Here is a 121896-nt window from a genome sequence, read left to right on the forward strand (position 1 = left end):
TAGAAAAACTTCCAATAAACAACTTAATGATAAACCTTAAAGAACTAGAAAAGCAAGAGCAAACCAAACTCAAAGTTAGTAGAAAAGAAATAATAAATAACAGAGCAGAAATAAATAAAATTGAAATAAAAAACAATACAAAAGATCAACAAAATGAAAAATCGGTTTTTTGAAAAGATAAACAAAATCGACAAACCTTTACTCAGACTAAGAAAAAAAGAGAGAAGACCCAAATAAATAAAATCAGAGATGAAAAAGACATTGCAACCAAATACCACAGAAATTCAAAGGATCATTAGAGGCTACTATGAGCAACTATATGCCAATAAATTTGGAAACCTTGAAGAAATGGGTAAGTTCCTAGACACATACAACCTACCAGTATTGAGCCATGAAGAAATCTAAAACCTGAAGAGAACAATAACAAGTAATGAAATAGAAGCCATAATAAAAAGTCTCCATCAAAGAAGAGCCCAAAACCCAAAAGCTTCACTGCTGAATTTTGGGTCTTGGTTAGTTTTGAATAGAAAGACTAAAAGATGAACCTATCAAAAGTAATAACTACAACAACTTTTCAAGACATAGACAGTATAATAAGATATAAATAGAAACAAAACAAGTTAAAAAGCAGGGCAATGAAGTTAAACTGTAGAGTTTAACCAATCTTACTCAAAGTATTCCAAAAGACAGAGGCAGAAGGAATACTTCCAAACTCATCCTATGAGGCCTGTATTACCCTGATATCAAAACCAAAGACACAACCAAAAAAGAAAACTACAGGTCAATATCCCTGAGGAACACTGATGCAAATATCCTCAACAAAATACTTGCAAAATGAACTCAACCAAACATTAAAAAGGTCATTCATCATGGTTAAGTGGGATTTACCCAAGGATGCAAGAATGATTTAACGTATGCAAATCATTAAGTGCAATATACCATCTCCATATATCCAAATGATCATATGGTTTTTGCCCTTCATTCCATTGATGTATGGAATGAAGGGCAAAAACCATATGATTATTTTGATTGATGCTGAAAAACACTTGATAAAATTCAACACCCCTTCATGATTAAAACCCTTAAAAAACTGGGTATTAAAGGAACATACATCAACACAATAAAAGCCATACACAAAGGACCCATGGCTAGTATCATACTGAATAGGGGGAAACTGAAAGGCTTTCCTCTAAGATATGGAACAAGACAAAGATCCCCATTTTCACCACTGTTACTCAACATAGTACTGAAAGTCCCAGCTAGAGGTATCAGACAAGAAAAAGAAGTAAAGGGCATCCAAATTGGAAAGGAGGAAGTCAAATTATCCTTGTTTGCAGATACGATCTTATATTTGGAAAAACCTAGAGGCTCCACCAAAAACCTATTAGAACTGATAAAGAAATTCAGTAAAGTTTCAGGATATGAAATCAACATACAAAAATCAGTAGCATTTCTATATGCTATAAGTGAGCAACCTGAAAAAGAAATCAACAAAGTAATCCTATTTACAATAGCTATAAATAAAATAAAATACCTAGTAATAAACTTCATGAAAGAAGTGAAAGATCTCTACAATGAAAACTATAAAACATTGATGCAAGAAATTGAAGAGGAAACACACAAAAAAATAGAAAGATATTTCATATTCGTGGATTGGGAGAATCAATATTTTAAAAATATCCATACTACCCAAAGCAATCTCCAGATTCAATGCAATCCCTATCAAAATGCCAATGACATTTTTCACAGAAATAGAAAAAAAATTGGAAAATTTATATGAAACCACAAAAGACCTAGAATAGCCAAAGCTACCCTGAGGGAAAAAAAAAAAAACTAAACTGAAAAAACACAACTGGAAAAATCCCATTACCTGACTTCAAATTATACCACAAAGCTATAGTAACCAAAACAACATGGTACTGGCATAAAAACAGACACACAGACCAATGAATCAGAATAGAAAACCCAGAAATAAATCCATACATCTACAGTGAACTCATTTTTGACAAAAGTGCCAAGAACATACATTGGGGAAAGGACAGTCTCTTCAATAAATGGTGCTGGGAAAACTGGACATCCATATGCAGAAGAATGAAGCTAGACCCCTTTCTCTATCTGTCTACAAAAATGAAATCAAAATGGATTAAGGAATTAATTCTAAGACCTCAGACTATGAAACTACTAAAAGAAAATATTTCAGAAACTCTCCAGGACATTGGGCTGAGCAAAGATTTCTTGAGTAATACCCTATGAGCGCAGGCAATCAAAGCAAAGATAGACAAAAGAGATCACATCAAGTTAAAAGTCTTCTGCACAGCAAAGGAAACAACAAAATTAAGAGACAATCCACAGAATGGGAGAAATATTTGCAAACTATCAGACAAGGGATTAATAACCAGAATATATTAGGAGCTCAAACAACTCAATAGGAAAAATCTAGTAATCTGATTTTAAAATGGGTGAAAGATCTGAGTAGACATTTTCAAAAGAAGACATACAAATGGCAAACAGGTATATGAAAAGGTCATATACCTCAACATCATTGATCATCTGAGAAAAGCAAATCAAAACTACAATGAGATATAATCTCACCCCAGTTAAAGTAGCTTTTATCCAAGAGACAGGCAATAACAAATGCTGGTGAGGTTGCAGAGAAAAGGCAACCCTGTACACTGCTGGAAGAATGTAAATTAGTACAACCACAATGGAGAACAGTTTGGAGGTCCTCAAAAACTAAAAACAGAGCTACCATATGATCCAGCAATCCCATTGCTGGGTATATACTCAAAAGAAAGGAAATCAGTATGTCAAAGAGATATCTGCATTTTCATGTTAACTGCAGAACTATTCACAATAACCAAGATTTGGAAGCAACCTATGTGTCCATCAACAGATGAGTGGATAAAGAAAATGTGGTACATATACACAATGGAGTACTATTTAGCCATAAAAAAGAATGAGATCCTGTCATTTGCAACAACATGGGTGGAACTGGAGGACATCGTGTTAATTGAAATAAGCCAGCCACAGAAAGATAAACTTCACATGTTCTTACTTATTAGTGGGAGCTAAAAATTAAAATAATTGAACTTATGGAGATAGAGAGTAGAAGGATAATTACCAGGGGCTAGGAAGGATAGTGGGTGATGGGGAGTGGAGATGGTGAATGGGTACAAAAATATAGTTAGAATGAATAACATCTAGAATTTGATAGCACAACGGGGGACTACAACCAACAATAATTTATTGTACTTATTAAAATAACTAAAAGAGTACAGTTGGATTGTTTGTAGCACAAAGAAAAGATGAATGCTTGAGGTGCTGGAGACTCCACTTACCCTGACATGATTATTATGCACTGCATACCTGTGTCAGAATTTCTCATGTACCCTATAAATATATACATCTACGATGTACCCGCAAAAACAAAATTTTAAATACTTAGAAAGTCAATATTTATTTATTTATTTATTTATTTATTTATTTTGAGACAAAGTTTTGCTCTGTTGCCCAGGCTGGAGTGTAGTGGCACAATTTTGGCTCACTGCAACCTCTCCTTCCAGGGTTCAAGCGATTCTCGTGCCTCAACCTCCCAAGAAGCTGGGATTACAGGCATGTGCCACCATGTCCTGCTGATTTTTTGTATTTTTTTTTTAGGTAGAGATGGGGTTTCCCTGTGTTGGCCAGGCTGGTCTGTAACTCCTGGCCTCAAGTGATCGGCCCTCCCCAGTCTCCCAAAGTGCTGGGATTACAGCCATGAGCAACCGTGCCCAGACAGAAAATCAATATTTAGAAAATGGTGCAGCCCCTCTGAAAAGACTGGAGCACCTTCTCGCAAAAAAAAAAAAAAAAAAAAAAAAAAAAAAAAAAAAAAAACTTTGATTTTGTAACTACTATATGATCTAGCAATTGCACTTCTGGACATTAATCCCAAGGAAATGAAAACTTATGTTTCCACGAAAACCTATACACAAATATTTAAGCAGCCTTATTTAGAATAGCCAAAGACAAAAAAACAACCCAGATGTCCTTTAGTGGGCAGCAAATGGTTAAACAGATGGGTACATCCATACCATGGATACCACCAAGCAACCCAAAGGAACAGGCAATACACACGGTGACCTGGATAAGTCTCCAGAAAATTATGCTGAATGGGGAAAGACATCCCAAATGGTGATATACTGTATGATTCTACTTCTTCCAATATTATTGCCATTCTTGAAGTGAGCACAGTATAGAGGATTCTCCAGGGGTTAAGGAAGGGTGGAGATAGGGAAGAAGCAGGTGTAGCTGTAAAAGGACAGCAGGAGGGATCCTCGTAGTGAGGGAACGTTCTGCATCCTGACTTTATCAACATGGCTTTCCCAGTTGTTGTACAGTACCTTGTACAAGTGCACCGATATTGTACTGTACTCATATGAGATGTTATCATTGAGGGATACTGAACAAAGACTACAGGTATTCTGTATTATTTCCTACAACTGTATGTGAACCTACGATGATCTCAAATTTTAAAAACTGAATTAAAGAGTACTGCCAGGCATGGTGGCTCACATCTGTAATCCCAGCTACCTGGGAGGCTGAGGTAGGAAGATCACTTGAGCCCAGGAGGTCAAGGCTTCAGTGAGCTATTATGGTGCCACTGCACTCCAGCCTAGGCAACAGAGTGAGATCCCTTCCCTGAAAAAAGAAAGAGAGAAAAGAAGAAGAAAGGTAGGAAAGAAAGGAAGAAAAGAAGGAAGGGAGGGAGGGAAGGAAGGAAGGAAGGAAGGAAGGAAGGGGAAAGAGAAAGAAAGAAAAAGAAAGAAAGATAAAGAAAGGAAGAAAGAAAAAAGAAAGAAAGAAAGAAAAAGAAAGAAAGAAAGAAAGACTGACTTACTGAGCACCTGCTGTGTGCCAGTTGGCACCTTTAAGTGAGTATTACTTTCATCCAATTTTACAGCATGGACAGGCAGCTCTCCCAAGGTCATCAGCTAGTGGTGTTGAGCCTGGGATTCTGACACCAAAAGTGCCTCTTTCAGCCTCCACCCTCTCCTCAGCCTCTCCACCATTCAGCCTCCACCCACTCCCCACTGGCTGTTTCTGGGCCCTCCACACAAGCTTGCCCTGCCTTTGAAAGGGACCATCCACTGCACTCAGAGACCCCACCGCCCCTTCTCTTGGAGCAGGTGCATTCTGTGCCCACTAATGTCCCTGGCACTTGCACATTGCAAGGCCCTCTCCCTGGAAAGACACTGGCCACAGGCACTGACTCGGCCTGCACGTGGGACAGAGGACACCCACATCCTCATGCAGGTAGGATGAATCTCCATGATGTCACCACAGGACTGAGCCCCAGTGCCCCACTGTGGTGACCTGCACATCCACATGCCCTGCACTGACTTCCCAGCTTTTCCTGCCTGACTTCCCCACACCCCTCTGAGTGTGTCCTAGTATCACCTCCCTGGTAGACCAGTGATATGGTTTGACTGTGTCCTCACCCAAATCTCACCTCGAATTGTCATCCCCATAATCCCCATGTGCTGAGGGAGGGACCCAGTGGGAGGTGATTGGACCTTGGAGGCGGTTTCCCCCATGCTGTTCTCATAATAGTGAGTGAATTCTCAAGACATCTGATGGTTTTATGAGGCGGTTTTCCCAGCTCTTGCTAGCAGTTCTCTCTCCTGCTGCCATGTGAAGAAGGTCCTTGCTTTCCCTTCACCTTCCACCGTGATTGTAAGTTTCCTGAGGTTCCCTAGCCATGTGGAGCTGTGAGTCAATTAAACCTCTTTCTTTTATAAATTACTCAGTCTCTGGTATGTCTTTATAGCAGTGTTAGAATGGACTAATACAACCAGCTATCTCAGAGGCTGGGGCCCCCATCCTGGGATGTGCACACCAGCTCCCTGGGAGCTTTCCTGCACACGGGTGATGCCAAACACCTCTGTGCCTGGAAGACTGCCTGTGTTCATGTCCTGGGGCTGCTCTAACACATGGCCTCAAACTTGGTGGCTTAAAACAACAGGGATTTATTCTTTCATAAGAAATGGAAGCCCAAAGTCAGAAATCAGTATCACTGGACTGAAGTCAAAGTATCAGCAGGGCTGCGGTCCTAACGGAGGCTCAAGGGGAGCAGCCGTTCCTTGCCTCTTCCAGCCTCTGGAGGCTGCAGGGCTTCCTTGGCTTGTGGCTGCATCACTGCTCTCTACCTCTGAAGTCAGAGCAGCTTCTCTTCTCTGTCTGAATCAAATCTCCCTCTGCCTCCTTTGTACAAAGATCCTTGTGATTGCATTTAGGGCCCACTTGGATGATCCTGGACACTCTCCTCATTTCCAGATCTTTATCACACCTGCAAATACGCTTTTTCCTTATAAAGTAAGATTACAGGTTCTGGGGGTTAGGACCTGATATCTTTGGGGTGGCCATCATTCAGCCAACTACATTCCTCAATCTGGGTCTCCAGCCCAGACTGGCCCCTTCTCCACCGGGCATGTGTCCTGTCTAACTCTGAACTCCTCCTTCTTATCTGACACCTGGGTTGCCCTGCACAATTTTTTTTTTCTTTTGAGACACAGTCTCCTTCTGTCTCCCAGGCTGGAGTGCAGTGGCACTATCTGGGCTCACTGCAACCTCTGCCTTCTGGGCTCAAGTGATCTTCCCACCTCAGCCTCCCAAGTAGCTGGGACTACAGGTGTGCACCACCACACCCAGCTAATTTTTGTAGTTTTGTAGAGGTAGGGTTTTGCCATGTTGACCAGGCTGGTCTTGAACTCCTGGGCTCAAGTGATCCGCCCACCCTGGCCTCCCAAAGTGCTGGGACTACAGGTGTGAGCCGCTGCGCCCGGCCCTCTGGGATTACAGGTGTGAGCCGCTGCACCCGGCCCTCTGGACATCTTCAACCAAGGCTGCAGCACCCATCTGTTGTAGAAGCCAGAAATCAGGGCGTCATCCTCACTCCCACCTCTCCCTCATCCATTTTGGCCACGGGTCCGCCCAGGGCCCGTGCTACCACCAGCATGGCTATGGGGGCCTTCACCCTTGGGAAGATGCAGGAGGAGCTCATCTCACTCAGAGCCAGCAGCTGTAACGTCACCCAGGAGCGCATGGCCATGCAGGACACTTCCCCTTCTAGAGATGAGCGGTGGTTATTGTTTGCTGCGTCAGAAACCACAAGCCCACTGGTTTCTCTGGGGCCTGGGTCTGGCTCCTGTCCCACTGCAGGCGCAACCTCTCCCCATGATCTTAAGCTGAGAAGTAGCCGCCCTCCGGGCCCAGATGTGTCGTGGACTGCAAGCTTTCCAGATACGGGGTGGTGGCTGTGGACCTGTGCTGGGACTCTGAGGGTGCCAGGCCTGTCCCAGCAGCCCCACACCCAGATACCCTCTGTGAAGGAGATGCAGAGGCAAGTGGGGAGGCCAGCTGCCCAGACGATCCTGCCCAGCATGTTGGGTGCTGCCAGCCACTGGCTCCGGCTGTCATACCCAGGCTGGATTCTGAGGCCGGGGCTGGCCTCCAGACACCTGCAGTGGGCAGCCCCAACCAGCCAGCCCAGCTGCCTGCAAAGACAGAGCTGGGGACGGCCTCTTCTCAAATGTGCAGGAATTTCCTCCCATCTGCCTTTGGCCAGGCCAGGGACCTGGGCTTCCACGACAAGGCAAGGTGTCTAATCTGCATCTGGGCCCAAGGGTGACCCAGCAGGCCCTGCACAGACTCCCCAAATGGAAGGCACAATGCCAAGAGATGGCGCAAAGGGAAAATGACATCCAGGTCCTAGCGGCCTAGCTGCAAGGGTCCCTGGAAGGCCCTATCAGAGTCTACCAGTGCCCAGGAGCCCACCACAGTGACTGACATAGCTGGAGCCAGTGTCCACCTGTGTCTGGGCCATCCGCAAACACAGTTTACAAAGGGAAAGACACTGACGTCAGGTACTCACTCAAATCATTTCCAACAAGAACTTTCTCTCAGCTATTTGTCTCCAAATCTCCCTCAAGTTGGGCAGCTGGGGAGCAGGGCATAAATGAAAGTTGCCAGACAGATGTAAGATTTGGGGTCTTGTTCTGACATGTGACTTCATAGAAACTGGATATGGGCAGGCAGCCACAGGTGATGACTCTACCCCAAGCCTAGGCGATGACAAGTTTCTAGACCTCTGCTCCCTAGAGCTGGCTGAGAACAAAGGCATGGCTGATGTGAGCACTTCTGGGAGGACGCTGAAACTGGGTTCCCACTGGACCCAGGCAGTGTGATGTCAGCCTGACAGGTTAAGTTGTTTCAGTGCCGACTGCAAAGACATTCCTGATTTCTCAGCTGGACCTGTGATGTGTCAAGGACTTGACGTCACGGTTCTAAACTGTGCCTGCATAACAGGCTTTGTTAACCAGACATTGCAAGGCTGGCACACTTTCAGAACCATACTGCCAGACAGGTGACCCTCATCTGTGAGTCAGGGTGTGAGTGTGCTTGGTGTGGGTGAGGAAGTGGAGTGTGTGGGTACTGTGGTGGTAGGAGGGGCTCTATGCCACAGAAGGTCTCCATGCACACTCCAAGAACTAGAGCTTCCTCGGACCTTACAACTCTCTGTTTACCTCTCCCGGGAGCAGTTGGCCCATTAGCCACTCACACCTTAGTATGAATTTGTCTGCCCTGCACAGGCCCTCTTACAACACAGCAGCTGGCCACAGCCTGCATTCATGTTTCAAGCTACCCAACCCTGTTGGTCCTGTGAGATTCTGTTTCTTGTGCCTGAAAGGAGACTCAAACCTCGTACCAGACTTGGGGAATTTCAGAATATCAAGAATTATGGAAAGATCTCTGGAGCAATCACACAGGAAAAAACAGGCAAACTACAGAGAAATGGGGATCTGATTGGCAACATACTTTTCATCAGGCTCAGTGGGTGCTGGAAAACCACAGAGCTGACCTTTAGAATGTAAGAAAGAAGAGTATTTTGAACTCAGGATCTGTGCCCAGCTAAACCATCAATTATGTCTGGGGATGAATTTCCAGATATGCAAGTTTGGGGGATGTTTATCTCCTGCTCCTTCTTTTGTGCTTTTTCTGAGAAGCAACTGTTTCAGGATGTACTCCAATAAAGCCAGTTACAACAAAAGGAATTCAAGAAAAAGAGAAATGGGATCAGAAAACAGTTGCATTACCCCATGTGCAACAGAAAAAAAATTCTAGTCTGAAAGTCTAAAAAGCAGCTGATACAAATGAACCATTCAGAATAGTACAATGAGGATGCTGGATGGTCTTCCTCACGTGTTTCTTCCATCAATATGGAAAAACAAAGGCAATTAGCAAGGCCAGGATAAACAAAGAGTTATAGAAGAGTATCATCGGCAATTGATAAGAGTGTAAAAAAAAATGTCCATTTAAACGTTGGCTCCCAGATTATCCCCTGCCAGCAGCCAGGCTTAGGGGTGTAAGATTTCATTTCCTTCCTGGGTACAGAAAGGAATAATATTTATGAAATCATAATACATGCTTCCTAGCTTAAGAATTATAGACTCAAAATATTGGCAATTACAGGGAAGACATGGTTACAGATTCAGAACAGAGAGTTAATGTTACACATCTTCTCTGGCTACTTATTAAATTATGACTCTCTCTTCCTTTATTCCTCGCTTTAGTTCTCTCCATAGTTCTTATCACCACCTGATATATTGTCTAATTTACCTATTGATTTTGGGTTTTTTTTTTCTCCTTCAAACTGGAAAGTGAGCTCTGTAAGGCTAGGGGCTTTTGTCTGTTTGGTTTGCTGCCTACAATAGTGGCCAGCATATAGCAGGTGCTCACTACATTTTTTAGAGCAAATGATATCTGAGCAATGTAAACATGAGGGCTTCATGACACCAGCTGGCACATAGGGTATAGAGCATAGGAGCCCTCAGCTCTTCACTTGACACAGAAGGGAGTCATGAAACAGTGCCCAGGCTGGTGAAACAGAAACAGAGGTCTATGCACATGACTCCAGGCTATTTCCAAAAACATGGAAGAGCTAAAAATGACGTAACTAACAAAATTAAGGGGACAATGTAGGAAGTGGAAATGACTTAAACTTCTCTTTCATACTGGGACATCAAATAGAAATGGTCGAAAATTGATAAATCCAGAAACAAAGTAAAAGCATTTTATTTAGAATTATGGTGGTAACAACAAGATCTGAAAACATAAACTGTTAAAATTGTTCTCTCCTGAGAGCGGGACTAAGGGCAGGAAACTTTACTTTTTTCATTTAATATCAGTCTATACCGCTTTAATATTTTTACTTTGTGTGTGTATTACTTTTATAATTTTAAAAAATGTGGGGAAAAAGCTATGTACACAGACCTCAATATCCTTGTTTCCTGTAAAAATGTCTTCACTTATTTATGATTTAGTATTATGCCACTGGACTTTATAGAGGGTCAATATAAAAAATGGCCATCTGAAGAGTGTATCTATATTGTTTGAAAACTGCAATAAAAGACACTCATGTCCATTATGTCACCAAATGTCCCTTATGTGAGGATTCATGCTGTAAACTTCTAGAATTTCACACCTGAAAAAAGTTTGTCTCAACTAGGGAAAAATATCTGCCACAGATATGGAGGACAAAGAGGTTGACATTCTTAATATAAAAAACTTTCTCAAATTAATAACAAAAATCCTTAAATATGTCCATAGAAAAAAAAGAGAGAAAGGATACAAACTCACCAAAGAAGAAATTAAAAATCACCAAATAAGACAGTCAGTTAACATTTTACCTCTAGCAAAATTGAAGGAAAAGCGGTATGGGGAGAAGTGGCAGGAAGAGGAGGAAAGGGAGGAGGGAGAGGAGGGAGGGGAGAAGAGCTCATAATGACAGGTGTACGGGGAGCCTGGTCCCCTGGGCTCTTCAGGCCAACTGGATAACATGATCAAAACTTAGAAAAAAGATTACTGTGAGTCCAGCAGTTCATGTCTAAGAATTTAGGCTAAGAAAATAATTGAGTAAGTATGTAAAAATATATTTCAATCGGATCCCTCAGCTCCTCACTTGACACAAATGAACAATTGGATGAGGAACAGTATTGACTGAGTGCCTCTTCTGTCCCTGGTACTTACAAGGATGTTCATTTAAGGAATTAAAAAATAATAACAATCCAAAACATTGGAAACCAATTCTCTATCCCTGTATTAGCTTGCCAGGGCTGATGTAAAAAACTACCCCAAAATAGGTGATTATAAATAACAGACATTTGTCTTCTCCCAGTTCTGGGGGCTGGAAATCTGAGATCAAGGTGTCAACAGAGTTGGTTCCTTCTGACTATGGGAGGCAGAATCTTCCCCAGGTTGCCCCACTAGCCTCTGGTGGTTTGCTGGCAATCTTAGGTGTTACTTGGTGATATGGTTTGGCTCTGTGTTCCCATCCAAATCTCATGTTGAATTGTAATTCCCAGTGTTGAAGGTGGGACCCGTGGGAGGTGATTGGTTCACAGGGGTGATTTCAAATGGTTTAGCCTCATCCCCCTAGTGCTGTCTCATAACTGAGTTCTCATGAGATTTGGTTGTTAAATGTGTAGCACCTCCCCCTTTGCTCTCTTCCTCCTGCTCCAGCCTTGTACAACATGCTGGCCTCCCCTTTGCCTTCTGCCACGAGTGTAAGATTCCTGAGGCTTTCCTCAACCATGCCTCCTATACAGCCTGTGGAACTCTGAGCCAATCAAACTTCTTTTCTTAACAAATTACACAGTTTCTGATAGTTCTTTATAGTGATTTGAGAATGGAATAATTCCCTTGGCTTGCAAATCTCTGCCTTCATCTTCACCTGGTGTTCTCCGTGTGTGTGTTTCTGTGCTCATGTTTGCCAGGTCTGTAATGACTCTAGTTGTATTAGATTAGGGCCCACCCTAATAATTTCATCTTAACTTGATCCTGCAAAGACCTCATTTCCAAATCACATCATATTCACAGACACTGGGTATAGAGGCTTCAACATCTTCCCGGAGAACACGATTCAACTCATAACAATTCCAGATAGGGAAAGGGTGAAGTAAATGAAGGTAACCCATATCATCAGTGCTACCCAGTCATTAAAATAGTACTGGACATATATAGTTAGTTACACAAAAATATATTCTTAATATAAATTAAATGTTTAAAAGAAGATTATAAATCAATATAATAGCATGATTCGATTGTAGTCACATACATGTGCATTTGCACACACAGCTGGAAAAATACATTCTAGAATGCTCACAGTTACTTCCATTTAAACATTTAACTTATTTAATATCAAGATAGATGAGGGATCTCCCTGGAGTCTCATGGTTACAAGTGGAGCAGAGGTTTTCTCCTTCCTTTCTAGTATTTATCAGAATTCGCAATATATTCACTCGTGTGTCCTTCTATTCCTCACTGCTGCTTTACTAGTCCAGGGGAGCCATGAGCACAAGTTTTGCTCACAACTGTATATCCAGGGATCCGCCCAGTAGACCCAAAATTAGTAAAGTCAGGTGCTGCATAACAACATTTAGGTCAACAATGAACCATATATACAATGATGGTCTCAGAATTCTAATGCTGCATTGTGACTGTACCTTTGTGATATTCAGATATGTTTAGATACACAAATAACTTCGTACAACCGCCTACAGGATCGGTACAGTGACGTGCTGTACAGTGTGTAGCTCAGCAGCAAGATCGCTTAACAATGCACTCCCCAGAACATGTCACTGTCACTAAGTGATGCATGATTGCTTTTAATAAATGCATGAATAAAGTAATTGTGGACACTTTAATTTTTGTCTTTACTTTCTTTATCTGGATTTTCTAATTTTTCTACAAATGGACACATATTATCACTTTTATAATCATCATAAAAGGCCTACATGGTTTTTGGTTGTGGCTCAGATGAATTCTGTGCCATTTCCCTGAGAGAAGGGTAACTCCATGTAATGGGCTGATATTTGGAAGACACTCATGTTCTTTTTCTTGTTCTGCACACAGACAACCTTCTCCCAGGCAGCTAGGAGCATCCACCCCCCTCTGTGGGCAGAGGGTGGGTGAACATTTCTGCAGCAAGAAGAAGTTAATGTCCAGGTTCTGACATTCCAATCCAAGCTGGAATTTATGGCAAGATCTAGAGTACAGGCATTTTTAAAAACAAAGGACTTTCTAAATTCATTTAACTTCTAGCGTGTTGTGGGTTAGGGTTGGTGGATCAGATCCTGGGATCTTACCTTTAAGAAGGTCCTTTGAGGACAGAGAAGGAAAGGAAAGCCTGCCCCACTGCCCCGCAGATCATGGGAAGCGGGGGGACAGAGCCAGCTGCCTGGGAGAGGGGTGTCCAAATTGTGGCTCCCTGCCCAAGACTTCAAATGTGGGTTGGAGAGTTGAAGGGCATGCAGAGGGCAGAAAGGCATTTACACTGATCCTGTGCTGGGACCCTGGGAACCCCAGTGCAGGGAGACGGACCTTGAACACAAGACTCAAGGGTAGAGCAGCATGGTCAGGGGCAGCCCTTCCAGCCCCCAGCAGACACCACGCGGATGGGATGGTAGAGGCCCCGCCACAATGGGGGCAAGGTCTCCCACGGCAGGGGCTACATAGGGGAACTCTCTAAGCTGGAGACAGAGGAACCCAAGGCAGCGGCTAGAGGGTCTTAGCTAGGGGCTGCGAGATGCACCATCTTTCTTTTTATAGAGATATTCTATTTCTGAAGTTAGCACGTCCTCTGTTCGAGATGTCAGCTCTTCCTGGCTGCTTTGGCCCCTGGCGCAAATCACCAGGGAGGTAACCTGACTGGTTAGTGTGTTAGGATACAGGTAAAGCTGTCATCTCCAGGGGTCTCAAAGGATACTGCAATTTAATAAGATGCTATTTCTCTCCTTGTACTCGGTTGGATGGCATCCTCCCAAATTCACATCCACCCTCAGAATGGGGCCTTATTTGGAAACAGGGTTCTTCGCAGATGTGATTAGTTAAAATGAGGGTGCATGCACCCTGATACCATTTGGATGTGTGTCCCCTCCAAACCTCACACTGAAATTTGATCCCCAGTGTTGGAGATGGGACCTGGTAGAAGGTGTTTGGGTTGTGGGGCTGGATCCCTCATGAATGGCTTGGTGCTGTTCTTGCAGGATTGAGTAAATAAACTGAAACTATCTGAGACAGGTCTCAGTCAATTTAGAAAGTTTATTTTGCCAAGGTTAAGGATGTCACCATGACACAGCCTCAAGAAGTCCCAACAACATGGGCCTGAGGTGGTTGGGGTACAGCTTGGTTTTATACATTCTAGGGAGATGTGATTCATCGATCAACACATGTACGATGTACGTTGGCATGGTCAGAAAGGCAGGACAACTTGAAGAGGGGGCTTCCAGGTCACAGTAGATTTAAGGATTTTCTGATTGTCAATTGGTTGAAAGAGTTATTATCAATAGAAAGTAATGTCTAAGTTACGATAAGGGGTTGTGGAGACCAAAGTTTGATCAGCAGATGAAGCCTCCAGGTAGCAGGCTTCAGAGGGAATAGATTGTAAACGTTTCTTATCAGACTTAAAGATCCTATTCAATCAGCGATTCCAAAAGGGAGGAGGGTAACGAGGCACGTCCAGCACCCCCTTCCCACCATAGCCTGAATGAGTTTTCAGGTTGACTTTACAATGCCCTTGGCTGAATGGAGGGGTCCATTCAGATGGTTGTAGGGCTTAGAATTTTATTTTTGGTTTACAAGTGGAAGCTTCCTGAGTCCTTACCAGAAGCAGATGCCCACGCCATGCTTCCTGTACAGCCTGCAGAACCATGAGCCAAATAAACCTCTTTGCTTTGTAAATTACCCAGCATCAGTATTCCTTTATAGCAATGCAAAATGGACAGAGACACACCCTAACCCACTGACTGCTGTCCTTACGAGGAGAGGAGAGGACACACAGGGACGTGGGCAGGCAGAATGACGTGTGATGACAGAGGCAGCTATCTCTGTGCTCCAGCTCCAAGCCAAGGAATGCAGAGGGACCCCAACAACCCCTTGAAGTGAGAGAGACAGGAAGGAGCCTCGACCTGGAGCCCTCGGAAGGAACACAGCCCTGCCAACACCCTTGATTTTGGACATGAAAAAGGCCTCCAGATCTGTGAAATAATAAATTTCCATTATTATAAACCACCAGCTGGTGGCACTTTGTCATGCAGCCCTGGGAAGCCCATGCGTACCTCGAATAGTGCTGAGATGGGCACACAGTTGGCTCCACAGGGCCCTCCAGCCCCTAGGCCTGGGGGCTGCTCCCACACAGGGCTCCACCGCTGCTCCATGGCCGCCATCACCAAGGCCCCTGCTGCTTGGCTGGGAGGCAGAGGAAGATGTGGGGCTAGTGTTTGTTTCTAAGGAGCCTGCTCAGGGTAGCACCAGTCCTAGTCAGCCCAGCTGCTCAGAGCTGTGAAAGGCAGTCTCTCAGGGGTCCATGGTTTCAGCTGGGACTCACAGGAGTCCTTTCCATCTCTCAGGGGTCCATGGTTTCAGCTGGGACTCACAGGAGTCCTTTCCATCTCTCAGGGGGTCCATGGTTTCAGCTGGGACTCACAGGAGTCCTTTCCATCGCTCAGGGGGTCCATGGTTTCTGCTGGGACTCACAGGGGTCCTTTCCATACAGGAAGATGGGCGAAGACCCTGAGGGTGGTTCAGGGCAGTTTGGCTGCTCCTCTCCCTCATGCAGTGACTGTGGCCTGGGAGGTGGGTCAAGGGAAACAAACAGGGCTCTGAGGACCACCTGGTTAATGAGGGCAGGTCCTCGAAGGAAGCAGGGCTCCCCCGGTCAGCTGTGCAGGTGAGAGCAGGATAAACACAGCAGATGGACCCACGCTTCTGAGTGTTCATGGAGTAGCCCAAAACCACGGTGCCTATTTCCTTCCATTCTTTTAAAAATAGGCCACATAGGAACTTTATACCACATTTAGAAGGGGATGCATTACTTGTAGGCTACAGTAAGAAAGGCAAAATCAAAGGTGATTTGTCCGTGTCTGACCAAAAGCCACCAAGCATGCAGGTACCAGGATGTCCTGTAGCCCAGCCGGTACCCAAGGGAGTCCCAGCACCATTTGGCAAATCTTCCAGACTCAGATGGACACATCCCTTTGACCTTTGACAGGTCCATGTGAGGGTGATGTGTCACTTCCTGACAAACAGTTTAAGGGCCTCAGTTCTATGTTCAAACCCCCTTCGCTCCCCACTCTGGGTGGTCGCAGAGCCTGTGAAGGAAGGTGTCTCCACCAGCCTGGGCTCCTGGAGCGGGCCAGGCTCCCCGTGCTGCACCGGCAGTGCAAGCTAGAAGTAACCGGGCTATGTTAAGACAGTATGATCTGGGAGTTGTCTGTTGCTAGCTCATTCAATCAAACAAAGGAAGCAATGTAAACATCTATCGGTGGAGGAGTCTTTAGCTCAGAATCGCAACCCCCGTGCTTCAGGGGCCAGGCAGGAGCAGGAGTGCCAGCCAGCAAGGGAGGCCAGCAAGGGTGGCCAAGACGAAGCTGCTGCGGTGATGGGCAGGTGCTCCTGCAGGGCCAATGCCAAGTGGCGAGGGGTGCAGGTGGCTGTCTCCTCCCAATTTCCAGAAAAGCTGGACATGCAGATTCTACGTGCTTTCGGACACCGAGCAGGAAGTGCAGGAAGCCAGAGGACGAGACGGCGCATATTGTACGGCTCCGTTTATCTGAATTGTCTAGAGCAGGGGACTCTTTAGAGACAGAAAGGAGGTTGGTGTAGTTTAGGGATCAGGGGCATGAGATGGGGGAGGTGGGAGGGACAGTTAAAGGGGGATGGGTTTCTTTTTGAGTGCTGAAAATGTTCTAAAACTGCTGTGGTGATGAGCGTACTTATCTGTGAATATACTAGAAACCTCTGCATTGTATGCTGTGAATGGGTGAATTGGATTATATGTGAACTGTATCTCAACAAAGCTGTTTAAAAGAGAATGTGTATATTTGTACATAGACAAGACTGGCTGGTGGCCTTTGCTCCAGGGAGGGGGTCTGGAAGGAAGAGAAGGATGACAGGGGCTTTCCCTTTGAACTTCATGCTATGTCTGCTTTATTTCTGTGTTAGATGAATTTTTGCAATAAGCAATTACTTTTGTTTTGTAGGAACTCAATAAGGATTGAAAAAAGGAGAAAAAACAAAAAGGAAGATACAAACAGTTTCTACGAATGTGAACTTCCGTGGCTTTGCTGGCATTGTCTTTCTGATTTTGAAAAAAGTGGACGTCCCCACGGGCCAGCCCAGGTGAATAACCTCAGTTTCTGCGGCCTGACTGAGATGCACCGTCCTCCACACAGCAGCAAGTACATACGTGAACATCCAGGAAACACACGTGCGTGCTCATAGGTAAACATGGCAGACTCATCATTTCTGGATGGCATCACAGCCATTTAGGGCAAACCTGAATCGGGTTCCGTAACAATCACATCGTTATTGAAAGGGTCTGGTTATAAACCTTGTCCTCAGAACGGATAATTAGAAGATGGATTAGACACAAAGCGCCGTTTCTTTTTCTTAGAGCAGGGAACCTGACGCAGGGCTCTGCAGCCGCTGCGGGCTTGCCGACCGTCGCCTGGTTGTAATCACCATGACTTATGGGTCTTGGCTGGTGTTTTGGGCAAGATGAACATTGTTGGAGCAGAAATTCATAGCGCGTCATAAGTATTCTGCTTTTTTCACTTTTAACAAAACAGACTTTCAGTTCCAAAGGCAGCCTGGGTCTGGAATGTGTGTTAGATCTTTCAGAAACATAAACTTATTTTCTCGTGCTTACCCCTGACGTGTGCTTCCAGGAAAGCGTGACAGGCCACAGGCAAAGTGCAGTCACAACGGGGCTTTGCGCCGAGCAGGAAAAGTCTGGATTTGAAATCAGAGCGGGGCCTTGCCAATGCCACTCTGTTCCTTCCCAGCCGAGATCTGGATTTCCACATTCTGCTTTATTCTTGCTTTTGAGATTCGAGAAGAAAACACCTGCCTGGTGTACTTAGTCCTGAAATGTAGCCCAAGGCAGGGGCAGGACATGTTCAGGAGATCCACAAATCTCCCTTTGGTGAGGTCCCTCCGAGCCCATCTGGAGGATGCAGGAGGTTAGTGAGGGGAGCTTTGGAACACAGGAGCAGGCCTGGAAGAGCGGGGCCTTGGTGGGGGCCGGACCCCGGGCAGGTGGCATTGAGAGATTCAAGGGCAGTGCCGGCGGCTCTCTGGCAGGACCAGCACAGGGCACCAGGGCCCAGGGATATGAATAGGGCCCTCCCCAGCACAGCTGCCCCACTGGGGACCAGGCACATAGTGGCCCTGGGCACACAGTGGTGGAAATGCGTAAGCAGCTCCCAGAGTCTCAGTAACACGGGGGCCTCTCATCCTGCAAGAAACACCCTGGGGCTCAGAGCCGGGGCGGAGCGATGACCAATGTCCCATGACTCCGCTCCTGGCTGCAGTGTTCAGCCTCATGCAGGCTGAACAGAGCAACCAGGGCGAGCAACCAGGGCCACCAACCGGAAACCAAGCGACATCTCCTCTGATCCCCACCGTGCCTGAAAGGTGGTGGAGTGGGCAGAATAGTGGCCCCAAAGGTGTGCCTATGACCCAGTCCCCGGAAGCTGCAAATGTGATTTTATATGGCAAGCAAGTGATTATTACCTTCGTGACAAAAGATGCAATGAAGTGAAGTTCTTGAGTGCACCCCAGTCATCCCGGCGGGCTTCCTAAATGCCACTGCGTGTCCTCATAGAGGTGTGCACGGGAGATGTGATACAAACCCAGAGGGGAAGGCAGACTGGCGGGGTGCAGCTGCAAACCCAGGAATGCCTGGACCACCTGGACCTGGAAGAGGCGAGAACAGACTCTCCCCGGGAGCCTCCGCAGGGGCTCGGCCCTGCTAGTACCTTGGTTTTCAGCTTCTGGCTTCTGGAGCTGTGAGAGAATAAATGTCTGCTGCTTTAAAATAAATTTAAATGCACTCAGTTTGCGATCATCTGTCCAGACAGCCGCGGGTAACAACACAGGCAGCATCACACTCCCAAGCCGGCAGCGAGGTTTTCCAGGCTCAAAATCTCCGGGCGGCTCTCTGAGGCCACGAAGCTGGGAGCTGGGGGACCTGGGGTTCACCGGCGGGTCTTTCCGAGCACAGTTGCTCCCGGCCCACCCACGTGACTGAGCATTTCTTCTGCTCCCGCCCTCCCTCCAAGGCATCTCTGAATCCCCGCCTGATATGACAAAGCCAGCGGGAGAGAAGGCGGGCCATGGCGGGGGTGAAGGCGTCCTGAAGATGCTTGCCTGAATGAACAGCAACGCTTTCTTGGCTTTTTGTGTTGACCTAATGTTTCCATTCTCTTCTCAAGGACATTTCTCTTGGGCATGAATGGGATGGCCTCACAGAATCTCAGAGAAATCTCAGGAAAACCGAAATGCCCGTGAATGAGCCAGGTAGAGCGCTGGTGAGGGTGAACGGGTGGGCGCTGGCATAGCGGAGCCACGGTACTGGGCCTGGGGCACTGGCCCAGGACGTGGGCGTGTCTCTGTCAGGTCAACCGGCTGCCGCAAACATTGGGCCACTGCCTAGCCAGGAAGACTCCTTCCCTTGCCATGTGGGTTGAAAACAACAGCAGGAGTAATAATAACAGATGATACCAATCAGCAATGGGAAGAGCTCAGATGGAACTCTACAAGGTGGGAAGGATCCTGTCCCCGTCACAGAGAAGCAGAAACAAAGAGCCGCTGCCCCAGCCGTGGCTGGAACACACCCAGGTCACACTCAGTGCAGGGACTTGGTTCCAGACGCCTCCTGTCTGCCCGGGTCCTGGGCTGCTTCCTCAGGAGAGCTATTTCAAACTTACCAAAACAAGTGGTTGATTTGAAGGCTTATATTTTACATGGAATTTCGTGGTTTTCCTATTATGTGGTGTGCTCTTCGATGTGAATGAAAGCGTTGATTCAGAGACAAAAATCATATGGAAACCTCCATTTTCACCTCCAGGGCTTTGGTCGTGCACAGCAGCCGAGCTCAGGGCCCTATCCCAATGGGCCTGGGGCCAGGCGGGCAGGCTGGGGATTGGGGAGCAGGGGTGGGGGTTGGGCTGCTCCTGTGCTGCTTCTTCCCCTCCAGATTCTGCCCCCAGCCCTCCCCCCATGCCACCGTCCCCCGGAGGCCCCACCATCCCTCCGCTGGCCACTGGTCGAGTCTCCCATGCATTTTGAGAGACATGGAAACCTGACTGGTCAGCAGAACAGCAGTCAGAAGTGTCCCCTCCCTCTGTGTGGGAGAGACTGTCCTTCCTCTGGTGTCCACTCTGAGAGAAGTGCAAGGGGTATATGCAAAAGAAAATAATTCATTCTATCAAAAAGACGCACAGGCACTCGTACGTTCACTGCAGTGCTGTTCACAATAGCAAATGGAATCAACCTAGGTGCCCTCCAACAATGGATTGGACATATACACCCTGGAATACTACACAGCCCTTTAAAAGAACAAAACCATGTCCTTTGCAGCAACAGGGATGGAGCTGGAGGCCATTATCCTAAGTGAATTAACAGAAGAACCAAAGACCAAATATCACATGTTCTCACTTATAAGTGGGAGCTAAACATTAAATGCACACAGACATGAAGATGGGAACAACAGACACTGAGGATGACCAGGTGGGGAGGAATGGACTGAAAAACCACCTACTGGGTCCTGTGCCTACCATCTGGGTGACAGGATCATTTGGACCCCAAACCTCAGCATCATGCAATATACCCATGTAACAAACCTGCACACATACCCCTTCATCTGTAATAAAAGTTGAAATTATAAAATAGTAAGAAGAAGGCAGGAGGAAGCCATAGGGGACCTGGCCCTGAATGGGCCCACAGCTCAGAGGGGAGATGCAGGTGAGGTGCCAGCACGGGGTCCCAGGGACTACTCCAGAGGATGGGGCCCTGCACTGGAGTCTGGAGGCAACGTGGTGGACAGGAGAGCGCAGCCCCCTTTAGTGACGTCGGATGTACGTGAAACCATCTGCCCATTTCCCTTATCTTTCATCGTTTCAGGGGCACTTTGGGTCAGAACCATGGCTGGCGTCTAAAAGACTCATCTATGGCCTTCCTGGGGCAGTGCTGAAGACGCAACACAGGAAGAATGTAGGTTCTTAGCAGACAGTTCTCGTAAAACAAAATAATGAATTCACCCAAAGTATGAGATATTGATTTAGCATCACCCAAGAAGTCATCCTAACACTCCATGAAGAATACGTTTTCAGTTCTAAAATCTTCTAATGGATATGTCAATTTTAACAGATTTTTCCCCGTTAGGTCTAAATCTCTGCTTTGGACGGTAGTGTGCGGCTGTCAGGAGCACGATCGCATGACAAATGGGGTTATGACGTACATTTCCATTTTCCAAATGAGCCTTGAAGCTGGGGCTGCAGCCGGCCTGCCTCTCTCCAGGCAGAGTCCTGAGGCTTGGGAAGCAGCCGGAAGCTGGGGTCCCGGGGGTGGGAGGTGGCTCCATCCACAGAGAGCCAGGCAGGGCGGGCCAATGCCAGCTGGGGCCATCCGTAAATTTAATTGTTTTATGGTGATGCCTAGTGTTATTGTCTCCATTTTGCGGGGGAAAAGTCTGAGGCCCAGGGAGAGGAAGTGACCTGTCTGAAGTCCTGCAGCTGCTTGTGATCATGATAGCAGCTTCCATAACAAACACCACCGTGGTGCCCATTCTGTGCCGGGGCTGGTCTGAGCGCTGCATCCTTATTAACCCCCTTTGCCCTCACAAGTCACGGCATTATTCACATTTTACGGAGGAGGAAACTGAGGCACGGAGACGCAAAGTTTAGAGATACTCACCAGAGGCCTTTTGGTTGATAGGTGTAAAGCTGCGACTTACCCCCGATCACCTGGGCTCCTGCATTCGGTGACAGAAGCATCTGCTGACTCCCCTGCCCTCTCTCAGGTGTTCACACGCAACCCCACCTTCGGCCCCACCCTGGGGGCAAATCACAGCTCTCAGCTATGTGAGGCTCCTTCCCTCCAGAAAGGCAGGGTCTGTCCTGCCACAGCGCCCGGCTCTCAGCCAGCTTGGCCTTCTTGGGCTACAGTCAGGGTGGCCGGTGGTCCCTTGGGCAGGGTTCCAGGCTTGCCTGCAAGCAGCCCTTCTGAGGCGGCCAGAGTGACTCGGCGTAGCGAGGGTCCTCATGTCTTTCATCACACAGACCACGTGCTGCTGGGTTTTTTTCCATCGATTTCCTTGCCTTGCTCTACAAGGTTTTCCCCAGGACTTTACCATAATAATGTTTCTAGTCAGGCTGATGATGTCTCCCTTAAGAGATATTAATATTTGAATAAATTGTTCTTAAGGTGCATCTCCTTATGAAATAAACTATAACAAGCACGGTGTAGTGTTCCATGGAACACAGTATGCATCATGATATATAGAAGGGCTGTCACATATCCATAACTTTGCTTCAACTTCCTGAATCCGTCTGCAAGGGCTAGGATGCCTTTCTAGAACAATCTGTGTTGGAGAGGAAAACTCACCAAGGCTTCTTCAGAATGAGCTAGGATGTTGGGCTGGACCAGCCTTGGTGGTCAGCTGGGATGCAGCGGTTTCAGGGCTCTTGGGGAGCCCCTCCCGATAGCAGGAGGGGGCTGCTGTGCTGCAGGCTCCGAGAGCGAGTCCACTGTCCAACCAGGGAGCTGAGGTGTGCGATCCACCTCCTTCAAGATCATCCTTCCCCCTGCAGCCCAGCTGGACGATTCATTGCTTCCTGCTGCAAACCACTGCTGGAGGAGGATTTCACTGCATTTGAAGCTCTTTTCTTTAATGGCAGGTGTTTGATGCATAGCCATATCCAAATTTACTCTCCATTTAGTATTAAACATCTGTTCCAAACAGCATTGTGAAATGCAAATGCTAGCATCTGTGTTAAACCTTAATACAAAATTCATTAAACGCATAGCCCAAAACTTTCCAACCTCATTATAAAGCCGCGTGCTCTGCACTTGCTTACCAGAGCTGTGTCATGGCCCTGCAGCCTGTGCTTGAAGGCTCAACATTCAGGCTGTGCAGCACACAAAAACAATGCCAGGGGGATGGGGTGAGGTTGCCACCATTACCCAAGAGAGGCAGGAAGTCAGGCTCTGCTCGTTTTGTGCATCTGCAAGAGAAACTGGATGCCCAGTCCAAAGAACTCTCAGGCTTCACCACCCACGTAAACTCCGATATGTCCAGGCCTGAGACCTTGGTGGCTTCTGCAGTGAGGGCCAGGACAGGGTGGACCACTGGTCAAGACCTGTGGGCTGCCTGTGTAGTCAGCACCCACAAGGCCAAGAAGCCATTTGCAGAGAGGACTTGCAGGCAGTGGGGCCCCCACTCACCTGGAGTGCCAGGGAAGTGAGCTCACCATGCTTGTTTAGAACTGCAAGGCAGACAGGCTACAGGGCTGGCTAGAGTCTCGGAGCCTCTCCTTATTAGTGCACAGATGCTCAAAACCATTTCCATAGGATCTCTGCTAAAACACAAGGGACACCTCAGGGCAGCTGGGTACACAGAGGCACCAGATGCCACTTGGCCACTGTTGTGTTTGGTGACCGGGACATGTGTAGGGAGATGCAACTGAAGCAGAAGAAATGGGCAAATCCCTTGGAATAGAGAGGAAACTCAAGAGCACCAAGAGGCTGCTGTGACTGATTCTGCTGTTCCAGATATCTGTCATCAATGCCTTGCACCATGGTTTAATTGGCTGTGTTCTCTTTCTTCGTTGGTCATAAAATCATGGTACATCCACTTAGGTGGATGAAATAAATAATGTGTAACTAAAATAGGTTTTGCAAACCAGCACTCATCTGTAGTGTGTAATTTGCTCTAAACGTGTTCTATTTTATTCTATCTCATTTTTCAAAAATACTGGTCGTGATCTACTATATAGTCATGACCAAGATTTCCTGGTCCACTAATGGGCTGCAGTCTGAATAAGATGGTGATGGGAGCCAGCTCGCCAACCCTGTGTGGAAAACCTACCTGGATGTGGAAGAAACATGCCACACGGTTGAGCCTCTGAATCAGCCCTGTCTGACAGAAATGCAAAGGGAGTCACAAATACAATTTCAAATTTGTAGCAGCCCTGTTAAAAGCGTAAAAATAGGCTGGGCGCAATGGCATGCACCTGTCATGCAGCTACTAGGGAGGCTGAGGCAGGAAGATCACGGGCCCGGGAGTTCAAGACCAGCTGGGGCAACACAGCAAGACCCCATCTCTGAAAAAAAAAAGTGTAAAAATAAGCAGGTGAAGTTAACTCTATGTTTTATTTAACCCAACAATTTAAAAACATCTTACTATGTAATCAATATACAAACATTACTAATGAGCTACTTCACATTCTTCTCTTCACACTAAGTCTAAAACCTGGTGTGTTCTGTAGTTTGCACTGACAGCCCATCTCCATTCAGACTAGACACGTTTCGAGAGTGCAGAAAACAAGAGTCCCATGTGGCCAGTGGCTGCCATATTGGACAGCAGAGCTGCAGGGCAGAGGTCGGTCAATCTCTTCTGTAAAGGAACAGACAATAAATATTGTAGGCTTTGCAGACCAACAGTCTCTGCCACACCTACTCCACCTTGCCACGGTAGAGTAGAAGCAGACAAAGACAATACTTGAACAAATGTCCATGGCCGCATGTAGGTGGCAGGGCAGATCTGGCCTTCGGGCCACAGGCTGCCAACCCCTGATATGGGTCACTCCATGCCTGAAGCCACTGATGTTTCTAGACTCTCTAGTTCAACCCAGTAAGTCCTCTTTCTAAACTTGCTCAAGCTGTCATCAAAAATTCCCAATTCAGAGAGTTACCATTTTGAAATCTGGCCCCCACTGAGAAGCACCGGGCAGCCCTCAGAGGTCCTCTGGTCCACAGATTCCTCCCAGCTCTCTGGCTCCGTCCCAGGAGAACACTCCCCTGCCTGTGTGGCCCAAGCGCTCTGTGTCTGCCTCTCCTCCTCTCCCTTCCACCCCTTACTTCCTGCTGTCTTCTCTGAGCTGTTGACGGGCTCGCCTGCACTTGAAAAGCATGCAGGAACACGAGGCTGTCATCGGTGAGAGCCAGCACTGTCTGCTCAGGGACTTGGAATCCCTAACCCAGGGAGTGGGGGCGACTGTCAGGCTGGCTGCGGGCAAGCTGATGGAAAAGGCCCTCTGAGAGCATGGTGTTCCTGGCCTAGAGAAGCTTCCACACCCTCCCTGGTCACTGCACCTCAAGGCCCTGGAAGAAGCTGGTGGCACCGGCGCTGGAGCATCACTCACTTATAAGCACAAGCAGATGCCAGCCAAATGGCTCCAATGGCTGCTCTGAGCTCCAGACCAGGCACTTGCCCAGCCCTGCACAGGGAATGAGTTTCAAATGACAAACGTTTGCCTAGGGGCTTCCAAATGCCATTCCCGGAACCGAAGATCACTGTGTGATGGCAGCGTGGTGTGGACTTCCCTGGTTTGCCTGCCTGGTCCCCCACTGTCCCGCGGGGGCTCCTTGTCCCCGGCTGGCCTCTGCTGATTAGGAGGCCCTGACCAATGAGTCGCTGCTCTGAGGTTTCTGGACTTGGAGAGGGGAGTGGGGCTCTCTCTGTCAGCTGAGATCCCATTTGGAAGCTGTTGGCTGCCATGGAGAATGCCAATTTGCAGTGCAAGCGAAAGAAGCCAATGGCCCATATGCCAAGGGAGGAGAGTGGGGAAGGAGCAGGCAGGGCCCCAGGGGCATCTGTGGCCTGGAGCTCGTGTTCAGAGTCTGGCTCATTCTTGCTTTTTCTAGTAGCTTAGTGGCTCTTGAGGCATCTCCAAGTGTTTTCACTGAGTCATTCTTTCTGCTTGAGCCAGTTTCCGTTTTGTGTCTACCACATGCAAGCAGATGAGCCCTATGAAGTCCCGTTAAATGAGTCCAATCTAAAGCAGTGGTGGAAGCTGCAGCGAGTGCAACCAGCAGAAAGGGGCAAGAATGGTGTGTCCAGGGATGCCAGGAGGAGCTCAGCCCTTCAGTAGCTGGAACCTGAGGCCAGCAGCTCCTTCCCCACCCATTGCCCCGTTGTCACTGCTGTAGGGCTTAGTTTAGACTTCAGGAGAAGCACCTCCCCTCCCCAGAGGAGAAAGCACAGGGCTGCTCGGCTAACCCAGACAGAACTCCGTGCCCATGCTGTTTTCATCGTGGAGAATGCAAAACACTTGTGATATTCATCGATATCACATGAGCCTTTGGGGGCATCACAGGCATCACCTGGAGAAGAAAAGCCAAAGTCATCCCAAGCTGGGCACACAGGAGCTGCTCTTTAGACTTCCCAAAAAGACTGGAGTGGGTTGCACAGTGTCCCCCCAAATCCACATCCACTTGGCACTTCAGAATGGAACTTGTTGGAAATAGGGTCTCTGCAGATGCTGTTAGTTAAGAGGAGGTCATGCTGCATTAGAGTGGGCCCTAACCCAGTGACTGGTGTCCTTATGAGAAGAAAGGACACACAGACAGAGGGAGGAAGACGGCCATGTGGTGCTGGAGAGGCAGACGGGATGCAGCAGCTGCAAGCCACGGAACCCAGAGAGCACTGAGAACCCAGAGGCTGGAGGGAACCCGCCCCAGAGCCCTGGGAGAGAGCACCACCCTGCAGACCCTATTTTGATTTTGGACTTCTGGCCTCCAGAACTGTGGAAGAATAAATGTCTATTGTTTTCAGCCATCCAAGTTTGCAGCCATTTGTTGTGACGGCAGCCCTAGAAAATTCATTCAGGGATTCAGGGAGCCACCGGAAAAACTCAGCTCCCTGCAGCCCACGCTGCAGCCCACCCACCCTGCACCGTTGGGTTGCCCTGCCGAGGGAGCGTGGGGCACCCCCCGCACAAAGCCCTCGTCCCTCTCGGTGTGCCATGGGCTCCTTGCCTTCCTGGGCCCTGCCCCGTCCTCTGGGTCCCCTTTGCTGCCGCACATCCCACTTTTCCGATAACCTCAGGGGGTGTTATTATATCATCTACATCGGCATCTGCCTCTCCCTCCTGCACGCAGGTCCTGGAGGCTGCCCCCGGCCCACAGAAGCACTCATGAATGAATCACCAAATAGGATAATTCAGCTGAACTGAACTTTACTTGTACTTAAAGAAGAAACAGCTGGGCCTTGTTGGCAAAGCAGGGATTAGAGAAGCAACCGTCGCTGTTTGTCAAGGGCTTGACATTTGTCAGAACGGGGGCTGGATGGCTCGCGTTGCCTGGATGGATTCGTTCTTTCCCACATCCAGTGAGGGAGATGCTCCTATACCCATTTGACAGATGAGGTGACCGAGCCCCCGTGATGTGTCACTGGGGGGCCCTGCCGGTCTGGCTCTGGCAGCCACAGGGTGCCACCCACTCTCCTGCACACCCCTGCTCTCTCAGGTGGTATCAACCCCACACAAAAGGGAGGAGTTTTCCTCTCAGAAGGACCCGGGAACCACCTCAGCCCTGTGCTCGATTTGCTAACAGGACAGTCACCCAGCTGGCATTCACAGCGACAATGGCTGACATTTTGACATTAAATTCAAATTCCCTTAATTTAGGCGATTCTGTTTATAATCAGCAGCAGCCACACGCACTTCTGAGCCCTGCTTCACGAGGTTGGAGAGGGCGCCTCTTTTGACCATCCAGACTCCTGGGTGGGGAGCAGCGGGGCTGGCTGTCCTGGGAGCCTAGGTGGGCATGGGGCACAGAGCTGAGTGGGGCAAACAGGGCCGCCTCGGGGTCAAAAAGCTTCAGGGTTCCTGCAGACATAGTGGGGCAGGATGGGACGCGTTCCCAGGCCTCCCTCCCCACCCTGGTGTGCCTCACCATCTGCCTCCTCCAAACCTGGCCCAGGCCCAGCCAGCACACCTGGGTGCAGAAGGTACGAGTCCATGAGGGCCAGACCACAGAGCCATGTGTCAGCTGGACTGCTCATCCTGAGCCCGGGACCCCACTGGCTTGGCAGGACAGGCCTCCCCAGGAGCCACAGTCCTCTGTGCAAGCCAAGGTGGTGAGGATGGTTCTGCCCCCACAGGGCGCTGGGCCCGGTCTCCTTCATTCAGACTGTGCCTTGGTGAGAATCAGTGTGTGGCCCCTTCCCGACAGGCTTCACTCCCACTTCACGTCCTCGCTCAGGAAGTCGTCCTGAAATTTCTGATGTGTTGGAACAAGACAGCCGTGGCCTCAGCTCTCCAATGGACAAGGTGGCAGTGTTTGCCCGGCAGCCTGGCCCCTAGTGGCCCACTACCCTGTCTCTGATGCCATGAAGAGCTGCCCCAGCCCCACGGGATGCCCACCAGGATCAGAGACCTGGGGCGGCTTTTCCTCCGGGCCCACCCTGTTAGCCCACATCCCACCCCGCTTCAAGCCTGTGCCCCCGGCACACTTATAGCTGCCTTCTGCTTGTGCCTGTCTCCTGCCTGTGCCCATCTCCTACCTGTACTCATCTCCTGCCTGTGCCCATCTCCTGCCTGTGCCTATCTCCTGCCTGTGCCTGTCTCCTGCCTGTGCCCGTCTCCTGCCTGTACCTGTCTGCTGCCTGTGCCCGTCTCCTGCCTCTGCCCATCTCCTGCCTGTGCCCATCTTCTGCCTCTGCCCGTCTCCTGCCTGTATCTGTCTCCTGCCTGTGCCCGTCTCCTGCCTGTGCCTGTCTCCTGCCTGTACCCGTCTCCTGCCTGTACCCGTCTCCTGCCTGTGCCTGTCTCCTGCCTGTATCTGTCTCCTGCCTGTGCCCGTCTCCTGCCTGTACCCGCCTGCTGCCTGTGCCCATCTCCTGCCTGTGCCCGTCTCCTGCCTGTGCCCATCTCCTGCCTGTGCCCATCTCCTGCCTGTGCCCATCTTCTGCCTGTGCCCGTCTCCTGCCTGTATCTGTCTCCTGCCTGTGCCCGTCTCCTGCCTGTACCTGTCTCCTGCCTGTACCCGTCTCCTGCCTGTGCCCATCTCCTGCCTGTGCCCATCTTCTGCCTGTGCCCGTCTCCTGCAGATGATGGAAACAGCCTCACAAGAGCCTGCTGTGCACACTCATCCCCTAAGACCAACTCACTCCCACTTGAGAAACTCTTGCTCCTGCTGAGGTCAGCAGACATTCATGAAACGCAGGTGTAAGAGATGGCTGGAAGTTTGTTTTCTTTTACTTTCATTGGAAGCAGGTTACAAGCTGCCTTTTAGAAGTACACAAAAAGTGCAAATTGGAGACAGGATGGTTCACAAAACGCTTCTGAGATGCACCCCGTGCCCATCAGCATGGCCATTTAATGCTATCCACAGGGTGCATGGGCACGTCACGCGTTTGTCTCTCACCCTGGACAAGGCCAGGAAGGTCTATGGCCCGGCTGCATCTCCAGGGCCCGGACACATGAGCCCAGTGGCCTTGGGCAAGTGGCTTCACCTCCTAGAAATTCAGTTCCACCCTCTGCAAATGGGACTGTTACCCCTGGTCTTGCAGGTGTGACAAGGATCAAAGATGAGGTGCAGAAACCCCCAGCAGCATGGCTGGCGCGGGGGAGGCTCTAACCCCAGGGCCTTCGGTCCCAGGCTCCCTGCTTCAGAGCAGTGATGGGCGGGCTTCTATTCTGGGATCTGTGAGATTCTATGGGCCAAAGCCAAGCAGGAGCTTTAACCAACACTCAAGCCAGGAAGGACAGCATGTTGGTGCTTGTCAGGGGCTGAACTGTGCCCCTCCTGGTTCATAGCTCTAAACCCTGACCCCCATTGTGACTATATTTGGAATTGGGCCCTTTAAGAAGGTAACAGAGGTTAAATGAGGTCCTAAGGGTGGGGCCCTAATGCAATGGGACTGGCATCCTTATAATAAGAGGGAGTGGCACCAGGGATGCGTGCACAGAGGGTAAGGCCAGGCGAGGACACAGCACCTTTGCTGTCTGCAAGCCAGGAGGAGAGGCCTCAGGGGAAACCCACCTATTGGCACCTTGATCTTGGACTTCCAGCCTCCAGATAATGAGAGAATAAACACGTTGTTTAACACATCCTGCCCCAGGTGGTGGCATTTTGTCAGCCCCAAAAGATGAATCCAGCAAGCCTCCGTGATCTTATTCATTTATCCTTAGAATTCTGTATTTTGACTGATTCGCTGATTGATACCCTGCCATATGCCAAGAAGGATGTGTTCTAATGTCTGTGTTTACAGGCAAATGGTTCCCATGAACAGTGCTAGGAGCCGCTCACAGTGGTGAGAATTATCCTTTCACATTTACAGGCATGTGGTCGGGCGCTCCCATTTCACGGGTGATCTTATGGAGTGAACCGTGTCTGTCTGCAGCATTGACAGTGGGATTTGCGGTTGAAACGCGAGGGGACACTTGGGCAGCCGGACGTGCGTGCTGCTGTCCACATCGCGCCTGCCTGTGCTTCGTCAGGCTCCACACTGCCTGTGCTATACTATCCAGGGGATGCCAGCCTGGGCGCTCTTCACATCCTCCTTCCAAAGAACTCAGGACGCATCCACGTGCCGCTCCAGAGTATTCTCTGCTGGGCAATTTCAAGGGATATTCATGGAGGGTAATTTTTCCTCTCTTTGAATCTCATTTAGATGCGGTTGTGTTTGTGAGGCTGGAGATTCCAAGTGTTCCTCGTTACTGGGCATCCTGCCTAATTTGAAATGTTTTCCCCTCACAGCCCTTGAGAATCCACAAAATGATCCGAGAGGTCAGCTTTGCACCAGAGCTCCAGTGCTGACCAGTGTCGGGGGTGGGGGCAGGTAATTTGGGCTCCATGTTCAGGCAATAAACACCTCTCCATGCATACCAAAATATACAAAAGGAGCCAGGCGCGGTGGCTCACGTCTGTAATCCCAGCACTTTGGGATCACAAGGTCAGGAGTTCGAGACCAGCCTGGCCAATATGGTGAAATCCTGTCTCTACTAAAAATACAAAAATTAGCCAGTCATGGTGGTGGGTGCCTGTAGTCCCAGCTACTTGGGAGGCTGAGGCAGGAGAATCGCTTGAACCCTGGAGGTGAAGGTTGCAGTGAGCCCAGGTTGCGCCACTGCACTCCAGCCTAGGCGAGACTCCATCTGAAAAAAAAAAATATATATATATATACATATTTATATTTCCATATAAATATAAATATATATATATGCCCCTGGCAGGACCCCATGCCCACGGTGTTCCAGGGAGCACAGCCCTCTGTGTGGGAGGCAGGAGGCTGAGAGTGAGCACCCACCAGCCTTGAGTCCTCAGGCTGTCAGCCCGAGCCTAAGTGCCCCTTGACTCTGAGGGGTTCCAAGTGAGGGGAAGGTTCCCACACCCACCGCCCACCTGCTGCCAGGCCCTGGGGGAGCTCTAGTGAGAAACGTCCACGTACTACTGCCCAACACGCTCGCCGCTCCTGAAGAGTTTTGTTTGAGTAGAAATGTCCCCGTGTCCACTGCCATTTTGCTGGAACAGACTCCAGGCTGCACAGAGGCGCCAACACTGTCCCCAGCCGGAGGCCACCGCTGCTGCCCTCACAGCTGCCATCTCACGGTCTCCCCCTGCCCCACTTCAGGGCTCTCCCTGGGGGGCCAAACAAGGCCCGGCGATGGGGTGGAGCCACTCGCAGCCTCCCCCGACCCACGCGCCTGCCCACCACCCCACATCCTCCCCCAAAACCTCCACACCCGAGGGGAGACCAGGGGCAGCCGGGGACATAGGGCCACACTCTGTCCCCAGAACTGTTGGGATGGAGAAGAGTGTACTACATTCCCATGTGTGGGACCGCTATCCCACCAGCGAGATCAAGTTAAAGGTAGACTGAGAGGGTTCAGGAAGGCGGGGAAGGATGGGCCACAGTCCTACCCAGGGACTTGCTATCCCACCGCCGGGTGAAGTTAGGGTAGAATGGGAGTTAGCGTTAATTCAGGAAGGTGGGGAAGGATGCGCTACAGCCCCACCTGGGGACTTGCTATCCCACCACCGGGTGAAGTTATGCTAGATTGGGAGTTAGTATTAATTCAGGAAGGTGGGGAAGGATGCGCTACAGTCCCACCTGGGGACTTGCTATCCCACCACGGGGTGAAGTTAGGGTAGATTGGGAGTTAGCGTTCAGGGAGACAGGGAAGGATGCGCTACAGTTCCCCTGTGGCTCTCAGTGAAGCTAAGGTGGGCTGAGTTAGCATTCAGCAAGAGCCAAGGCTGCAGCCGGGGCTCAAGTCAGCGTCATCGTCAGAGCTGAGACTCCAGTAGGTTTGATTGCAGATCCCTGAACACCTCCTCTCTATGGGGGATCCTGAGACCCTGAACGGCCACCACCCCAATCCTGGCAACCCCGGCCCCTCGGCCGTGAGACTTTCACTTGCAGCTGCTTGGAATAATCAGGACATTCCCCGAAGGCCCAGGTGCTGCTCTGCTCTCCTCGGGGGCCGAAACCCCTTCCTCCGTGCGTGTGCCGTGGGCGTCACGTGCAGAGCTTCCCATGCTGCCTCCTCAACTTGTCTCAGCAGGAGGGCCTGGTGAGGGGTCGCTCTGCCCCTGGCGAGGGCCATCCCTGGATGTAGGGTCCCAAGCCCTCTGCTCAGCTGCCTGTCCTGTTGAAGGGGATGACCCCCTGGGATTCTGAATCCTGAATGGACAACTGTCTTTTGTGCTAAGTGCCTGCCTCTGAGGGCCTTGCATAGGCCAGACACTTCAGGCACCACCACTCCAAATGCACCCTGTGTAGAATCAGTAGCCCTGGGCGGTGGGCGGGGACTCTCCCTTTGGTCCTGTGTATTGCTTGGGCTCAGCGCCAACAGCGCCAGGGCCTCCCTTCCTTGGGTGAGCCCAGCCAGCCGGCTGCACGGGCCTCTCTGGCAACAACCCAGATGCCTCGCCTGCCTGAGTGAGAGGTGGGCTCTGGGCAAGTCCTCAGCAGCTGGCAATTGTGGGGGACCGGCAGGGCAGGGGTCCCCTGACCCCATAGCTCTGCCTGACCTGAAAGGAAGCTTGAGAAGTAAAGGCAAAGAGGGGGTGACCCAGTGTGTGGGCCCAGACTACTCATCCACAAGTCCCAGAGGCTGGGTGGCTTCAGGGTATAAGAGGTGATGTGGCCTCCAATGAGGCCCCAGCCATGACCATAGGGATTCCTGCTGCCGCTGTGGCCGTGGGCAGAGTGGGTCTTGGGCATGGGCCAGCACCCAGGGAATGGACAGGGGCAGGAGGCCAGGCCAGCTCCTGGGTCAGGGCTGCCATGAACGTAGAGGGGAGAGCACTGATGCCTCAGGAACTTCACCGCAGGCAGAATGAGTCCAGAAAAGCCCAAGAAGGAAGTGAGTGTGATTCCCCGTGTCTGCTCCTGCCAGCCGATGCTGCAGCCTGGTTCTCCCTGGAGCCCTTGGGCATCTGCTTCTGGTGGTGATAGTTCAGGAGACCAGCACTCTGGGCAGATTGGTTTCCTATGGCTGCCATAACAGACCAGCAATTGGGTGACTTAAGCCAACAGAAGTGTATTATCTGACAGTTCTAGAGGCTAATGTCTGAAATCAAGGTGTGGGCAGGGCTGGTTCCTTCGGGAAGCTCTGAGGGAAAACCCATCCCATGCCTCTGTCCCAGCTTCTGGGGGCTGCCAGCATCCTTCACACTCCGTGGCTTGCGGATGCATCACTCAGTGTCGGCATTCACGGTCACAGCGCCTTCTCCTCCGTGTCTGAGTCCTTTCATCCACCCTCGTCCAGCAGGATCTAATCTCCAGCCTTAATTACATCTGCAAAAACCCTACTTTCAAATAAGGTCATATTCTGAGGTTCTGGGTGGACATGAATTTTTGGATGGACACTAACCAACCACTAAGCTGGATATGGGAATTGCTCGTCCAGCCAACTGTGAAAAAGTGAACGTTGCTGTCCAAACCCCACTGCAGTGCCAGGGAAGGGAGGCACAGGGGGAACCAGATGCAGCTCTCCTCCAAGACACGCTCCTCTTTAGTTTCTAACCTCCTTAATTTTAATTAAGCCTAATTATCGTAACAACCCTAGTGAATTGAAATTGGGGGTTGTATTAATTTTCTATTGCTGCCATAATAAATTACCACAAACTTAGTGACTTATCACAAAATTCATTATTTTACAGCTCTGTGAGTCAGAAGTCCAACATGGGTTTCACTGGGCTAAACTGAAGGCACCAGGCAACTTGCATTCCTCTCCAGAGGTTCTGGGAGAGAATCAATTTCCTTGCTTTTCCTGGATTCTAGAGGCCACCTGTGCTCCTTGGCTCATGGCCACCTCCTTCATCCTCAAAGCCAGCAATGGCTGGCAGAAAGTTTTTCACATTACTCCCTTCTGATTGCTTCTTCTCTTCCCTCTTCCACTTTAATAGGCCTCTGTAATTACATTGTACCTAGCCAGACAACCCAAAATAATATTCCTATTCTCTGAGTAAGCTGCCTAGTAGCCTTAATTCCATCTGCAACCTTAATTCTCCTTTCCCATGAAAGGTAATATATTCCCAGCTTCCAGGGATTAGGATATGGATATCTTGTGGGGTGGGGGGTGACCTTATTCTGTCTAACATAGGAATTTTTCCAGATATCTTATTATTATTGATTTCTAACGTATTCCATTTTTGTTGATGTACACCTTCTGCATTATCTCAATTGTTTAAATGTATAAAGACTTGTTATGTGCCCCAGCATGTGGTGGTCTATCTTGCAGAACATGCCACACACTTGAAAAGAATGTGTATTCTGAAGTTGCAGCATATAGTATAAATACCAATCAGGTCAAGGTCATTGATCATCTTTTTATATCACCTATATTTTAACTGAATTTTTCTCTATTTGTTCTATCAATTGCTGGGAAATGGCTGCTAAAATCTCTAAGACTGTAAGATTGTCTATTTCTTCTTTTATTAGGTGCATACATATTTATGATTGTGATGTCTTCCTGATACACGGACTCTTTCGTCATCATGAAGTGACCCTCTTTATCGCCCTTTTTTTTTTTTTTTTGAGACAGAGTCTCGCTCTGTCACCCAGGCTGGAGTGCAGTGGTGTGATCTCAGCTCACTGAAAGCTCTGCCTCCCAGGTTCATGCCATTCTCCTGCCTCAGCCTCCCAAGTAGCTGGGACTACAGGCGCCTGCCACCATGCCCGGCTAATTTTTTTTTTTGTATTTTTTTTTTTTTTTTTTTTTTTAGTAGAGACAGGGTTTCACCGTATTAGCCAGGATGGTCTCAATCTCCTGACCTTGTGACCCACCCACCTCGGCCTCCCAAGGTGCTGGGATTACAGGCATGAGCCACCGCGCCCAGCCTCTTTATTGCTTTTAATGCTCTTTGTCTTGCAGTTGGTTTCATTGGATATTAATGCAGCCACTCCAGTTTTCTTTTTTCTTTCTTTCTTTTTTTTTTTTTTAGATGGAGTCTCGCACTGTTGCCCAAACTGGTGTGCAGTGGCGCAATCTCAGCTCCCTGCAACCTCCACCTCCCTGCAACCTCCACCTCCCAGGTTCAAGCGATTCTCCTGCCTCAGCCTTCCGAGTAGCTGGAACTACAGGGGTGCGCCACCACACCCAGCTAACTTTTGTATTTTTAGTAGAGACAGGGTTCCACTGTGTTGGCCAGGCTGGTCTTGAACTCCTGACCTCGTGATCCACCCACCTCAGCCTCCCAAAGTGCTGGGATTACCAGCGTGAGCCACCGTGCCCAGCCCCCACTCCAGTTTTCTTATGCTTACTGGCTGCATGGTATATCTTTCTCCGACTATTTATGCTCAATCTGTTCAAGTTTTCATATTTGAAGTGAATTCTTAAAATGATTGTTACAGCTAGGTCTTGCATTTTTAAAAAGTCAGTTTTTATTGTGTTAAAATACAGATAACATGTAATTTACCGTCTTAACCATTTTAAAACTCACAGTTCAGTAGTGTCAAGTATATTTACATTGCTGTGCAACCCATCTCTAGAACTTTGTCACCTTACAAAACAAACTCTATACCCATTGGATTCGTCCATCCTTGCGTTGCCATAAAGAACTACCTGAGATTGAGTAATTTATAAAGAAAAGAGATTTAATTGGATCACAGTTCTGCAGGATACATAGGAAGAATGGCTGGAGAGGCCTCAGGACACTTACAATCATGGCATAAGGTGAAGAGGAAGAAGGCATGTGGCTGAAGCAGGAGAAAGAGAGAGAAGGGGGAGGCGCTACACATGTAAACAACGAGATCTCATGAGGACTTACTCACTATCATGAGAACAGCAGGCAGAAATCCACTAATGATCCAATCACCTCCCACCAGGCCCCTCCTCCAACACTGTGGGTTACAATTCAACTTGAGACTTGAGTGGGGACACAGACCCAAACCATGTTACCCATTAACAATAACTCCCCATTTTTCTCTTTCTCCAGCCCCTGGCAACAACCATTCTGTTTCTTATAAGTTAGTCTACTCCAGATATCTTAGGTAAGTGGAATCATGCAGTATTTGTCTTTTTATGACTGGCTTATTTCACTTAGCATAATGTCCTCAAGGTTTAGCCATGTTGTAGCATGTATCAGAATTTACTTCTTTATTAAGTTTAAATACTATTCCTTTTTTTGGATATACCACATTTGTTTGTTCACTCTTCTGTCCATAACTTTGGTTCCACCTTTTAGCTATTGTGAATAATACTGCTATCAATGTGGGTGTCATGAGTGTATAAATATTTCTCTGAAACTCTGCTTTGAATTATTTTGGATATATACCCAGAAGTGGAATTGTTGGATCATATGGAAATTCTACGTTTAATTTTTTGGAACTGCCATACTGTTTTTCTACAGCAGCTGTGCCATTTTACATTTTCCACCAACAAGATATGAGGGCTCTGATTTCTCCACATCCTTTTCAATATCTGTCCTTTTTCTTTTTTTGATAGTGGCCTTCCTAATGGTTGTGAAATGTGGGTATTGTTTCTTAAAATCTAGTCTGACAATCTCTGCCTTTTAATTATAATGCTCAGTCCATTAACATTTAACATGATTTTTGATATGGTTAGATTCGGTGTGCTAATTTATTATTTGTTTTCTGTTTCTTCCCTCTGTTTCATGTTCCTCATTTCTGGGAAAGGGACACCTTTCCCAGTTTTGATACTCTTCATTACTTCTTTAAATCTGAATTTCCAACTGGTATCATCTCCCTTCAAAGAACTTCTAAGTTTTCTTTGATCTGAGAATAGCTTCATTTTGCCTTTATTCTGATTACAGAATTCTAGGTTGATAGTTTCTTTTTTCCAGAACTTTTTTTTTTCTTGAGAGAGAGTCTTGCTCTGTTACCCAGGCTGGAGTGCAGTGGTGTGATCTTGGCTCATTGCAAGCTCTGCCTCCCGGGTTCACACCATTCTTCTGCTTCAGCCTCCCGAGTAGCTGAGACTACAGGTGCCCGCCACTGCACCCGGCTAATTTTTTGTATTTTTAGTAGAGACGGGGTTTCACCATGTTAGCCAGGATGGTCTCGGTCTCCTGACCTCGTGATCCGCCCACCTCAGCCTCCCAAAGTGCTGGGATTACAGGCATGAGCCACCACGCCCGGCCTTTTATTATTATTTTGGCATCACTCTGGTATATCAACTTTGGAAACAAAATACATCATTCTATTTATAGCATTCTGTTTTCAGCAGTGATATTTTCATTTACAAAATATAGTAATTCTTCATTGCTAAAAATGTCAAATCTTAGAAAATGTGGCTTTCCAACACATGATGTTATCATCATTCTCGAACAGTTGTTGGCCAAAGATTCATTTGATGAATCAGATTTTTCTGGAATAGACAATTCTGATGATTCAGACAATTCTGATGTGAGCTCTGTTCAGAAATAACTTCAAGAGGCCAGGCGCGGTGGCTCACGCCTGTAATCTCAGCACTTTGGGAGGCTGAGGCAGGCAGATCATGAGGTCAGAAGTTCGAGACCAACCTGGCCAACATGGTGAAACCCCGTCTCTACTAAAAATACAAAAATTAGCCAGGCATGGTGGCACATGCCTGTAATCCCAACTACTCCAGAGGCTGAGGCAGGAGAATCACTTGAACCTGGGAGATGGAGGTTGCAGTGAGCCAAGATCATGCCATTGTACTCCAGCCTCAGTGACCAATCTCAAAAAAAAAAAAATCAAACCCCAAGAATAGTTTTATATTTTATTTTCACATTGAAATTTAGTCAGATTTGCTTCAGCCTCAAAGAGCATGTTTATGTAAAACTAATTGACTGCTGGCAGCAAGCTGCACATTTTTTTCTAAACAAGAAAAGGACTAAATCATCCAATTCGGAGTTCACTGAACTTTTACAATCTCACATTTGTGTGGTACAACAACAAATTTAGGAAATGTTTTGGCCACTACACCTTTGAATGTTTTGTCTGCGCCATCCTGTTTCCTTTACTCATAGGACTCAAATTATATCTATGTTACACCCTTTGATATTACCCCCTAGGTTCCCACGGCTCTGTTCATTATTTTTAAATCATTTTTCTCTCTCCTCTTCAGAATAGATTTTATCTGTATTCAAGTACACTGATCTTCATTTCTCATCTCTGTTCTGTTATTAAGACAATCCAGTGAATCTTTAATTTCAGATATTGTCTTTTTTTCAGTTCCAGAATTTCCACTTGGTCCGTATTTTCAGTTTCTATTTCTTAGCTGAGATTTCTTATCTTTTCTTTCCTGCAAGCATATTTCCCTTTACTTCATTGAGTATCGTTGTAATATCTTTCTTAAAATCCTTGTCTTTTTTTTTTTTTTTTTTTTTTTTGAGACGGAGTCTCACTCTGTCACCCAGGCTGGAGTGCAGTGGCGTGATCTCCGCTCACTGCAAGCTCCGCCTCCCGGGTTCACGCCATTCTCCTGCCTCAGCCTCCTGAGTAGCTGGGACTGCAGGCACCTGCCACCATGCCCAGCTAATTTTTTGTATTTTTAGTAGAGACGGGGTTTCACCGTGTTAGCCAGGATGGTCTCAATCTCCTGACCTCGTGATCTGCCCACCTCGGCCTCCCAAAGTGCTGGGAAAATCCTTGTCTTTTAATTTCAACATCTTGATCATCTCAGAATTGTTCTCAGTTGATTGACTTTTTGGTTTAAACTGGGTCGCATTTTCCTGGTTCTTCATATGTCAAGCAATTTTAGATTGTATCCTGAATATTAGGAACATTATGTTGTGGAGGTTCTAAACTCTGTTCTAATCTTCCAGAGAATGTTCATTTTTTTCTCAGTTAAACTTAAACGGCAAATTTGTCTCTTTCGTATCAGCTCAAATCACAGTTTAGATATTTTATCCTTAGCTAAAATGCATTGAGTCTGCCTAAAAGCATGTGTAGTTCAAAAGTTAAGCAGAGAACTGAGTAGAGCTTGTTTTTTGTTTTTCCTTTTTGGTCTAGAGTTTGTAGTTTTTATTTGCAAGAGGTTTAGGTCCAGTAGGAGTTAAGGCCATGCCCATATTTTTTCTAACGTGTGAGTGTTTTGTTCACCTGTCACAAAGCTGGGAAGCCTGTGAGCAGGTGACTTAGTGACAGACGGAAAAACCTTCAGAGGAGGTTGAGGAATAAAAGAGCAACTCTCTCTAGGCAGAGGGCAGAGGCAGCTGTAAACAAATCAACCTGTATTAGGCAGCTCAGGCTGGGTGGTTTAACCAACAGAAATTTCTTTTCTCACCATCCAGGAGGCTGGAAGTCCAAGATCAAGGTATCAGCAGATATGGTTTCCTCTGAGGTCCCTCTTCTTGGCTTGCTGATGCTTGCCCTCTCCCCGTGTCATCCTATGGCCATCCTTTGGTGTGTTTCGTCTGTGTCTTTGCCTCCTCTTCTTCTATCCAACCAGGCATACTGGATTAGGACCCACCCCAAAGACCTCATTTAACCTTTGTTACTTTTAAAGACCCTATCTCCAAATACCCACATTCTGATTTACTGGGGGTTAGGATATCGATACACGAATTTGGGGGGACTCAATTCAGCCATAACACTGTCCTTCAGAGGCTGAGGACTACCCTCTCCTAAAAGGCTGCAAAGGGGTGCAGCTGCCTCATGGCCCCTATGTCGTGGGGCATTCAGGCAGCAACTCCCCAGGCATCAGTTGCCCCCTCACTGCTTACACGGTGCCCTCACATGTCCTGTCTCACTTTATCCTCCCTATCCTCTAGGGTGGTAGCTGCCAGGATTCCCATTTTGCAGACGTGAGAATGACTCCAAACCACACAGCTGGGAAGTGAGTAGACCACCACACATCATGTGTTCACTGCATCCTGGGCCTGTGCTTTACATGGTTAATTCAGTTATCTGCCCAATGTTGTCTTAGTCTGTTCAGGCTGCTATAACAAAATGCCACTGACTGTGTGGCTTAAACAGCAGAAACTCACTTTCTCTCCATTCTGGAGGCTGGAGGTCTGAGATCATGCTGCCAGCATGGCTGGGTTCTGGTAAGCCCTCCTTTCCTGGCTTGCCAATGCCTGTCTTCTTGCTGTATCTTCACCTGTGGAGAGAGAGGGACAGTGAGCTCTCTGGTTTCTCTTCTTATAAGGACACAAATTCGATCATATCTGGGCCCCATCGTTAGGACCTCATCTAACCCTTATTACCTCCTTGTAGGCTCTTTCTCCAAATAGGGTCACACTGGGAGTTAAGGCTTCAACATAGGAATTTTAGGGGGACCCAATTCAGTTCATAGAAACTCCATGTTTCTCCTGTATTCTGATGGGGAAACTGAGGCTCAGGAAGATCCACTCACAGAACTAGGGAGTGACACAGCTGGGTGCCCACTTCCCATGCCAGGCCTGTCTGACGAGGAGCCCATCTGGGGTCTTGAGCTCTGGTCTTCCAGGCCCGATAGGTCATGGACACCATCCACAGACCTCAGGCCCTCCTGTCATAGGACGATGGTAATCAACTGTCCAGGCAGCTGCCATGCTGGCTGGAGGGGAGGAGATGGTTCTTCAGTCCCTATCTCAAGGCTCAGCCCCAGCTCCTGGCAGCCCTGATTGTTTGACCCAGAAGCAGGCAGCTCCCTCTGCAGGTCCCCAGAACACCCTGGGCTGGGCCATTTCTCCAAGCTCTGCCTGGAGCCTCCACCCTGAGAGAAGCGGCCCCCATCTCGCCAGCTGCCACCTGGTTCCTGTAAGCGTCCTGCGTTTCAATAGTATTTGACAAAGAGGGAAGCCCACATGGCTTGGAGATTGTTCTGACTCACTGTAGAAAGTGTCCTAGGTTCCCAAAATATGGACACAGCAGCGAGTCAGGCATGCAGCCCACCTAGGTGCACACTGTCCTGTGCTCCTTTCTCTCCAGAGGACCCTGGGTGCTGGGCGCAAGTTCCTAGAGAACAATGGTGCCCAGCAGGTGTGCAGAGTATGGGCCTGTCCTGGAGCACCCAGCGTCCCGCACTTTTTGCTCGCCCTTCTCACCAGGGGCCGCAACTAGGTGGGCTGCATGCCTGACTGTACCAGCAGGTACAGGCACAGAGGGAGGCGTGGACCCCGCAGCAACTGGGCCAGCAGGTGACAGTGTGCACTGTGGATGAGGCTGGCTCGTCTGAGGTGCAGATGCAGGGATGCACCTGGTACAAGCAGAATTCGACTATTTCGGAAAGCTTGGCCTCAATGTCATTTTAAAGTGCAGATGACACTGAAGAGTGCCCTTGGAGAAAGTCTGGGTGGGGACCAAGGGGACAGGGCAATGCCCTCTGCCCTGTGGGAGGAGATGGGTGAGCAACAAGGCTTCTTAGCATTGAAATTCACCAAGGCCGGGCGGCCGCTTCCGCCGTATGTTACATGTCAAAGAACACTTTTAACTAAGCACTGCCGCTTTCCTCCGGCTGACTTCACCCAGTTACTTACCCCAGTAACACTGCCGGCAGCCCCCTTGCATCCTAGAAGAAGTACTGGATGAGCAAGCAAAACAAGAGAAGGCTCACTCCCAAGCCCATCGTTCACAAGCCCTGCCTGCTGTGGGTGGACCAGGGTGCCCGGTCTCCAAGGGAGTGGCCCTGACTCTGTCCCCTGTCCTTAGCATGTCCCCTCTTCCCCTCCAGCCGCCCACTGAGGGAGGTGCCACTGGCAAGGTGTGCACACCCCGGGGAGGGCAGCCCCACCTGTGCATCCTGCTGAGGGCAACTGTAGCTCAGCGCCACCGAGGCTAGAGCCACAACAGGAGGCTGTGCACTCACAGGGACAAAAATACCCCAAGGAAATCAATGCGGGCCTTATTAATATCAGACCCATACGTGACAACTGTCAGACAATCGGTCAACAAGGGGCCTCGTGTCTGCATGATCCCAGCTAACCCACTGTGATCTTCATGAAGTGTCCTTCTGGGGGGTCCGGATCTTCAAATATGAGGGGAAGACCCTTCCCTTTTATTAGCAGCTAAGCTCTTTATACTTTTCCCATATTGCGGCAGGTTAGAAGTCTAAGCTTTATTGTCTTATGTTATTGAAAATCCAGATTCCGGCAGGCGTCTCCCTCAGGTCAAGCTTTGTCTGCGAATACATTCTCATTTTTCCATGTACAGAGACCGTCTGGAGAGGGGCAGAAAAAGATTATGACTGTAATATACTTAAATCCAATTTATTTGCCTGGCCAGAAACTTCCACCCTCCACAATTGCTTCCTACCCAAGATGCTTCTTTAATTCTTTCTTGACAGGGAGTAACATGCGGCGGCCTCTTCCAGCAGGTACAGGCACAGAGGGAGGCATGGACCCTGCAGCAACTGGGCCAGCAGGTGACAGGTGGCCTGAGAGGGAGGGCCAGCCACTGACTGAAGTTTCGGGTTCGGGACTGCTCATTTGTGCATGAGAAGTGGGTCCTCAGTTGTATGTTGTTTACCGGGAGAGAAATGCGGTAAACGGAGAATAACAGGCCGTTGTCCAGGCAAGGCCACCCCAGCCTGTGGCTCCCTTGCAGGCCCTGGCTTACACTTCATTTCATCCAGGAGCGTCTGTCTTGGGGGCCCCTGGCATGAGGGTGGGCCCCACAGCCTCACTTAAGGTCTTGATGAGCCTGTGTAACACTTCCCTGCAGGCTTACCTCTGATGTAGGCTCACAATCCGGGAGGAAAATGGTTTCGGGGGATTATTTTATTAATTGGCGTTTGCTCGTTTTAAATGATGGGATGTAAAGGGACTGCTGGGACAGATGGAGGTGTGGGCATCAAACACCGCCCATGCCCTTCCCCACCGCCGAGGCTGAGCCATGCCTGGGGCCATCCTTGGCCTTAGCCTCCCTGGCTAATGAACCTGGGACTGGGCTGCCCTCCCAATTATCATCTGCTGGCCCTGCCTACAGCCCACCTCAGTGCAGCACAGAGCACAACCATTAAGCACCGACTGTGTATGCTTTTTCCTGCTAAGCTGGAGGAGGCGGAGACGGTAGCAAGGCCGGAGGGAGTGATGGGTCAGCAGGCTCTGACCACAGGGCAGGGGAGTGCTGCACTGGGCAGGGAGGACGCAGGGAGGGGCTTGACTGATAATGTGTGGAGCCACCACTCTTCCCAGTTTGCCCAGGATGTTCTGGTATTGGTGCTAAAAGTCCTGCATCCCAAGAAAGGCTCAGCCTCAGACAAACCAGGACAGTTGGTCCCCCCAGCAGCTGGGAACAGTGACACTAGTCCAGCCAGTGCTGCTCTGTCACCCCAGCAGCTGGGAACGGTGACACTAGCCCAGCCAGTGCTACTCTGTCCATCTGTGTATTGGCCAGTGTCTCCAGGGAAAGAGAACCAACAGGATATACACAGATACATGGAGAATGATTTCTTATGGGGTCGGCTCATGTGATTTTGGGGGCTGAGAAGTCCCACACTCTGCTGTCTGCAAGCCGGAGGCTGAGGACCACCGGTGGTGCTTTCCAGTCCAAGCCCAAAGGCCTGAGAGCCAGGGGAGTCCACCATGTGAGTCCCAGTGTGAGTCTGAAGACTGGAAAACCAGGAGCACCAGCATCTGAGGGCAGGAGAAGATGGGCAGCCCAGATCAAGCAGAGAGAGCAAACGTGCCCTCCTCATCTTCCTGTTCTACTCAGCCCTCGATGAGCTGGATGCTGCCTGCCCACACTGATCTCATGAGTGTTTCATGCAGTCTCCTGATTTCAAGGCCTTTTCCAGAAACATTCTCACAGACACACCCAGAAATAATATTTCACTAGCTATCTGGGTATCCTGTGGCACAGCCAAGTGGACCCATAAAATTCACACTCATGCCCTGCAAGTCAGAAGACGCCCTGGGCCTGTTTCTCATTCATACGCTGCAGGCGGGGGGGGCTGACCTCTGCTTCTAGGAAGCCTCCCGACATCTCATGCACTCTTCTACTTGGGGCAATGGCCTTCCCCAAGGGTACTGTGGATGACTCTGAGGAAAGCACAGTGGGTGACTACCAATTTGCTGTCCCCAGAGAGCTACTGGGCATGAACAATTTAGGGACATGGCAAATCACACAGCAATGTGCAGGGTTTGGGATAAGAAACTGGCCAGCCTGGGGAAGCTAATTCTGAAATCAGCAGTGGGAGGTCTGGAAGCTCCAATCTCTTGGTATCTTAGTGAGGATGCCCCAGGAGGGGACCTGTCCCCTGCCATTCTCCCTTTCCATGGGCTGAGTGCACTCATCAGCAGGGAACATAAGGAGCTGGGGTGGGAGTCATCTGAGCCTGGATGCCCCCTCCCTAAGGGAGTGCTGGGAAGTTCAGCAGCCAGCATCAGGAGGCCTGGGATCCATGCCCCCAGCCCCCAGTCCCTGCTGGGCTGAAGGCACCCCAATCCCAGCTGGCCTGTTGCTGAGCAGTCCAGAAAGAGCACCGAGAACCATATCATGACGTCTGCCTGTCCCCGTATATGGACAGAGCAGTCTGATCCCTAGCCTGCCGTGCAAGCGTGGTGTGAGTTCTGGGTCTCTCCAAGGTGAAGATCACTCGAAGGCTTCTTTTGCAAAACGGCTTAGGAAGTGGATCATTTGGTTCATAAGACACTGAGTACTGGAGTCACATTCTTCCTGCACATCAGAATAAGGCAGCAGCAAGTCTCCTGAGACTCTCCACCCCACCCTGCAGCCTCCAGACAGTGAAGCGCCTTATTCAAGAGAGTAGAATGGGACGGTGTGGTGGCTCACGCCTGGGGAGGCCGAGGTGGGTGGAGGTCAGCTGAGGTCAGGAGTTCGAGACCAACCTGGCCAACATGGTGAAATCCTGTCTCTACTAAAAATACAAAAATTACCTGGGCTTGGTGGCGGGTGTCTGTAATTCCAGCTACTCAGGAGGCTGGGGCAAAAGAATTGTTTGAACCTGGTAGGCAGAAGTTGAGATCACACCACTGCAGTCCATCCTGGGTGAAAGAGTGAAACTCTGTCTCAAAAAAAAAAAAAATGTAGAATGAAGGGACCACAGTGGCAGGGCCTATGGCTCAGTGAGGGGGCACCAAGGGACATGGGGCTTCAGGAAGCTGCACTGGCCTCCTTGCTTGGGGAGCACTCCTGGGCCTGAACCAGCATGGGAAGGGACACTGGGTCTTAGTGAGGACCCCCGCCACCGGCACTCCCAGACCTCCAGGAGGCCCTGGCAGGTGGGTGGGAGGGGCTGCGCCATCCTAATGGTATCACCTCTTCCCTCCACTGAAGGGCAGGTGGGTTGAAATCTGTTCTACTTCTCAGGAGGCCAAGCTCCTGAACTGCCGTCTTGCCAGGGAGAAGCTGTGTTTGAGATAAAATGCAAAGCAGCGAGCACCTAAATACCGAGGCTCTGGTTCCTGAGTCCAGATGGTTTCCATGAACCTGAACTTTTAGGTGTGTGGACAGGTATCACCAGCTTGACCTCTACTGAGTCCCCTCCGAAGGTCAGGGGACAAGGCTGGGACAGCAGCTTCAGGCATGAATCTAAGCTCAGAGTCAGTACCAAGGAGGCCATGATGGACCAAAAAGCAGGGGCATTTCAAATAGTGATAGGTTTTGCCAAATTGTCTTCCACAATGATTGAAACTCTTTTTTCATTGCTACCAATGGTGACTGAGTGCCTATTTTCCAACATCCTCACTAGCACGATTATGATTTTTAAAACATGTTGCCAACTTGATAGTAAAATGATATATCATGAATTCGATTTGCATTTTTAACTTATGAGTTTTAACACTTTTGCTGTAGCCAAAATTTGAGAGCAACTTATGTGTCTGTCAGGGGGATAGCAGCTATGCGAATTACTGTTCATCTTTTCAATGTAGTAACACATGGCTTTTAAAATGATGAGTTCCATTTGTGCTGATGAAATGTGTCCATAGGAAACACTTTCAGGACAAATTAAGTGAAAAAAACTTGTAGGACTTTTATGTATAATTTTAATAAGCTCTGCACACACACACACACACACACATGCATGTACACACATGCACCCATGTGCATACTCTCACATGAACACGTGTAACACACGCACACACACATGCACACACTCATACAATTACATATGCCCTATGTGTACACATAACCACATATGTACATGCCCATGCACACCCTAAGCACACATTCACATGCACACTCATGCACATTATGCATGCACACATGTTCATACATACCCAAATATGCACTTGTGTACACACGTGCACACCCACACATGCACACTATGAACACACAGCTACACATTCATGTGCACACCCATACATACACACACAGACAACCCCAGGCAGAGCTCTGTGGGCTTCATGTGGGAAGAAGGGAATGATTATTACTTTCTGATTCAGGGCTAGACTGTTTATGCTAAATCAGAAAATGTGCATAGAGTTATCACGTACATGGAACGATCATTCTGCAAATGTTAACCACTTTCACGCCATTTGTTAGCTAACTTAACTGACAAAGGAAACATATTAGAAGAATAGAAAATCTGCTAATTTGATTAAACTTACATTCTTAGAAGAGTTTGTGAATGGATAAATATGACGAAGTTCCTTTGGCTCACTTCCTCAGAAGAAACATTGTGATCGATTTCACCATCGTTTTCTCAAATGGTCTAAGTCCTGGACAATTAGCTGGCGTGTTTGCAGGTTGGAGCGCGGAAGCCCTTTCTGTGCTGCCCAAGGCAGCAAGCTCAGCCCCTCGGATGGGAGACCTCCCTCAGCTCTGGCCCACCCCTCCTCGCGGGCATCACTCTACTGTTGCACCATGGGCATCTGAAATCAGTTCTTTGCTGTCAGGTTTGGATCCACCTCTCCGTCCTTGGATCCAGAGCTGCCGAAAGCCACATACTGTTTTCATCACCTCAGCCAACGTCTGGAGAGCCTATATTCGTATAGCCAGTGTGAGAAAGGTGGAAACTGAAAACACAAGTAGGGAAAGCAACGCTTGGAAAGGAGGTGGGCCATCACAGCTTGGAGGAAACTTGAAAGTGAACTGAATATCAGACTCTATTAAGGAATTACGGATCATTTTGTTAAATGTGTGTATCAGTCGTGGCAAAATACCCTTATCTGTTAAAGACACATACTGAGGTATTCAAGGTGGAATTACGGATTACCTTAATACACTCCAGGAAAAAACTCGGAGACAGTGCGGAAGCAAGCCTGCAAAACGCTGATGCTCACTGCAGCTGGGTGAGGGGCGTGGAGGCTCACTGGCCTAGCATGCTTGAGTATGTTTGAATTTTCCATAACAATATGTTTTTTAAAATAAGAAAGTTAAGCAGCTGATATAATTAAAACACCAACAGATGAGACAATGCTGCCGTAAGTCTCAAGGTTACCGCAGGGAATGCTTCATAACCTACGTGTGTTTTCCCGAGGAGTTATACGGCAAAAAATTGATCATCATTACTTATAAACATGCTGGTATTCCTGGAAAATTGAAGAGAACGTGTTAACATATTAAAGCAAATTGGAAAGGTTATCAGCTGGCTAGACACAAAACACACCAAATCTAACAGTCATCCTAAATATCAGCCATAACCCACTGGAAAGTATGATTTTTACAAGATGCCCATTACCAAGACGGGCAGGTGGGAAAAAGCCCCGCCCCTCTGCACTGTGCTTCTCTCTCTGGGCGGCTCAGCAACTTTGCTCATTCCAGCAGCAGAAAGTCTCTCCCCAACCCCTCTGTCAGCCCTGGTCTTCTTCTCCCCTCCTCAACCATGGCACTCACGCCCAGACCAAGGGCCAGGTTGGGGGAACAAACCCCATAAGCACCCCCAGGCGCCCTGCTCTCCCGCTGAGTCAGACATGCCTTTTCTCCTGTGCCTGATACCCAGATGTTCTCCCCGAGGGGTGTGGTCTTCCAGAAGTTGAAGCATCTCCACCCCACTGTTCCAGAGGTGCTTATGCCCTGCCTTGGCATAACAAGGGCACCGTCCATCCTGACAGTTAAACCAAAATGAACGAGCAGATGCCCCAGCAGTGTGGAGCTCCGCCTCTTGCAGGTGGAACCTACTTGTAGCTCGTCATGATGGGAGGATTTTTAGTTTCTGCACATTACAGAGATGACACTCCTAGGGTTGGGGCTCAGCCTGGGCACCTGGACAGTGCCCAGGGGCCTTTGCAAACCGTGGCAGGGAGAGAGAGAGAGAGAGAGAAAGAGAGAGAGAGAAAGAGAGAGAAAGAGAGAGAGGGAGAGGGAGGAAGGGAGAGGGAGAGAGAGATGGTAAAGAAGGAGAAGACTTTAGCTTGGGACAGCTGGTTTCCTCCAGTCTGACCAGGCCAACATGTGAACCTGGTCAGGAAAGCTTGCCAGGCTGTGGGGATGCTGTCTGGGGACTGCCCCTGAGGAGCCACCCACTGGTGCACTGTGGTAGGAGAAGCCTTGGCGGGAAAAGTGACCGAGACATTTGAGAACAGGCTGAGCCTGATGGGGGCCGAGCTGGGAACTGGAGGTGAGATCCCCTGTGACTTAAGAAATAGGATATGCGGATGTGGCTGGAGGAGGAAAGTGGAGAGGTCTTGGCTGCACCCCATGACGCCTCCTCCAGCCCAGCCCAGCCTGGGCTTCCCTTCACTCCCAGGCTTGCTTTTCTTCCTTCCTTCCACATCTACCTGCCAGGTAGGCTCTGCTCCAGCCAGGGCTGCCAGGGAGCCAGGGGCTGGGAACCCTGGGTGTGGTCTTTGAGGAAGGGGGTTTCATTGAGGTGAGCTGGTCGCTCTGCTAAGGGCTCGGAAAGGCATCACGCTGGGCTACAAAGTGCACCCAGCTGCAGATGAGCAAAGTCAGGGAAAGGGATGCTTGGCTCCTAAATCCCATTTGGCTTCTGATGGAAGGGGTGCATGCAAGTTGCCAGCATGATGGAAGGGAAATCATGAACCAGATGACCCAGTGGATCCATTTGTCAACGGACCACTTGTCAGCCTTGGGAAGTCCAGACTTCCTCTGGGGATGTACCCTTGCCACCTGTGTACCCCAGAAAGGGCTTCCTATGGTTTGTGGGACAAGAGGTGCAAACAGAGAGGCCATTACTACCAACAGCAATGCCCAGCCCTGCGCACAGGTGTGCGGATTGCAAGCAGGGTCCTTACTCAGTGAGGTGAAGACCTAGGCTGGAGCTCAGGTCTACCGGCCCATCACTGGCATGTGGCTGATGCTCCAGTGCCTGCCACACCCCGATGCCTCCCTACCAGCCCCTCCTGCCCTGTCCCCCCGTCCCCTCTGTTCTCTGGGGTCCAGGGGCCCCCACTGCCTGTGGAAGTGAACAAAACCCACCCCATGGAGAAAGTTTAGGACCTGACCCAGCGTGGGTCTGGCTTTCCTGAGGGCAGGGAACAGCTTTGTCCCAGTACTGGCCACCTGGGGCCTCCAAATGGCTTTTTCTTGCAGGGCAGGCAGGCTCTGGGCAGGCACCTCGCCAGGCATTGCGCCCTCTGCCTGCAGGTCGGCGAGGCCTGCTCCTCCCGGCTCCTGAAATGCATTTCCTTCCCGACTCCGAGGTCCTGCTTCCAGAACCTTTGGCAACAGAAAAGGAAACCCGCACAGGCGTCAAATGTCTTCGGACTGAAACTAGCAGGTAACGAACCATACAGCCCCAACTCTGCTGCCCCGCCCACAGTGCCCCGCAGACAGTGGCAGCAATGCCCCGCCCCGCAGCACTGCAGCTGCACCCCCAGGACGCCCCCCGCGAGCGCCACGCCCCAAAACCGCGAGGCGCCCCTGGGAGCTGCCTCCAGACCTTCGTTCCGGGAACGTTTCTGTTCTCTGGCATTTTCATTTGAAGCAGAGATGTCAAAAAATAAATGCAGCCAAGGTGTCAATAGGCTGCCATGGTATGTCCAGCCACACCCCACACAACTGGACCTGAACTCACGACTCAGTCACAGCCACGTCCCGCCACGTGGGCAGGAAAACGTGGAGGCAAATGCGATTGCCTCGACTCGAGGCTCAGCTAAGGAGCAGTCAGGTCCGTGTCACCTGTGGCTTCCACTCCCAGGAAGTCTGATGGCTCCGGTCGTGGCTGTTGTGGGGAATCCGTCGTGTGGAGAACGTGCCTGCCACGTGCGGGGGAGAAAGGAGCCACCTTCCGAGTACGCGACCTCACCTGCCGGGCGTGAGGTGCTGGACTGGGACCAGGGTGGGGCTCTGGGCATAGGAGGTGGGTCTGGGCGTGGGGCACGTGGCACAGAGGGATGTGCGTGGTAGGGCTCAGGGCAGACGGAACGTGGAACAGGGAGTGGCTCAAGGCATGGGGCATGGGGCGTGGCGTGGGACGGGGCGTGGCGTGGGACAGGGCGTGGCGTGGGACGGGGCGTGGCGTGGGGCACAGGAAGGGGCAGGGCACGAGGAGTGGGGCGAGAGGTGCTAAGTGGGGCCTGAGTGGGGCGCGGAGTGGGGTGGAGCGGGTGGGGCGAGGCTCGGCGTGGGACACGAGGGACGGGACGCGGGGGCACGGCAATGGGTGGCGCAGGGCGCACACTCGGGCTCCCTGCAGGTGGGCAGCCCCACCTGTGCACGCCGCTCCCCCGCCCAGCGCCTCCCCCGGGACCTGCTCCAGAAGCGCCAGCTGCGGGACCCCACACGGAAGGCAGTCTTCGGTGGTTCTCACTGCAATTCCTCTTAATTATGTGTGACATAAAAAGACCGCCTACAGACGAGACAATGCTGCCGTAAGAGTCTCAGGGTTACTGCAGGGAATTCTTCATAACCGAAGTGTGTTTTCCCCGAGGAGTTATGCTACCATTTGATTTAATTTTTAATTTTTACATTTTAATCAAAAATAGATCAAATGGTGGTGGTCTCTCCGGGGAAACACACTTCAGATAGGAAGCCGGCCATGCTCCTTTAAATATGGAAACTGCCGTCTCCGCGCTGCGGGCTGGGCGTGTCCTTTCTGGGAGGGGCCTTGGGCCATGCACCTGAGGCCACCAGCTCGCCCACGCCGCCCGCTCACCTGCACGCGGAGGTTCATTTAATCCGTGTGTCTATGCAGCGCCTAGGCCTAACTCTCCCAGGAGGCGCCAGTCACGTTCCCCAGGGGGAGCTCCCTGACCTTTCTGGGGGTGACAGGGTGGGGAAGTGGGCAGTGTGAGCCCACCCCTGAGGCGTGTGTGTGTAAGCGTGCACACTTGCTTTTTAACGTTCTGTATTCTAGTCAACAGGCAGTACGGTTGTTCAGTTGCAAGGAAAGGCGTTCACACTATAATCCAGGTGTTTCACTGGAAGAGATGTGTCTCGCATCCACAGTGGTCAGCTGGCTTGTCACATCACGGCACTGAGGTTGGTCTAGGCTCCTGCCAATATCCAGATGGGCTCCAAAAGCAGCCACCCAATCCCCTGTGTGAGCCTGGCGGATGCACTGGGTGCATTCTGCAGCTGCTCTGGACCTGGTGTTATCATACAGGGGAGCCTGGTGTGGACCCCATGGGGTTGCCGTGGGGATGAAGTTTCCATGGAGTAAAGTGCTACAGTACTGGCTGCAGGTAGGAAGTGAAGCTATTTTGTTCCTGTTGTTATTGCAAGGGAAATAAAGGCAGTCTGCTCCCTCGCTCTCTCCCAGCCCCAGCATCAGCACAGGGCTTGGGGCGGGAGGGTCTGTGTAAGGCACTGAGGGGGGCTGCGTACTTGGTAGGGAAGCCTCCAGAGCCCACCTTCCCTGAGGCTGCCTTAATGCCCTGATGATGCCCACAGCTCTCAACCTGCAGCCGCTTTCTCAAATTCCTGGATTCCTGCACTAAGTAACTTACTAAGGCCCCCCGCACTCCAGGCTTCCTGCGTCCAGAGCTGGTCAGACCCGGACGAAGCCAGCTGAGCTGAATGATGAGGGGTCCACCTTCTCTTTCACTCCTGTCCCTAAACCCATGGACAGGTGACACCCAGGCCACGTGACCCTAGCTCCCTGAGACATACTTTCACATCCTTCTATTTTAACATGGTGGCCTTGGCCTCTAGTGCCCATAAGAGATGCCCAAACCCAGGTTTCTCCTCCTCCCATCAATGTCATTTCCATAAAGACCCACTGGAAACATTTTTTTTTTTTTCGGATTTATCACCAGGAAAGTAATGTGGCTTCCCCTAAAGCACAGATGTGCTTCCTTTCTGGAGGCCAGCTGTTTTTGCCTTTGAAGCCCAGATAAAAATCGAGTGCTCCAGTCTGGCAGCCTGACTTTTGGTCCAAGTGTCTCCCCCTCAATACTATTTGCAATTTGTCTCCTGCCTCTGCCTCTGTGGCTCATCACAGGACTTCATCCCAGTCATGGGGGATCACAGGCCCCCTATCATCTTGGTGCCCTGGAGCCCAGTAAGCAGACAGATGGAAGCTATCGGGGAGGAGGAGGCAGGAAGGGGAGGACAGCAGGCTTGCCAGCCCTCTGTGGATATATGACGGCTGTCTGGGGGTCAGCTGTCCAGCTCACCCCTACAGCTGCAGGACAGCAGGCCCAGGGGAAAGATGACCTGGCTGTGGTCCCTCCCTGGACCCACCTGCCTTGACAGAGGGTAAGACCCCAGTCTGTGGGTGCCCCTCCTACTGGCCAGGTTGGCTGAGAGTAGGTTCCCTCTCTCCTGGGGCGCCCAATCTCTGCCATCCCCCTCCTTAGCCCCATCATTACCTAGCCTGTGACTGGCTGGATACACACTCGCCTAAGTCCCCAGTACCCTCTGCTGGGACACCAGGGTCCCTGCAAGTCCCCAACTCACATCACAGGGCAAGTGGATTCGGCTGTTCCAGATCCATGGGAGCCCAAAGAATTGAGATGTGCAGAGACCTCGGTCACTTTTAGGCTCCAAGTGCCACCTACTAGCCCCACGGCTACAAAAGCTCCAGATACTCTGGTGCACCAAGTCTTCCTGTAGACCACGCAATGCAGAGGAAGCCATGAGCTTGAGAGACATCTTCTTTTTAAGAGTCAGAATCTCCTCTGTCTCCCAGGCTGGAGTGGAGTGGTATAACCATGGCTCACTGTCATCTTGAACTCCTGGGCTCAAACAATCCTCCCGCCTCAGCCCCCCCAAGCAGCTAGGAGTACAGGCATGCGCCACCATACCCAGTTAGTTTTATTTATTCTTAGACATAGGGTCTCGCTATATTGCCCAGGCTGGTTTCCAACTCCTGGTCTCAGAGGATCCTCCTGCCTCGGCCTCCCCAGTCACTGGGGTTACAGATGTGAGCCACCGTGCCCAGCTCCATTTTCTTAATATAACCGAATGCAGACGCTCTGAAATGTGCAAGGCCGCAGCTGGCCCCTAGGACTCCGGGGCTCCTTCTCTCAGCACTATCCCAGGTTTACCCCTGAGAGACAAGCCCCAGCTTGTGCTCCTTGCCAGCCCACTGCCCGGGCTTCCTTTGCAATGTCAGGTGCAGCACCTGGGCTCACGCGTTTGCACCTCCTATGTTGGATCTCCATCCACAGGGAGATCATCCAGTGGCAATCATGGAGACAGCAGGCATCTTGGAGCAACGGGGGCTCGGGCAAGCTCCCCCTCTGCCACTGGAGGGAACACCGTGCAGGGGCCCCTCGCCACCCTGGTGTGTTGTGACTCTGTGGCTCATTTATTCAGAGCCGGAGCTCCAAACGACTGATTCCAAGTGGAAAACATGCCCCGGGTGCCATCCAGGGTGGGACAAGCGTGGTGTGCAGCAGACCAGGCAGCCCCTGGGCCAGCCAGATCACCTCCACCTGGAGGGGCCTTTGTTGAACCAGCCCCGGGAAGATGCTTGAGTACCCTTTGGTCCTGGGCAGGGGCTTGGGGACCGGAGCCCCCACTCAGACCGGTGGGTGCTCAAAGGTGGGTCCTGGTAAGGAAACCTACAGGGGTTTTGGGTTCACGCTGTGGCCAACTTGCGCTGACTTCGCAGTCACTTTGTTGTCGCTGCTACCAGTGACAGTTCTTTTGCAGACAACATGTAGAAAGAGGCACTTTGAGTCCTGAGGGAGACCATTCCACCGGCAGGACTGAGTCTGGGTTTTTAGAATTGGAAGACCTCACCAAAATAACAATTAGGGAGATTTAAAAGTCAAAGGAAATGACTTAAATATTAAATGAAAAATTCAAGATGTTAATTTGAATTTCTATCCTTGTAGATGGTATTGCTACAGAATCAAAGGAGAGAAAGAGGAAAATACACCGATGGCTGTAAAACCATCGGTGATGAAATTGAGTCGTTTAAAATCTCATCTCCAAGTGTTCTGTGTTTTCAGGGCCTCGACAGTGTGCATGGATAGCTTTTATACCCAGGAGAAAATCATCAGCCATAATGGAAAAACGGGAGGCTGGGGCAGGATTCAGAAACAGAAAACAGGTGGTGGGACCCGCCTGGGCGAGACATTCCTGGCAGGCTGCAGGCGCATGACTGAGAAGCAGGAATGGGCCACCCTCACACCCAAACTTGCACTCTCGCTGGCGCCAGCCAAGTGCAGAATTGCGGCTGTGGCTCCCGAAGTTCTGAGGCTCGTTAAGAATAGGTTCAACTGGGTGCGGCGGCTCACGCCTGCAATCCCAGCACTTTGGGAAGCCAAGGCGGGAGGATCACTTGAGCCCAGGAGTTCAAGACCAGCCTGAGCAACATGGCTGAACAACAACAAAAATTAACCAGACGTGGCGGCGTGCGCCTGTGGTCCCAGCTACATGGGAGGTCAAAGCTGCAGTGAGCCCTGGTTGCTCCACCGCACTCCAGCCTAGATAACGGAGCAAGACCCTGTCTATTCATTCATACATAAATAAAATAATCAGAATCATCTTAGTCACAAAATAAAGGCAAAATGGAAAATAACGGGTAGTAAGGCCTTAAAACAATGTGTTTTTTTTAAAGAAACTTGAACATCTATACATGCCGTTTCTACCTCCATTACCATAGGGAGCATCTGAGTTCATTTCACATAAAGAAGCATGCATTCTCTCTCAGATGCTATTTAAGAAATTATTCTAAGAGATTGTTTTGAATATAAAGAGCATGTGGCAACCGAATCAGCTCTTAACACGGGATGTAAACCCTGGCACCTCTCCGTCTGGGGTCAGTTCCTGCTGGAGCACTGACCTCAGCCATAGGCAGGTGTGTGGCCTTGGCCAGTGCCCCCACTTCCTTGTCTCCAACATGGATGATGGTCCCATCTCAGGCTGTGGAGGGACCACTGAGCTGCTACGTGCAAAACACGCTGGCCTGTGCGTGGACAGGTGCAGCGCTGGCTGTGATTACAGTCCTTAGATTCCACTGCTAAGCCAACTTGCCATTTATTCAAGGTTCATGTTTGAAACACACAAAAAATGGAAAACTACAATACATAGCGAACATCCATGTTCTCACCAGAATTAACTGTTAACACTTGGTCATACTTGCTTTTGCTTTTGCGATACTTAGTAAACGGTGACCGTTGTGCTCACCTTCCTTCAGTGGCTGTTGAGTCTCATCTCCCTCTCCTACCCCCGCCTCATTAAGAGTCTCATCTCCCTCTCCCGCCCCCACCTAGTTAAGAGTCTCATCTCCCTCTCCCGCCCCCACCTAGTTAAGAGTCTCATCTCCCTCTCCCGCCCCCACCTCAGGAGGCCACCACCATACATCCTTCCGGCCTGTATAAAATAGCTTCTCTACTTCTGCCCTGGGTTAGGAACCTGGACGGGAGCCCGATGGGGGTCACATGCTGCTCTATGGAGCTCCTTGAGGCAAAGAAGTGGGGGTCCATGTACCCCACACAGGACAGCGGTCACCCCTGGGCCACCCAATCATGGAGGGTGACTCCAGGTACCTCCAGGTGAGGCAGCTTGAACCACCAGGGTGATCTCTGGAGAAGGTAGCCATGGGAGCCGGGAGCACCAACCACAGTCCCCCGCAGCCAGAAGCATCCCCGTGATAGTTACTGCCCCCAGATGACACAGCCAGGACATGTGAGGTGCAAGCTGGGTCTCACGCCCAGACCAGCTTTGAGGAGGCTGCCCCAGCCTGCGTCAGCCCCATAGTACACTTGAGGTTACACAGCTGAATCTTTGGACCCCCTCACCTTGTCATCATAGACTTTCACTGTACCTATCTAATCACAAACGTAAGCTGCCTATTTTAATATCAGGAGCTATTTTAATAAAAGTACAGGATTAAAGGAAGAGCTTAGACCAGGACACCAGTGAATAAGACTAGCGGCCAACTAATCAGCGTTGCTCTTTCGTGGTCCTCTCAGTACTCTTGAAGATAAAGAAAATTATTAGTAGAGCATTTGAAAATTCTTGCATTCACTCTGAAGAGAAAAACAATGCATGTTCTAAGAATGTTTTCCAAACAGCTAACTCTAGTCGAGTATTGGTGGAGGTCATTCGTACAGTAAACCTTTGCAGCCAAACAGGACTACCAAGTGGGCAGAGTCTTGCACATTTCTATGAATTGTGTATACAGAGGAACTATGGGCAGGCAGTGGCAAAATGTTGAGTTTTGTTGCGCTAGAAGTTTCTAAGTGTTTTTTGTTTGTTTGTTTGTTTGGAGATGGAGTCTTGCTCTGTGGCCCAGGCTGGAGTGCAGTGGCATGATCTCGGCTCACTGCAACCTCCGACTCCAGGGTTCAGGCGATTCTCCTACCTCAGCCTCCTGAGTAGCTGGGACTACAGGCCCCTGCCATCACACCCAGCTAATTTTTGTATTTTTAGTAGAAACGGGGTTTCACTATGTTGGCCAGGATGGTCTCGAGCTCCTGATATATCACATGACCTCGTGATCCGCCTGCCTTGGTCTCCCAAAGTGCTGGGATTACAGGCGTGAGCCACCACGCCCGGCCGAAGTTGCTAAGTTTTTATACTGATGGAGAGCTTGAAAGAATATAAAAAATACTTCAGGATGTTTTTTAAGCTGCTAAAACAAAACTGTTATTCATTAAGGTTTTTGGGACCACAGAGTCAGACCCCCTGGTTCTTGCCTCTACCTCTGTGATGGTGTTTTCCAGAACAAGGCCCCAGGCATGTGAGACCCCCACAGGAATATTTCCACCGGTGTCAGGAGCTTGCTGTTGGGCGTGAGACTCAAGGGGGTGAATGGCTGGGACTCGGGGCGGTTTGCGGGTAGCACAGCAGCCAAGAGGGCTCCTCGAAAGCCAGGACTTTTGGACAAGGGATCCCGAGTACATCTGTCAATTACTATGGATGCCAGTGAAACCGCGTCTTAAGTGGAACCATCTGGAAAGACAAGGAAGCTTTGTCAGAGTCTCCTCCCACTCTGTTGCCAGGAGGCTGGCCCAGCACCAACTCAAGGAGAAACTGTGGGTCCCTGGGAGAGTGGGGGAAGGCCGCTTAGGGACCATCCCTGGATGGGGAGATTCTCACGTGGGAGAGTGAGTGTCTGAACCCAAATGGAAAGGACGAGAGCAAGCGTGAGCCATCCCTCCAAGTGCCACCGTGGGTCACGGGCCAGTATGCTGTTTTTAATTTTATTGTGGCAGGAACACTTGCCATCAGATCTGTCCTTTTAGCAGAGTTTTAAGTGTACAACATGGCATCGTTACCTACAGGCACAGTGTTGTTCGCAGATCTCGGGAACCCATGCATCTGCCATAAGTGAAATTTTATACTGGCTGACTTGCAACTGCCCGTTTTCCCTCCCTCCAGCTCCTGGCAAGCATCATTCTATTCTGGGCTTCTGTGAGCTCAAAGTTTCCAGGTTCCACATAGAAGTGAATCACACAGTATGTTTTTTCCTGTGTCTGGCTTGTTTCACTTAGCATGATGTCCTCCAGCTTTGTTCATGTTGTCACATAGGACAGGGTTTCCTCCTTTTTAAAGACTGAGTAATATTCCATCATATGTATAAGTCACATTTTCCTCATCTGCTGTCTTTGAGTGGGCATGCAGGTTGTTTTCACATCCAGGCTATTGTGAATAGTGCTACAATGAACACAGGAGTGCTGATAACTCTTTGAGATCTCATTAGAATTCTTTTGGATACATACACAAAAGTGAGATTGCTGGATCATAGGGTAGTGCTATTTTCAGTTTTCTGAGGAACTTCCACACTGTTTTCCATAGCGGCTGCACCATTTTGCGTTCCTACCAACAGTGGGTGTGGCTTCCAATTTCTTCACATTCTCACCAACACTTGTCTTTTGTTTTTTAAATGGGTGTGAGGTGGTATCTCATTGTGATTTTGATTAGCAATGCCCTGATGAGTAGTAACATTGCATATCTTTTCATATACCTGTTAAAGGCATCACACTTTCTAATTTTGAAATATATTACAAAGCTACAGTAATAAAAATGGTATAGTACTGACATAAAGACAAATCTATAGACCAATGGAATAGAGTCAAGAAATAAATCCAACCATATATGGTCAACTGCTCTTCAATAAGGGTACCAAGAATATAAAATGGGGGAAATACAGTCTCCAACAAATGGTATTGAGAAAACTGGATATGCAAATACAAAAGAATGAAATTGAACCATTATCTTACACCATACAAAAAAAAATCAACTCAAAATGGATTAAAGACTTCAATGTAAGTCCTAAAACTATAAAACTCCTAGATTTCCCCAACTGGGCTAATGCCTAGCAAACAAACAGAAAACAAAAAACTCCCAGAAAAAAAACAGAGAGAAGGTTTCATGACATTGGAATTGATTTCATGGATATTACCCCAAAAGCACAGGCAACAAAAGCAAAAATAGACAAGTGGGATTTCATCAAATTGAAAAGCTTCTTTACAGCAAAGGAAGCAATCAAGAGTGAAAAGGCAACCTACAGAATGGGAGAAAATATTTGCAAACCACATATCTGATAAAAGGTCAATTACCAAAATATATAAGGAATTCACACAACTCAAAAGCAAAAAAAGTAATAGCCCAATTTAAAAATGGGCTTTGGACATTTCTCCAAAGGAGACGTAGGAATGGCCATGGGTCATTTTCGATCATCAACAACTTGCAGTGATTGCCCCAGGCATTTATGACTCCTGAGATTTAATTTCTTCCACTGATTTAAACTCATTTTTAAAAAGTTTGTCAAGAATGTTTGAAAAAATTAAGAATTATGAATCATCACTGAATTGGCTTTCCTGAAATCTGAATAAATGGGCCTCACCTGGCCGGGCACGGTGGCTCACGCCTGTAAGCCCAGCACTTTAGGAGGCCGAGGCAGGCAGATCATGAGGTCAGGAGTTTGAGACCAGCCTGGCCAACATGGTGAAACCCCATCTCTACTAAAAATACAAAAAAAAATAGCCAGATGTGGTGGTGCGGGCCTGTGGTCCCAGCTACTTGGGAGGCTGAGGCAGGGGAATTGCTTGAACCCAGGAGGCAGAGGTTGCAGTGAGCTGAGATCGCATCACTGTACTCCAGCCTGGATAACAGAGCAAGACTCCGTCTCGAAAAGTAAAAAAAAAAAAAAAAAAAAAAAAAAGAAAGAAAAGAAAAATGGGCCTTATCAGAAGAGTGATGAAATAGATCATTTTAACTGAAAAATGCATTGGTGGCTGATGGTTGTTAACTTTTTAAATAACTTTACTCTTTTTAATAATGGTCACTGAATAAATGAGTAAATGCAATTTAAAGTAAGTAAATTTAGATGTCAGAAAGGAAATCTTGTTTGTCCTGATTTAGGGCTGAAAACATCACCGTGTATTTAGTAAATGTGCAATTAACCCTTACCGACCCTAGCAAGCCACTGGTGGTCTTTGGGATCCTGCCCAGAGGGAAGCGCTGCCCCTCATGGCTCCAAGCTCCAGTGGCCATACCGGAAGATCAGGGGTGGGGGTGCCGTCATGAGCAGGATGAGGGCAGCACCCCTGAGAGCCGCTGCATGCACAGGGCTCAACAGCAAGGGTCATGCTGAGTCAAGCGTTCAGTGAATACCCCAGGACCTTCATGTGGGTGACTGAGAACTCATACTTGGCTGGTCCATAGTCAGTGAGAAATGAGGAAAAGAAACAATGTCATTTTACAGAGAAAGGGAAGGGTTGAGCCATTGAGAGTTTTTTATTTCTTTTTTTAATTTAATTTAATTTTATTTTATTTTTTTATTTTTTGAAATGGAGTCTCGCTCTGTCGCCCAGGCTGGAGTGCAGTGGCGCTCTCTCCGCTCACTGCAAGCTCCGCCTCCTGAGTTCATGCCATTCTCCTGCCTCAGCCTCCTGAGTAGCTGGGATTACAGGCGCCCACCACCGCACCTGGCTAATTTTTTGTATTTTTAGTAGAGACGGGGTTTCACCATGTTAGCCAAGATGGTCTCGATCTCCTGACCTCGTGATCCGCCTGCCTCGGTCTCCCAAAGTGCTGGGATTACAGGCGTGAGCCACTGTGCCCGGCCAGTTTCTTTCATTTTTTATACAGAGTCTCACTGTGTCTCCCAGGCTGGAGTAGGTGGCTCGATCATGGCTCACTGCAGCCTTGATCTCCTGGGCTCAAGTGACTCTCCCACTTCAGTCTCATTACTCGCTGAAAGTACAGGCATATACTGCCACCAGGCCCAGCTATTTTTTTTTTTTTTTTTTTTAAAGATGAGGTTTCACCGTGTTGCCCACGCTGGTCTTGAACTCCTGGGTTCATATGATCCTCCCACCTCAGCCTCCCAAAGTGCTGGGATTACAGGTGTGAGCTACCACATCTGGCTGAATTTTTAATTTTTCATGGTGGTAAGATATACATGGCATAAAATTCACCATTTAAACCGTTTTTAAGTGTGTAGTTCAGCAGCATTGTTTCACACTGTTGTACAACCATCATCCCCCTATCCATCTCCAGAACTCTCATCTTCCCCATCTGCAACTCAGTGCCCATTAAACACTAACTCCCTGCTGTCCCCTCTGGGCCCTTCCAAGTTTGCACTAGGACCACCCTGTCTTTTACCAAGATGCCGAAGACTTGACAGTGATCACAGAAACCAAGGCCAGGAAATCCTCACCAAATACTCTTGACATATTGGTAAGCAACTGGGGGGCCAGAAGTTTCTAAAGGTCCTCAAAAAACTGCATAAAAATCACGAATCCTAGCTAAGAGGCAGTGGGTAGAGAAGATGAGGTCTGAGACAGCCTCTCCACGAGGCCTGTGATTGTGGGGGAAGGGGGGCTTCACAACAGGGTCAGCATGTGGATGGCAGAGGGCTGGCTTTAATCCTATGCCACTGTGGCCCTGGGCACTGGAGTGGCGGGTTCTGAGGCCTGTGCAAGAGCACGCGGTAAAAGTGGCTATGGCCACCAAGCGCCATTCCAAGAGCGTCAAATACAAACCTATGTCACTAACTCCTCAGTGAGTGATGATGCGGGTACTGTTGCTATTCTCATTTCAGATAAGGAAACTGAGTAAGTGGCAGAGGAGCCCCAGGCAGGCAGCCTGCCCAGGCCCTCAGACGTCATGACTCCAGGAAGTGGCACCAAGGTGAGGGGCTTCCTAGACTGGCAAGGTAAACTGTTCAAATTATTCCCCAAAACAGAATGCTTTCCACTCTAGAGCCAGGGAATTGTCTGCACCTCCACAAGATCCCATGTTACCATATTCTAAATGATGTGGGCAGGCAATGTGCTATAACAGTCCTGAGCATGGTCTGTGGCATCTCCTGGGAGCTTATTCGAAATGCAGAATCCCAGGCCTTGCCCCAGACTTAAGAGTCTGCATTTTAACCAGACACCCACCCCTACTCCGCCACCCCACAATCCATGTGCAGTTCTAGGAGTGAGGGTCTGGAGAAGGCAGATGCTGGAGTGGAGGCCAGGTCTGACCCCAGCATCTGACTGTGGACAAGTGATGCAGCCTCCTTGGGCCTCTCTTCTTAGTACAGTGAAGGTACTTCTCTCAAGGAGTTCTGGGGGTTAAATATGCTAATGTAAGTCAAGTATTCAGCACGGTGTCTGACATACAGGGTGCTCAGGAAGGATGGGCTTCCTGAGGACAGCCACACAAAACAAAACAAAATCATTATGACATTGATGAAGCATGTAGAAATTTGATCAAAATTTCCCTTTGCATCTGGGGAAAATGCACTAGTAGGTTTTAAACAGCATTTTTTTTTTTCAGAAATGATCTGGTATAACAGTTACACATAGAAACAGTAATTGAACCAAGATGATCTGGGATGAGCTTAAAGTGCAGGACCTATACTAACGAAACAGGAAAGTGTTTATCAGAGCAAAATGTACCACGTGTCTGCGTAAGTCTCAACACTGTAAAGCTACCCCTTATCCTGCAATTCATCAATAATCAGCACAGACCCCATCAACACTTTATGTGGGTTTTTTTTTTTGAGATTTGACAAAATGATCCTAAAGTTGATCATACCCATGCAGGTGTACTAGACCTGGGCACACATTTATTCACTCTTCTGCATGTGTGTTATATTTTAATAAAAAGGCCACCCACACACATGCACAATGTTATGGCCAATGCATGAGAAAGACCAAAGAACAGAGAAGCAAGTAAAGAAACTACACCATGTATGATAAAAATGGAATGGACAGTCAATGGAAAAGATGTGGTTAGAATAACTGGTTAATATTTGGGGAAAAAACATAGTTAGATATATCACTCTTTACCCTCCAGAAAGTTGTAGCTAGAGTAAAGTTTTAAATGTCAGAATTGTGCAAAAATGTAGATGTGTAAGTTACAATCAACTCATGTAATGTAGATGACCTTGGGGGAAAGAAAGGCCTTTCTCAAATGATTGCAAGGCTAGAAGCCAGCAAAAAAAGAGGCTGACAGATATGACAGAGAAAAATTGTGTGGCAAATGATATATAAATATCATTGAAAACAAAGTGAAAAATAATAAACTGGGAAAATATTTCCAACATGAGAGAAAAACAGATTCAATGGCCTTAATATATAAAGAACTCTTAAAAATAAATAAAGACACATGCTCCAATAGAAAAATGGGCAAAGGTGGAAAGTTTACAAAAGACACACACGGCCAGTAAGCATCTCCGAAAAGCAGTGTGTGGCATGCAAATTAAAACTGCAACTAGCAAAGATCATACTGGCATCAATCAAAAGAGAAGACTTGCTAAAAAATCTAAATAGAATCCGCTTAAGCTTCTACATCAACTACCAATTTGTAGGAAACACAGGTCAGGGAAGCAGATAAAACCTCAGGGAGATATAATTAGCGAAATCAGCACAAACTCTATAATCCAGTTAGTGGAGGGGAAAGAGAGAGAGAGAGAAGATCCTTGCACAGAGAGAGATACTTAGGAACCCATCAGCTTGTCACAGTGTGTGGCCCTGATTCGGATCCCAATTCACACAAGTTGTAAAACACAAAACAAAACAAAATCATCATGAAATTGATGAAGCATGTAGAAATTTGATCAAAAGCTAGCTATTTCATGATATAAGGAATTACTGTAAATTTTGTGTTAGGAGTGACGACTGTATTGTGGTTTTGCTTTTCAAATGTCTCTTTAGGAGAGACATTGAAAAAAAGCACAGCTGCAGTCATATTCTGTCTGGTATTTGCATCTAACAGTGGGACCAGGTGGGAACAGGCAGGCAGGACTGGCAGTGGCCGATCATCACTGGAGCTGGATAAGAGCTGATGGGGTTCCTTGTCCTGTCTGTTTGTCCTGCCTACTTTTGTGGGTGCAAAGTGCTCCATGCTAAAAAAAAAGTTTCTGCCAATGTTCGTGCACAGGGACAGGACATGGGCTCTTGGTACCTTTCCAGAGGGCAGAAAACCAGAAGGTGCCCTCTGCACCAGCAGCACAACTTCTAGAATGTTCTTTTGAATATAATTGCAAAACTTTACAGAATATAAGGATGTTTAGACAGCAACTTCTATAATAGCAAGTAGATAGATACAACCTAAGCACTCATTATGAAGGAACTGGGTAAATGTAGCATTTCCATTTAATGGTATACTGTGTAATCACTTAAAATGGTAATGATCACTTAAAATGGTAATCTAATATATATTAATTGACATGAAAAGAGTTACACGATGTTAACATTAAAAAGTATGTGCAGCCGGGCGCAGTGGCTCACGCCTGTAATCCCAGCACTTTGAGAGGCCAAGGCGGATGGATCACAAGGTCAGGAGATCGAGACCATCCTGGCTAACCCCATCTCTACTAAAAATACAAAAAAATTAGCCGGGCGTGGTGGCGGGCACCTGCAGTCCCAGCTATCGGGAGGCTGAGGCAGGAGAATGGTGTGAACCTGGGAGGTGGAGCTTGCAGTAAGCCGAGATCACGCCACTGCACTCCAGGCTGGGTGACAGAGCGAGACTCCGTCTCAAAAAAAAAAAAAAAAAAAAAAAAAAAAGTATATGCTAGGCCGGGCGTGGTGGTCACACCTGTAATCCCAGCACTAGGAGAGGCCAAGGTGAGCAGATGGCTTGAGCCCAGAAGTTCAAGACCAGACTAGGCAACATGGTGAAGCCCCACCTCTACAAAAAATACAAAAATTAGCCAGGCGTGGTGGCACATGCCTGTGGTCCCAGCTGCTCAGGAGGCTGAGGAGGTACTCATCTGGGCCCGAGGAAGTCAAGGCTGCAGTGAGCCGTGCTTGCACCACCGCACTCCAGCCTGGGTAACAGGAGTGGGACCTTGTCTCAAAATAAAATAAACTATAAATTTTAAAAGTACATGCTTGGGAGCATATATTCACATAGAAAAAATTTTGAAAGGACGCACATCAAAATGTGAACATGAGTTACTTTTGAGTAATGGGATTATGGACGACTTAGTTTCATGTTTATCTAAAATTTATAATTAAAAATTTTTTTCTTTAATAAGTATGGATTTCAAGTATACTTTTTGTTTTAAAAACAAATTTGGAAATAAACTATATTTTTGAAGGAGGAAAAACATGTCAAATGATGTTAACACATCTTTGTTAACCACTTACCATGCTTTTGAATGTTCTAAAATGAGTTTTGTAAGTTGTTGGTTTAGAAACCATTACAAACTTACTTTGTGAAATTATTAAAGGTACGTTTTGACATTTTTAGCCCCTATATCCCCCCAAAAGCAATAACAGATTATAATTAAAGAACAAATTGAAAATTTATCTAATGGAAATACACACACATCAATGCCCAGTCTGTTTCCTCAGGGTGTAAGAAAATGTCTTTTTCCTCCTCTTTTGACAAGAATACAAAGATGAAGCACTTTAAAGGGATAATCCCATTTCACGCTCGTCATGGGTGCATCAAGACCCAGTTTAGTGAAATCTATGCAGGTTTTGCCTATTAGCTAATCTGTTTTAGTACCTGTGGTGCTGACAAATTAATTTGCCAGGGAGAAACAGTTCTGCACGGGGCGAGCTCCTCCAGGTAATCCCAGCAGGAGGCGGGTTGGGCTGGAGAGCAGAGACCGTCCTGTGGCCAGGGATGACTCTTGAGCCAGGGAGGTGGGGCTGAAGGCCAGGATGGATGCCAGGGCAGCTGTGACAGCAAGTCAGGGGGTGGGTGGAGGGCGGCTGCCAGGGGACAACAAGGCCACGGGCAGGACCTCTGTCCACACGAGGCCAGAGTAGGATGGGACTGAGGTGTGGACCACACCTAGGAAAATCTGGAATTTCTGAGCCTTCTATTTCATGGCCTGTACTAAAATGGCTGAAAACACCAAGAAAATGTTGCCATCCCCCTTTTTAGGTACCCAGTCACAAGCTCCTCCATTCCCTTCACAGTCTGGAAAATCCAGCACCTGGATAAAGCTGCTGGTTCTCCACTGTGGTGGTTAATATCAAGTGTCAACTTGATTGAAGGATGCCAAGTATTGATCCTGGGTGTGTCTGTGAGGGTGTTGCCAAAGGAGATTCACAGTTGAGTCAGTGGACTGGGAGAGGCGGACTCACCCTCAATCTGGGTGGGTACCATCTAATCAGCTGCCAGCTTGGCCAGAATAATGCAGGCAGGAGAATGTGGAAAGACTAGACTGGCTGAGTCTTCCAGGCTTCCTCTTTCTCCCGTGCTGGATGCTTCCTGCCCTTGAACATCGAACTCCAAGTTCTTCAGCTTTTGGACTCTTGGACTTACACCAGCGGTTTGCAAGGGCTGTTGGGCCTTCAGCCACAGACCGAAGGATGCACTGTTGACTTCTCTACTTTTGAGGTTTTGGGACTCAGGCTGCCTTCCTTGCTCCTCAGCTTGCAGACGGCCTATTGTGGGACCTCACCTTGTGATCGTGCAAGTCAATACTCCTTAATAAACTCCCCTTCACATATACACCTATCCTATTCTGTCCCTCTAGAGAACCCTAATACACCCACATTCTGGCCAGTTACACCTCATCCCTTTCGTCCTTGTCACCTGGGTCATCATGTTTTGTGAGCTTTGCTTTTCCAGAACCGAAGGCCTGCTTTGGGGTGGAGGGGCTGTGTACCAGGAGGGAGGGCACTGACACTGAGGAGTCACACTGTGGGCTAAGGGCAAACCCCAAGGGCGACCTCCCCACCACACAGATGGGAACCAGAGGCTCCAAGAAGTCTAAGGACTCATCAAGGTCAGGTGGAGATGGTCGGTGGAGATGAGATGGGAACTCACGTCTGTCTGACTCTGAAGCGGGGGCATTTTCCTTGGGGCAGGAGGATGCCCGGGGACTGTTCTCTACAAAAGTCAGCTTCGTATGAACAGCTGGAGGGACGCGTGCCACGTCAGCTACAAAACACCCACCTGACACCGCGTGGACACCTGCTCTCTCCATGAACGAGGGTGAGAAGGAAGAGTTTACACGCAAAAAAGAACATGCTGTCCATCTAAGAGTTTTCTTTTTTTCCCGTAAAAATTAGACGTGTATCTCATTTTGGAAAAGAGAAGAACAAACTAAGGCTCTTCATAAAAATCTTTCGTAAGGCCACAAACGCCAATACCTTCTTCCTCTCTCCCGGCTTTGGTTGTTTGGCACGAACTGGCATTTTTTGATCGAGTCATAGCTCTGGGATCTTACCCAGGCTTAATGAAGACGTGTCCTGTAATTCTGGATCATCCATATCCCAGGTGGTGCTGTACTGGTTTCAACACCTTGTCTTCCTCTGCTCCATCTTTCCCGTATGGAACTCTCCCATGACCGAATGCCATGATGACTTAGAGAGGGGGCTCTTCCCACATCAGTGCCGAGGACACTCCCTGGAGGGAGCACATTCCCTGCAGATAACGTGATGCGGACAGGAGCTTACAAACAGGACATCTCAGGAAGCTTTCAAACCCAGAGAAAATAATGCCAGCCTCACAGTCAGACGATACATTGAAAACCCAAGAGAAAATGAGTAATTTCCACTTGAATATAAAAGGGATTCTGTCTCTGATAACTTTAGTTGGGGAACAGATTGGACACGAGCATTTAGTAAAATTCACTCCAAGATTAGAACATTTTAAATATAAAAATAAGCCTTTTAATGAAAGAGTGTGTAAATAGCCCTGGGTACATCCACAAAACAATGAAAAAGCACGATGGCAGGGCTGCGTCTGGGTGGGCCTCCATAGGCCATCAGTGCCCAAGCTCATAGGAAGTTTGATACAAAATTTTTTGACTTGTAAATAATGCAATTGATCTCCCTCTCAACCAGGAACATTCGAAAGGAGGCTGTAGTACGTAAGGATTTGGGGGCTCTTTTGAAGTGATGTGGATTCTCCTGGCTCTCGTGCAGAGGATGGTGGATTTACTAGAATGAAAGGACAGACAAACCTCCCCCCACCCACAGAGGACACCGGGCTGCTATTTGAACAGGTAAGTCCCCAAACCCATCTGTAGGAGATTCACATTTGCTGCAACATGAAGGGTTCAAAACCAAAACTGGGACCTTCTTTTTTCCAGCTTGCATCTTCTAATGATTCTTGGTATGGCTAAAATGTCCCTACAAAGATAAAACAGCACATTGCGGGAATTAATTTACCTTGGCCAAATTAATACACCTTGGCTATATATACATTTGCCAACACAAAGCACTACATTTAAAATGACTACTTGTAAGTGATATCTTAATTCCTGAGGTATCTGTTTATAGATATATTAATATATATTACATTATAATTAAGATATTTAAAGCATTTCCAGTAGTGACTGGTACACAGAAGGCTTTCAATAAATGTTACTTCCCTTCTTTCCTATAGTACTTTGAGGAATAGCAAGAGAATGAAAATACTATTCATATATTCATAAAATAAATTTTTTAAAAATGTCTAAATATTGAATCAGGATTCAGCACAAAAGCAACACAAAAGTGGCTCCTCTCACCAGGGACATCCAGGAGTAAGAGAGGCTCACGGCAATCCCCGCCAGGGCCCCTCCGGCCCCCAACCCATTTCCTAGAGCAGGCCTCTCATCTCCTCACCTTCACCCGCAGAAGTAACTGGGAGAACCAGATGGCTGGGGATAGACAGTTGGCCAGACACTGTACCACTGTGCAATGAGAGGCTCGTCAGCATCTAGGAATCTCTGTCACACTTGGCCACATATCCTGGCACATAGCAGCGTGGCACTCTGGCCCACAGGCAGAGACAGGCACAGCCTCCCTGTCCTGCAAGGACTCCACCATCAGGGCAACAGGCTCCTGAGCTGGCTGCAGCCCAGGAAGGGTGGGGTAGGCTGGGCAGTGGGGAAACAAAGCAGTCCAGTTCTTGATGATGTCCCTGCTTCCTGGAAGGCAGGGGCTGCCCTGACCCACAGGGACCAGACAGGAGAGACTCTGAACTTGCCTGGAGGGATTATCAGACAGCAGAGTACTGACGTCAGATACTGATGGCTCCTTCGAGTGATCAGAACGAAATGCTACAGGAGCCAGGGAAGACAGCACGTGACCCTACCTGGTGAGGGGCCTGAAGAAGGCTTCACACAAGACAGGAATCTCGGGTGGGCCACGAAGGAGCAGGAGAATCTTTGGAGGTGGGAAGGTATACCTCAAGCAGTAAGAACAGCACAAGGTCAGACTGTTCCAGGATCGGAGAAGCTGTGGCGGCTGGAGCAGGGGCTTGTGGCGCACATGGCAGAGATGGGAGCAGCTGTCTGGGAGGTCAAGCAACACTGAGATTTGAAGGGCCCTGGATGCCATGGTGAATACAGGTGCTGCATTTACTCAAAAGGCCTGCGCTTCCCAGAATATTCCCAGAATCACATGTGTAGCAGGTATCCCTTTACAAAAGGACATTTTGGAAACAAGTTTCTTCATGCAATTCTCGAGGTCTTTCACAGTCTAATGGACATCAAATCTCTAAAAGGCAGGGGAAAGTATGTAGCATTTCCTGACCTTCTCTGGACAAGAACCTGTTCTGTTGGGAGACTCTGAGCGCAGGAGCCCAGCTGGCAAATCACGGCTCTGGGCTGTGCACTGAAGGGGCAGAGTCAGTGGAAGCCTGGGAGGCTCACTTGGAGGTGCCGTGGGGTGCGCAGACCCAGGAGGCAGCGGGCGTCTCTTAGGGGAGAGACAGGGGAACTGCAGGGAAATGCTGTTTAATTCATTTCGTCATCACCAACCACAGAACTTGAAAAACACAATGATTTCTTTTTTAAAAAAAGCTATTCACTGAGGTGACTTATTCCTGATGCATCCTTCCCTGCTCTGTTCAAGGAGGGGTATACCTGGAAGACATGTTTGAGACAGAAAGGATAAAACGTGGGGACAAAGAGCCACATCAATTTGAGGACTGAGACCTGGATTTTTTTTTTTTTTTTTTGAGACAGGGTCTGGCTCTGTCACCCAGGCTGGAGTGCAGTGTCACAATGATGGCTCACTGCAGCCTCAGCCTCCTAGGCTCAAGAGATCCTCTCATCTCAGCCTCCTGAGTAGCTGGGACTGCAGGTGCTTGCCGCCACACCTGGCTAATTTTTTTTTTTTTTTTTTTTTTTGGTAGAGACAGGGTTTCATCATGTTGTCCAGGCTGGTCTAGAACTCCTGGCCTCAGGCGATCCACTCGCCTTAGCCTCCCAAAGTCTTGGGATTATAGGTGTGAACCAACGCAGCTGGCCAAGACCCAGAATCTTAGACACAAAGGAACCTTTAGAAATTGCTCTTTAGACCTTTTGCCCCAGTGTGATCTCAAGCCCCCGCACCATTCTACTCTCTCTTAGACACAAAGGAACCTTTTGAAATTGCTCATTTAAACCTCTGCCCTGGCATGATCTCAAGTCCCCGCATCATCCTACTCTCTCTTCTTGACACGTCCCAGTTTGTCTCTGTCTCTCTCAAAGCAAGCAGCCCCCAGTGACACCCAAAGAGAAGCCTCGTACTGACCCCAATCTAGACTGGGGCTGGGCCAGTGGGACCTCAAGTCATCAGACTCTGGGACTCACAGATGGCCCACACCAGCCACCAGAGGCAGGTCTGACGAGGAGCGTCAGGCTCATTGTGCCTCGACTGTGAGTCTTACTGCAGACAATTAAAATGCCTTGCCTCCTGTTTGGTCAGGCTTGAAAAGTGATTTGATCAGCAATAATGGGAAAACCCTTTTCCACTTTTGGTAAAACACAATTCCACGGAGCAAGAGAACGATGTTTGTGAAGAGGGAGTTTTTATTTGCTTCTAACCTTGGGATGAAAAGGGCCCAGGGTCAGCTGCTTCTGGTTGCACCTGATGCCCAGCGCCTTCTCCTCCACACCCTTGGGGCACACGTGTGTGGCCTCAGCCCTTCTTTCATCTCTCACTGCAACGGCTTCTTTGTGGGGTTTGCCACCACGCATGAACTCCCTCAAAACGTCCCCCTTTCCTTTTTGGAAGCCTTCCTCGCTGGGCTCTCCATGACCTCTCTGTGGAGCCGGAAGGACAGCAGGGCCAACAGGGACACACCTCACTCCATCTGGGACCATTACGTGAAACACCCAGATTGATGCCCTCACCTCCGGTACATCTAGCTGCAAGTCATCCCTGTGGACTGGGGAAGGAGAGAACTGCACCCCACATCTCCTTCCCTTTTTGCTGAAGCCATTTTTCCTTAATGGGCAGAGCCCTGGCTGTGGCTAGCTCTCCGCTTCTCCCCGAGTACCTGTGTGACAGGATGACAGCAGCCCTCTGTGGGTTAAAGATGTTGATGATTCCTGCCATTACCATCTGCCAGAGGAGTCATTTTTTCTTCTTTTAACAGCATATTCGTCTTTACTGCCACAAAACACTGTCCCTTCTCAAGAGAATTCTACAAAGGCCTACAGTAAAAGCTTGGACCTCTAAGACAATCATCCGTCTTTACCAGCATGCATCTTTGTATGATGAAATGTCTTTAGAGCACCTGCTGTGCCCTGTGCCGAGGGACACCTGTCACACCCTTGCCTCATCTTCCTCCCTTCCTTCTTGGAGGCGTCAACACTTGAAAGTGGGCATGCACCCTTCTGTACCAGTCATAGCCCCAACAGGAAACAGATACATGGGCGAACAGGACACCTCACAAAGGGGTTATTACAAAAGGATTTGTCACAAAGTTGTCCTGGGAGCCGCGAGGGACAGTGCAGGGGCCAGACCCAAGGGATAAAGGCAGCAGCAGCTACCAGAACCTGGAAGGAGGAGATGACACATGCTGCTGAGTGACACTGGCCAGGGGACATGGCCACATACCCTGCCCTCGTTCTCCAGCCTCCTGTTGCCTGCCCCAAATCCCCCTAGCGGCTGAGCCCAAAGGGAAGTGGGAGAGCCCAGGCGCCCCCGGCACCCCCTGGATGTAAGCCATGCAGGCTGGCCTCCTGTGCAGATGCCAGGAAAGGTGGGCAGTGGATCTGACCCAGAAGGGCAAACAGAACACAAAGCCCAGACATGAACTTACCAGACAGAGACTTCACCTCAGCCATTTTAAATATGGTCAAAGAACTAAAGAAGGTCATGGCCGGGCACGGTGGCTCTCGCCTGTAATCCCAGAACTTTGGGAGGCAGAGGTGGGTGGATCACTTGAGGTCAGGAGTTTGAGACCAGCCTGATCAACAAGGTGAAACCCCGTCTCTACTAAAAATACAAAAGTAGCCAGGCATGGTGGCGCACACCTGTAATCTCAACTACTTGGGTGGCTGAGGCAGGAGAATCGCTTGAACCTGGGAAGCGGAGGTTGCAGTGAGCTGAGATCATGCCATTGCACTCCAGCCTGGGCAACGAGAGCAAAACTCCATCTCAAAAAAAAAAAAAAAAAAAAGATCATGATTAAGAATTAAAGAAAAGCAGAATGATGTCTCACCAAATAGATAATTATCAATAAAGAGAGAATTTTATACATATAAACTAAACAGAAGTTCTACAGTTTAGAAGTATAAGTGAAATTAAAAATTCATTAATGGGGATCAACAGCAGATTTGAGCAAGCAGAAGAAAGAACTAGTGAACACAAAATCAATTGAGATTATCCAGTTTGAGGAACAGGAAAAAAAAAAGCGAAGAAAAATGAACAGAGCTTCGAAGACACCTGTGCAGCTCCATCAGGTGTCCCAACACACCTCTGAGCGGCAGTCTCAGAGGAAAAGGACACAGAGAAAGGGCAGAAAGAGTATTTTTAAAATAATGGCCAAAGACTTCGCAGATTTGATTTGAAAACATTAATCTATATATACAAGAAACTCAATTAACTTCCACTAGCATGAACCCAAAGGGATCCACACCTAAACACATCATAACAAAGTGATCTAGAACCAAAGAATCTTGAACACAGAAAGGGAGAAGCGACATACCATGTGCAAGTGAGCCTCAGTGATACCAACAGCTGATTTCTCATCAGACATCATGGAGTGAGAGGCAGCGAGATGACATATTCCAAGTGCCAGAAGAAAGACTGTCAGCACCTGTTACTCTACTTCAAAACCATGTGGCCACATACGCCTTTCCTCAATATCCAACAAAACCAAACGACATTGAAATTATAATGATAGAGAAATTAAGACATCCCCAGATAAACAAAAACAGAAAATCTGTCGCTAGAAGACTTGCCCTACAAGAAATGCTGAAGGGAGTCCTTCAGGATGAAATACAGAACACTAGATAGTAACTTACATCCTCACGCTGCAATCATGTGAATGGAGTTTTGTTCTTCTAATTGACTGTTACCAGTAAATAAGAGTCTATCTATTTTTGTGTGTTCATCTTATATTCAACAACCTTGCTGGATATTAGTTCTAGTAGTCTATCTGCAGATTTTCTGGAAAATTTTTTTTTAAGAGATGGGGTCTCACCCTGCCACCTGGGATGGAGTACAGTGGCATAACCATAGCTCACTGCAGCCTCCAACTACTGGGCTCAGGCAATCCTCCTGTCTCAGCCTCCCAAAGTGCTGGGATTATAAGCATGAGTCACTGTGGTCAGCCTTGGATATTCTATGTAGATAATTATACCATCTGGAAATAACAATTTAGATTTTTCTCTTTCCAATTCTTATGTCCATTGTTTCTTTTTTTTTTTTTCTTATCACATTATGCCAGCTAGGAGCCCTAGCATACCGAGCAGAAGTGCTAATAGCATCCTCGTCCTTTTCTCTTCAACACAGATGCTTCCACTAAGTATCATGTCCTTAATTTTTACCAGAAGAAAGCCTTCTATTTCTGGTTTGTGGAGTTTTTAAATATATATCATGAATGGGATTAGCATCTGACTGTACGCTGTTGCTGCATGTAACAGATGATCTCTATTTTCCCTTTGATCAGACAATGCAGTCATTTTTCTAATGTTAAATCATCCATGTGTTCTTTCATACAGGGTTTTTAAAATCTGTAAAATCCCTGTGATGGGAGCTTTTTGATAACCTTCCCAGATCCTTCCATTGTTACTGATCTGATTCTGTTCTCTGTTCTTGAGTCAGTTTTGGTAACTGAATTTTCTGGGGTGGGGAGAGGAACCCCACTGCAGTGGCCATCGCACCCCCAGACCTGGTGCAGCCTGTCCACATGCACGTCACAGTGCAGTCCCCTTAGCAGCTCAAAGATGCATTCCAAGCTCTTCTGGCATCTATTGCTACTAATGAGAGATCTGTTGTCAAATTATCATCCCTTCATGCTTAGCCAGTCATTTCTCTCTAGCAGCTCTACACATGTTTCTCTGCCTTTGATGTCCTCCAGTGTCATGATGACCTATCTATGTGTGGATACATCACGCCCAAGACTCACAAAACTTAGGGGATAAAACATTAGATATCACCAAAACACTGCACCCTGAGCCCTTCCACTCAGTAGAAATAACGCCCTTATTTTGAAGTTGTTTACCACTCTCACAAATGTTTTTATTCCTTTAGTAGATATATATCAATGTTTCCCATGCTTAAAATTGTATCTAGATAGTATCATTCTACGTAGATCCTTCTGTAATTTCCTTTTTTCTCCATTTGATTTGATCCATTTTCACTGCTCTCTGTAACATTTCATTGAGTAAATCTATTGCAATTCATTTATTCATTCTATTGATGAACATTTAGGTTGTTTCTGGCTTTTCTTACTCTAACAGTGCGACAACAAATATTTTGTTTTGTTTTGTTTTGAGACAGAGTCTTGCTCCGTCACCCAGGCTGGAGTGCAGTGGTGGGATCTTGGCTCACTGCAACTTCCACCTCACAGGCTCAAGTGATTCTCTTGCCTCCGCCTCCTAAGTAGCTGGGACTACAGGCATGCGCCACCATGCCTAGCTAATGTTTTTTGTATTTTTAGTAGAGATGAGGTTTCACCATATTGGCCAGGCTGGTCTCAAACTCCTGACCTTAAGTGATCTGCCTGCCTCAGCCTCCCAAATACAACAAATATTTTGTATACACTTTCTTGGGCATCTACTAGGGTATACACCTAGGACCATATCTTCTAGCTTACCAGAAATGCCCACCATAAGCTTTACCCATTTACATGGCTTCTGAGGAAGTGAACACATCTTTTCACTCTACCTCACCTACAGTTATAGCACCATTTTTATTTTTGCTAATTTGATGGTTTAATTTGCAAGCCCTTAAATTACTAGTGAGGTTGAACACCTATTTACATTTATTGGCTATTTTGGGTTTCCTCTTCTCTGAACTGCCAGGTCATATACTTTGCCCATTTATTTACTGGACTGATTTGCATATTTATTCAAGAAACCCATCTTTATATTTTGTGCATTGTAAATATCTTTCCTGCAAAAAGCTTTTCTTAGACAATGATGAAAGAATTCTGATATGTAGCATGTCTTAATATATGCAGTTATATTCTATATATATTTTTTTTTGAGACACAGTTTCACTCTTGTTGCCCAGGCTGGAGTGCAATGGCACAATCTCGGCTCACCGCAACCTCTGCCTCCCGGATTCAAGAGATTCTCCTGCCTCAGCCTCCCGAGTAGCTGGGACTACAGGCATGCACCACGCCTGGCTAATTTTGTATTTGCAGTAGAGATGCAGTTTCTCCATGTTGGTCAGGCTGGTCTTGAACTCCCAACCTCAGGTGATCTGCCCACCTTGGCCTCCCAAAGTGCTGGGATTATAGGCATGAGCCACCGCGCCTGGCCGTCATATTCTATATTTTCTACTAACAATGTTAAAGGTTTTTTTTTTCATATATAAGTTCTTATTAACTCCCACCCCCACCTCCCACCTCCTAGAATTGATTTTGTGTGAGGCAGAGATCTAATTTTATCTTTCCTCATATATGGAAAACTAATTGCCCTGGCACAATTTATAGGTGTATGTAAATCTCATTTATAATGCCTTCAAACTGCCATATATGCATGTTTAAAGATCTCAATTTTATTTCATTGGTTAGTCTACACTTAGGCCAATTAACACATTGTCTTAATGGTCACAGCTTTGTAATATATCTTGATATCTGATGGATAATTTCCCTTGCTTGTTATTCTACTTCAAAATTGTTTGACCACATATGCCTTTCTTCAATTCTGGAAAATTCTCAGCCATTATCTTTTCAACTATTCTACTCAAACATTCTCTAAAGTCCTTCCTTCTGGATTTCCTAATGGGCATTCTCATTCTTTCCTCTATGACTCCTAATTACACTTTTATACTATCCATATTTTTATCTCTCTTGCTGTGCTTGGGGGATTTATCCAGCTCTATCTTCTAATTCACTAATTCTGTCTTTAACTGTGTCTAATCTGATGACTTTTTAAAAAAACTTCAATGAACATATCATGCACTTTTAGTTCTTTTTAAAAAAACCTTCCAATTTTTTTTCAAACTGTCTTCCTTTCTTACTATGGCTCTATTTCTTCTTTAATCATTTTATAAAATAACTACAGGATACCTCAGAGACATGGCAGGCTTGGTTGTAGAACACTGCAATAAAGTGAGTCACACAAATTTTTTGGTTTCTCAGTACATATACAAGTTTTGTTTACAATATGCTTGTAGTCTATTAAGTGTGCAACAACATTCTGCCTAAAAATATGTACACACCTTAATTTAAAAATACTTTGTTGCTTAAAAATGCTGACACAGAAGCATGAGATGAGGATATGCTTTTGGGACAATGGCACCAAACAGACTTGTTCAATGCAAGGTTGCCACAAATCTTCAATGTGTAAAAACCACAGTACCTTCAAAGCACAATAAAGTGAAGTGCAATAAAATGAGTTGTGCCCGTACTTTATATCCACCTTCAGGTTCTTCAATTATTTCAGATTGTTAGAGACTTCGATTCTACTGTTTATTTCCTGACCCCTCTTCTCACCATGGTGGTAGATTTGTTTATGTGCTTATTTTTCTAGTGTGATCTTATCCTCCGTGGGGGTTGTTTTATCTCCAAATCTCCTACACGCTGGGTGGTGGAGGCATGCCTACAGGACAGTTCCGCACCTGCTGCCACCCAAGGCCTTCAGGACTTCGATGGGCTGCAACTGTTTTTATGGCAGGGCTTCTACTTTTGGTTCCTGTACGACTGAGATAAAATAAACTTGGAGCCCATACCCATGCATGGCCTGGTATTGTAATTTCCAGTCCCCTTTTAGGGTATAATCAGATCTTCAGGCTCTAAACTTTATGCAAGGATCCAAATTCTAGCTCCCACACCTCTGTTAGGCCAAAACCACATCTATCTCTGGACGTGAGCATTCCAGTTCCCAGCCCTGGGTGCATTCTAGGACTAAACCCAACAAGTACTCAGACCCAGGAACGGCCACTAAAGAGTGTGTTGGTCCCAACGGCTCTACTTTTGTTTTCTCTCTTCGCCTATTACATGATCAGCTGTGTGTTTTTTTTTTATCAGAGTCTACCTTGAGTCTCTGCAGCAGGAGGGGGACACATCTGTGTTGGTTTTATCTAACATGTTTGTAGGAAGAGTCTAAATTGAACTTGTTCCTTTTTTCTTCTAGTCATCTGAAGCCCCTCAGCTCCTTCAGTGCCAGAAAATGACCTAAATAACAGTTAAAAATTTTTTTAAAGGTAGTTTTTCAATATCCATATTCCAGAGAAAGTACTCACTGTCAGCTACTGCTAGATGCTAAATCTGAAGATTTTGTCAGTGGTCTATTCATACCCATCTATTCTGGGATTCGTATTTGGCTATACTGACACAGCCAGACTCTTCCATTCCCAGCTTATTCCCTCACAGTGTGAGTAAATCAGCCCTGTGTCTTAGCCAAGAGCTTCTCACTGTGTCCGGGGATGAAGTCCACAAAAACCCGCACTGTCACTGCCACAGTTCTCACAGGGTGTTTGAGCCTGACGCTGGGCCGCCAGTCTTGGGGAGTGATGCCGGCATGCTGACTGCAAACACACTGATCAGCCAAAAAGAGCAGAAAGCAGAGGGGGCTCCAAGCAGAGTGCTCGGGCCCCTGCCTCCCCATCAACCACGGTGCATGGCAGGCCAGTGGCTTAGCCCCTGGGGACCTCACTTTCCTTATCTGTAAATCGACAGGGTTAGACCAATGAACTCCAGGATCCTTGACAAACCTGGGGGTAGAAATGCATGGAGCACAACTTGATTCTTACAGAATGATCAATGAAGTTCCCGTTGATCCCTCCATGATTGTGTTTTCTTCTCTCATGACAGAAGAAGAAAGAACTGACAAGGATGCTTGCTATCAGCTGTGGCCGAGACAGGACACAAAGAGCAGGGCACTGCGCATCGATCTCTGTTCATCGATGTCAGAACGTTACATTTCCATCTTTGGTCCCGTCCCCAGCTTGACACTCGGACCCGCCCTAGCAAGCACAGGCAGCGTTCTCAGCTGTCACTGCAGGCACCAGAGGAGGGCAGAGATCACTGGGTTCCAAGGCTTCCTGTTCTAGTGCAGTATTTATAGATGATGTAGGTGTAGAAAGCAATGACCAATAATGTACAGATATGTAAACAAAATAAACAGAAATACTTTAAAGGTAACCCATTTGGAGATAAAAAGAAATACAAAGAAAAAAATGCATCCATTTAGAATCAGAATAATCATACTTTGGCTCCTCCTGGTGTCCCTACAAGGGAAAACTGAACCAAAACAATAGGTTTGGACCAAACACCTCCCTTCCCCTGCCCTCAATTTCTACTCCTACGTTGCCTGACTCCACACACACAGACATGCACACACACTACATATGTACACAGACACACACATGCACACACACCAGATATACCACACACACAAATGTTGTCAGGCAATAGATTTCAATGTCAAAAAGTGAATAATACGGAGGCTTATTAAGACTGCTCCTTGGCTATTTGCCCTCAATGAAAAAAAATAGAAAAAAGATAAGGCTAATGACAATGCTGGTATCCAGAACCAACGTGGGGAGCGGAGGCTCCATGGCACCAGGAAACACCATGTTTTGCATGCTGGCTTTTCAGTGGTAACTCCCTACCCGTTTGAGTAATAAAAACCAATAACCACAGATAAAAGGCAGCGAAGGAGCATTAGCGATGGGCAACATTGAAGGGCCTGACTGTATTTTTAACTTTCATGTCCAGGCTCTCGGGACTCATGTGGCTTATCACCAGGATCAGCCCTGCCAGCACTCTGGAGTGCCAAGCTTGCGGACTACTGACTGAGCCCTTGCAGGGGGCAACACAGGCCCGGAGACCTCTGTTAGAAACAGCAACTTTCCTCCCCAGGAGAATCTGTCCATTCATTAGCTGATTAGCGCTGGTAAGAAAACAGAAACCAATCTAGGTATATTTCAAACAGAGGGACTGTAACAGGATTTGGCTACACAAATGATGGAAGAGATGAGAAGCCAAACGGGGGAGCTGATATGGTTCGGCTCTGTGTCCCCACCCAAATCTCATCTGGAATTATACTCCACACGTGTTGGAAGGGAGCTGGTGGGAGGTGACTGGATCATGGGGGCGGACTTCCCCTTGCTGTTCTCGTGATAGTGAGTTCTCATGAGATCTGGTTGTTTGAAAGTGCATGGCACTTCCCCTCTGGCGTTCTCTCTCTCTCCTGCTGCCATGGTAAGGCATGCTTGCTTCCCCTTCACCTTCCACCAGGATTGTAAGTTTCCTGAGGCCTCCCAGCCATGCTTCCTGTACAGCCTGTGGAACTGTGAGTCAACTAGATCTCTTTTCTTTATAAATTATCCAGTCTCAGGTAGTTTTTGTGTGTGTATGTGTGTTTTTTTTTTTTTTTTGGAAATGATGGAGTCTCATTTTGTCACTCAGGCTGGAGTGCAATGGCGCAATCTTGGCTCAATGCAACCTCCACCTCCCAGGTTCAAGTGATTTTCCTGCCTCATTCTCCCAAGCTGGAATTACAGGCACCAGGTAGTTCTTTATAGCGATGTGAAAATGGACTACTACAGGAGCCAAACACTCACCAGGAGGACAAAGGGAGGAAGAGGTGGGCCTCACAAGAGATGGGCCCAGAGGGACTACTCTGCAGGAGCTATGTACTGCGGGAGGGCTAGAGAGAGAGAGAAATGCTCTGGCCTCCTCCTCCTTCTCCCCCACATTCCTGTGTCCCACCAATGCCTCACGTTGGCTGGATTCTCCCAGAAGTCAGAAGCAAAGGAGTCTGGGAAACACAGTCTCCACAACACAGAGGAGGGGCAGACAAAGGAGGTCGGAGCTGAGAAAAAAACAGGCAACGGGCTGACCAGTGACCCAGTAAGATCTGAGGGTGGCCCCTTCTCCAGAGGATTCCAGCACTGAGAGGCTACAAAACGTCAGAGACCAGAGACCACTAGGAAAACACGGTGCTGAGGAAATATCATCATATCTCCCCTCAACCAATATCCTAAATCCTTTCTACAGTTCTCTGCCTTATAAGCCTTCCTCCCCTTTTCATGTACCTTCTTTTGATTATTTTGGAGACCTCTGGCAGACCCCTAAGGTTTCATTTAATTGCTCTGAATTTGCAAGGAGCAGCTTCATTTCCATTTCACACTTGGTTACCGTGTGGCCTGTGCACACGCAAGCCGCGCGATCCGGGAATGGAAGCCTGCAGCCTAGGTGACTGCCCAGCATGGGAGCCATTGGTGGCAGGAAAGGAAGCCTCCTAGCCATGGCGATCATCCTCTACGAGACTTGCAGCCCCAGACAGCACATGACAGGGAGAGCAAGCAGCCCGACCCTGGGCAGGAGCGGATGCCCTGGATGCTGCAAGACTGGGTCCCACCACATTCATTTCGATCATCAGTAACATGAGCAGGGTGATTCAGGGCTACGAGGTGACAGTCCTAAATAATAATGTACAGCAGGAGATAAACCCTAACAGTAATTACTATAAGAAACCACCTCAGTCACTCCTGAAATAGTAACCATTGTAACAATGGTTACAATACGCCAGAATGAGTCAACAGAAATAGACCGAAATGCAAACTTGGAAAATGAGGTTGAAGAGGTCTACCGAGGAAGTCCTTGCATATGAGAAAATGTCAAAACCCTGTATGTGTGAGAAACAACTCAATCATAAACATAAGGAAAAGCTTAGGAACAGAAGGGCCACCAAGCTCAGACGGCTATACTGAGAATTCAGAGCAGAACAGATCAGATTAGCTGACATCCTACGAAGGTCAAAAATACACTAGAGAATTCAGGATGCAAGGGAGCTTACTGGAGAACAGCCACCAAATAAACTGAGAATCACATGTAAGTTTCCCATTAGGAATTCCACACAAACTACCCCTCACATCACCTTGGCTTCTCTCTGACCAAGAGAACCATTCTGAGCTGCCTACGGGCATCATGGGAGAGTGGGCAGGCCCACGTGTAAGCAGGCATTTGTGAATGGAACTGCAAGTTTAATAAAGTCTTCTGAAATTTGGAATTGTGCCCCATTGGTGATTTATTGTTAAGCACGACTCCCAGGGATCTTGCATCTCTAAAAATACTATTTGCTTTTTATTTAACACTGAACCTTTTGATGTTTTATAATACAAAAATAGTGTCTTATTATTTTAAAAGCTTAGGAGAGAAACTAGCCATATTATTAGAAGAAGAAGATATATGCAGCTATAGTCTGTTCAAATATCAAGAGGTGTGACTTTTCAAATTCACATTTCAATCTTTATTTACATTAGACTTTCAGAAGTAGTGGGTGTAAATATTAAAACGCCCAAGCCTGGGTGAAATTTTATTGAGAATAACTACAAATAAAAGGAAACTGATTTTTTAAAGTCAGTTTCTGAAATTTAGATGAAAAGAATATTGAGTATTAACAAAAAAATGATATTTACATATCAATGAAGGTTTTCTGCTCATAGATTCATTTCCTACGAAACATAACAGAGGCAAGCTTGGGGAATTACAAAGAAAGGAAAAACCCTAATCAAATAGGTACTGTTGTTCAAACAGAATATTAGCCAAAATGATCCAATCAGTTGCTTGAACTAAATTTTTTTTTTCTTTAAGCCATTCATGCCAGAACACAAGCTCTCAAAGCAATAAGAATCTGTACTACATTCCAAGTGTTTGCTTCCAACAGATGGGGGGATGTGAAAGATACATTCCATGGAAATGGGGTGGGGACAAAGAAGGCACCGGTCAGTCATCAGCAAACAAGGAATGCAACCCCAATGGAGGCATAGTTCTCAAAGTAAGCATTATTCATTTGTATTCTAGGGTATGTTTAACAGTTACATGAATCAACCTAAGCATACTAAATTCAAGTTGCTGGATCTTTAATTTCAACATTGTTCAGAATTACACCATAGAATGCAACATAACCTATGAAAATTTTTCTAAAGAGAGTACAAAAAGTAGCAAAGTATACCTTCATGGAATGAGTTACATACTAAACTTTGTTTTCCTATTTGTCTAAGGACTTCAGATAATTAGAGGTTCACCCTGTCATCAGACACGGTGATGGCTGTCATGGTTTCAGGTCTCCGTTTGAAACAAAATCAGTGCTTATCATTGTAAAACACAGTAGCTTACAGTATGTCAATTGAGGATCTCCATAATTTATTGACTCAATCTTTTGCTTATCAAAAACAGCAATACATTTCTCTAAAGATCTTTAGGGGGCAATCTCAGAAATACACATACACACACGCACAAATTCCTGGTTTCTAGGTGGAATTTAAATATAATTCTATTTTATTGCAATATTAAGATTCCAAATGTAAAATTAAAGAAACCCAAGAATTATAGAGGTTATCAAAGACATATTAACTTGTTCTTGGAGTAAGTTCAAAATTAATAACAAAGGTATTATTATGCTAATATATACTTTATGATATTCTGCCCAGTAGAAGAGACTGAGAATCTGACTCTGGCAGTTTCTGACCTCCCTTTACTTTGAATTAATGGTGTGAACACTGTGTTTGCTTCTGAAATCTGTGATTTATGTGAAGTTTATGATAGAAACATGCCAGAAAAGCATAAACAGGGAAAAGAAAAAAGCAATGTTGATTGCTATTTGGAAAATTAAATGAGAAAGATCTTTTCTCCAAGATGTCCTTAAGTGATTCTCTATTTTAACCAAATCCAGTGGCCTGGTCCCTTTCCTAAACCCTGTTTTTTAGAAGGAATTTTAAATGTATTTGCAATTTATATTTCCAATCTGAAGCGGGACACAAATTAGTTTGTACACCGACAGAATGCTAAGAAAAGCTTAAATCAATTTTCACCTTTTTATTTATGTTCCTCATTCTTCAGAAACATAACTGCAGTTTTTATTAACTTTGTTTTATGGATCTAATATTTAAGAAGAAGTCTATCTTTTATGTCACAGCAAGAAGGTTAATGCACTTACAGATTCCCCTGCAATACATCTTGGGCAAGGCTGGGCTGAGCTCCTTCCACCATTCTGAGAAATCTAGTTAACAAATCACAGTTGCAGATATATCAGAACAATGATTATTTACACTTTCTATTAAAATATTTCAACATGCTCACAAGTAGTTTGGTGGGAACAGGAACATACCCCTGTACTTAGCCTCCCCTGGCCACTTTCTGGCCTTGGTGCTGGGGGACAGCCTCTTGATGGAAGCTCCCGGTCCTCTGGGCCCCAGGACGCCAGGGCACAGGCATTCACCTGGTGGCAGCCACGCTCGTGCCCACTGGCTTCTAATCTCCTGCATACCCGTTTCTGAAACAAACAAAATTTTACTTTAGATGGTCTCATAAAGCACACAACACTCTAATTGAATTTGCTTTCAGAAAACTTCAGCTGCAAATACAGACCCCTGTGGAGCTGGAAAACTTTATAGGGCATTTGAGGAGATGACTTTAAACTTTATCTTTTCAGAATAACAATCATCCATTACATTTAACCTCATTATTTCTTGCATTGCCTGATATTTACTTAGCTTTATACATTTAAAATAGTCATTTCAAATAATTTTGGCTGAAACTCTTGTAATAAATTATGGTGACTGGTTTATTGATATTGAAAATGTGCAAAACCTATAAATTTTGTTCAAGAAACTAGTTATATGCTTTTGCTTAGCATCAAATTATATACTTTCTTAATACAATATGAATAATTCACATGTGACTACTTCTGTGTCTCACTGGCACTGAAGAGCAAATTAATTTTATTTACAAAGGTTGCATACACAGTCCATAACTGATAACCTTTGGGAAAGTTAGCATTTGGTTTTTACTACTATGTGAACTAAAGAAAATAATTACAAAAGGAATCCTGTAATGCTAAAGAAAAAAAGTACTCAGTTTGAAAGTCCCAAGACTTTGTGTATTTTTAGGGTAACAATGTTGTAACTGACACAGAGTTTCAGAGGCAGGAGGACCTCTGTAAACAGTCATGGAGGCCACCCTGGCCCAGGGCGAGAAATCCACCCCAGGAGCCCTGGCAGCCAGCCCAAGAGGCCCCGCTGCTGGACAGCCCCGATGTCAGAACACACTTCATGGTACACTGGCATCTCCCCAACCTCTGCAGTCACTTGCAAACCACCTTTATCACTTTTGCAAAATGTGTTTATTATCCGTACTACTATTATTTAATATATTCTTAATGGACTTTTTTCAGTTAATGCATCTACACAATATAGAAACCTAATGACAGACTAGAAATGATGCATTAAAAATGGGAGATGAGGGAAAAGGAAGAGAGGAGAATTCTCATTATTGTATAGTTCATTATCATATAAGCAATAGGTGAGTATTAACTGATGCTGAAAAAACTGAGAATCAGACAATAAAGGGTTAAATAATAAAACAGGGGACCTAAGGATATTAAATCGGTTTAAATACAAATAATCACTAGAAAATACAAATCCTTCTACATCCAAAATTTTAAAAGAACAAGACCCAACTATACAGATGTACTTAAAATCAAGTGATTCTGAAAGGCTAAAAATAAAAAGGATGGACCAAGGTATAATAGAGAAATAAAAACAAAAAGAGAGCAGGAGCAGATCACATAGAACATAAGCCCAAAGTGTTAAATACAACCAAGGACTTTTTTTTTAATGCTAAAAGCCACAGTTCACAGTGAAGACATAATGCTCATGAACACCTATGAGCTGAATAATACAACCATAACCTTTATCAAACAAAGACTACAGGAGATGTGAGCAAACACAGTTAGAAACATACTAATAACAGGAGGTTTCATACACCATTCTCAGTACAAGGCAGAGCAAGTACACAGAAAACAAGTAAGGAGATAGATTTAAACAACATAATCAACCAAGGTTGACCTTATGGACATATATATTGAACTCTGTACCCTGATAATAGAGTATACACATTCCTCTCAAGAACTCACAGCACAGTCACAACTGATGGCATTAAAGGAAAAAACAATGATTTCTATAGGGTAGAAATGTAGCCAATACTTTCTGATTATAATGCAATAAACTATCAATTATTAACAAAAACAAAAAAAACAGAAAGGCACTTCCACCTGGAAATTTAAGAGTCTTATTATTTCTTAGGTCACCAACTGAGAGGAAAGAATTTTAAAAAAAATTACAATGAAAACACTACATATCAGAATCCATGAAATACATTTAAAGCAGTAATCAGAGAAAAATTCATTGCATTGACACTTTTATCAACAAAAATGAAAGAATGAAAATTAATTAATAATTCCCAGCCAGGCACGGTGGCTCACACCTGTAATCCCAGCACTTTGGGAGGCTAAGGCAGGCAGATCGCTTGAGGCCAGGAGTTTGAGACCAACCTGGGCAACATGGTACCCTGTCTCTACCAAAAAATATAAAAATTAGCCAGGCATGGTGGTGCACCTGTAGTCCCAGCTACTCAGGAGGCTGAGGTAGGAAGATTGAGCCCATAAGGCTGAGGCTGAAGTGAGCTGACATCATGCCACTGCACTCCACCCTGGGTAACAGAGTGAGACTGTCTCAAAAAATAAATAATAACAATAATAATTCCCAGCTCATAAAAACTAGGAAAAGAACAAGAAAGCAAAACAAAAGAATACACAAAGAAAAAATAAAGGAAAAAGCTAAAATTAATGAGAAAAAAGAATATATAAGATAAAATTAATGAGGTAGAGAATAGAAAAACAGTAGATCTAATGTACAAATATAAATCCTGGTTTTTGGAGGGAAAAAAGTAGATAAACCACTAGTTAAGTTACTCAAGAAAAAGGAGGAGTGAATACAAAAATAGAAAATAAGAAAGGACACAGGGGAAATAACCAATGAAACAAGAAATTATAAAAATCTTAAGGGAATATTTCACAGACCTCTATGCAAATGAATTTGAAAAATGTAGATGTAACTGATAACTTCCTAAGGATAGTCTGATTACCAAAACTGATCCCATTAGAGTTAGAAAGCTTAAACTGATGATTTCCCAGAAGAAACAGAAAGAGTTATTAAGTAACTACCCACAAGCCCAAGGACCAGATGGTTTCCCAGGAGAATTCTCCCAAACCTTCAAAGGCCAGGTAATGCCAATGCTCTATGAAGAAGATTCTAGCACACTATCTCCTTTTATCAAGCAAATGTAACACTGATAAGCCAGACAGAAAGTACAAGAAAATACAACTACACACCAATCAATTGCTCGGTATCGATGTAAAAATATGAAATGAGGTCTAAGATATTCGAAATATTAGGAAACTATATAATGTACTATATTAATAAACATAAGGAAGTAGTGTGATGACCTCCATAGATTCTGAAAAATCCTTTAACAAAATTTAAAACCTACTTACGATAAAAGTTAAAGAAAACAGGAATTGAGGGTTATACTGTTAAATTAATAAAATACACATTCCTTAATTCATTACTAAATGGGGAAAAAACTAATAGCATTTCTACTACTATCAGGACAGGGCAAAGATGCTCACTGTCTCCATTTCTGTTCAACACTGTATGAGAGGTATTACCCAATATATTGAGACGAGAGAAGTCAATCAGCATTATAAAAAGGGGTAAAGTAGTAAAACCACTTCTATTTGCAGTTGAAAACCATATATATATATATATCTGGAAACCCCCAGAGAATCAATGATAAAATTAACTCAAACAATAAAATAATTCACTAACACAGAATTAACATATAAAAATCAATAGCTTTCAAAATACAAAATAATCAGAGAAAACGCCATTTAAAATAATTGCAACAAGGATTAAATATCTAGGAACAAATTTAACAAGAATTGCACAAAATCTATACAAGGAGAATGTAAGGCATTCTTGAAAGACACTAAAGTAGATACGAACAAGAGAAAAGACATGCCCAACTCTTGGATAGGATAACCCAACATTATAAAGATGACAGTTCTCCCTAAAAATTAATTTGTAAATTCAATATAATCCCAGTAAAAATCCCAGTAAACTATTTTATAGAGTTATACTAGTTGATACTAATGGTCACAATGAAAAACAAATATGCAAGAAGAGCCAGGAAAACCCTGAAGAAAAAAATAAAACAACTCCTGGACACGAAAACAAACCATAGACACTCCATAATTAAACATGGTGGCACACAAGTAGACAAACAGACCAATGTGGTAGCATTAAAAGTCCAGATATAAATCAAAATATATATGAAAGTTTGGCTTCAAATCACTGTGATAAGGATGGACTTTTTATACATACATATATAATCTTTTTTTTTTTAGAGATGAGGTCTCACTATGTTGACCAGGCTGGTCTCACACTCCTGGCCTCAAGCAATCCTCCCTTCTTGGCTTCCCAAAGTGCTGGGATTATAGGTATGAGCCACTGTGCCCAGCAGGATGGAGTTTTTAATATACGGTCCCGGGACAACTTGGAGCCATTTGGAGAAAAGAAATTTAGATCTGCACCTCACACCATGACATGGTTTGGCTGTGTCCCTACCCAATCTCATCTTGAATTGTAGCTCCTATAATTCCCACGTGTTGTGGGAGGGACCCAGTGGGGGATAATTGAATCATGGGGGCAGTTCCCCCACACGGTCCTCGTGTTAGTGAATAAGTCTCACGAGATCTGATGTTTCATAAGGGGCTTCCCTTTTGCTTGGTTCTCATTCTCTCTCATGCCTGCTGCCACGTAAGACGTGCCTTTCACCTTCTGCAATGATTGTGAGGCCTCCCCAGGCACACGGAACTTTGAGTCCATTAAACTTCTTTTTCTTTATAAATTACCCAGTCTCCAGTATGTCTTTATCAGCAGCGTGAAAACAGACTAATACAACCACATACAAAACCAAACCAGATGCATTAGGGACCTGAACGCAAAAGATCTAATTATAAAGAACTATGCAATTCCTAGGAGAAAATACGAGTGAATTCTCTAATCTTGGTGTAGGGAAAGATTTTCTAACTATGATTCAAAATACAGAGGCAATAAAATCAAGATTGACAAGTTTGACTATATGAAAATAAAAACTTCTGTAAGGCCAAACAAACAAAAAAATCCTAAACAACATCAAAAGATAACTGATAAAAGGGGAAGAAAAATGTTTGCAATATATACCACAGAAAAAGGGTGAATAACCTGAATATAAGAAACTGTTACAAAAGCTGAGCAAAAAAGGACCAAAAACCTGAAAGATAAATGGAGAAAAGACATAAACGATTTACAAAAGCTATTAAAATGGTCCTCAAACATGAAAAAAGTGTTCAAATGCACTCATATTTAAAGAAATACAAATTAAGTCAACATCAAGATATCATTTATCATCAGAATGGCAAAAATTGTAGAATGTGGTGTAGCCCCTGTTGGTGAGGCTGCAGGAAAACAGGCACCTCCTGCTTTGCTGGTGAGAATGCAAATTCTTGCAGGAAAATTTGGCAATACAAAGCTATATGCACATTTTTTAACCCAGCAATTACAACTCTAGAATCTACCCAAAACATACACCTCCAACAATATGGGAAAAAAGCACATTTGCACAGTTATTCAATAGTGCAATATATTGGAAACAACCTAAATGCCCCTACACTGGAGAGTGGTTGGATAAACTATGGTACATCCAAGCAACGAAGTACTATGCAACTGAGAAAAGGAAGAGGAAGATTTCCATGAACTGGTCTAGAGTGATTTCCAGAATACATTGTTAAGTGAAAAAAACGAAGTGCAAAAGAGTATCTATAATATGCTATCCTTTGTGTAAGAAAGAAGGGGTTATAAGAAAATGGACACTATCTGCTCATTTCTGCAAAAGAAATACAGGAAGGATATTTGAGAAATGAAAGAGACTGCTTTCCTACAGAGAGTGGGTAGGAAAGGGCTGGAGAACAGGGTGGCATGGGAACAGAAATGAAGAGGGAGTGTATAGCTCTGCATTAAAGCACCAGAGTAACATTTCACATGCCAAAAAGTGAGGGAAAAATGTAAGTAAACCAAGACACAGGGGGGGAGGAACCCAAGTGGAATACAAAAATAATGAACCTAACTACATTACAAATAAGTAACATAGCCACACTGAAAAGAACTACCCCAAATAACTTTTAAAAATACTACTTTGGGCCAGGCGTGGTGGCTCATGCCTGCAATCCCAGCACTTTGGGAGGCCAAGGTGGGCAGATTACAAGGTCAGGAGTTTGAGACTAGCCTGGCCAATATGGTAAAACCCCATCTCTACTAAAAATACAAAAAAAAAAATTAGCCAGGCGTGGTGGCAGGCACCTGTAGTCCCAGCTACTTGGGAGGCTGAGGCAGGAGAATCACTTGAACATGGGAGGTGGAGGTTGCAGTGAGCCGAGATCGCACCACTGCACTCCAACCTGTGCAACAGAGCGAGACTCCATCTCAAAAAGAAAAAAAAAAAAAACTATTTTGACTAGAAACTCAAACGCTAAATAAAGATGACAAAAAGCACTGTATAGAAGTCCTGTACTCTAGCTAGTAAATGTGTTTATTACAGGGTTAGCAATTTTGAAATTACTTTATTGGCATTGGATAAATAAGTAAATACACTGTAAATAACAAGAGCTAAGTTTCTCACTGTTTAAGAAATAAGCTACAAATACAGAAAAGGGAGAGGCTACAATGAACCCAGTGGTGTTGGATTAGAATTTTTAATACATATCCAGACAGAGATATAGAAATATATAAAGATATGTATGTGTGAGTTACTGTGTGTGTGGGTGATACACATACACACACACACACACACACACACACACACACACACACATATATATATCCTAGCTGTGTCCACTAAGGACAGTGGCATCCTAGTAGCAAGATTACACTTATCACCTAGAAATTGGTTTCTAAATACCATTTTCCCTTGAAAGGAATCTGGACTCCATGGGAAGCAGCTGATTCAGGGAAGGAGTAGGGAAAATACAAGATGAGCCTCAAAGACTTCACAGGCCAAAAACTTAGAAAGTTCTTGTAACATGAGGGCATGTCAAAAAGACAAAGGCATACACCTGAAGGACTTCCTGTTGGCCAAAGCTGGAATGATTTAAGCAATAAAATAAATAAAAAACAGCACTGGATAATCCACAGAATAACGTAAATGCCTATTAGTCTACCCATATCAAAAACAATTGAGTAAATAAATAGCCGAGAAGGGAAAGGACTTCCTTACAGTTGAATTCTAATTAACAAATGCAAAAGGAAAGAAGGAAATGCATTAAGTAAATACCACAGTAAAAATTATTGCGGGCAAGATCTAATAATAGATGCTAAAATTAGGAGGCAAAAGTTTAAGGAGAAACTGGATGTTTGCACAGCCTCAAACTATCTTCCCCAAGATTCGTATTAATTGTAAAGAGAAAAATAGTAACTTTACAGTGGATAAAACCATCGTAATCAAGTGACAAGGTTAACAACAGCAGTAATGGGACACAATACCATGAACCCTCCTCCGTACAACGTACCAAGACGGCACAACATCACTTCTGCAGTACTCATGCCAAAAATGCGCACCCTGACTCTAACCGTAAGAAAATGTGGGACAACAAAATAACTAACCAATAATCACTAAGTGTCGAGGTCCTAAAAGACTGTCAAAGTGTCACAGATTGGAAGAGAGGAAGGAAACACAATAACTAAATGCAATGTGGGATCCTGGGTTAGATCTTGCAACAGAAAAAGGATATTAGTGGAAAAACTGGTAAAATGGAATAAGTTCTATAGTTAACAGTACTACACCAACGTTAATTTCATGGCATGCTAACTATACTAAGATCATTAACAAGCTTAAGTGAAGGATGTATATGAACTCTATACTATGTTTTTGCAACCTTTCTGTATGTCTAAAACTATTTCAAAATAACAAGTTTTTTAAAATGAAAAAAAAATATTTTGCATCCCTAATGTGAGAGAAATACTGATCTAAACCAAATTGCCTTCTCACAACCTCAACCCACTGTTTCTAACTATTCTCCTTTGAGCAACATAAAATGAACAAAGCCCCTTGTGTATGAGATAAACATTCAGATATTTGATGATCATTCTCAGACACTTTGGAGGCTTGTTCTCTCCAACCAAATATCCCTAGTCTCTCTCACTATTCCATTTCAAAGATGTTCTTCAGACTCTTCATATCCTAGACACCCTAGTCCAGTGTTTCTAAATTGCCAATATCCCGCTTAAAATAAACCACGCAAAATACTTTCAATGCCATGTAACTAGCAGAGTAGAATCACCACTTGCCACTGTGTTTGCACAAGAGAAACCCACACTAGGTCAACAGCCCCAGCAACCACATCACACACACGTCCATGCGAGCTCACCTCCCCTGCAACCCCCTCAGCTTCTCCACACAAACGTACTCTCATTCCTGGGGCTTATTAAGTCGTCTTTGTCTTCCTCTTTTTCTTCTTTTAATTTAACTGTAGGCTCTCCTATGTACACTAGTTAAATCTGATTTCCATGGAATATGTATTTGATTTGTAGCATATCAAAATATATTCAATCCTTATTCTGCCATATATTACAGTAATCGTATTAATCATCCTTAGGACTTTTGCAAATAATGCAGCCTTCTATGTCTTCACCTAAGTTGGACGACAGTTTGAAGAACTAAGACCAAGGCTTTCAATCTCTGGTTATTCAGGATCTGCTCAATCCTTACAGTGCAAAAGGAGGTGTGTTATGTTAAAACTGGTTTGCTGTCAACTTTCAATCATCTGGATTAAAGGGGAAAAGTGGAAATATTAAGTATTCCCCACATAATTTTACAAGTTTCAATTTTCCCCCATCAGTAACACCATAGTCGGCTAATAGCAATAATATTATTTCCCTTCCTCTTTTCTCAATAACACAGGACTTACTCAAAAGGAAAGCAAACAGGCATGCATGAATATGAATGAGAACCTGTACTTTCTGGATGAAATTTACAACACTTATGAAACTATATTCTACACCTTTTCTGTGTGGTTGAATGGCCCTTGGCACATTAAGGTCAGCAGACTTGTGATTATCTGCAATGAAAAGCTGACATTCTTCAAGGGGCGCAGGGGGCTGAAGGGCCAGGGTCCCGACAGCCTGTAGTAGGAGAAAGGAGAGCCAAGCCATACTCTGCCACCAAGGCGAGCAGAGCGTGGGTTCTACTAGAGAATGTGAGGATGACATCTCAGTGGCACTCAGCCAGCACAGTGAATTAATTTATTCATATTTTCTGTTACTTACTGTGGATTATTGAGAGCTGACCACATACGATATTGATCTATACACTTACTTGGGAAATAGTTCAGTTGTCATGGATTGGCCTGGACCAAAGAAAAATGACTGCCACAGAGGCATTTACATCTGGGGCTGCTTATGTTGAACGAGAAGATGTGTCAGCCTTCGCAAAGGCAGATGAAGGCTTATGCCAAGCTAAAAATACACTTGCACTATATGAACGAAATGAAAATCCTAAGTATACACAAAGACCCCATTACATAACAATAACTAGAATAGATCAAGTGACCAGCATCCTCATCAGAGAAAGGTGAAGCAGGAGCGTGGCCGAGAAATAGACGCTGTTTCAAACGATGCTAAATTAAAATAGCAAACAGGGATGGTGCTGCCTCAATGATAGAAACACACGAAGCTGCCACAGGTCTCAGGAAGCCTTGCTGCCTGTCCTGAGGAGGCAAGACCAACCATTTGTTGAGGGGGACTTCTTCCTTTTCTGGAGGTGATGGTCCCAAGTGAGCTTAATGAGTGAAGTGTCTATAAGGGATAGGGGGTTGAAGACCTAACAGTTTGCCAGAGATGAGATTCAAAGCTTTGGTTTCTGTGCTGAGAAGAGCCAGCCCTTATATGAACCAGACAGGGGACATCTCCCCAAAGCCCCTAGAAACACACAGCAGAGCCAGAGAACAGGGAGCAGGGTGAGCAGAGCCCAGCGCCAGCTCTGCCACCGGTGGGGCTCAGCCATGCTGGCAGCCTCCGCTCTGGGCTCAAGAGGAGGGTGGAGAATAGAGAAGAGGCATGGTTCTCTGACCTCTTCAACAGAAAAGCACCACATACTATCTTCAGTCAGCAAAGCAAGAAAATGGCACACTCTTCAACATCAAACACACTGAATTAAGCATATGTATTACATGTGTTAACACGTGAGCGAGCATATGAGTTAAGCAAATATACAGCAAATTAACATACCAAAGGAGCTGGCCAGGTGCAGTGGCTCACTCCTGTAATCCCAGCACTTTGGGAGGTCAAGGCGGGTGGATCACTTGAGATCAGGAGTTCAAGACCAGCCTGACCAACATGGTGAAATTCCGTCTCTACTAAACATACAAAAAATTAGCCAGGCGTGGTGGCATGTGCCTATAATTCCAGCTACTCAGGAGGCTAAGGAAGGAGAATCACTTGAACCCGGGAGGCGGAGGTTGTAGTGAGCCAGGATCGCGCCATTGCACTCCAGCCTCAGCAACAAGAGCGAAACTCCATTTCAAAAAAATAAATTAATTATTTAAATAAAATACCAAAGGAAATCATTAGAAATCAGTAATGCAATTAATAAGTCCATAAGAAAATATATTTTATATAAAATAATCTAATCTTTCATTTTGAAGGTATTTTGAGAATTTTTATTGACTAATGGCCCTTATGCCGAAGATCATTTGTAGTGTAAGTGTATAATGCTGGGGTAATTCAGTCCTTAGGTACCAGGAACAGTCAGCTGAGGGAGGTTTCTTTGGTTCAGTTTAGTTCAAGTCCTACCATGATAAAGTTACTTCTGCAGGATGGAGCAGCTGATACAGATGCCCATTGGTCTGAACACAGAACAGGTAATGCTGGATGGAACAAGATTAAGAAGGCGCCACAGATTGCCATTTAGAAAGAAAGCATTCTTTCCATCAAGTAAAGATTCCTTTCCTATGACATTTTCATTTGGAGAATGACCTTGTACTCTTAGGAGGTTTCTTTCTATGACATTTGGTACTGCATCAGCTAAGGAGGGCCAGAAGTTAGGATTCTCACACTGAACTCCTGCATTACCAGGGCACACTGGGGCTTTACCAACAGGATCTTAACATCTTGATACTGTGACCTTTTTTAAAAAAGACTCCTCAGCCTACTATGCTCGAGCTTTCAGTCCACACTCTTGACCAAGTCTAGCTTGGCAAAGAGAAGGCAAGTTCTGATATGAGCAAGCCAACACTCAAAGTAAGAGGGCAACTGAATTCTAGGGGAGTGAGTTATCTTGAGATAATGGAGAAGATTAAGGAAAAACCACTCTTCTACTTTGATTCTGAAAAAGACATAAATGAACACACTGGACTTGTTGAGGATTAATTTTAGGCTTGCAAGGTTTACCAAGCACACTGTAAACCTAAGTTATAGTCCTGAATAAATTAAGGATCTTAAGGAAAGCAGTTATGCGCATTTACTTGCAACAGGCAGAGCCTAATAAATGTCCTTTGCATTTATAGAAAACTAGTTCAGATGTTTCCACGTTTGTTATTTCATTTGATCCTCACAATAATCCTGTGACAATGGAGGGATATGGAGTTCTATTTCTATTTTATAGATGAGGAAAAAGAAGTAAAAAAAAACCTTAGCCAACTTGCCTGAAGTCTGGTGATATGAAATGACTGAGCTGGGTCTTGAGTCTGCTTTCAGGCTAAGTGGAGAAATAAGACTGAAAAATACAACTAAAGAAGCACTAGAAACTAAACAATGTATAAAAAAGACTTCAAAACTTAATATAATAGAAACTTAATATACAGCTCCAGTAATCAATATGGTATTGGCATAAGGATCAACATACAGGTCAATGGCACAGAACTGAGAGTCCAGAAATGAACCCTTATATTTATGGTCAAATGATCTTTGACAAGGGTGCCAAGAAAATTCAATGGAGAAAGAACAGTCTTTAGAAGACATGGTGCTGACACGATTCAATATCCACATGTAAAAAGATAAAGTTGGCCTCTTGACATATATCATGCACAAAAATTAACTTGAAATGGATCAGAAGCCTAAATGTAAGAACTAAAAGTGTAAAATTTTTAAAGGAGAACATAGGGAAAAAAAATCCTTATGATCTTGGAATAGGCAAATATTTCTCAGATACAACACCAAAAGAATGATCCCTAAAAGAAACAACTTGAAAATTTGGATTTCATCAATATTCAAAGGTTTGGGGCTTCAAACAACACCATTAAGAAAGTGGAAGCTGGCAAGATGGCCAAATAGGAACAGCTCCAGTCTGCAGCTCCCAGCAAGATCAGTGCAGAAGGTGGGTGATTTCTGCATTTACAACTGAAGTACCTAGCTCATCTCATTGGGACTAGTTAGACAGTGGGTGCAGCCCATGGAGGGACAACTGAAGCAGGGTGGGGCATCGCCTCACCCGGGAAGCACAAGGGGTCACGGAACTCCCACCCCAGCCAAGGGAAGCTGTGAGGGAGTGTGCCATGAGGAACGGTGCACTCCAGCCCAGATACTATGCTTTTCCCATGGTCTTCGCAACCCACAGACCAGGAGATTCCCTCGGGTGCCCACACCACCAGGGCCCTGGGTTTCAAGCACAAAACTGGACGGCCATTTGGGCAGACACCAAGCTAACTGCAGGAGTTTTTTTTTCATACCCCAGTGGCACCTGGAACACCAGCGAGACAGAACCATTCACTCCCCTGGAAAGGGGGCTGAAGCCAGGGAGCCAAGTGGTCTAGCTCAGTGGATCCCACCCCCAAGGAGCCCAGCAAGCTAAGATCCACTGGCTTGAAATTCTCACTGCCAGCACAGCAGTATGAAGTCAACCTGGGATGCTTGAGCTTGGTCAGGGGGCGTGGGGCAGCTGCCATTACCAAGGCTTGAGTAGGCGGTTTTCCCCTCACAGTGTAAACAAAGCCTCCAGGAAGTTCGAACTGGGTGGAGCCCACCACAGTTTGACAAAGCCACTGTAGCCAGACTGCCTCTCTAGATTCCTCCACTCTGGTCAGGGCATCTCTAAAAGAAAGGCAGCAGCCCCAGTCAGGGGCTTATAGATAAAATTCCCATCTCCCTGGGGCAGAGCATCTAGGAGAAGGGGCGACTGTGGGCACAGCTTCAGCAGACTTAAACGTTCCTGCCTACCAGCTCTGAAGAGAGAAGCGGGATCTCCTAGCACAGCACTCAAGCTCTGCTAAGGGACAGACTGCCTCTTCAAGTGGGTCCCTGGCCCCTGTGCCTCCTGACTGGGAGATACCTCCCAGCAGGGGTTGACCGACACCTCATAGAGGAGAGCTCCAGCTGGCATCTGGCAGGTGCCCCTCTGGGACGAAGCTTCCAGAAGAAGGAACAGGCAGCAATCTTTGGTGTTCTGCAGCCTCTGCTGGTGATACCCAGACAAACAGGGTCTGGAGTGGACCTCCAGCAAACTCCAGCATACCTGCAGCAAAGGGGCATGACTCTTAGAAGGAAAACTAACAAACAGAAAGCATCAACATCAACAAAAAGGACATCCACACAGAACCCCCATCCAAAGGTCACCAACATCAAAGACCAAAGGTAGATAAATCCATGAAGATGAGGAAAAACCAGCGCAAAAAGGCTGAAAATTCCAAAAACCAGAATGCCTCTTCTCCTCCAAAGGAACACAACTCCTTGCCAGCAAGAGAACAAAACTGGAGAGAGAATCAGTTTGATGAATCGACAGAAGTAGGCTTCAGAAGACGGGTAATAACAAATTTCTCTGAGCTAAAGGAGCATGTTTTAACCCAATGTAAGGAAGCTAAGAACCTTGAAAAAAGGTTAGATGAATTGCTAACTAGAATAACCGGTTTAGACAATAACATAAATGACCTGATGGAGCTGAAAAACACAGCACGAGAACTTCATGAAGCATACACAACTATCAACAGCCGAATCGACCAAGCCAAAGAAAGGATATCAGAGATTGAAGATCAACTTAATGAAATAAAACATGAAGATAAGATTAAGAAAAAAGAATGAAAAGGAATGAACAAAGCCTCCAAGAAATATGGGACCATGTGAAAAGACCAAACCTACATTTGACTGGTGTACCTGAAAGTGACAGGGAGAATGGAACCAACTTGGAAACCCTCTTCAGGATATTATCCAGAAAAACTTACCCAACCTAGCAAGACAGGACAACTTTCAAATTCAAGAAATACAGAGAACACCATAAAGATACTCCTTGAGAAGAGCAACCCCAAGATACATAATCGTCAGATTCACCAAGATTGAAATGAAGAAAAAAATGTTAAGGGCAGCCAGAGAGAAAGGTTGGGTTACCCACAAAGGGAAGCCCATCAGACTAACAGCAGATCTCTCAGCAGAAACCCTACAAGCCAGAAGAGAGTGGGGGCCAATATTCAACATTCTTAAAGAAAAGAATTTTCAACCCAGAATTTCATACTCAGCCAAACTAAGCTTCATAAGTGAAACAGAAATAAAATCCTTTACAGACAAGCAAATGCTGAGAGATTTTGTCACCACCAGGCCTACCTTACAAAAGCTCCTGAAGGAAGCACTAAATATGGAAAGGAAAAACTGGTACCAGCCACTGCAAAAACATACCAAATTGTAAAGACCATCGACACTATGAAGAAACTGCATCAATTAATGGGCAAAATAACCAGCTAGCATCATAATGACAGAATCAAATTCACACATAACAATATTAACCTTAAATGTAAATGGGATAAATGCCCCCAATTAAAAGACACAGCCTGGAAAACTGGATAAAGAGTCAAGACCCATCGGTGTGCTGTATTCAGGAGACCCACCTCACCTGCAAAGACACACATAGGCTCAAAATAAAGGGATGGAGGAATATTTACCAAGCAAACGGAAAGCAAAAAAAGCAGGGTTGCAATCCTAGTCTCTGATAAAACAGACTTTAAACCAATGAAGATCAAAAAAAGACGAAGGGCATTACATAATGGTAAAGGGATGAATGCAACAAGAAGAGCTAACTATCCTAAGTATATATGCACCCAATAGAGGAGCACCCAGATTCATAAAGCAAGTTCTAAGAGACCTACAAAGAGATTTAGACTCCCACACAATAATAGTGGGAGATTGTAACACCCCATTGTCAATATTAGATAGATCAACGAGACAGAAAATTAACAAAGATATTCAGGATTTGAACTCAGCTCTGGACTAAGCAGACCTAATAGACATCTATAGAACTCTCTACCCCAAATCAGCAGAATATACATTCTTCTCAGCACCACATTGCACTTATTCTAAAATTGACCACATAATTGGAAGTAAAACATTCCTCAGCAAATGCAAAAGAACGGAAATCAAAACAGTCTCTCAGACCACAGTGCAATCAAATTAGAACTCAGGATTAAGAAATTCACTCAAAACCGCACAACTACATGGAAACTGAACAACCTGGTCCTGAATGACTAATAGGTAAACAACGAAATTAAGGCAGAAATAAATAAGTTCTTTGAAACCAATGAGAACAAAGATACAATGTACCAGAATCTCTGAGACACAGCTAAAGCAGTGTTTAGAGGGAAAGTTATAGCACTAAATGCCACAGGAGAAAGTGGGAAAGATCAAAAATTGACATCCTACCATCACAATTAAAAGAACTAGAGAAGCAAGAGCAAACACATTCAGAAGCTAGCAGAAGACAAGAAATAACTAAGATGAGAGCAGAACTGAAGGAGATAGAGATACAAAAAAACCCTTCAAAAAAAATCAATGAATCCAGGAGCTGATTTTTTGAAAAGATTAACAAAATAGATAGACCACTAGCCAGACTGATAAAGAAGAAAAGAGAGAAGAACCAAATAGACACAATAAAAAATGATAAAGGGGGCCAGGCGCGGTGGCTCACACCTGTAATCCCAGCACTTTGGGAGGCCGAGGCGGGCGGATCACGAGGTCAGATCGAGATCGTCCTGGCTAACACAGGTGAAACCCCATCTCTACTAAAAATATAAAAAATTAACCGGGTGTAGTGGCGGGCACCTGTAGTCCCAGCTACTCGGGAGGCTGAGGCAGGAGAATGGCGTGAACCCGGGAGGCGGAGCTTGCAGTAAGCCAAGATCGTGCCACTGTACTCCAGCCTGGGCGACAGAGTGAGACTCTGTCTCACCAAAAAAAAAAAAAAAAAAAAAAAATTATAAAGTGGATATCACCACTGATCCCACAGAAATACAAACTACCATCAGAGAATACTATAAACACCTCTACACAAATAAACTCGAAAATCTAGAAGAAATGGATACATTCCTGGATACATATACCCTCCCGAGACTAAACCAGGAAGAAGTCAAATCCCTGAATAGACCAATAACAAGTTCTGAAATTAAGGCAGTAATTAATAGCCTACCAACCAAAGAAAGCCCAGGATCAGACAGATTCACAGGCAAATTCTACCAGAGGTACAAAGAGGAGCTGGTACCATTCCTTCTGAAACTATTCCAAACAACAGAAAAAGAGGGACTCCTCTCTAACTCATTTTATGAGGCCAGCATCATTCTGATACCAAAATCTGGCAGAGACACAACAAAAAAAGAAAATTTCAGGTCAATATCCCTGATGAATATTGATGTGAAAATCCTCAATAAAATACTGGCAAACTGATTCCAGCAGCACATCAAAAAGCTTATCCACCACAATCAAGTTGGTTTCATCCCTGGGATGCAAGGCTGGTTCAACATACACAAATCAATAAATGTAATCCATGACATAAGCAGAGCCAATGACAAAAACCACATGATTGTCTCAATAGATGCAGAAAGGGCCTCTGATAAAATTCACCAGCCCTTCATGCTAAAAACTCTCAATAAACTAGGTACTGATGGAATGTATTTCAAAATAATAAGAGCTATTTATGACAAACCCACAGCCAATGTCATACTGAATGGGCAAAAGCTGGAAGCATTCCCTTTGAAAACCAGCACAAGACAAGGATCCCCTCTCTCACCACTCTTATTCAACATAGTATTGGAAGTTCTGGCCAGGGCAATCAGGCAAAAGAAAGAAATAAAGGTATTCAAATAGGAAGAGAGGAAGTCAAGTTGTCTCTGCTTGCAGATGACATGATTGTATATTTAGGAAACCCCATTGTCTCAGCAAAAAATCTCCTTAAGCTGATAAGCAACTTCAGCAAAGTCTCAGGATACAAAATCAATGTGCAAAACTCAAAAACATTCCTATACACCAATAATAGACAAACAGAGGGCCAAATCATGAGTGAACTCCCATTCACAATTGCTACAAAGAGAATAAAATACCTAGGAATCCAACTTACAAGGGATGTGAAGGACCTCTTCAAGGAGAACTACAAACCACTGCTCAAGGAAATAAAAGAGGATACAAACAAATGGAAGAACATTCCATGCTCATGGGTAGGAATAATCAATATCGGGAAAATGGCCATACTGCCCAAAGTAATTTATAGATTCAATGCTATCACCATCAAGCTACCACTGACTTTCTTCATAGAATTAGAAAAAACTACTTTAAATTTCATATGGAACCAAAAAAGAGCCCGCATATCCAAGACAATCCTAAGCAAAAAGAACAAAGCTGGAGGCATCGTGCTGCCTGACTTTAAACTACACTAAAGGCTACAGTAAACAAAACAGCATGGTACTGGTACCAAAACAGACATACAGACCAATGGAACAGAACAGGGGCCTCAGAAATAACGCCACACATCTACAACCTTCTGATCTTTGACAAAGCTGACAAAAACAAGCAATGGGGAAAGGACTCTCTATTTAATAAATGGTGTTGGGAAGACTGGCTAGCCATATGCAGAAAACTGAAACTGGACCCCTTCCTTACACCTTATACAAAAATTAACTCAAGATGGATTAAAGACTTAAACATAGGACCTAAAATCATAAAAACCCTAGAAGAAAACCTAGGCAATACCATTCAGGACACAGGCATGGACAAAGACTTCATGACTAAAACACCAAAAGCAATGGCAACAAAAGCCAAAATTGATGAATGGGATCTAATTAAACTAAGGAGCTTCTGCACAGCAAAAGAAACTATCATCAGAGTGAACAGGCAACCTACAGAATGGGAGAAAATTTTTGCAATCTCTCCATCTGATGAAGGGCTAATATCCAGAATCTACAAGGAACTTAAACAAATTTACAAGAAAAAAATAAACAACCCCATCAGAAAGTGGGTAAAGGACATGAACAGACACCTCTGAAAAGAAGACATTTATGAGGCCAACAAACATGAAAAAATGCTCATCATCACTGGTCATTAGAGAAATGCAAACTAAACCACAATGAGATACCATCTCACGCCAGTTAGAACGGTGATCATTAAAAAGTCAGGAAACAACAGATGCTGGAGAGGATGTGGAGAAATAGGAACGCTTTTACACTGTTGGTGGGAGTGTAAATTAGTTCAACCATTGTGGAAGACAGTGTGGCAATTCCTCAAGGATCTAGAACCAGAAATACCATTTAACCCAGCAATCCCATTACTGGGTATAAACCCAAAAGATTATAAATCATTCTACTATAAAGACACATGCACATGTATGTTTATTGCAGCACTATTCACAATAGCAAAGACTTGGAACCAACCCAAATGCCCATCAATGATAGACTGGATAAAGAAAATGTGGCACATATATACCATGGAATACTATGCAGCCCTCAAAAAGGATGAGTTCATGTCCTTTGCAGGGACATGGATGAAGCTGGAAACCATCATTCTTGGCAAACTAACACAGGAACAGAAAACCAAACACCACATGTTCTCACTCATAAGTGGAAGTTGAACAATGAGAACACATGGACACAGGGAGGGGAACATCACACACCCACACACTGGGGCTTTTCAGGGGGCAGGGGGCTAGGGCACAGATAGCATTAGAAGAAATACCTAATATAGATGATGGGTTGATGGGTGCAGCAAACCACCATGGCACGTGTATACCTACGTAACAAACCTGTACATTCTGCACATGTATCCCAAAACTTAAAATATATTAAAAAAAAAAGAAAACGAAAAGACAAGCCACATTCGTGGAGAAGAAATGTTTACAAATCATATATATGATACAAGTATCCAGAAAAAATATATATATAAAATTTAATTTTTTTATTTTTTATTTTTTATTTTTTTTTTTGAGACAGAGTCTCGCTCTGTCACCCAGGCTGGAGTGCAGCGGCATGATCTCAGCTCACTGTAACCTCTGCCTCCTGGGTTCAAGCGATTCTCCTGCCTCAGCCTCCCAAAATGCTTGAATTACAGGCATAAGCCACTGCACCCAGCCCAGAATATATTAAAAACTCAACTTGACAAAAAGACAACACAATTTTTTAAAGGAGCAAAAGATGTGAAGAGTAATTTCCCCAATGAAGATATATGAAAGGTCAGTAAGTATATGAAAAGATGCTCAACATCAATACTACAGTGATGGCCAGGCATGGGCGCTCATGCCTGTAATCCCAGCATTTTGGGAGGCCGACTTGGGAAGATCATTTGAGGCCTGGGTTTGAGACCAGCCTGGGCAACATAGCAAGACTGCACCTCTACAAAAAAAGTAAAAATAAAAACTGCAGTGAGATACTGCTCCGTATCTACTAGAATGACTATATATGAAGATGTGGACAAAATGGATCCCTCATATGTTGGTGGTGGGCATGTAAAATGGTGTAGCCACTTTGGAAAATATTTTGGCAGTTTCTTAGAAAGTTAAAAATAAATTTACCATAGAAACCAGCAATTCCAGCCCTAAGTATCCATCTAAGAGATATGTTCACACAATGATCGGTACCTATGTGAATTTTCAGAATTTTCTGCACTATTCATAACCAAAATGAATGGATAAACAGAACGTGTTCTATTCACACAATGGAATATTATACAGCCATAAAAAGGAGCACACTACTGATCTATGCTTTATCTGGATGAACCTTGAAAACATGATGCAAACTGAAAGAAGCCAGCTGCAGGAGACCCTATCAGGTATGACTCCTTTTACAAGAAAGTTCCAGAAAAGGCAAATCCAGAGACAGAAAGTCAGTCAGTGGTTGCCTGGAGCTAGGGATGTGAACAGAGTGACTACCAATGGCCAGAGATTTTTCTGAAGTGAAGAGAATGAAAACTGGGTGGTGATAGTTGCACAGCTGTAAATTTACTAAAAACCACTTAATTACACACTGAAAAAAAAAAAAACTCTAAACCTGGCCAGGCACGGTGGCTCACACCTGTAATCCCAACACTCTGGGAGGCCCAGGCAGGAGGATCACTTGAGGCCAGGAGTTCGAGACAAGCCTGGCCAACATAGGGAAACCCTGTCTCTACTAAAAATACAAAAATCAGCTGGGCATAGTGGCACGTGCCTGTAATCCCAGCTACTCTGGAGGCTGAGACATGAGAATCACTTGAGCCCAGGAGGCGGAGGTTGCAGTGAGCTGAGATCACACCACTGCACTCAGGCCTGGATGATAGAGGGAAGCTCTGTCTCAAAAAACAAAAACAAAAAAAACTCTAAACCTAAATAACATGGTCTTGATAACTGCCAAGAGAGAAATCTAAAAAGATAGTAGCTATGTGATGATAATGAAGGGTGACCATGTGGCACGCTGATGGCGTTTTCCCCAAATGAATTATAATTTTCCCTAAACAAAGATGTTTTGAAAATACCAACAATTTTATGCATTTGCTTAATCCTCCTTTCACCAATTCTCAGTTAAACACACACACACCCTCACATGTCAGTCAACCAAAAAGCCTTTCCTGAATACCTACTATGTGCCCCACTCAGTTCTGGGCACTTGGTAATTAAAGAACCAGAAGCCAAGGCAGAGTCCTTCCAGGGTCAGTGCTGGACACAACAGACACCTGAAGAGGTGGCTAACCACAGAAAATGGCCTCCTTGCCGATCCTAACCTCATTGTGACTTTCTGTGTCATATATAAAGAAACCTGCCAAAAATTAGAAATGATTGGCTGGGCGCGGTGGCTCATGCCTGTAATCCTAGCACTTTGGGAGGCCGAGGCGGGTGGATCACTGAGATCAGGAGTTCAGGACCAGCCTGGCCAACATGGAGAAACCCCATCTCTACTAAAAATACAAAAATTAGCCGGGCGTAGTAGGGCACGCCTGCAAAATCTCAGCTACTAGGGAGGCCGAGGCAGGAGAATCACTTGAACCCAGGGGGCGGAGGTTGCAGTGAGCCAAGATCATGCCACTTCACTCCAGCTTGGGCAAAAGAGGGAGACGCCATCTCAAAAAAAAAAAAAAAAAAAAAGAAATGATTGAGTGTAGGCATAACTGGCAGGGTGAACACCTGTATTAGGGTTGTAACCAAAGATGAATTATCATTGATCAATTTGCTATATCTACATGGGAGGATAGTGGAATCTCATTAAACTGAGTATAACAGATAGTATAATATAGCTCAACAGATTGTTTCCAAAATACAAAATGGGTGAGAGAATTAAATACCTTGCTTCTTGAGGAATGGGTGATAATTATTTAGAAGGAGAAGAGTGACCACAGAAGGCAAAATGAGGGCTTCTGTCAGGGGCTGCATCATCAGCTGGTTATTTACTAGGTTCTCACGGCAAAGATCTTACTCAGCAGATGAGCTACAAAATCTGCAACCAATGGGGTAAAACAAGGAAATTTAACTCTGAATCTTCTTCTTCTATTTTATTTATTTATTTATTTTTTTGAGATACAGTCTCACTCTGTTGCCCAGGCTGGAGTGCAGAGGCATGATCTCGGCTCAGTGCAACCTCTGCCTCATGGGTTCAAGTGATTCTCCTGCCTCAGCCTCCTGCATAGCTGGGGACTACAGCCGTGTGACACCATTTTTGTATTTTTTGGTGGAGACAGGGTTTCACCATGTTGCCCAGGTTGGTCTTGAACTCCTGACCTCAAGTGATCCGTCCACCTCAGCCTCCCAAAGTGCAAGGATTACAGCCACCACGCTCAACCTAATTTTTTTTTATTTTTTCTTTATTTTTTTTTTTTTTTTGAGACGGACTCTCACTCTGTCACCCAGGCTGGAGTGCAGTGACGTGATCTTGGCTCACTGCAACCTCCGCCTCCCGGGTTCAAGCGATTCTCCCACCGCAGGCTCTTGAGTAGCTGGGATTACAGGCACGCGCCACCACACCCGGCTAATTTTTGTATTTTTAGTAGAGACGGGGTTTCACCATGTTGGCCAGGCTAGTCTCGAACTCCTGACCTTGTGATCCACCCAACACAGCCTCCCAAAGTGCTGGGATTACAGGTGTGAGCCACCGCGCCCGGGCTTCATTTTCTTTTAAACTCTGACCCAAACTGTATTACCCAACTTCCTCTTTGGGCCAATCTGGACCAACAAGATTTACTCTCCTGCATGAACTGACCAAAAATGGACAAAATAGGGCCAGGCACAGTGGCTCACACATGTAATTCCAGCACTTTGGGAGGCTGAGGCAGGTGGATGACGAGGTCAGGTGTTCAAGACCAGCCTGGCCAACATGATGAAATCCCATGTCTACTAAAAATATAAAAATTAGCGGGGCGTGGTGGTGTGTGCCTGTAGTCCCAGCTACTCGGGAGGCTGAGGCACGAGAATTGCTTGAACCTGGGAGGCGAAGGTTGCAGTGAGCTACTGCACTCCAGCCTGGGCAAGAGAGGGAGACTCTGTCTCAAAAACAAAAACTGCCAAAGAACAGACACAGATGTTAAATTTAGCAGAGAAGAACATTAAAAGAGTTAATATAACTGTATATGTACAAAATATTAAACAAAACATGGAAGATATTTTTTAAAAGATAAAAATCAAATGTTATGAGATCCAAATCAAATGCTATAATGTCTGGGATTAAAAATGCACTGGATGTAATTAGTGGACGGCTAGACATTGCAGAAAAAAAGATTCATGAACTTGAAGGCACAGCAGTAGAAACAATCAGAAATCAAACACAGAAAAGAGATTTTTAAAAGTAGACATAGCATCAGGGAACTGTGGGACAACTATCAAGAAGCTTAATAGATGTGTAGTGGGAGTTGTAGAAGGAGAGGGGAGAAAAGGGACAGAAAAAATGTTGAAAGCTGTAATAGCTGAGGCCGGGCATGGTGGCTCACATCTATAATCCCAGCATTTTGGGAGGCTGAGGTGGGTGGATCACCTGAGGTCAGAAGTTCAAGACCATCCTGGCCAACATGGTGAAACCCCGTGGCGACTAAAAATACAAAAAATTAGCGGGGTGTGGTGGAGCGCACCTGTAATCCCAGCAACTTGGGAGGCTGAGGCAGAAGAATCACTCGAACCTGAGAGGCAGAGGTTGCAGTGAGCCAAGATCGTGCGACTGTACTCCAGCCTGGGCAACAGAGACTCTGTCTGGAAAAAAAAAAAAAAAATCTATCTATTTATCTAGGCTGAAAGTATACCAAATTTGATGAAAACTATAAACCCAGAGATCCAAGAATCTCAATAACCCAAGCACAGAACCATGAAGAAAACTATATGAGAGCACGTGATGAGCAGTTCAAAGCCACAGGTCAAGGGCAACCTTAAAGGCAGCCAGAGACAAGAGATACGTTCAACACTGAGGAGCAGAGAAAGGGTGGCTGCAGATTTTTCATTGGAAGCAACTGTGTCAAGACAGTGGAGCAACATTTTTATATTACTGAAAGAAAAAAACCTATCAATTTAGAATTCCACACACAGTGGAAATATCTTTCAAAATAAGGATAAAATTAAGATTTTTTTGGCCGGGCGCGGTTGCTCAAGCCTGTAATCCCAGCACTTTGGGAGGCGGAGGCGGGCGCATCATGAGGTCAAGAGACTGAGACCATCCTGGCCAACATGGTGAAATCCCATCTCTGTAAAAATACAAAAATTAGCTATGGTGGCAAGCATCTGTAGTCCCAGCTACTCGGGAGGCTGAGGCAGGAGAATCTCTTGAACCCAGGAGACAGAGGTTGCAGTGAGCTCTCTGCAACTCCAGCCTGGTGACAGAGCGAGACTCTGTCTCAAAAAAAAAAAAACTTTTTCAGAATATAGAAGTTAAAAAAATTATCACCAGCAAACCTGTCCTATAAGAAATGTTTAAAAAAATTCCTTCAGGCAGAAAACAAAATTGAGGCCAGGCATGGTGGCTCATGCCTGTGATCCCAACACTTTGGGAGGCTGAAGCCAGGCAGATTGCTTGAGCCCAGGAGTTTGAGACCAGCCTGGACAACATGGTGAAAATCTGTCTCTACAAGAACACACAAAAATTACCCGGGATGGGGTGACATGTGCCTGTAGTCCCAGCTTATGTTTATTGAGGCTTCCTTTATGGCCCAAAATATAATTAGTCTTGGGAAATTTGTATTCTGCTGTTTTTGAGTGAAGAGTTCTATAAATTCCAAGTAAGTCAGGTGGTTCGGTAGTTTATTTTATTATTTTTATTTTTTTTGAGACACTCTCACTCTGCCACCCAAGCTGAAGTGCAGTGGCGCCATCTCAGCTCACAGCAACCTCTGCCTCCAGTGGTTCTCCCACCTCAGCCTCTTCAGTAGCTGGGATTATAGGCGCCTGCCACCACATCCAGCTAATTTTTTGTATTCTTAGTAGAGATGGGGTTTCATCATGTTAGCCAGGCTGGCCTCAAATTCCTGACCTCAAGTGATCCGCCTGCCTTGGCCTCCCAAAGTGCTGGGATTAAAGGCGTGAGGCACTACACTGGCCAGTAGTTTAGTTTACATTTTCTATATCCTTAATAATTTTCTTCATATATCTATCAATTTTTGTGAGAAGATACTGAAACTTACTAATATAATTGTGGATTTGCCTATTTTTCCTTGCAGTTCTATCAGTTTTTGCTTCATGTATTTTGAAGCTCTGTTGTTAGATGCATAAACATTGATGAATTTTATGTCCTCTTGATGAATTGACTTTTTTAATCACTATGAAATCACCTTTTATATCCATGGTAATATTCTTTACCCTGAAATTGACTTTGTCTTTTATTAATATAGCAACTCCACCTTTCTTTTGGTCAGTGTTAGCATGATTTTTTTTTTGCATCCTTTTATTTTTTATCTATTGTATCTTTATATTTAAAGTGAGTTTCTTATAGATGGACTTATAATTGAGTCTTTTTTTTTTTTTAAAGATTGTGTTTCACTCTTGTTGCCACCCAGGCTGGCGTGCAATGATGCGATCTCGGCTCACCGCAACCTCTGTCTCCCAGGCTCAAGTGATCCTCCTGCCTCAGCCTCCCAAGTAGCTGAGATTACAGGCATGAGCCACTATGCCCAGCTAATTTTGTATTTTTAGTAGAGACGGGGTTTATCCTTGTTGGTCAGACTGGTCTTGAACTCCTGACCTCAGGTGATCTGCCTGCCTTGGCCTCCCAAAGTGCTGGGATTACAGGTGTTGAGCTACCATGCACAGCTGAGTCTTGATTTTTTTATTCTCTGCCTTTTCCTTTGGGTATTTAGTTTTATCTCTACTAAAATTAGAAAAATTAGCTGGCACACGCCTGTAGTCCCAGCTACTTGGGGATGCTGAGGCAGAAGAATCACTTGAACCCAGGAGGCAGAGGTTGCAGTGAAACCAGATGGCACTGCTGTACTCCAGCCTGGGTGACAGACCGAAACTCTGCCTCAATAAGTAAATAAATAAATAAATACATACACACTTGTACATGAGGCCAGGTGCAGTGGCTCATGCCTGTAATCCCAGAATTTTGGGAGTCCAAGGCAGGCGGATCACTTGAGCCCAGGAATTTGAGACCAGCCTGGGCAACATGGCAAGATCCCGTCTCTACAAAAAAGTTTTAAAAAATTAGCTGGGCGTGGTGATGCTTGCCTGTAGTCCCAGCTACTCAGGAGGCTGAGGCAGGAGGATCGCTTGAGCCCAGGAGATTGAGGCTGCAGTGAGCCATCATCGCTCCACTGCACTGCAACCTGGGCAACAGAGCAAGATTCTGTCTCAAAAAGAAAAAAAAAAAAAAAAAGCTAGAAAGAAGGATCTTGAATCAACTCATATGACATCAGAAAAAAAAAAAAATTATCGACTTGATTTTCCAGCCCAGGTATCTAAAATGTTGCTCTACCCAAGAAACCTGGTCTTCAGTGAGTTCTTTAGGGAGAAGAATCTCAGCAGAGATGAAAGACTGAGTGGACATGAATCTTTAGGCGTTCTAGGCAGTCAACTTTCAATCTGAAACACATGAGTGTGGCCAGGGTGTGGTAAGCAGGGGCACTTACTGTGTAAAAAGCCGAGCACTGGAGCTGCAGAGTAAGCCTCACCATGAGTTGCAGGATAAACGTAAGCAAGGTCTCTACTCATCATTTCTTCATCTCATCTCCAGTGCCTAGGACAGGGCTTGAGACACAGCAGGCGCTCAAAACGTTGTCTGCCCAATGGAAACGATAAAACACTACTGTCATTGAACTATGACACATGTGACCATGCTAGCTAACTGGACTGCAAGGAAACGCACAGTGATAAGACACTCACATCACAGCAGAGGTGCTTCACTCTGGCCCTGCCCGAGAATCACCTGCAAAGTCACTACAGAGATGGGTCCTGGCTGCTGTGTTTTTCAAAACTTTGCTGGTGGTTATGTGCAGAGTACAGAGCCTCTAGGCTGTGAACAGAAGTAAGAAACTAGTTACCGTTCCTCAGAAACCAAATTCTGGAGATGCCTGTGAGAGAGAAATACACAGAGAGGCAGAGAGAGGACAGAAAACTTGGTAGAACTTGGATACTTTATTGAACTCAATCTGGATTATTAAATCAAAGACTAGGACACAATACAACATAAACAAAACTTTATCAAATTAAGAGGCAATATACACCATGCCAATAAGATACCCAACTCATTATTCTTTGGTAACAGTCAAGAAGTATTGCAACCTGAAGCCTGGCACTCCATTTCAGCAATTCCAACCTGACAGATCATTCAGGGTGTCTTCCATTAAACCTTCCCTGTTCGCTCTGATCAATAATGACCTCTGGCTCCCCTTCCCTGACAGCCCACAGCATCACACTTTTCATCATTTTATGACAGCCAATTTAGGACTTCATTGTGAAGCTTTGTGGGTATATTTTATTTTTACTTTTTTATTTGAGACGGAGTCTCACTCTTTCATCCAGGCTGGAATGCAGTGGTGTGATCTCGGCTCACTGCAACCTCTGCCTCACGAGTTCAAGCAATTCTCCTGTCTCAGCCTCCTGAGTAGCTGGATCACAGGCGTGTGCCACCAAGCCCAGCTAATGTTTGTATTTTTAGTAGAGACAGGGTTTCACCATGTTAGCCGGGCTGATCTGGAACTCCTGACCTCAAGTGATCAGCCTGCCTTGGCCTCCCACAGTGCTGGGATAACAGGCATGAGCCACTGTGCCTGGCCTGCTTTGTATTTTAGTTCCACAAATGCCACATGGGAAGCTGTGCAGCCCTGTGGTTAAGAGGGCAGGCTCTGGAGCCAGATGGCTTGGATTTAAGACCTAGTTCTACCATTTACTAGCTGTGTATCCTTAGGCCAGTTAATTACCCCCTCTGTGTTTCAGCTGCCTCCTTTGTATCATGGGAATAATTTAGCAGTGTTGTGCTATAAATTCAGATAATCCAGGATGGGCACGGTGTCTCATGCCTGTAATACCAGCACTTTGGGAGGCTGAGGCAGGCAGATCACCTGAGGTCAGGAGTTCGAGACCAGTCTGGCCAACATGGTGAAACTTCATCTCTACTAAAAATACAAAATTAGCTGGGCATGGTGGCGGGCACCTGTAATTCTAGCTACTCCGGAGGCTAAGGCAAGAGAATCGCTTCAACCCAGGAGGCAGAGGTTGCAGTGAGCCAAGATTATGCCACTGCACTCCGGCCTGGGCGACAAGAGTGAGACTCCGTCCACCCCCCCCCCAAACAAAACAAAACAAAACAAAACTCCCCACCTCCCCACGGCTGCCTGGCCAAAACCAAACCAAGGGGTGGGGCTTGCGCGGGTCCAACATGTGCTACCTCAGGATATAGTGTAACAAGGGGGCTGGATGGGCAGAGTGGGCCTGCGAGCGCCCGCATCCCCCAGCTCCCCCCCGCAGCCGGCTCCACAATGGTCTGCTCCGCTTGCCGGGTGCGGATTCGGGTTCCGGACGGAAGGCTGCGAGTTCTCCGCTGCTTGTTGTGGCCGGGGTTACTGCGGCGACCGCCAGAGCAGCCTTGGCAGAATGGAGGAGCCAGGGGCTACCCCTCAGCGGTACTTGGGGCTGGTCCTGGGGGAGCCACGCAGGGTTGTGGCAGCGCTGCCTGAAAGTATGAGACTGGATTCGAATCCTCATGGTTTTCCATGGGAAATGGTGATATGTGCAGCTGTTGCTGCATTTTTTGCTGTTCTCCTTTTTCTGTGGAGAAGTTTTAGATCGGTTAGGAGTCGGCTTTATGTGGGAAGAGAGAAAAAGCTTGCTATAATGCTTCCTGGACTAATTGAAGAAAAATGTAAACTACTTGAAAAATTTAGCCTTGTTCAAAAAGAGTATGAAGACTATGAAGTAGCGTCATCGTTAGAGGATGCCAGCTTTGAGAAGGCGGCAGCAGAAGCACGAAGTTTGGAGGCAACCTGTGAAAAGTTGAACAGGTCCAATTCTGAACTTGAGCATGAAATTCTCTGTCTAGAAAAAGAGTTAAAAGAAGAGAAATCTAAACATTCTCAACAAAATGAATTGATGGCGGATATTTCAAAAACGACACAGCCTGTAGCAGATGAGTCAGAATCCCTCAAATCACAAGTAGCTGAAGCCAAAATGATCTTCAAGAGATTTAAAATGACTGAGAAACAACTGAAGATAGCAATAAAAGATGCTTTGAATGAAAACTCTCACCTTCAGGAAAGCCAGAAACAGCTTTTGCAAGAAGCTGAAGTATGGAACGAACAAGTGAGTGAACTTAATAAACAGAAAATAACATTTGAAGACTCCAAAGTACATGCAGAACAAGTTCTAAATGATAAAGAAAATCACATCAAGACTCTGACTGAACGTTTGCTAAAGATGAAAGATTGGGCTGCTAGGCTTAGAGAAGACGTAACGGATGATGATAACTTAGAATTAGAAGTGAACAGTGAATCAGAAGATGATGCTTACTTAGATGATCCTCCAAAAGGAGCTCTGAAGAAACTGATTCATGCTACTAAGTTAAATGCTTCTTTAAAAACCTTAGAAGGAGAAAGAAACCAAATTTATATCCAGTTATCTGAAATTGATAAAACAAAGGAAGAGCTTACAGAGCATATTAAAAATCTTCGGACTGAACAAGCATCTTTGCAGTCAGAAAACACACATTTTCAAAGTGAGAATCAGAAGCTTCAACAGAAACTTAAAGTAATGACTGAATTATATCAAGAAAATGAAATGAAACTCTACAGGAAATTAACAGTAGAGGAAAATAGCCGGTTAGAGAAAGAAGAGAAACTTTCTAAGGTAGACAAAAAGATCAGCCATGCCACTAAAGAGCTGGAGACCTACAGACAGCAAGCCAAAGATCTTGAAGAAGAATTGGAGAGAACTATTCATTATTATCAACGGCAGATTATTTCCCATGAGAAAAAGGCACATCATAATTGGTTGGCAGCTTGGACTGCTGAAAGAAACCTCAATGATTTAAGGAAAGAAAATGCTCACAACAGACAAAAATTAACTGAAACAGAGTTTAAATTTGAACTTTTAGAAAAAGATCCTTATGTACTTGATGTTCCAAATACAGAATTTGGCAGAGAGCATTCCCCATATGGTCCCTCATCATTGGGTCGGCCTTCATCTGAAACAAGAGCTTTTCTCTCTCCCGCAACTCTGTTGGAGGGTCCACTCAGACTCTCACCTTTGCCTCCAGTGGGGGAAGGAAGAGGCTCAAGAGGCCCAGGGAATCCTCTGGACCATCAGATTACCAAGGAAAGAGGAGAATCAAGCTGTGAGAGGTTAACCGATCCTCACAGGTCTCCTTCTGACACTGGGTCCCTGTCACTTCCGAGGGAACAGGACCGTAGGATGATGTTTCCTCCACCAGGGCAATCATATCTTGATTCAGCTCTTCCTCCACAAAGGCAAGACAGATTTTATTCTAACTCTGGTAGACTGTCTGGACCAGCAGAACTCAGAAGTTTTAATATGCCTCCTTTGGATAAAATGGATGGGTCAATGCCTTCAGAAATGGAATCCAGTAGAAATGACACCAAAGATGATCTTGGTAATTTAAATATCCCTGATTCATCTCTCCCTGCTGAAAATGAAGCAACTGGCCCTGGCTTTGTTCCTCCACCTCTTGCCCCAATCAGAGGTCCACTGTTTCCAGTGGATACAAGGGGCCCGTTCATGAGAAGAGGACCTGCTTTCCCCCCACCTCCTCCAGGAACCAGGTTTGGAGCTTCTCGAGATTATTTTCCACCAAGGGATTTCCTAGGTCCACCACATGCTCCATTTGCAATGAGAAATGTCTATCCACCGAGGGGTTTTACTCCTTACCTTCCCCTCAAGACCTGGATTTTTCCCCCCACCCCCACATTCTGAAGGTAGAAGTGAGTTCCCTTCAGGGCTGATTCCACCTTCAAATGAGCCTGCTACGGAACATCCAAAACCGCAGCAAGATACCTGACAATATTTTTGCTCTCTTCAAAAGTAATTCTGACTGATCTCATTTCAAGTAACTGCTGTTACTTAAGTGATTACACTTTTGCTCAAATTGAAACTTAATGGAATTATAATTCTTAGGATAGTATTTTGTAAATAAGGATGATTTAAATATGAATCTTATAAGTAAATTATTTCCATTGTATTTTATTCGATAGTATAACTTTTAATTTGATTAATCCACTATTATAGAAACAATAGTGGGAGTTTTACGTATGTAATCTTGCAGGTGGGGAGGCTTTAAATTCTAAAGGCTGTGTCTTTATGCCAACAACTGTATTTACTGTAGGTGTAGACAAATGTGAAAGTAACTTTATGCTTAAATAAATTTTAGTTGATTAAAAAAATTCAGATAATCCACATGATAACCATTCAATCACTAGCAGTATTTGCCATGTCTCCACTAAATGTCTCAAAGTCGCAGAAAACACAGCATGGCCTAACAGGAGCTCTTCATTGCCTCCACACCACTCTTCTCTCAAGGAGCAGCAGTACTGCCCTCACAGGGCTCAAGTCAACCCCTACAACACCCTGGACTCCACTCTTCACATTACCCTGCCACTGCCACTCCATCAGTGAGACTGTCTGCTCTCCCTCTACACAGTCACGTCTGTCTAGCGTCACCACCCCACTGCCCTCTCTTGTGCAAGCCTCTGCCACTTCTCCTCTGACATACTACTGAAGCCACAAGCCTTGCCTCCCTGCCTGCACCCTGATCACACCTTTCATTTTCCAGGGCAGTGAAGTAAGGTCTCAACACATCAGCATAATCATGTCACTTTTCTGTTTGTTTTTCTGCCATCTGGTAGCACGGTAGTGGTGAGCCACCCTTGGCTATGCAGAGGAGGGTAACACCCAGGGGATGGTGTGAGGGGAAGGAACTTAGGTCCCTGCATATCCCCTGATCTGGGTGCCACCAGCCCTACGCCTATATTTAGTGACCCTGGGTTCCACCCCACTGGACTGCTCACGTCCATGCTGTTCTGTGCAGGAGAATCAAACTTCCATCTTGTTAGGGCCAGCGTGCTTTGAAGGCTCTTGGTTACAAAAGCACCCTAACCTGCTATATTACTGTACTATACTATTACTATACTACATTACTATACCATATTATTACTATATTACTGGGGTAATCTGCACCCTAGTAATATAACAATTGGTACCTGGAGGAGGGGTGCGGCTGTGACAGAAACCTAAGTGGTACTGGCTTCACGGCCAGGCAGTGGGTAGTGAGGAAAGAGATGGTGCAGGGTAGAAAGCTAGTCATTCCCGCTACGCAGTAAAGACATCTAAAAAAATGCTGCCTGTATTAACTGGGAAGACGGATCCTGCACTTACCAAGCCTGTGTAGCTCTAGAAGAAAAAAAAAAGCAAATATGCGGTATGTTGGCTGCTCACTGCTGCCCCTAGCAAGGAACTTTGAAATAAACGAGGTTAAGTAAGAACTGGCCAATTTGCAAGCAGAGGTGGAAGATAAAATACATTAATGCCAAGCAGCTCTGTCTTCCAGCTCCAATCCTGCAGTACTTCTTTCAGTGCCCCTAAGACGCTAAGCTCCTTCCTCCAACACTGTTTTTTGTCACCTCCCATCCTGCCTACCCCCGGTCATCCTTCAAGTCTCACACATACCTGACTTACCCACGCACCCTGGGATCTTGTGCAAGTCTCCCCATTACCATCTCATCTTACCCTCTGCTCATCAGTTAATGGACTCAGCCCAAGAAGCACTAACACGCTCAATGCCGGGTAATTTTCTGCGCGTGTTCGCTCCCCACGTACTCGTCCCCCAACACCCAGCCCTGGGCCTGGCACGTGGCAGGCGCTCAGTGAACGAGACTCAGGAACAGTCAAGTGTAGACGGCAGGAGAAGACATGACACGGATACCAAGCACCCGAGGTCCTGCAGTGAGTCTCGGCCCATGTTTTAGGGAGCCTGGGTCTGGAGCCCCAGTGAGCATGTTGGTCAGGAAGGTGCCCGAGCTCCGCGCCCGACTGCGCAGGCGCGAAACCGGGAGGGCGGTGTCACAACCCCGCCCTGACAGGCCACGCCCATAACTGGCCACGCCCTCCCAGGGACGTACGCGAGCGTGCGAGTGTCTTGGGCCAGGCCTCCTCACAGGCAGGGCCGCGCCGGCAAAAACGAGGCGCGGTGGGAACCCGCCCAGGGGCCATCCGCCCTCCCGTCCCTAACGCCCAGGCCCCGGGGGCTCACCACGTCCCCCGGAACCTGCAGATCCTCCGCCCTCCGCCGTCGCCAGCGGCCGAGCGCTAAGCTGTCCATGCAGCCCCAGGGTCAAACCCTCCCGGCCTCTCAGGCCTGGCCGAGGCCCGCGCACCACGCCCCCTTCCGCACAAGGCCCTCGGGAGCCAATAAGGAGACGGAGGGGCGGGACGCCGCGGGAAGCGCGAGAGCACCAAGGCGAGGACCGCAGGCAGGAGTAGCAGAGACCAGAGTCTTCTGAGACTATTGGGTTGCTGTGGGCGTTGTCCGTCTGCCCCAAGTCATTACTTCGCAGAGAGGTCCCTGCATATCTCTGCTTGTCGCTTCTCCCTTCACAGGAGCAGCCGTGGGGCTCTAAAGAAAGCATTCCTTCAGGATCCCGCCAAACTTTTGACAACACCCCGTGGATCGGCTGGAGGGGCGCCCGCCTCCTCTGTCTTATGATTGGTTGTTAGGCCTCGTGGGGAGCCGTCTCCCTGTGGCTGGTTGGCTAATAGATGGCGCAGCGGGTCAATTAGCTTGAGCGAGACAGCGGGTGTTTCTGGGAGTTGTGGTCCGCAGGCCTGCCTCGCTTCCGGGTGGGAGCTGCTGTTGCCGCGGTGGGAAGACGCAGAGCTTTCAGGCCAGCCCCGCGCGGCTCACGGCTTTTGTGGCTGGTGGCTGGTGGCTGGTGGCTGCTGGTTGGGAGGCCCCGGAAGGACTTCTACTCCTCCGTAGGCTGGAGGGCATTAGGAGGTCGCAGGTGCTGAGCTGCCGGGGCCTTTGGGCTGTGCTGAAGGGGAAAAGCGCAGCCACTGTCGGGAGTGTGTGCTGTGGAGGCAGTTGCCGCGGTGATGTTCGCTCCGCCTGGCCCCTGCCGGGGATTCAGCCAACCAACCCTCAACAGCCGGCGGCGGCTCAGTCTCTGGCCCGGCGCGGTGCTGAGCACCACTGAGCCCTCATCTTAGGGCACCGAGGCCCGGACTCCTGCAGCCGCATGTCCAGGCCCCTCCTGCCTTAGCACGGAGCTCCCTTGACTGCTCCAAACAGCCCAGACTGGCGCCTTTTTTGGATAAATTAAAACGGGGCCAATCCGTTGCCAGCGATTGGCTAACGATGGGTACACGACCTAGTACGGGCCAGGGAGAAGTAAGCGAGGTCTGTTGAGGCAGAGTTTCGGGAAAGATCTTCTAGTTAAAAAGGGAGTTGGGTGGGTGGGGGCTGTTTTCTTCCTGTTGTCCTTGCCCAGTGTAAGTTTCCTGGAGCTGCAGCAGCCTTTTTGTCACCATGAGGGCAGCTGGTGAGAACCCTAGGAAAGCAGGAAATCACCTAGAGCCGGAACAGCCTGAGCCTCTGAACCAACCCACAGCTGACTACCCGTCACTTTGTCGTGTCTCTGTGATTTGAGTCCATCATTCTGCTGCAGTTGAAGGTATCCTTTGACAAAGCCCTGTTCTTAACCATTATGGTGAAACGCATGAATCGCTCTTCGGGCTATTTGCTGCATGATCCTCGGCAAATTAAATAGTTAATCTCCCTCAGTTTCCTCATTTATAAAGGATAGGATGATAAAGCATAGAGATTGTGAGGATTACATGAGGCATTTACCAAGAAGATACTTAGAACAATGCTGGACACAAACTAAGTACTTAACAAATGTTACATTTCTCCTATTAGTACTCCTAAGACTAATTATGCCACCACTGATTCACAGTCCCTTATCAAAAACCTTTCAGGCCAGATGTGTTTGTGAAATTCAGAATTTTTTGAATGTTTAAAAAAGGTGAGATATATTGTATGCCCCCGTAGTCAAACAATGTTTCTATAGCAGAAATGTGTGAGTATTCACAAATATTCACCCTAAGTGGGATATATAAAGGTTGTAAATAGGGCCAGGCACAGTGGCTCATGCTTGTAATCCCAGTACTTTGGAAGGCCAAAGCGGGAGGATTGCTTGAACCCAGGAGTTTGAGACCAGCCTCGGCAACACAGTGAGACCCCCGTCTCTACAAAATAAAAATAACAAAATTAGCCGGGCACTATGGCGCCCACCTGTAGTCCCAGCTACTCAGAAGGCTGAGGTGGGAAGATTGCTTGGGCCTGGAAGGTTGAGGCTGCAGTGAGTTGGCTGTGATCACACCACAGCACTCCAGCCTGGCCAATAGAGTGAGACCCTGTCTCAAATAAAATAAATACAATAAATAAATAAAGGTTGTAAATAGTCTCATATCAGTTCAAATGAGTTTACTCCAAGCGTGGGGAAAAACTAATTTGGAGGACTTTCTGCATTTCAGAATTGAAAATAAGGTATACTTGTAGGCCTCTCAAAATGCTTGTCTTGCAGTTTAGATTAGATGACTTGCTTTGTTACCCACTTTTGATATCACTGGCCATTATACTTATGGCTGCTTTTCAGATGTGTATAAGAACAAAATTTCAACAAATTTAGTTTCAAAGATCTGATTGGTTTTTAATAGCATTGCATGCACCAGGCAGTCTACAAGATAGAAAGGTGCTCCAATGAGGACTGAGTGGGTGAGTTTGACAGGCAGGAAAAAGTGGAGGAAAGCAGGAAGAATGAACAAATAGCAGATCAGTCATTTCAAGATTACTTTCCTTATAGAGGTGTAGACGAAATCTTGGTGTAATGTAATTTGGCTTTCATCTCTCTCCTGATTTCTCAGAAGATCTTACAAGTAAGCAACCCAGGTTTCAGTTTGGTAGCATGGATCCTTAGCATTTAGTGACTCCAGTTTTGGTCTGCTGTCTTTCTTAAATGGATGCATGAGGCAACCATTCGGTACTAGGGTGGGGGAACTGCTTAGCCTAGGAATGAGATACAGCAATAGGTATATTTAGAAGGATGCAGTTTAGCTTAGCACAGTATTTACCAAGCATCAGTCACTTGGGTACTAACTGCAAGATGTATGCTAAACCTCTCCTATTATTTACATAGTATATTTATTTAAATTCTCAATATCTTAAGTTTGAAAAACTTTAAAAATAATATGTGACATCTATAAAGTGATGGTTTGAATGCTCACTATTTTAATATGTTAAATAGATTAATTATTAGAAGAAAATATGGGAGGTCAGGCACAGTGATTTATGCCTGTAATCCCAGCACTTTGGAAGGCCAAGACAGGCGGATTGTCTGAGGCCAGGAGTTCAAGACCAGCTGGCCAACATGGCAAAACCCTGTCTCTGCTAAAAATACAAAAATTAGCCAGGCATGATGGTGCATGCCTGTAATCCCAGATTTTTGGGAGGCTGAGGCATGAGAATTGCTTAAACCCTAGAGGCGCAGGTTGCAGTGAGTCAAGATCACACCGCTGCACTCCAGGCCTAGGCGACAAAACAAAACTCTATCTCAAAAAAAAGAAAGAAAGAAAAATTGGCCAGGCACAGTGGCTCCAGCCTGTAATCCCAGCACTTTGGGAGGCCAAGGCAGGTGGATCACAAGGTCAGGAGATGGAGACCAGCCTTGCCACCATGGTGAAACCCTGTCTCTACTAAAATACAAAAAATTAACCAGGCATGGTGGTGGCGGCACGTGCCTGTAGTCCCAGCTACTCGGGAGGCTGAGGCAGGAGAATCTCTTGAACCTGGGAGGCAGAGGTTGCAGTAAGCCGAGACCGCGCCACTGCACTCCAGCCTGGGTGACAGAGTGAGACTCCGTCTCAAAAAAGAAAAAAGAAAAAAAAGAAAAGTAAAGAAAATATGGGAAAACTTCATGATATTGGATTCTTGCATATGACACCAAAAGCACAGTCAACAAAAGAAAAAAATAATTTGGACTATATCAAAATTTAAAATTTTGTACATCAAAGGACACTTAATCCAGTGAAAAGGCAACCCAGGAAATGGAGAAAATATTTTCAAATCGCATATCTGATAAGGAGTTAATGTCCAGATTATATAAAGAATACCTGGCTGGGTGCAGTGGCTCATTCCTATAATCCCAGCACTTTGGGAAGCCGAGGTGGGTGGATCACGAGGTCAGGAGATCGAGACCATCCTGGCCAATATGGTGAAACCTCATCTCTACTAAAAATACAAAAATTAGTCGGGCGTGGTGGTGTGTGCCTGTAGTCCCAGCTACTCAGGAGGCTGAGGCAGGAGAATTGCTTGAACCTGAGAGGCGGAGGTTGCAATGAGCCAAGATTGCGCCACTGCACTCCAGCTTGGACGACAGAGCGAGACTCCATCTCAAAAAAAAAAAAAAAAAAAAAAAGAATGCCTACAACTCAACAACAACAACAAAAAACCTGATTGAAAAAATGGACAAATACCAGCATGGGCAAGACAGCAAGACCCTGTCTTTCCAAAAAGCAAAAAATTAGCCTCTTGCTAGAGAGGCTGAGGTGGAAGGATCACTTGAGGTCAGGAGTTTGAGGCTGCAGGGAACCATGATCTCACCACTGTACTCTATCTGAGGTAACAAAGTGAGACCCTGTCTCAAAAAAGAAACAAAACAGAAAAATAGACAAATAACTTGAGCAGACAGTTCTCAAAAGAAGATATACAAATAGCCAATAAGCACATGAAGATAATATCATCAGTTATTAGGGAAATGCTAATCAAACCCGTATTGAGATACCACTTCACACCCATTAGGATGGCTATTATCAAAAAGAAAAAAAACAGTGACCAGGCACTGTGGCTTATGCCTGTAATCCCAGCACTTTGGGAGGCTGAGGCAGGCAGACCACTTGAGGCCAGGAGTTCAAGACCTGGCCAACATGGTGAAACCCCGTCTCTACTAAAAATATAAAAATTAGTCAGGTGTGGTGGTGCAGGCCTGTAATCCCAGCTACTCGGGAAGCTGAAGCAGGAGAATCGCTTGAACTCAGGAGGCAGAGGTTTCAGTGAGCCAAGATCGTGCCACTGCACTCCAGCCTGGGTGACACAGCGAGACTCCGTCTCAAAAAAAAAGCAGCCGGGCATGGTGGGTGGCTCATGCCTGAAATCTCAGAGCTTCATGAGGCTGAGCTGAGTGGATCACTTGAGTGTAAGAGTTTGAGACCAGCCTGGGCAACATGGCAAGACCTCGTCTCTACAAAAAAACAGAAATACAAAAATTAACCAGGTATGGTGGCTCCCGCCTGTAGTCCCACCTACTCAGGAGGCTGAGAGGTGGGCAGATTGCCTGGAAGGTCGAGGCTGCAAGTGAGCTGAAATTGTGCCACTGCACTCCTCCAACCTGGGAAACAGATGAAGACCCCCTCTCAAAAAAAAAAGAGAAAAAGAAAATGACAAGTTTTGGCTAGGGTGTGGAGAAATTGGAACTCTTGTGCATGGCTGGTGGGAATGTAAAATGCTGTAGCCACTGTTGAAAACAGTGTGGTGTTTTTTCAAAAAATTAAAAATAAAATTACCATATAATCCAGCAATTCCACTTCCGGGAATATACACAAAATAACTGAAGGCAGGGACTCAGAACAGACATTTGTACACCCGTGTTCATAGCAGCATTATTCCCAATAGCCAAAAGTTGGAAGCAACCCAAATGTCCATCAGTAGATAAATAAAATGTGGTCTGTATGTGTATATATATAATATTCTACTGTATGTATATATATGGTAGAATAATACACAGCCTTAAAAAGGAAGGGAATTTTGGCACATTTTACAACATGGATGAACCTTGAAGACGTAATGCTAAGTGAAATAAGCTAATCACAAAGAGTCCAAACTATGATTCCACTTATATGAGCTGCCTAGAGTAGTGAAAGGTGTGGAGACAGAAAGTTGAATGGTGATTGTCAGGGCCTGGGAGGAGGAGGAGGAATGGGAAGGTACTGTCAAGTGAGTACAGAGCTTTTGCTTGGGAAGATGAAAACATTCTGGAGCTGAA

The 121896-nt window shown here is 46.1% G+C and overlaps 2 protein-coding genes across 11 annotated transcripts; one reads left to right on the forward strand and one right to left on the reverse strand.

The window, feature by feature from the left end:
- Positions 1-24471: 24471 nt before the first annotated feature.
- On the reverse strand, positions 24472-119715 carry C8H10orf143 (chromosome 8 C10orf143 homolog). Of its 10 annotated transcripts, none has more exons than XM_063607592.1 (9): positions 116052-116209; positions 109679-109808; positions 109426-109574; positions 106447-106564; positions 104674-104825; positions 83367-83531; positions 83196-83258; positions 68951-69149; positions 67517-68001 (listed from the first exon to the last, which is right to left on the reverse strand). In XM_063607592.1, the coding sequence occupies exons 5-9, from the start codon at positions 104762-104764 to the stop codon at positions 67929-67931; spliced, it is 591 nt and encodes a 196-aa protein (XP_063463662.1). In that variant the 5' UTR covers positions 104765-104825; positions 106447-106564; positions 109426-109574; positions 109679-109808; positions 116052-116209; the 3' UTR covers positions 67517-67928. The 10 variants fall into 10 exon arrangements, with proteins under 10 accessions (XP_034787618.1, XP_034787615.1, XP_063463662.1 ...); XM_063607594.1 differs by having other exon boundaries at positions 109426-109598; XM_063607593.1 differs by lacking the exon at positions 116052-116209 and adding an exon at positions 115725-115844.
- On the forward strand, positions 111296-115522 carry LOC100972366 (cTAGE family member 2-like). Its single transcript, XM_034931723.3, has one exon. The coding sequence runs from the start codon at positions 111389-111391 to the stop codon at positions 113717-113719; it is 2331 nt and encodes a 776-aa protein (XP_034787614.2). The 5' UTR covers positions 111296-111388; the 3' UTR covers positions 113720-115522.
- Positions 119716-121896: the final 2181 nt, after the last annotated feature.

The sequence above is a fragment of the Pan paniscus genome, chromosome 8, assembly GCF_029289425.2.
Source record: "Pan paniscus chromosome 8, NHGRI_mPanPan1-v2.0_pri, whole genome shotgun sequence".
Lineage (NCBI taxonomy): Eukaryota > Metazoa > Chordata > Mammalia > Primates > Hominidae > Pan > Pan paniscus.

Excerpts from the sequence above, each read along its gene's own strand:
- LOC100972366 (XM_034931723.3), top strand. The coding sequence starts at position 111,389 with ATGGAGGAGCCAGGGGCTACCCCTCAGCGGTACTTGGGGCTGGTCCTG.
- C8H10orf143 (XM_063607591.1), bottom strand. The coding sequence starts at position 116,427 with ATGCTTTCTTTAGAGCCCCACGGCTGCTCCTGTGAAGGGAGAAGCGAC. Across the intron at positions 83,532-116,051 it reads TGCAGGTTCCGGGGGACGTG|AAACGGGTATGCAGGAGATT; the intron begins GTGAGCCCCCGG and ends TGTTTGTTTCAG. Across the intron at positions 83,259-83,366 it reads AGGGGAGGCTAAGTACAGGG|ATTTCTCAGAATGGTGGAAG; the intron begins GTATGTTCCTGT and ends TTTGTTAACTAG.